Raw genomic sequence first — 144,179 nt, forward strand, 5'->3', positions numbered from 1 at the left:
ATTTAGTGTAGGTTATGTGGAGGTGTTTGCACTTCAATCTGGCCAAATCTCCAACCCTGGAGGTCTGATTTTTTTTTTTTTGAGGTCCTCCCAAGTTATTTTATTTATTTATTTATTTATTTTTTAAATTTTTATTTAATAGCCTTTTATTTACAGGATATATACATGGGTAACTTTACAGCATTAACAATTGCCAAACCTCTTGTTCCAATTTTTCACCTCTTACCCGCCCCCACCCCCTCCCCTAGATGGCAGGATGACCAGTAGATGTTAAATATATCAAAATATAACTTAGATACACAATAAGTATACATGACCAACACATTATTTTGCTGTACAAAAAGAATCAGACTCTGAATTATTGTACAATTAGCTTGTGAAGGAAATCAAAAATGCATGTGTGCATAAATATAGGGATTGGGAACAATGTAATGGTTTTTAGTCATCTCCCAGAGTTCTTTTTCTGGGTATAGCTAGTTCAGTTCATTACTGCTCCATTAGAAATGATTTGGTTGATCTCGTTGCTGAGGATGGCCTGGTCCATCAGAACTGGTCATCATATAGTATTGTTGTTGAAGTATATAATGATCTCCTGGTCCTGCTCATTTCACTCAGCATCAGTTCGTGTAAGTCTCTCCAGGCCTTTCTGAAATCATCCTGTTGGTCATTTCTTACAGAACAGTAATATTCCATAATTTTCATATACCACAATTTATTCAGCCATTCTGCAACTAATGGACATCCATTCAGTTTCCAGTTTCTAGCCACTACAAAAAGGGCTGCCACAAACATTCATGCACATACAGGTCCCTTTCCCTTCTTTATAATCTCTTTGGGATATAATCCCAGTAGTAACACTGCTGGATCAAAGGGTATGCACAGTTTGATAACTTTTTGAGCATAGTTCCAAACTACTCTCCAAAATGGTTGGATTCGTTCACAACTCCACCAACAATGCATCAATGTCCCAGTTTTCCCGCATCCCCTCCAACAATCATCATTATTTTTTCCTGTCATCTTAGCCAATCTGACAGGTGTGTAGTGGTATCTTAGAGTTGTCTTAATTTGCATTTCTCTGATTAATAATGACTTGGAGCATGTTTTCATATGACTAGAAATAGTTTCAATTTCTTCATCTGAGAATTGTCTGTTCATATCCTTTGACCATTTTTCAATTGGAGAATGGCATGATTTTTTATAAATTAGAGTTAATTCTCTATATATTTTGGAAATGAGGCCTTTATCAGAACCTTTGACTGTAAAAATATTTTCCCAGTTTATTGCTTCCCTTCTAATCTTGTCTGCATTAGTTTTGTTTGTACAAAAACCTCCCAAGTTATTTTAGAAGGATATAACATATTTATTCTGACTTTTAATCATTTCTGCCCTTCCAAATTCACTTTGAGGCATTATTTACCATCTTCTCAGAATCTTCTTATATATAATCAATTAATGGATTCTCTATTTAAAAACCCTTGTACTTAATAAAAGCTACCCTAATGTGTATTCTGTTTGCATGTCCATCCAAAACACAGCTCACAGAAGCAATTGCAGAAAGACATTTGTGAGAGAGCTTACCAGGTGAGCAAGTGAAAAATTTAAAATAATGTATATATAAACCCTTAAGGTTGAATTGTTTGTGATACTCAAATCAAGGAAATTTCATTTTTGATCTGTACAATGAAACACAGAAAGAATCTGACTTAATCAGTGTAAAAACTCCTTGCACCAACCCAGATCACACAGTTATTAGTGACAAACAGTATTTGAATTCATATTTTTCAGACACCAAGTTCAGCACTCTTGCCATTATTCAATGCCATTCTTTAAAAATAAAAACAAATTTATATGCATATCATCATTATGTAAGGACTGGCCTGCAGAATTTTCTCTTCATACCATGCACCTATGCACCTATTCTTATACACTGACATTTGGGCAGCTATAGTTATGGGATTTGATTTTGATGAATAAGCTATTGCTAGTTTATTATATCTACCAAGATGATTTGCCCAGATGAAATATAGTCCTTCAGCAAACTGAGGAAACACCCAACAACTGGAATCTGCCCATTTCACTGTTTGTCCCAGTAAGGACTTAGCCAAAACATGTAAAGATTCAGTTGAAAGTCTATGGATTTAACTACAAAAGCCTGTCTTTCTTGTTTACATAATTAATGTAATCCAACCCAAGAAGCTTTGATTACACACTTATGTATATGTGTAAGACTCTGGGCTATAATATATTCCAAGAAACAAAGAAAAAATATTCCCATGTTCTCAAAACATTTATAATATCCTTGAGAATACAACCTATAAACACAATTATGTGCATTGTATACATCAGAATTAGAGGATGGATAGAGCACTAACAAGTAAGGGGTAAAGAAAGACTTTCCAAACAAAGCAAGACATTGAAGGTAATCTTGAACCAACATACTTATTTCAAAAGATAAAGGCAAGAAAGCAGTGTATTCCAGATTTGGGGTGGAACATGTACAAAAGTAAAAAATGGGAGACAAAATTGAATGAACAATTACTAGACTAATTTGTCTGTAAATGAAGGCATTTAAAGGGAAATGATAGAAATTCATGCCCAAAATTGGAATGATTACTGGCCTCATCTCTACTTGTCTAAATCGTACCCACCTTAAACCCACCCAGCTTAAATCCCTCTTACTCTAAGAATTTCATGACCATATCAGCCCACTGCAATTTGAGCCAGCTCTCATTCCCATAAAACTAAATGTTTGGACCACTTGAGTATAGTCATCATTCACCAAATCTGATTTTTTAGAAGCACAAGCCATTGATCAAGGTTGGGAATAAAATTCTTGATACATATTTCTACTTCCTAAGTCATACCATAGGGAATGTAGAGTACAAGGACTTGACCCAAACCCCTATACTCAATGGTAGAATCTTTGCACTTCTCCATGACACCAGAAGTGAGACTAGAAGTTTGTTGTTGTCCTAAACTACATTTCCCTTGAGCTCTTCTCTGAAAACGGAAATGGTAAATAAGGGATCTTGCCTTATTTCCTAGGACTTTGGATCTCAGAACTACATTAATATTTCATAAAAATAATGGAACATTAAAGTTAAAAATACTTCATATCTATCTTACAGAATCCTCATACCATACTATGAAATAGGTATTATTATTATTATCCACATTTTATAAAAGAGGAGATTAAGAAAAATTTTAAGTGACTTATCTAGAACCACAAAGTTAGTACTTGCCTACTATAAGAGTTACATCCTGGTTTTCCTGGCTCCACTTCCAGCATTCTGTTTACTATCTTGATTTGTCTCTTATCATGGTCATTCCTTAATACCTTTTTAACTCATTCCATGCTCATCTTTGAATTATCCATTAGCTCCCTCTTTACCTGTCCAAATTTTAACCATCTTTGAAGGCGTATCTAAAGTGTCATGTGCTGCATAAATTTCCTTAAATATGCCAGTCATAGAAATTTGACTCTTCTATAACTCCCTACTAATTGCCTGAACCAATTGTTTGAATAAAGTCATTATATATCAACTACTTTACAATCTAAGCCTTGGGGAGAATTAAGTCAATATGGCAGAATGAGAGATAACAGTTTTTGCCTTAGCTTCTCACCAGCCTCCTCCACAATGACCTATAAAGGGTGCCAAACCAAATTCTGATTATGAAAGCCAAGAAAAAGTTAATAAGAAGTCATTTTTTTTTCTAGCTTAGGATAGGTTGGTAAGATATAGATGTAGAAATCTGCAGACATTGGGATCAGGATTGGATAGGAGAACAGAAGCAAGATGGCAGCAAGTGGAAATGACAAGAAGCAAATCCATTTATAGTGGTAAGGGGCCTGACTATTTGGGGATAAAGAGCTCCTAAAGGATATGAGGAAATTAAATTATTCCATATTATTTAGTAATTGATAGATTATTGTATCAATTGATAGATTCTGTAATTGACCCTATTCTGTATTATTGCTCCATTTTGTCAAGCCACATTTCTATATTCTTGAGTTAAGCTCAGGAATGAATTTTCCCTTCAAGTTAGTTTAAAAGTGTAGTTGAAAGAAAAAGTTTTATACTTCATATAATTGACCTTTGGGATATTTGCTTGTTATTTGTAAACCCCAGCAAAAAAGATATGTCTGTCCTTGACAATTCTTATGCAATTGGGAGGGGTAGTGGTAGAGAATTTTATCTCCTTTAAGAGAACAGTAGTGTTAGTGGTATTGATCATCTAACAATGACAGCATGAGCAGATGAGCCCCATACAACAATTAATATTCCATAATTTTCAGAATGATTAGCTAGATCTGAATGCCAACCTTTTTTTTTTTTAGTTTTTACTCTATTGGAATGTTTCTAGACACCTTTTTCTTGCATTTCAATAAATAAAATCTTCTTATCACTGGGGTCAGTGATCTTACTGTGGTGAATAGACTGATTTGCTTACTTAACAGTTGTACATGTCAACTGTTGGGGAAACAAATGAAAGAATATATCTTGAAAGGTTTGGGAAATTTTTTTTGAAAATATTATATAAATATAATGGACTACTATTATGGATGGATGAACAAATAAATGAATGAATGAAAAGTATTTTTGAGTGCTATGTACAAAAATTGTGCTAAGTTCTGGGAATACAAACAGAAAAGGCAAAATTTCCTGCACCCATAGAACCCATTTTTCATTAAGAGAAGATAAGACTTTTAGGAAATTTCATCTACAAATTAGACAGAAAAGCCCTGAAATCTTTAACATCAAGAGCAAAATAACTATAATACATGTATTTAAAGGGAAGGTGGCAGAGAATGAAAGGGAAGAGAATAATATATATTATTATATTTAACACCCACTATGTGTCAGGTATTGTGTTAAATACTTTACAACTATCACAGTTTATCCTTACAAGAAACCTAGGAAATAGATACTGTAATCCTCATTTTATAGTTGTGGGAACTAAAGCAAACAGAGGTTAATTTCTTTGCACAAAATCTCAGTTAATAAGTATCTGAGGTTGGATCTAAATTTATGACTTCCGAGGGGGCGGAGCCAAGATGGCGGAGAAGACACATGCGACTTTCTAAGCTCTTCTCTTACCCTCTTTATCAATATTATATCGAGCCTCAAAAATAGTCTTGACTGCTACAATTCGTAAAGATAAGAAGTAGAACAACTCACCCGCCGAAGAAAATCTGCAGTCTCGCCAAAAAGGTTGGTTCGGGGCCAGGGGGAGATCAGGGCAGACTGGGAGAGAAATTAGGTTCCGAGGAGAGTCTCAAAACCTGAGGGTGAAGGCACAGATCTCAGCACAAGCGCGCAGCCCCAACTCACAGTGCACGGGCTTTTCCTTAGGCAGTGTGATCCTGCACGGCAGGAGGAAGCAGCCGGGGTTAGCCTCCAATCTGCGCAGTGGGGAGCTCGGCTTGGGGCCATAAAGCTTTTCCAGGGCCGATTTGCATTGGGCAGAGACACTGGGGCAGAGTTCAGGGCGGTCTGCGGTCTGCGGTCAGCTGCTAATACAGTCCCACAAGAGGCTCCGGCCTGGAGCAGTGACACTTTCACCCCTTAGTCTCTAGCCGAGGGCAATCGCTAACCCACACAGCCCTACTAAGCAGTTTGATAGCTCGGCCAGTGCTGAATCCACTTCCTGTTGGGGAAGGGAAAACTCACCAGAGCACTCCCATACCTCGAGTCTGGAAATCGGTTTACATCTCCCTGCTCTGCAGAGGAAGCTGGTAACCCCTAGCCTAGGAGACATACCCTAAAGGCTTTAGAAACATGAATAAAAAGATGAAAAGAACGATCGACAGCTTCTATGCAGAAAAAGAGCAGGTCAGCAAACCTGAAGAGACCTCAAACAGCAAAAATGCATCAGACTGTCCTCATTTACATGATGCTCTCATAGAAGAGACCATTAAAAGTCTCAAAAGAGAGTTAGAAGATAAATGGGGAAAGGAAAGAGAAGCCTTACAAGAGAGCAACAACTTCCTGAAATACGAATTGAAAAGTTAAAAATTCCCAGGAAGTGCAGGAAACAAATTGGTGAATTGGAAAATAAAAATCTCAGGAAAGTAAGAATTGTGAATTGGAAAAATAAAGAATTCACTAGAAAGTAGGATCTGTGAATTGAAAGAAAATAATTCACTAAAAAAAAAAATTAGTGAAATGGAAAAAATTCCACAGACCAAAACAATACATTCAAAAACCAATTGGACATATACAGAAAGAAGTAAAAAGCTAATGAAGAAAATAATTCTTTAAAAATTAGAACTGAACAAATAGAAACTAATGATTCATTGAGACAGCAAGAATCAGTCAAGCAAAACAAAAAATGACAAACTGGAAAACCATGAATTATCTACTTGCAAAAACGACAGACTTGGAAAATAGATCTAGGAGAGATAATCTGAGGATTATTGGACTTTCTGAAAACTATGATGAAAAAAAGAGCCTAGATACTATTTTACAAGAAATCATCAAAGAGAACTGCCTAGATGTAATAGATTCAGAAGGTAAAATAGGCATTGAAAGAATTCATCGAACACCTTCTGAAAGAAACCCTAAAATAAAAACCCCAAGGAATATTGTGGCAAAATTTCAGAACTATCAGATTAAGGAAAAATTTAACAAGCAGCAAAAAAAAACCATTTAAATACCTGAGGTGCCACAATAAGGATCACCCAAGATCTGGCATGCCTTTACATTAAAGGAAAGAAGGGCCTGAATATGACATCGAAAGGCACAAGAACCTGAGATGCAGCCAAGAATAAACACCAGTGAAGCTGGAGCATTTTCTTCCAGGGAAGAAAATGGATTTAATGAAACAAATGAATTCCATTTGTTTCTGAAGAAAACCAGAACTAAACAAAAAATTTGATCTCCAAGCATAGAACTCAAGAGATGCAGAAAAGGTAAAAATAACTCTTGAGAATTGTATTTCTGTTGTGGATATACAAAAAGAATACATGTATAATTTGATTGTACTGATATAACATAAAAAAGGGAAGTAGATATGGAAAAGGGATGATGGCAGAATAAGGTGGGAAGGAGGATAAAAGAGGGAAACACACACCACAAAGAGGCTAAGGAAACTTATCATACTGAGGGAATTTAGAGAGGGGAGGAACATTGTGTGAATCTTACCTCATCAGAGTTGGCTCAAAGAAAAATAATTGACATTTGTTTTAGAGAAAATCTCTGGCCTCATTAAAACGAGGGAGAGGAAAAGGAAAAGAAAAGAGTAATAAGGGAAGGAAGGGGAGAGACTCAAAGGGGGAGGGATTATAAAGAGGATAAGTATCGTGATACAAGAGGGGTACACAAGTTTAAAAGGGGAAAGAGGGTTGGGGGAGGCAAGAATAAATAAAGCACAATCTGGGGTTATTAGGATGGCAGGAAATACAGATTTAGTAATTCTAACCGTAAATGTGAATGGGATGAACTCCCCCATAAAGAGGAGGCAGATAGCAGACTGGATCAAAAGTCAGAACCCTACAATATGTTGTTTACAAGAAACACATTTAAAGCAGGGGATACATATAGAGTAAAGGTAAAAGGCTGGAGCAAAATCTATTATGCTTCAAGTGAAGTCAAAAAAGCAGGGGTAGCCATCCTTATCTCAGATCAACCAAAAGTAAAAATTGATCTAATTAAAAGAGATAAGGAAGGAAACTACATCCTGGAAAAGGTAGCATAAACAACGAAGCAATATCAATATTAAACATATATGCACCAAGTGGTATGGCACTCAACTTCCTAAAGGAGAAGTTAAGAGAGTTGCAAGAAGAAATAGACAACAAAACTGTAATAGTAGGAGATCTCAACCTTGCACTCTCAGAATTAGACAAATCAAACCACAAAACAAATAAGAAAGAAATTAAAGAAGTAAATAGAATATTAGAAAAATTAGTTATGTTGGATCTTTGGAGAAAATTGAATGGAGATATAAGGGAATATACTTTCTTTTCAGCAGTTCATGGAACCTATTCAAAAATTGACCATATATTAGGACATAAAGACCTCAAAATTAAATGCAAGAAAGCAGAAATAGTAAATGCTTTCTTTTCAGATTATGATGCAATAAAAACTACATTCAACAAAAAGTTAGGGGGAAATAGACCAAAAAGTAATTGGAAACTAAACAATCTCATCTTAAAGAATGATTAGGTGAAGCAGCAAATTATAGATACAATTAATAATTTCACTCAAGATAATGACAATGATGAGACATCATACCAAAATTTGTGGAATGCAGCCAAAGCGGTAATAAGAGGGAATTTTATATCCTTAGAGGCTTACTTGAATAAAACAGAGAAAGAAAAGATTAATGAATTGGGCTTGCAACTAAAAAACTAAAAAGACCAAATTAAAACCCCCAATCAAATACTAAATTGGAAATTCTAAAATTAAAAGGAGAAATTAAAATATTGAAAGTAAAAAACTATTGAACTAATTAATAAAACTAAGAGTTGGTTCTATGAAAAAGCCAATAAAATAGATAAGCCTTTGGTAAATCTGATTAGAAAAAGGAGGGAGGAAAATGAAATTAGTAGTCTTAAAATGAAAAGGAGAACTTTCCACTAATGAAGAGGAAATTAGAGAAATAATAAGGAGTTATTTTGCTCAACTTTATGCCAATAAATTTGATAACCTAAGTGAAATGGATGACTACGTCCAAAAATATAGACTTCCCAGACTAACAGAGGAGGAAGTAAATTGCTTGAATAGTCCCATTTCAGAAAAAGAAATAGAACAGGCAATTAAGCAACTCCCTAAGAAAAAATCCCCAGGACCAGATGGATTTACATGTGAATTTTACCAAACATTTAAAGAACAATTGGCCCCAATGCTAGATAAATTATTTGATAAAATAGGGAATGAAGGAGTCTTACCAAATTCCCTCTATGACACAGACATGGTACTGATACCTAAACCAGGTAGGCTGAAAACAGAGAAAGAAAATTATAGACCAATCTCCCTAATGAATATTGATGCTAAAATCTTAAATAAGATATTAGCAAAAGACTACAGAAAATCATCTCCAAGATAATACACTATGATCAAGTAGGATTTATACCAGGAATGCAGGGCTGGTTCAATATTAGGAAAACTATCAATATAATTGGCCATGTTAATAACCAAATTAACAAAAACCATATGATCATCTCAATAGATGCAGAAAAAGCATTTGATAAAATCCAACATCCATTCCTATTAAAAACACTTGAGAGTATAGGAATAAATGGACTTTTCCTTAAAATAATCAGCAGCATCTATTTAAAACCATCAATAAGCATCATATGTAATGGAGACAAACTGCAACCATTCCCAATAAGATCTGGAGTGAAACAAGGTTGCCCACTATCACCATTACTATGTAATATTGTATTAGAAACGCTAGCTATAGCAATAAGAGCTGAGAAAGAGATTAAAGGAATAAGAATAGGCAATGAGGAAGCCAAATTATCACTCTTTGCCGATGACATGATGGTATACTTAGAGAACCCCAGAGATTCTGCTAAAAAGTTATTAGAAATAATCCACAACTTTAGCAAAGTTGCTGGTTATAAAATAAACCCACTTAAGTCATCAGCATTCTTACATATCACTAACAAAATCCAACAGTCAGAGTTATAAAGAGAAATTCCATTTAAAGTAACTACTGATAATATAAAATATTTAGGAATCTATCTGCCAAGGGAAAATCAGAAACTTTATGAGCAAAATTACAGACCACTTTTCACACAAATTAAGTCTGATCTAACCAATTGGAAAAATATTAAATGCTCTTGGATAGGGCGAGCAAATATAATAAAGATGACAATATTACCTAAACTAATCTATTTATTTAGCGCTATACCAATCAGACTCCCAAAACCTATTTTAATGACCTAGAAAAATAACAACAAAGTTCATATGGAAAACAAAAGGTCAAGAATTTCAAGGAATTAATGAAAAAAAATCAAATGATGGTGGCTTAGCTGTACCAGATCTAAAATTATATTATAGAGCAGCAGTTACCAAAACTATTTGGTATTGGCTAAGGAATAGATTAGTTGATCAGTGGAATAGATTAGGTTCAAGGGATAAAACAGTCAACAAATATAGCAACCTAGTCTTTGACAAACCCAAAGATCCCAGCTTTTGGGATAAAACTTACTGTTTGATAAAATTGCTGGGAAAATTGGAAACTAATATGGCAGAAACTAGGCATTGATCCATACTTAACGCCGTACACCAAGATAAGGTCAAAATGGGTTCATGACCTAGGCATAAAGAATGAAATTATTAATAAATTAGAGGAACATAGGATAGTTTACCTCTCAGACCTGTGGAAGGGAAGGTCTTTATGACCAAAGCAGAACTAGAGATCATTACTGATCACAAAATAGAAAATTTCTGATTATACCAAACTGAAAAGTTTTTGTACAAACAAAACTAATGCAGACAAGATTAGAAGGGAAGCAATAAACTGGGAAAATATTTTTACAGTCAAAGGTTCTGATAAAGGCCTCATTTCCAAAATATATAGAGAATTAACTCTAATTTATAAAAATCAAGCCATTCTCCAATTGAAAAATGGTCAAAGGATATGAACAGACAATTCTCAGATGAAGAAATTGAAACTATTTCTAGTCATATGAAAAAATGCTCCAAGTCATTATTAATCAGAGAAATGCAAATTAAGACAACTCTAAGATACTACTACACACCTGTCAGATTGGCTAAGATGACAGGAAAAATAATGATGATTGTTGAGGGATGCGGGAAAACTGGGACAATAATGCATTGTTGGTGGAGTTGTGAATGAATCCAACCATTTTGGAGAGTAGTTTGGAACTATGCTCAAAAAGTTATCAAACTGTGCATACCCTTTGATCCAGCAGTGTAACTACTGGGATTATATCCCAAAGAGATTATAAAGAAGGGAAAGGGACTTGTATGTGCACAAATGTTTGTGGCAGCCCTTTTTGTAGTGGCTAGAAACTGGAAACTGAATGGATGTCCATCAGTTGGAGAATGGTTGAATAAATTGTGGTATATGAAAATTATGGAATATTACTGTTCTGTAAGAAATGACCAACAGGATAATTTCAGAAAGGCCTGGAGAGACTTACATGAACTGATGCTGAGTGAAATGAGCAGGACCAGGAGATCATTATATACTTCAACAACAGTACTATATGATGACCAGTTCTGATGGATCAGGCCACCCTCAGCAACGAGATCAACCAAATCATTTCTAATGGAGCAGTAATGAACTGAACTAGCTTTGCCCAGAAAAAGAACTCTGGGAGATGACTAAAAACCATTACATTGAATTCCCAATCCCTATATTTATGCACACCTCCATTTTTGATTTCCTTCACAAGCTAATTGTACAATAAAAATAAATAAATAAATAAATAAATAAATTTATGACTTCCACATTACCTCTCTCAAGGGAAATATGGGTGGGTCCAAAATTCAAAAGAGTTGGATGCTTATAAACTTACCTGTGCTTCACATCTCTGTTTTGTATAACTGGGGAAGTCATATGATTTGGGCATAAAGAATGCTGAATTTAGAATATTGATAACTGAATTCCATTCCAGAAATCAAACCATGAACACTGAATGCATATTCCTTCACATATATGAGACATTTTTTATTCCTTTAAAAGCATTTTGTAATGAACTTTATATTAAAGTATTTTGAGTACTTTAGTAAGTTGGTACTCTATACATTAGGTTAATGCAATTTGTACTTATTTGCCATTACTAGCATATTCAGAATTATCTATAAAAAAAACAATTAAAAGAGTAGACATCTTTCCTTTACTTCCATATTTATTAGAAAAGTTTATACTGTATTTTCAAGGGATATGATGCTTGGTTTTGATTTAAATAGGTATTTTTAAAAGGTTGCAATATGTTCTATTTTGCAGAATTTTTTAGCATAATTTTTTCTTATATTTTGTCCAAGATTTTTTCTGCATTTATTGAGATGACCATGTGGTTTTTACAGTATTTTTATTTCAAATAAGATTGATTGTATTGATTATTTTCATAATATTGGATCATCCCTGATATATCTGTGGTATAAATCTAATTTAGTCAATCATTAAGATTTTTTGGATGAATCCCTATAATCTGAGTGATTAAAAAAAAAAATTAATCAATGCTCATGTATAACATTGGTCTATAGTTCTTTTTGTGTTTTATCCTTCTCAGGTTTGGGTATTGACTATATATTTTTTTCTTGTAAAAGGAATCTGTTAAGGTACTTTCTTATTCAAATTTTGAGATTATTTGATGTAGTATTTGTATTAAGTATTCTTTAATGATTTGATAGAATTCTCCTGTAAATCCATGAGGATGAGAAAATTTTTCCTTTGGTATTTCCTTGACAACTAAATCTATTTGTTTTTCTAAGACTGGATTATTTATTGCTATTTGGTTTTTTGTTAAATTAGGTATTTTATACTATTGAAAATATTCCTTCATTTCCTTTGTGTTCTCAAATCTTCTTAACTTGAAATTTCATAATAGGTTCTGATTATTCCTTTTATTTTTTTTAAGTTTGGGGTTATTTCAGCTTGTTCATTTGCTATTTTGTTGATGTGATTTTCATCCCTTTTTAAAAATTTTATAACAATATCAGTGTTATTAATCTGTTCCAAAATTTGTATTTTAATTTTATCACTTTTATAGAGTTTGTTGTTGTTTTGTTTACATTTTATCTATTTGTTTTTTAAGTTTGCTTTGTGTTTCTGCTTTGTGTTTATTTGGAATTTATTCTTTTAAATTATGAAAATGCACATTCCATTGATTCTCTCTTCAATTTTATTGATGTATGTTTCTTGAAATGTAATTTTCCCTGAGGTCTGCTTTTGATGAATTCCAGAAATTTTGATATGTTGTTTCATCATTATCATGTTCTTTGACATAATTTGTCACTATTTTTATTATTCATTCTTTGACCTACTTCTTATTTAGGATTGCATTAAGTATCCATTATAGTCTATTTTTGTTTCTGCTTTCTGAAATGATTATTATATTTACTGTGTTATGGCCTAAAAAGGAAGCACTTATTATCTGTCTTTTTATAATTACTGGTAATATTTCTGAGTCCTTCTATAGAGAGTTCTATCCAATTTTTCTAAAACTCAACTATGCTCATAGTAAAAGATATATTAAAGATAAATGTCTTTTAGATAATTTTATCATCAATTTGTTAAATTATGTTTCTTTTATCTTAATAGAGCTTTTAAAAACATAAAAATACAATTTATTGATATTATTGTATTACTGTCTATTAATTGTAATTCAACAATTTTTTTTATGAAATTACATATTAAAACATTTGATGCATATACATTTTATATTGATATTGACCTGTAGCCTATGATTCTTTTCAACATAATATTGCTTCCTTGTGTGTCTTTTTTTATGTTGTGAATTTTGGTTTTTATTATTTCAGGTGGCATGATAATCATCTTTTTTTTATTGTTGTATTTCTCATTTTTATTCACTGCATTTTTTGAAAGTGTGATTCTTATAAGCAACAAAGTGTAAGGGATCTTCTTTCTTATCCATTAATTTTTTTTGGAAATGTTTAATCCACTCAAATTTAAAGTTATGAATTCTTTATACCTTCCTCCTTTTTTCTCTACATTTTCAATTAAAACTTTCCTCTCTTTCTGTGTAAAGATAGTATCTAGTTTATTCAGCTACTTTAGTTTAATCAACTTTAAGCAATTTGTTTCCCTCAACTGTTACCCTCATACTTAAACACTACTTACTCCCACTTGTTATTCTCCTAATTTTAGAGTTTTGCTTAACTTATTATTTTCATAACCTTTCTATTTAGCATCTAATTATCTAATCCTTTTCATCTTTTCCCCTTTCAGATAATTATTCAAGCATAATCCTTTTTCTTTCCTCTACTTCAATGTTTTACATTTTCTTTTTCTATGTATTTTTCTGTCTTACTAATTTGATCATTTAGTTTTACTTTGTATCTATTACAGACTTTTATTCTTTGATTCAAGGCCTTTGTAGCTCTCTATAGCTTATGCTTTTTTATGATCTCTTATATTAAGATGTAAGTCTATTGTAGGTAAGAATTATTGTATTCTTTGTAATTATATCACTGGGACAATTCTTCATAAATACTAAGACTTTAATAAATATTTGTGGAATAATTAAGTGGTTGATTAAAATTAGAATAGTCATGGACTCTGTTACTTGATTTAAATTTCTCAAAAGGAATATCTCTGATATGACTTACCCATGGGGTAACACAGGGCCAGAAAATAGGCAAGTAACACTGACAAGACAGAACAGCATCTGAAGTATGTCTGCATACTTAGGCTGTAGTGTCAGTACACTTTTCTTTGGGTTAGATATGGTCAGTCTTTCCATTTGCATGTGTAAATGAATTGCAAAATAAGCAGATGTCTTGAGAATATTTAAGATAGAAAATATAGAAAAGAATGTATTTTAGGAGAATTTTTTGTGACAGTAAAGAACTGAAGAGTAGAAGTCCACCAATTGAGCAATGATTAAACTAATTATGATACAATAATTCAATAGAATTTTTTTTTTTGTTTTGTGTAGTCATTTCAGTTATGACCAACTCTTTGTGACTGAGTTTAGGATTTCCATGTCAAAGATACTGGAGCAGTTTATCATTTCCTCTTTTAACTCATCTTATATATGAGGAAACTGAAGTTAGTTGCCCAAGGTCACAAAGTTATTAAGTATCTAAGGCAAGATTTGAAGTTGGATTTTCCTGATTCTTGTCCTAGTGTGCTCTCTCTCTCTCTCTCTTTGTTTCTGTTTGTGCTTATAAAATATTACTATATCATAAAAATTAAATATATAAAGAAATCAGAGAAACATTTGTAAGAACTAATAGATGGTGAAATTAGCATAAGCAGAAAAACAATACACACAATGAGGATAGCAATGTAAATGGTAACACTGAAAGCATGAAACTGAATAGTTTGTGATTTGATAACCAATGCCATTCAGGAAAGGAAATGAGAAATTTCACTTCTCTTCCTTTCTTGCATATGTGGGACACTGGAATATTGCATATGTATTCTAAGATTCAGTTGATATATAGCTTAACTTTTTTTTTTCTCCTTTCTACTCAATTTGCTTTCAACTTACAACTCAATTTGCTCTTTATGTTGGAAGAATTGATTTACTTAGAAATTAAGATAAAATAAAACAAAAGATATTCTTCACAATTTCAAGAAATTTTCTTGAAAAGAATTTTATTAATCAATTATTTAAAACATGAGGAATTAGAAAAAATAATAGCATTCAGGTTAAGGTGCAGGAAGGCAGAAGAGATAGTAGAGTTGTAGATTAAAAAGAAGAAATTCTACTACTTATCTTGGGGGGGGGGGAAACAAATAAATTTAAAATGTCACAATAAGATGAAATCCTGGAAAAAATATATCAACTGAAGAAGTCAAAATCAGAGAAGAAAAAGGAAGGTGTGAAAAAGCCAAAGATAATGTATTTTTCGGCAAGATTTTTAGTTTTAAGATCTCTGAAATGACAACATTAAAGATTGAAATTAAGCTCAATTCAAACCTTCAAATATCATTCTCTCCCCATTTGTGTAAAAGCACTAGTTAGATCTGTTAACAGAATATAAGAAAAATTATCCTGTATTTCACCTTTTGGAGAATTGATGAAGCTGTGGAAAAGGAGGAAGTGAGATAAAAGAAATAAATAGAAAAGAAGACAAGAAAATGAAGGGAAAAAAGAAAATGAAGAAGAGGAAAAAGAAAACAGGCTGAGTGAAAACTCACTTTGAAACATTATAATTAGGTGTCTTCTGACAATGCTTTACATTCCTTCTAACCTTATATTATAACTTCAGGGCCTATTAACTGAATTACTCTAAACCTTTCCTACACACACACACACACACACACACACACACTTCTTTCTCTGCCTCTTACACTAACAGGGATCCTCAAACTATGGCCCGCGGGCCAGATGTGGCAGCTGAGGACATTTATCCCCCTCATCCAGACCTATGAAGTGTCTTTATTTAAAAGCCCACAAAACAAAGTTTTTGTTTTTACTACAGTCCAGTCCTCCAACAGTCTGAGGGACAGTGAACTGGCCCCTTATTTAAAAAGTTTGAGGACCCCGGCAGAAGCATAATCAATAAAATCATTGTTACCAGAGTTGACATGAAAACCTACTGGTGGCTATGATTTTACTTCCAATCCCTAGATCAACACTGTCTTCTCTATCCACTACTCTCCTATTCTCATCATTAGAATACAGATTCCTTTGGAGCAGGAATTGTGTCTGTATCCATACTACTCAGCAGAGTGAATATCACAAAGTATTTAACAAATGTTATGATTGACTCCCCAAAAAAAGATGAAAAAAAAATCAGGAAAAACAGAAGCAGAAAAAAAAGGAAGGAGGCTAAGAGGAAAAAAAAAATAGATGTAATGGAAGAAGACTAAAAGAAAAAGATGACAAAATGAGAAATAAAACAAAGCTGCTACACAAATCATGTTTCATGGTGACTTTAAGAATTAATGTAAATATGTTATATGAAAAGTCTGGTTTTCTGGGCCAGGACCTTAGAAAATAGGAGAGAGAAAAATGATACAGGAAGGATGTGAGGTATACCATGATTTCTGGTTATATTTGTTGTGATTGTGAACAAGTCTCTTGTCAGTAAGCAAAAAGTCATGGGAAAGTAAAGTTTCTTAGATGCAATTTGGAAATTTTCAATCTGAAGGGTGCACTCAAGCCCAAAACAATGTTGTACCAAAAAACATTGCAGAAGAAATCTATACAATTACAATCACTTAATTCAAATGTGAGAACTAAGAATGATTATTTCAAAGATGAGTTTGTTTATAGTCACAATAGAAATAGGAAATAATAAATATTTTAAAATGTAGATTTTATTTAATATGATCCAAGACAACCCTACACACAGAAGTCAACCGATTATTTGAAGTACCATGAAAAGAAGGAAATCCCACATTGCTCATGGCCTCTCATATCAAAATTACATAGTCCTTTATCCCTATTCAAAATATATTAATGTGTGGCTGATTTCATCTCTCTCTAATTCTTAACTGCCCCAATCATCTCTATATTGAAAAACTCTCTCATGATCAATGTCTTAGATACTCATTCCAAAGAAAACAGTCTTCTTATCTAGTTCCACTGAGACTCTTGTGAAGGAGAGCCAACATTTTCATCCAGATCACAATTCACTGCGCTCTAGCTTCACTTTAGAGGATTCCTTTGCCAAAAGTTCAATTAAAAATGCCACCTCCTTCTTCTGTTTCTTGGCTGCTTTTGGGGTGATATCAATTTGAAGGTATTCTTCATTCTGATCATATCTAGGCCACTTTATTAGCCCTTCACCATTTGGGTTTCTGGAAATGTAAGCAAGATTTTATTTTAAATAATGATCATTTAATCATCAAATTATTTATATTTATTAGTATTTTATTAATAACATATATTATACCTTTATACTTCTATTTTATTATGTATTACATATTATTTACCCATGAATTGTAAATAATTTAATGATAATAGTGGTTAAAAAAATAAGGAGCTGAGGAACACACTAAATATTCAGAGATAAATTCTCTGGTCTTGGATACCATTAACTTTTGTCCTTCTATAAAGCTTTTAAGATCTCATATTGTAAAATAAAGAGTAAAAATTAAAATAATTATTTTACCATTAAAAATTAAAAGCAAAATATAATTATTTAAATGAAGTAGATAAGGAATAATTAAAAACAAAATAATTCAGTAATCTAATGTATGATAAATCTAAGATTATAAATCATTTAGGGAAGAATCTCATTTTTGACAGTGTAATGGGATAGCCATAGGTGGATTTGATTCCTTCTATCTTTATCTGAGATAAATCAAGTGCAGATTGTAATGACAGATGACAAAGTGTTAAAATGTTAATAAAATGATAACACTTGGTAATACCTTTGCCAAAGAGTAAAAACACCACTCTGAATTGTAAGTGGCAATCATTGGCTAGGCAAAAACTGAAACAAAAAGACTAAGTGGCCAACTTGGCAATGCTTTGAGGAAAAACCCTTTTAAAAGGGGGTGGGGGAGAGATTCTAGCAAAAGACTTATTTTCCCTGAAAAAATACATGCATTAGTTGTAAAGTCACTTCAAGAAGTGAGGAGATATTCAATCTTCAGTTGTACATAAATATAGAAAGTCAGTCAAATGGTAGAGCCTCTGGCAGACAAATAGCTCATGGATTCAAAAGTAAGCAACTTCTAGCCATCTGCAGGCCATTGCATTTCAGTCTAGCAATATATCTGGAAGAGATAAAGAGTTTAGGAAGAAAGCTTTGTGAGATGTCCAAATAAGAGAAAATATATCGAGAATTGGCAGTATTGTGTGATAAGTAGCTGTGATCCTGTGTGTTACCTTCATGCATATAAAAACACCACAACCAATGCATTCTAAATATGTCTGACTTTCAAATAGATGTCATGTATGTGTGTGTAGTAGTTTGCTTGAGGTTTATAGGAGAATTTTTTGTAGCCATTACGGTAAGTACATGCCTTTGCTAAAAGCTAATTTTGACTACTGTCTTTTATAATTGTTTTTTTGTCCTTAGTTCTCAAAGATGACCATGACGTCAGAGAGGTAATACCACACATGCAAGTGAATTGAATTTGAGTGAGGAGAGAGGACTACACAAAGTCCCACCAGTCTCACATTCTCATCTGGAGTGATCTGTAAGTGGCCAGATTCAGATCAGGACAACTGGAGATGGCCCTAGATGCACTGGGAGATCCTGGACTATTTAAGTTAAGGTCTTTAAACAGGTCTCAGTTTGACTGAGATAACTGCTTATTCAGTGATTAAGACCAGGTAAGAAAGACTGCAGGCTACTTAATGGGAAACACACTTATGAGGACTCATAAACAGTAATTTTTATGATTAAGTAAATTTTATCATTAAATACCCTTAACACAAGTAGGTGAGTAGTCCAGAGAAATTTCTACATTTTTCACTACATACAACAGGAAATTAAAAGTGATTGTGATCTAAACATGTCATTAAAATTAGAAGATATTCTTTTGTAGATTAGAGTTAATAATTAAAATTTTTATCAAAATTGGATAGAAACAATCACAAAAAGATAAATTTTATTATATGAAATTGCTATCAAATTTTAAGCTTTTTATCATACTTTTGATGAACAATATAAGTAGGCTACAACTAGTGTGGGTGTTCTTTTTCCAAAACACAGCCAGGTGACAAGAGTTCAGATCTTTTATTGTTTTCTTCAATATTGCCCGGTTAGCTCAGAAGCCTATTTCTATGCTTGGTTCTAAGAGATCCGCCCAAATGTCTCCAAATCCAAAGGTTTGTCCTTCCAACTCCAGCCATCACCAAGTTGGAAGATGCAATGAATCTCTTGCCTCAAAGATAGGGCTTATGGGCTTCTTCCCAGAGTGCTCCTCTCTGATCCCAGTCAATGTTCCCAAGAAAACTTTTCCCAGCTCTAAGAGCTTCCTGTATATATATGATCTCCCAAAGGTTAACTCCACCTTCTGGAGGGAGAGGGATTCTGGGTTATCTCCCAGAATGCTCTCTGGCCCTAAGGGAGGTATGAATTCGGATATCTCTTTCTAAACCCTGAACTCTCCCAAACGTGTGAACTCCATTGAGTACTTAGATACACCAGCTCTCTAAAGGTGTGAACACAAGCATCGTTTCTATCAGTTGTACTTAGTACCTTGTTTCAAGTTCTGGCCCAAAATATCTCTTTCTAAGATCAAATCAATCATATTGAACCATGCCAAATTAGATAATTATTGTCTCTATCAACTCCAATGTCATAACAGTTTGTAAAGATTCCAACAACTAGGATGATACAAACATAATATACAACTAGACTGATAAGAGATGTAATATGTTGGGGAGAGGGCAGGGAGAGAATCTATTACTCTCTCTAGTAAAGTTTTGAAATTCAAGCTACACTGAGATTTAGCACACCTATGGACTACTAAAAGTTATCCTCCATTAGAAGTGGTCAATTTTCTTTAAATCCTCAAAAGAAATTGCAAAAAATTATTTTCCATATAAAAGTGCTCTAACGGAGTTGTGGGGAGAACCACAGTCTAGCTTTCCCATCACATTTTCTCCATAAAGATTTTTTTTAAAAAGTACTAATTCAAATTTAGGTTGAGAAATTCAAGAAAAAGTCAGTTACTGTTATTTTGTATAGTCATGCACAATTCTTTATAACACTGTGAACCATATTTTCCGAGGGGTTTTCTTGGCAAAGATGTTGGAGTGATTTGCCATTTCCTTCTTAAGACAAGCAGAGGTTAAAATGACTTGTTCAAGGTACACAGTAAAGGTTTGAGGTTAGATTTGAACTCAAATCTTCCTGACCAAGCACAGTGATATATCCTATAAGCTACCTAACTACTTGAGGCTGGTTTTTAGCTCAGGTTTTCCTGACTCCAGGCTCTATCTGCTGAGCCATCTAGTCATGGGAATCATTTTTTTTTCCTATCCCTAAGTGGCTTAGGGAGATAAAGAAGTTGTCAGATATAGGGACAGTATGTGTTGAGGATCATATTATTGGACACGAAGCCCTCTTTTGACCCAAGAAAAAGGAGCAGAACTAGGCACTGTGGCACTAAAGGCACAATACCAGACAGGAAGAGATTACAGGGAATAGCTGAACTAGTACAAGGCACAGGAGTAGGGACCATCTGGATTCTGTCACCCGCTACTCAGTTCCAGATCACAGGGTCAGGGTGCAATAAAAAAGTAACTTGCCCTACAGATGGTAGAGAGGAACTGGCAATGGGCCCTACTTGTGCACTTTGAAAAATAAGTCTAGAATGAAATGGTCACTTTAAGACTGTCATTTCAGGATTAGAGCAGGAATTCAGTTCTAGGTCCCAGGCCAGGCTGAAACATGCAGCAGAATAACTAGAGAAGGAGTCTTAGATCAAAGGGAAACCAACAATTCAATTGCTCCAAACTTGTAAAACTGCTAAATGGTTGATTCTAGTGGCAGTGTAATGAACCTTCCACATAGGGAAGGTTCATCAGAACCAAGCCTGGGTCAAGAACTTGCAGAAACCATTCTCCCAAACAAAGGCCTTGAAATAATATTTGAACAATTCATAAACATGCCTAGATCTTTTATAACCTGAGGGCAAAGTAGAAAATGAAATATGCCACCAATTATGTCCTTTGAAAGCTTCCAAAAATTCCATAGCCAAAATTCAGAATATATAGGTCAAGGATAATTATAGCAAGCAGCCAGAAAGAAAGAACTGAAGTGCTGAGGAAGCTCTGTCAGAATCATACATTATTAAGCAGCCACATATATGAAGAAGAGAACCTGAAATATGATATTGCAGAAAATAAAAGAGCAAGATTTATAACCAAGAATAATTTACCTGGCTAAACTGAACATAATATAAGGGGTAGATGGACCTTTAATAACATAATATTTGCAAAGTTTTTGATACATTGTCTGGCATATATGTGAATAGCAAATATTAGTTCTCTTTACTTTCCTCATATGAAATACAGAACTTGTAAGCATTTCTAATGATAATACCAGAGTGAAGTAGAACATTTGGCAAATTCAGGAATCAAGGAAAGAATAAAAAGATTAAACATAAGGAAGCATTCATAAGAGGCTAAGTAAGAATTTTTTCCATATGAATATTGAGTATTTATATTTTCCCCCATTATGTCAGTAGAATCTTTAGCATTAATTTTTATAAGATTTTAAGTTCCAAATTTTTCCCCTCCGTCCCAAATTTTTTCCCTTCCTCCCACTCTCTTCTCGCCTCTTCCCAAGATGGTAGGTAGTTTGATATAGTTTACACATGTACTATCATTTAAAACATATTTCCATATTAATCACAGTTATGAGAAAAGAAACATCAAAAGAGAAAAAAATGCAAGAAAGAATAGAGTAAGTGAAAAATATGCTTCCATCTGTACTCAGAAATATTCAGTTCTTTATCTGGTCGTGGACAACATTTTTCTCCATAAGTTCTTTGTGCTTGTCTTGGATAACCGTGTTGAGAAAACTTAGTCAATTAGAGTGGATCATCACACAATGTTGCTGATACTGTGTACTGTATTTTCCAGGTTCTGCTCATTTCGTTTTGCAATAATTCAAACAAGTCTTTCCACGTTTTTCTGAAATTCTGTGTTCAAATTTTCCCACATTCTTTCCAATATTTATTGTTTTCCTTTTTTATCATAGTGGTCAATCTGAGAGGTGTGAGGTAGTATCTAAGAGTTGTTTTAATGTGCATTTCTCTAATCAAAAGTGATTTAAAGCATTTTTCCATTTGTCTATAGATTGTTTTAATTTCTTTATCTGAAAACTGCCTGGTTATATCCTTTAACCATTTATCAACTGGGGAATGGCTTGCATTCTTGTATTTGAGAAATGAGGATTTTATCAGAGATATTTGTTGTAAAAATTGTTTCTTAGCTTTCTGCTTTCTTCTAGTCTTGGTTTTGTTTGTACAAAAGCTTTTTAATTTAATATAGACAGAACTAGCTATTTTGCATTTCATAATGTTCCCACTCTTTTGTTTGGTCATGAATTTTTTCTTTCCCATGGATCTAACAGGTAGATTATTCCTTTCTCTTTTAATTTGCTTCTGGAGTCTAATATTCTACTTACTACCTTAGTTTCTTTCTTGTTGGTTGAATTTATCAAGATCTGAGAGGAGATAGTTGAGGGCCCTCACTAGTATAGTTTTTCTGTCTTTTCTTTCCTAAAACTCATTTAACTTTTCCTTTAAGAATCTGGATGCTATACCACTTGTTTCACATATATTTTATATTGACATGTTGTATTGTCTATGATACCTTTTAGGAAGATCCAGTTCCCTTTCTCATCTCTTTCAATTAGGTCTATTTGATTTTACTTTGTTTTAGAGCAGGATTGCTACCCCTGCTTTTCTTTTTTTTTTTTAATATTAGCTGAAGCAAAATATATTCTGTTCCAGATCATTACCTTTGCTCTAGTCAATGTAATAAAAATGCCAATATTATTAAGCATCTTACCAATCAAACAATAAAAGAAACTATTTTAGAGAGCTAGGAAAAATGACAAAATATATATGGAAGAATTAGATGTCAAAAATATCAAGCCAACTTATAGGAGGAAATGTGGGAAGAAAGGGGGTATAGCTGTTTTAAATTTCAAAATGTATTACACAATAATGATAAAAAAAATTGGGACTTAATAATTTGGTGACTCACTGGAATAAATTGTTGTTGTTGTTGTTTGTTCTTTGTTCTCTAAGAAGACCATGATATCAGGGATATGATGCCATGACATACAAATAAATTGGATTTAAGTGAGGGAGGGTTGTTGCAAGGTCACCTGCCTCACTTTCCCCTCCAGAGTCATCTGGATCTAGTGGCAAGATATAGATCAAGATGACTAGAGATGGCCCTGGATGCCCATTCTGTGATTAAGGTTAGGAGACAATTGAATAATGTCATGGTACTCTCCAAGAACAAAGGACAAACATCAACCTGAGTAAAGAGGAACCAAAACTGGACTTGGTCAGTTGGAAAGCTTCCCTTCCTCCCTTCCTTTCTCCTTCTCTCCCTCCTTCCTTCCTTCTTTCCTTCTTTCCTTCCTTCTTTTCTTCATTCTTTCCTCCCTTTTTCCCTCACTACTTTCCTCCTTTCCTTCTTTCCCTCTGTCCACATAGCATATCATACCCTTACATACAGATGCTCTTAAAAGCATTTTCTTTTCTCTTTCGCACCTCTGCATCTTCCTTCCTAAAAAATCTTTGTTACCAGCTAGATTTCTTTCTTAAGGACCATTCCCTAAACCAAAACCAATCTGTGTCTCATTATCTTCCAATAGGTCCTAGACCAAGCCCTATTTGGTCATTGTTTAGATCCTGTTTGGCTCAGACTGAATGTAAATGTCGCTATCATTCCAGCTTTGGCCAGAAACCCTAAGGGTCTTTTCACACCCCAGACAAATTAGGTATGCAATATACAGAAGCAAGTAATTGAGGCAGCCTTTTGCTTGATAAAAAGCAAAGGTCCCAGATATTTGGCTAAGAACTCACTGTTTAAAAAAAAAAAAACTGCTAAGAAAACTAGAAAGTAGACTAAGAGAAATTATATATAACAAAGTATCTCACACTATATATGAAAGCAAAATCCAAATGAATATATAAATTAGACATAAATGTTATCATTAACAAATTAGGGAAACTGAAAGCAAGTAACTAAGATTTATGGGTAAAGAAAAAGTTCTTCATCAAGCTAGTGTTATAGAGGTTTACATATAGTAAAATGGATAATTTTGATGAAATGGAATATTAATTTTTTCAAAAATCAAAACAAAGGAAACTAAAACAAGAAGAGATTCAGGAAAATCTTTGCATTAACTTTCCCTGGTTAAGGTCTCATTTCTAAAATATACTTTACTGAATCAAATTTATAAAAAACATTTCCTAATTGATAAATAGTCAAAAGATATAAAGAGGCATTTTTCAGAGGAAGAAATCCATGTCATATGAAAAAATGCTGTAAATCACTAATAATTTGAGAAATGCAAATTAAAGCGATTATAAGGCATTATCTCATACTCATCAGATAGAAAAGGAAAAAGACAAATCCTGGAGGTATTGTAGGGAAGTAAATTTATTAATACGTTAGAGCTATGCCTTACTCCACTCATTCTGAAAAGTAATTTTTATAAAAAAGAAAAGTAATTTTAAAAAATACTGAATAAATCATTAAGTTGTGCTTGAACCAACAATAATAACATATGAACTAAGTATGCTGAACCAACAACAACACTATAAAGTCTCTGCCACAACAAATTTCTCTTAAAAAAAGAAAAATTATCCATGTATACAAAAATGTTTACATCAGATCTTTTCATGGTGGCAAAGAATTGAAAAGTGAAGAAGTGGCATTAATTGGGGAATAGTAAAATATTGTGCTATAAGAAATGATAAAGGAAACAAGTTTGTATAAGCCTGAGAAGATTTGTATGAACTGATTAAAGTAAACTGAGTAAAATTCAGAGAATAAATTCTTTAATAACAATATGGTAAAGATAAATAACTTTGCAAGATTCAGAAACTCTTATTAACATAAAAAGCAACCATAATTTCAGAAGATATATGATGAAACATGGTTCCCACCTTCTGATAAAGAAGTTATAAACTCAGACTGCAAAAAGACATTATTTTTTAAAATATGGTTAAAATAGAATTTTTAAAATAAATTCTATATGTTGTAATGGCTTTTGGAGTTTTTATTTTCTCCATGTATGAAAGAGGGAAATTAGAAAAGAGAAAATTAAGCGGTAAAATAACCAAAAAATTGATTAAAAAGAGAAATGTAATCTAAACAATTCTAATCACTTGACCACCAGCAAAGTGAAAAGATGGTAAAAGATGAGAATAATAAATTGTTGGAGTAATCAAAGTTGTGAAAGGATAGCCAAACTAATTCACCACCTATCAAATAATGAGTCAGTTCATCTATTCTGGAAAGCAATTGGGAATTACATAAATAACAAGAGTTATATGTCCATATTCTTTGACTCAGAAACCTTTTTCTTAGGCATACGTCCCAAGAAGGTCAATGATAAAGATAGCTGTCCTACATATACCAAAATATTCATAGGCACATTTTTGTAGTAGTAAAAGCCTGGGGTCTGTGGGGGCTTTTTTTCCTTTTTTTTCCCTGGGGGGAAAGTTCTCTTCTAATTCATTTGGAAAATAACTGAATATATTTCACTATTTGAATGAAATAAAATATTAATGAGCTATAAGAAATAAAAATATGATGAATGCACATAAAATGAGAATTATATGAAATTATGTAAAATATACACATGATTACTTCAACAATGTAAATGAAAAGAATAATGACCATATGAAAGAGAGGAAACTGAATCCTTAGCCTAAAAGAAGAGATATAAAAATGTACCTCTCTCTCTTCTTTGTACTAATGAGGGAACATGAGTATGAAATTCTGCATCTAATGTCAGATGTGGTTGATGTTATGGCTAGTTTGGCTAAAATATATTTCCCTTCCTTTTTGATTTTTTGTTATAAAAGAATATATTAGGAAGGGGGGAAAAGGAGGGAAGTATTGGAAAATGTAGATGATGCAAAAGCAAAATATATGAATCATTTTTTTTAAAAGTTCCCCTCTTCTCTGTTATTAGTCTTACCCATTCCGAGCAAAATTGGCCCAATATTTCATCACCATCCTGCTAAGTTGCTTCTCCTCATTTGGGGAACTATCTAAAAATGAAAATTACAGATATTAGAATATAACTAGTAGTTTTAAAAAAACAAAACTGTGAAGTTTATACCATCCCACTTTCATTTCATAACTTGTTTCCTTTTAGAAATATAGTCATGTTTTGTTTTTACCTTCCAACATTTTCAGATGGCTTGATGAGAAGGCCCTTTTAACACATTAAAACCATTTAGCAAAACCATTAATAAAGTGAAATTCCATTCAACATGTCACCTCTGACCCCACTGCTATCACCACATACATATTTCTATTTTCAAAAAACTAATACATTTATATTTTCTCCCTGCTAAATACCACCCCATTGGAAAAAGGGGAAGGAGCAAATTAATTTTTAACAAATATGCATAGACAAACAGAATTTTTTTTCTAATATTACCATATTGCTTTCCAGATTGGCTATTCACATAGTCAGTAACAATGCACAGACATGTCCATTTTCTCAATTTCTTGCTTCAGCATTTATCTTTTCTATTTTTGTCCTTTTTGTCACTAAAATGAAAGTGAGGTCAAATCTCAGAATTACTTGAGTCTTCCTAGTAGTGATTTGAAACATTATTTTAACCAGTCAGCAATAACTTGGGTTTCTTCTGTTGAGAATTGTATATTCATATCCTTAGATATTTTACATAGGAGAATCAGTTTTTTTTCTCATAAACTTGAATCAATTCCTTATGTAGGAATTTAAATAAATTTTTGAATTTATTTAGAATAAATAAATTTATTTATTTATAGAAACAAATAATTTTTTAATTTAAAAACTTTTTTTTTATTTTGAAAAAAATGTATTTACAACATTATCCCTTGCACTCACTTCTGTTCTTTTTCCCTCCCTCCTTCCACCCCCTGCCCCAGATGGCAAGCAGTCCTATACATGTTAAATATGTCACAGTCAAATTTTTTTTTTATTTAGAAAATAAATATTTTCTAGAAATATTTGTAGGAATAAAAATTTTGTCAGAGAAAAATTTCCCTCAAAGGTTTCTTTTCCATTTAATTATTTCCTTTTTAATCTTAATTTTCATAAATGTTTATGCAATTAAATAAATGCATTATGACAATTCCATGTCTTTTTGTTTTTAATTTTAATTTAATTTTTTATTTTTCATATTATTAGTTTAGTATTTACTTGATTTTTTTTATTGGCTGACTTTTTAGTATGCTATTTGTATTAACAATTCAAAATCAAATGAATTGGTAATACAAATAAAAGTGTTTAGGAACATGAATTTCTTTCAAAAAATTACTTTGACTTAATCCCAAAAGTTTTGATAAGTTGTCTCATTTTTGCTATTAACTTTAATGATATTTTCTATCTTTCTATGATTCTATAAACAACTGTTTAGTTTTAACTTACATAGTATCTGGTTGATTTTTAAAATAATTTTATGCATGAACCTATATTTAATGTAATGGCATTGTCCTATGATCAACAAATGCCATTTATAATATTTTTGCATTTTTGATATTTGTTTGTGAAGTTTTTATGTCCTAAGGTATGATAAATTTTTGTAAAGTCATGCATATTTTAATCCCATTTAATATTCCTCAGAAGTATATTGTATCAATTTTTCTAAAATTCCATTAATAATATTAATTTCTTATTTTTTTGTTTAAATTTGTGTAATGCTGATAAGGATAAATTGAGATGTCTTATTATTTTAGTTTTATTGTATATTTTTATAAGTAATTTTATTTTTACTTTAAGAATTTATAAGTTGTGGTATTGGGTTCATACATGAAATATAGAAAATTATCTCTATATATTACTTTTCAACCAAATGTTTTCTTCATTCTTTAACTATAATTACTTTGTCATTTTCTTCTATCTCTTCTTTGCACATGTGTATATGCATGGATATATGTTTGTATGTGTGGCATTCAGCTGAGGGATAATAGATTTTAACTGTGGGAGTCTTTCTGTTTCAAAAATATTTCTTTTAAATAGTATATTGTTGGATTTTGCTTGCAGCAAAATTCTTGTTTTAAGGATAAATGTATCATATTCACATCCAAAATATTATAGCTAATTGCTATATAGCTGATATTATCCCATTCTATTCTCTTACATTTTTCTTCTGTATTCTTTTCTCTTCCCATTCATTTCATGCTATTTTGCTTTTATTCCCCTTGTTTTAATTCATTTTCTACCATCCTCTCTCTAAGTTTAAGGGGTTTGTTTTGCTTTGTAATTTTATTTTTGCTTATTACTAATCTCTCCCTCAATATACTCTCCTCTTTTCATGCTTTCCCTCTTCCCATTTTTATTCATATCCTTGTTGAATTAATATTATGCTACAATTTTTATACTTTCCCTCTTCTTATTTTTATCCATATTCTTGTTGAGTTGAATGTTGCACTACACTAAATTCTTATGTTTTCTTCTTACTTTTGAGTAGCAGACATGAAAGTAAAGTTTGAGTGAAATCTTTTCCTACTGATGTTTACACCTAGTTCTATTTGCAAAATACAGATGTTTGTTTTAAAAATGTTCCCCAATATTTTTCTGATTTTTCTCTTAAGAAATCCTCTTTCTCCTACTTCCTTTTATTGTTTTCAATTGGGAGTCTTCTCTCACTCCAGACTTCCTGTCCTTTACATACACAGAGGAGTTTTTTATATTCTCTCTTAGGACAGCATTATATTATTATCAAATAGCATGGTCTTGAGAGATCTCCCCAAAATACTTTTATAAGTAATTTTATTTTTACTTTAAGAATTTATAAGCTGTAGTATTAGATTCATGCATGAAATATAGAAAATTATCTCTATATATTGCTTTTCAACAAAATGTTTTCTTCATCCCTTAATTATATTTATTTTGTTAAATATCTGCTCTTAAAGTTCTCTATGTCAATATATTTTCTAAGTTGTGGTACCCAGAACTGAACAGGATGAAGCAAGTGTGAGCTGACCAGAAGTGAGCAAAGCAGAGCTATCAGCTCCTTTATCCTAATCACTATATTACTGTCTATATGATCTACCATCACTTCCTCAGGGAAAGAAAATATCCTGTTTCAATTGTGAGAATTGAGTTTTAAGATAATTAAGTTGGTAGTGTGAGTCTGGGACTGGACAACAGGATGTTTGTTCCAGTTGTAGATCCATCAGGACTTTTAGGTTAACTAACTTCACTCTTTGGGACATAGCCATATTCTCTGTATTTTAGAAATAAAAATAATCATCTTTTTTTATTCCACAAAGATGATGTGAGAACCAAATGAGATAAGAATTAAAAAAATACTTTGATAATTCAAAAAAGTTGAATACATGTAAGAGCTAAAAGTTATCTTTCAAAAAGAGTCATAATATCTTAAGGAAGCTTTTGTACCAAATAAAGATCCATTACTTTTTAAAAATGGAGATCCAAAGACAGGAAAGAGATCATCTCCATGGTCTGACTTGACTGTTGCTGGTTTCAAGTTTCCCCAGACACTTGAGCGATGCTGCAATTCATAGAGGTAAGTGGGTGCACCTGAATCTGAATGGAAAGAAATGGAAGAAAACTCTCATGTCCTTTATCACAAATAGATGTGTAACCTTTAGAAAGCTAAAAATGCTTGTCTTCTGAGATATTATTTTAAATAATTGGAAAACCTAGGACCTAATGTAATTAGAGGTATCAAGAGGCATATGCTGAATAATAATCAAAATTAAAGGAGATATATTTTTTTAAGGTTACCATCTATCCATTGTAATTCATTAAGATCCTAAGCCCTGACTTCCTAATCATAGAATATTAGAGTTGGCTGGAAACATAAAACTCATCTTGTCAAATCCTTCTCATGCAGAAATCCTTTTGGAATCATGCCAAATCTATAGTCATTCAGTTTCAGCTTAATAAAGGCAGTTTTAGATTCCCATGCAACAGTTGCAATCATCATCCTATCCTTTCCAGCTGACCAATAAATCAACAGATTGAGTAATATCTCTTCTCACAATCTGTTCCTGTCTCCACCATACTTCATATCTTTGTACTATGCATTTTTATCTGGAAAATATTGAATCAAGAATTTGAACCTAGGCTTTCAAAAGTTAGTATTCTTTTTATTATATAGGCTGATGTGTAATCCCACTTCTGGATAGGGTTTATCCAAAGTAACTTCAGAATCATCTAATATCATTGACTAAATATTGAAAGTGATATCCTGACTTTATCACTACCCCCTTCCCTCATATTGCCTCAAAACTTACCCCTCTGAAGCCGACCCAAAATCACAGTTGGGATCCAAAATGTCAGGTCTCCCAGCATTTCAAGAAATAGGTTTTTCTTTTTGACAGGATCATCTGTACCTCCAAGATACTCTTCAGTTATCATTGGAGTGAGTGTTCGGGGGATTTTCTGTAATGGGCAATGAGCAATAAGGGAAAAGTAACTGCATTCATTCATTTTTTTTCCTATCAGTTTATCTATACATATGCCATTTTATCTCTTCATTGATTTGATGCCTTACTTGAAGTTGCCACATCTTACATTTTTCATAATAATATTGTCATTGCATTATGAACAAGCTTAAATATGGAATGAAATCCAGCTAAAAATTCTTCAAGTAAATCACTCACTTATAATATTGCTTGTTAGATTAACTTCCTGATGTTCACCTAAAATCAATTTCCATGGAATAAATTACTAAAATTTGGGTGACTATGACTATTTAAAAGAATATCACTTTGAAATTGGTTCCTTAGCTAGACATTATACAGAATACAATGATGAATTAATAAAGTTTTTTCAGCATGACCCAATAAGTGAAGATTTAGCCTAGAAACCATAGAGATTTGGATTCAAGTTCTGAACCTCACATACTGACAATGTGACTTTGGGTAAATTATTTAACTTCCTAGTGGTCTAGGCTCATTTCTAAGACTCTCAATTGCAGAGAAGTTGAAAATACGAATGATAGGAGAATTTTATTTATCAGAATTTTCCTATATCAATAATCAGTAGTATGGGCCAAGTCCTTCACCCATACTGCCTTCCTAGTGTTCATATCCAAGAAGGAGTTAAAACATCAATATATAAAAATATAATATAAAATATGCTTGAATAAATGCTTGGGAAAGACATAAACAATATGCTTTTATGGAGTTTGGAAGGTGGTCAAGAATATTCCCAAGTTGTATGGGGTTTGGTTAGAGAAGACATGATAAATTCACTTCATGTATTATTTCACATGGATTCTACAATAGTGGTAGAAAGACCAAGCCAAAGGAGGCAACTGCAAGTTAATCTGTTTTGTTCTTTGATTGCTTTGTGTCTGACTTGGAATTGAAAACATAGTGGAAATTGTACTAGAATGGACAACTGAAGTCTTGGGTGTGCTCTTCTACAGACTAGGTATGTGAAACTTTGAAACTACTTTGTGAAACTACTTCCCTTTTCTGGGTCTCAATTTTCTCCAATAATCAAATGAAGGAAATGAACTAGATAGGCTCTAATCTTCCCTCCTACATCTCATATTCAATGATTCTAGTTTTCTTACAAGAAGTGGGTAAGAATGCCATAATAGTTCTGTGGCCATTCCTTGGTCCAGTCCATCCTCTGATATAGGATATCCCAGTATCTACATTAAAAAAAATGAAATTTTACACAACAGATTAATTGTTAATGGGGAAAGAAAAGCTGCCTTAGTGATAAAAATGAGAATAATATTTTATTCTACTTTTAGCTTTGAAGTTCTCTGATGAGTTTGACTAGATTAGTACATTAACATAACTTGCTAATATCCCAGGAAACCACTAGCATAAAATTATGACAAAATATATTTTTTTTAAATCCTTAAAAGAACAGGTCCCACTTCTTCCCAGCAGACAGAAGCACATATAGAAATTGGGATTTCCATAATACCCAGATTGGTCAATGATAAGCTTTTAGATCTTAGAAATTAGACCCAAAAAGAATTGAGATTGGAACTATATTCCTTTAGTTTACTAGAATGTCCCTTGTTAGAATACAGATAGCACTGGTTGTACTTATACGTGACTAGTTTTCATTTATGCTTAATGTATCACAATATTTAGAGCTGAAAGAATCCTTATTCTTGTCCAATCAACTCATTTTATAAATGAGTAATGAGTAACTTGTGCAAAGTCACATTAATAGTGAGTATCCAAGCCAGGATTCAAACCTATGTTTGCAGATCCCAGATCTGATGCTTTTCCCATAATATCATATTTCTTATGTATTGATGGAGATGGGAAGAGTTAAACCAAGATTTCATATGCAACTTCTGCAATTTTAGTGTGAAGAAAATTCCGGGAAGGATAAGGTCACTGCTTACCTTATAAAAGAGAGTGTGAGACAACAAATGAGAAAAGACATAAACTCTCATCTTTGTCCCTTGTCTAATCTTTGTAACAATCTGAGGCAATCTCTTCCTTTCTATAAACCATAGTGTTTTCATATTTAAAATGAGTGGTTTGGATTTAATGCCTTTCAGCTCAAATATAAGATTCTTGAACAGGAAAATGCTAAATACCAATGCTGCTTCTGCAATAATTTAACAGTTACCTAGAATAATTCCTTGGAAATGGAGTCTTGTGGTAGGGTAGAAAAGTGCAAGATTGTTAAATCAGAATCAATAGCAAACCATCTCTGCAAAGGACGCCCAGTACACTAAAGACTTTTTTAAACCAGGGTTGGGGGATTTCTGGCTTGAGGGAGAGAGAAGAAGAAGACAAGACCAGAGAAGAAATAAAATGGTCTCTCACCTTTGGAAGAAACCAGCCAAACTCATGATTGGTGATTCCCATAATGTAGGGAATGTGCTGGAACTGATTTTCAGCCAAGAGCTCTTTGGGACTTCTGGGGAAAAATACTCCATCCACAACTGCAGGTAGGAACAAAAATTTCTGGAAAAAAAAGTAACATCTCCATTTTCTTTTCCTAATCCAGAGTGACTTCATTTTTACATTTTTCTCTATGTCTTATAGAAGGAGTGTTATATCTTTTGGTGAGTTCAGCAGGGAAAAATGATCCATAGCTTTACTTTGGGTGTATAAATTACAAGGACATTTGTAGATTATGTCTTTATGTTGCCAATGAATTGATTATTCCATAATAAATTACTTTTAATTTTCCTACAACTTATTTCAACACAAGGGATCAGAACATATATAAAGTCAGTTTAATAGATAGCATATATATATATATATATATATATATATATATATATATGAAAGGATTGCTGTATTATCATACATCATGTGATTCTGACAAATCATAAAATCTCAGAGTTAAATATTTGCAATGAGAGTACAGATGCTATCTAATCCAAATCACACTTTAACAGGAATACCTTCTATAATCAACTCATCAAATCTGAATACTTCCAATGAAGGGAAACTCATTTATGTTGGCAATTAAATTATTAAATAGTTATCTGTTATGTCAAACTTAGAAGTGACTCTGCATCTTCTTTGCACTGTTCTTAGATGTGATCTATAGGATCATAAAAAATTACATTGGTCTCCCAATGAGAGCCCTTAAACTATTTGAACATAGATACCATGATTTTTTGGAGTACTTAATTTTCTATACTGACCATTCCCCATTTTTTAATACAATCACCTATGCTATAAGCTAGAGGTCCTTCACCGTTCCAGATGTCCTTCTATGAAAAATCTTGGTTTGTTGATTTCTCTAATAAGTGATCATCCCTAAAAATGAACAAAGTGCTCTAAGTATGGTCTACCCAGGACAGAATACAGAGAGTCTATAACCATCTTGTTCTTTTAAGTTTTATTTCTCTAAATAAAGCTTTCTGAGATGGTCCTAAAGGAACTCTAAATTATGTATAGAATGATTTTACATATACATGCATAAATATATATAAATATATATTTAGTATATATAAATAAAAATATAAATATATATATACTATATGTATATATACATATACACACACATATATATATATACACATACATAAATATTCACATTTGAGTCTAATGACAGCATTTTCTTTGGGGGAAAAAAGAAATGTATGTGACAACCTTCTTATATATTTTAAAAGAATAGCAACCTGTATATAATAGATTTGCAGTTTCATGAGCAATCTTTTTATTATATGATATTATGAGAAATACTTGTTTTATTCTATAAATTAAAAATATAATACATTTTTAAAATTTAAAAAGAAAGGTAGGAACCAATGGACTGAAATTCTACAGAGGATCTTAGTCTATAAAGTATGGAATATCTTAAGTAGTAAAATTCTCAAGAAATAAAAAAGGCAAAACCAATTAGAGGAAAAAATGAAGATATTTGAAAAGACTGATGCGGCTTTGCAGAGAACCACCAACAAGTGAGTTTAGTATTCTATATATAAAGCAGTAGAAGTAAAATCAGGTAACAGAATATAGTAAGCAACATGATAGGCTCTATGGGGGGTAAATGGTTTGAAAGATGATAAAGTTATAAGTAACTGAGCTCAGTGAAGAAAAATATAAATAACTAAAGAGGTATTTGAAGCTACGTCAAGAAAAGGAAGGATTATAGGAAGGCTAGAATAGCTGCTTGGTATGGTTGGGACAATAATAACTGAAAAGAAGGAGGGAATTTTTTTTTCCTTTTGTTTTCTCTCCCAAAGAGAATGATCTTTGGATTAAAAATGGCAGAACAAAAATATACTAATACTGAATGAATACTGGGAAGAAATAAAGAAATACTAAGTGAACAGTTGACCACTACCCATAATGAAGTGGGGGAAAAAATAGTTCATATGATCCATGATTCAGGGTATTGAGAAAGAAGAAAAAGCTAGAACATGAAATTGTTGAGCCATCATTAGTGATATTTGAAAGCCTGTTGAGAACAGGGGAGATATTATAGAACTAGAAAAGACAAAAGGTAGTTCTACTTTTTTTTTTTAATAAATGGAAAATAACAACAAATTATAGTTCAATGACAATGATTCCCATTCCTTGGAAAATTCTAGAATAGATTATTAAGGAAATGATTAACAAAGGAAAAGCTGATAACAGAGGCAGCTATATTAAAATAACCAGTCATCTCAGACTATCAGACATTTTCACAGGGTTTCTATATTTAGAGATAATGAGAATGTTATATATAGAGTTTACTCTTTTGTTGTTTCTGTTTTTCTTTGTGATCACTTTTGGGGTTTTCTTGCCAAATATATCAGAGTAATTTGCTTGTCTTCTCTAGCTCATTTTACACATGAGAAAACTGAGAAAAACAGGATTGTGTGATGGCCAGATTTGAACTCAGGAAGATGAGTCTCCTGGATATCAAACCAGGCATTTTATTCACTGATTTTAGCAAAATATCTGATAAGGTATTTTATACTCTTTTTGTAGGAAAGATGGAGAGGTGTAAAGCAGAAGATAATATTTAAATGAATTTAAGAATTTGAAACTGATTCAATAACCAGACACAGAGATTATTTGTCAATAGTTCAATATAATCTTGGCAGGAGATCTCAATGGAGTGCCACTTTGTACTATTTACTTTATTTTTATCCATAATTTGGATAAAAGAATATATGTTGCCATAACATTAAGACTTAGCAACTTTTATTTTAAAGGACCAGAGGGCTTAGAATATGATTTTCCAGAATGCAAAAGATTGAAGATTATAATCAAGAATCACCTACACAGCAAAACTGAATGCAAAATTGAATACAATTTCCTTTAGGGGAAATAATAGATATTCAGTGTAATAGAGGACTTTCATACATTCCTGATGAAAAGACTGAAGCTGAATAGAAAACTTTACTTTCAGATACAAGATGCAAAAGAAGTATAAAAAGTTAAACAGGAAAGAGAAATCATAAGGGATTTGATAAGGTTAGATGATTTATATTCTTACATGGGAAAATGATATTTATAACTACTAAAAACTTTCTCATTTTTAGGATATTTGGAGTATACACAGAAAGCAGAGGTGTAAGTTGAATGTGATGATATGATTATCTAAAAAAATAAAAATAATGGATGTGAAAGAAGAATGCATTATAGAAGGGGAAAGGGAGAGATAGAATACACTAAATAATCTGACATAAAAGAGATAGATATAGTAGAAAGGAAAACAGAAGAAGTACAGAGGGGAACTTATGAATCTCACTATGATCAGAATTGGCTAACTTACATGCAGAAATCTATCTTACCATACAGGAAAGTTGCGATGAAAGGGGATATGAAAAGGAGGGAGGGAAACAGAGAAGGTAGGGCAGTTTAGGGAGGTAAAAAGTCAGAAGCAAAATATTTTTTTAAATGAACAGGGTAAAAAGAGAGAGAAAGTAGAATAAACAGGGGGAAAATAGGTTGGAGGGAAATACATAGTTGATCATTATTGGGGGGAAATTTTATAATGAATTTCTCTGAGACTTCCAAAGAAAACTGAGTCAAATTAATAGAAATAAGAGCCATTCCTCAATTGATAAAATAGTCAAAATATATGAACAGGCAATTTTCAAAATAATCAAAGATATTTTCTAAATCCCCATTGATGAGAGAAATGCAAATTAAAACAATTATGAGATACTAGCTCACACTTGTCATTTTAGTTAATAAGATAGAAAAGAAAATGACAAATGTTAGGAGGGATTTGAATAAGGGAATTGGGAAGGGATACTAATATACTACTGATGGAGCTATATGCTGATTCATCCATTCCGAAGAGTAATTTGGAACTTTGCCCAAAGGCCTATAAAACCATGAATACCTTTTAGACCAAGAAATAGTTTGTATCCCAAAGAGATTTAAAAAAAAAGGAAAAAGACCTATGTATACAGAAATATTTATAGTAGTTCTTTTAGTAGTAGAAAAGAATTGGACATTAAAAATGTACATCAATTGGAGGATGGCTAAAAAAGTTATTTTATGATTGTGAGGGGATCCTATTGTGCTTTAAGAAATGATGAGCAAGGTAGTCTCAGGAAAAAAAAAACATGGAAAGACGTGAATTAATGCAAAGTGAAATAAACAGCAATAGGAGAACATTGTACATAATAAATGCAATATTGAATGACAATCTACTATGAATAAGTTAGCTATTTTCAGCAATATTTTCCATGACAATTTTGTAAGACTATATATATATTTAGAGAATGAATGCAAATCGAAGAAATATTTTTTTTATTTTATTTTTCTTGGATTTTTTATTTGTATTTTCTTTCACAGAATTACTACCATAGAAATGTGGTTTGCATGATTACACATGATTACATCTATGTCAAACTGTTTTCTCAATGCAGGAAGAGTGATGGAGAGAATTTGGAATTCAAAACAGTACTATTGTCTTTACATGTAATTGGGAAGAAATAAAATATTAAATACAATTTTTTAAGAAATAAGAAGAATGTACAGCAGTAGTTAATTGTTCTAAATCTGACTACTGCTAAAGAATATGGTATTGAGATCATTCCATTAATGTTTTTCTTTATATTTTCTGTTCAGTCATTTTTCAGTTACATCTCTGACACTATGTGATAGCATTTGGGGCTTGGCAAAATCAGTGAAGTAGTTTGCCATTTTCTTTTCTTGCTCATTCTACAGATGAGAAAACTGAGGCAAAATGGATTAAGTGACTTGCCCAGAATCACACAGCTAGTGTCTGAAGTTGGATCTGAATTTAGGTCTTCCTGACTTTAGACCCAGTGCTCTAGCTGTTAGCCCATCTAGCTGCCTTTACAACTAAGCAATGAGCCATAGAGGTGTGGTTATGTTGTTCAATCATGGCCAACTTCTGTGAAGAACTCTTGATCCTATTTGGTTTTTCTTAGCAAAGTTACTGAAGCAGACTTGTCATTTTCTTCTCTAGCTCATTTTACAGATAATAAACTGAAGTAAGCAGGTTTAAATGAGTTTCCTAGGGTCACACAGTATTTGAGGCCAGATTTAAACTCAGGAAGATGAAACTTTCTTTTTTTAAAAAAAAATTTCAATTGTATTTTATTTTCCAAATATATGTAAAGAGTTTTCAACATTCCTTTTTGTAAGACTTTGGTGTTCCAAATTTTTCTCCCTGCCTCTATTATCTCCCTCTTTCCTAAGACAAGTAGTCTGGTAAGGTTAAATATGTACAGTTCTTTTAAATATATAGGAAGATGAATTTTTCTGAGTCCAGGTCTGGTACACTATCTGTTGTACCATCTAGCTATCCATCATATTTAAGTAGGATTTAAAGCAGTCAATATTTAAAATATGCAATTAAAACAATGAGAATGTCTTACCTCTGTAGGGTCTCCTAGGAAATCCAAATGAAAAAAATCCTGTGAAAGTAAACAAAAGAAGGATAGGAGAAAAGACTTCCCAGAAAGCATTGATTTTGCTACCTCCCTTAACATTCATATTCATTCTCATAGAATTCTCAAGACAATCCTCAGGGGAAAAAAGTATACAGGGTCTCTGGGCCCCAATATAACCAGCCAAAGCTATGAGGCACAAAAAAAAGTAGCAAGGTGTCTAGGAAATCAAGCTTAGTCACTGCCTCAAGTGCTTTTCTCTCTTACCTAATCTTAACCAATTCTTTGGTTAACAAATATAAGTGAGGTAAACCATCTTAGAAATAAAATTGGTGGCTCTTTTTCTCAAATTTTTTTCTTCATGTCTAATCTTTCATAGCCCATCCCTGCTCCCCAGAACATTCTGCCTCCATTCCAAGAAAAACTTGGAAGAAAAGACAATATCTATTCATATATGCCTGCAACAAAGATTGTATTTGGTGGAAATTCTGCCAATGTTCCTGAAACTTATATAGGAAGAGTAATCATTGAATTTTTAATATATCAGAGAGGCCTAATCTTTCTTCTATGTCACTATAATCTCTGAATTTTACTAAATTCTTCACCAGTCCCTGACAAACTGGTTCCATAAGAAGAGAATTTTAAAAATTATGCAAGTCTTTCCAATCCCAACAAACTACTTAGGCTTCTACTTGTCTGGACAACATCCACAATTTGTTTAAGGTTTTGGTGGATCTAAATAAAATATCCCATGGGTGCATTTTGTTCTTCTAAATCTGAGTCCTGATTTAGAGCCAGCATTCCTGAGAGGATGCTTCATGTAGTAACAGTCATTAGGTTTTTCAAAGAAAAGCAATAATTCAGGTTCTCTGAAGCTCCAGGGCTCACAAGCAACTGCTCTGCCTCCTCCTTTACCTTAGTCTTCATTATAAGGACAAAATTTCAGAAATACTTGATTTTATGGTATTAGTGGACAGAAAGGGCCTCAAAAACTCTTGAGATCCTTGAGATCAGGCAGGTAGACATCAGAAATAAACCCTAGAACCATATTATTACTAGATGATTTTCAAACAAAGATGATTTTTATTATAATTAGAGCTGTAGGATAAGGAAATCAAGATTTTTTTCAAACAACATCATAATCTAGGTAATATAGACAATCCCTTCAATAGAGAATCCTTCAATAGAGAAACAGCCAAGCCTAGCACACAATTAACAAAAATAAAAGGGGAAAATAGGAAGCTATCAGATGGTTTGCTAATTGCATCATAGGAAGTAAACTCTTTCCCAGTGAAGAGCACCACCCCACTTCTAACCACAGCATTACTTCCCTGTACCCCCTGATATTGAGATCTGAAATATTTTTCTCTGCTTCCACTAAATGTCAACATTTGCAAGCTATTGTCTCTAATGAAAACACCCCCACTTCCCTCCCAGTAAAATACAGCAACCTTTAATTCTGGAGATTGGAGCATCTCAGCCATGGGAGAGCATTCATGTTCCCTTGGGGAATTTGAAATGTTGAAGTGATCAAATACAATGAAAATTATTCAAAGGCAGGAGATGGGAGCTATAAGATCACCTACCATTTTCTGAGTTATGTTTAGGATCTCTTCCTCTGTTTTCTGCCGCATACAGTGAACCAAGATAGATGATGTTGTGGTTTTACATCCAGCAAAAGTTGCTATTTTCTGCAACAAAATATTAACAAAGAACACTATTTGCTATCAGTCTATGAGAATAGCATAGATCTCTCAAAACCATGGTATGCCTGAATGTGGAACAACTTGGTTTATGGAGAATGTGCTGTATCTGGAGTCAGAAGACATAGATTGAAATTCTGGCTTTGCTCCCTTAATTCCTACGGTATGAGAATAGTGTCATTTCCCCACTCAGGGCCTCAATTAAGGTGGTGAGACTAGTAGTTGTATAGTGTTTCTTTAACACCCCTATGTATATACATTAAGTTAAGTTTTGGGACTGTCATAATAAAAAGAACCTACCTCAGCAGCTGGTTTGATGTTAGAACTAAACAGAGATTCCATAAAGAGAACCCCACTCTGGGAAATGGCCCGATGGAAGAGATTCTTAGTCAAAGGAGATAGCATCTGAGAGAAAAACAGAAGGAAAATAAAATTATGATTCAAAAACAGAACTGTAATTAGGATAGGACAACCAGCTCTTTGTCCCAAGGCATGAAACTTAAAGTTTACTAACAAATCCTGACTTCCTATATTAGAATTAAAGAGTAACAACAATAACAACTACTTAGAATTTAATAATTAGCAAAATAATTAAATACTAAGAGAAAATAAAGACAGAGGCCTTGCTATAATACAGCCTTGGAATCAGAAAACTAGGATTCTTCTTTTTCCCTTGGTACCTACTGACTGTGTAACCCTTGACAAATGTCAACTTATCATTATTTACAGGAAATAATTGCTAATCTGCATTTTTCTCATCAGGAGATCTCTATACTAATGAAATCACAAGTTAAAACAAGAACCACCAGAGGACACATTTCTTCCCTTTAGCTAGAACACTAGCTCTGTCATGATTCAGTACTCCTCTCAATAGAGGCTTTCTCAGTTGTAGTCTCTGATTTATCTGTGTACATTTTGTTCCCCTCCAGTAGAATGAAAACTTCTTGAAATTTGGAACTACTTCTTTTTGTCTCTGTATCCTCATACCAAACCTAGTGCCTTATACGTAGGTCAAATTTAATAACTGCATATGGAATGCAGACATGAGTGTGCCAGAATCTGTCCCTTCACACAGAGTTTTAACTCTAGGGTTTTTCTTTCCCTCAAAATTCTTTTAAAACATTACTTTGAAGACATATTTAATGGTATTTAATCCAGACGCTAAAATGGTTCACAACATGATTTAAAAGAACCAATTAAAGGGGTCAGGGAAAGCGTACTTGTGCTCAGGAAATACCATACAATGACCAGCTCCCTGAAGTGAGACTATAATAAATACATTTAGGATTATTTTTCTTCTTGGTGAAATATCTCGTGTTGTTTGTGTATAATCCTGGAATTTAGCTTATTAATAAGATTCTCAAAGAAATGAAATTATTAATACAAGAATTATTGGTTTTATTTAGAAATATATACTACACTGATTTAAAGAAATCCTGGGAAAATTGTGAAAGTGGATTGTTTTTCCTCCTACTACCCATTAACTTCTTTGCCTATTCCCTTTCTCTTCACAGATTGCTTTCCATCCTTTTCCCCCAAGTCCATTTTTCTCTGAATTTCCTCCTCTCATCAAAAGCTCATGCTTAGGAAATCTCATGATAAACCTATACTCATGAAGGTATTATTCAAGGAATCTTGGTTTAGACCTTGCCCTAATTAAGAGAGCAAAGTCAAGAAATTAAATAAAACCTGATGCCTTCAATGCAGCCAGTGCCGATTACTTACCTTGGTATAGTTTTTATGGATAAGAATAAATGACTTCCATGTAAGGGCAAAAATTGTTGATTGTTACAAGTATGAGGAAATGGGTTTATGCTACCTCAACTTTTCCTATGTCTTAGCACAAATACCACTATTTCCCATAAGCTGATTGCAAATATGCCAAAAGATCAAGCAAGATTTAAATATCTAGTCACTAATTTATACAATGGCAATGGTCAATCAGGTTTTAATATACCACTTCTCTCTTTTTATTTTCAAAACATATGCATAATTTTCAACATTCACCCTTACAAAACCATGTATTCCAATTTTTTTTCCTTCTCTTTCCCATACCTCCTTCCCTAGACAGCAAGTAATCCAATATATGTTAAACATGTGCAATTTTTCTATACATAATATACTACTTCTCCAAGGGAAATTTCTATTTAAAGTAGGCAATAAACTTCTAAGTAATGAAATATTAATATTCGAACAAAAATCCAATGAATTTGGATCCATGAAGGCCTGGAAATCAATAAGTCCTGAGAATTGTGGCTGCATAAAGGTCCAGACCAGTCTCTGGTTCTGTACCCAGATGGTGTCAAATAAGTTACTATTATAATTATAGAGTGCTGGGATAAAAGATGAGTCATAAGTCAAGCAAGTTCTGGCTAATTCATTGAATGGGTCAAAATTTCAGCCAAAAAAAGTAAGGCCACCATCTACATAGCTGTGGCTCTCATATTTCCCTTTCCCTTATCTGACAGTATTCTGGTATAAGCCCTCATTTTCTTTCTTATTTTCAATAGACTGTTAATTGATTCTCCTGCCATAAGTCTCACTCTTTCCAGTTCATTTTCCATTAAATTCCTTGCTCCTACCTCAATCAGCACTATCACTTCCAACACAAAATATACTATGACTGTTTAATAAAACCTTCCCTTTCTATCTCCACCCTCTTTTCTATCTTCTTACACCTTATAACCCCATTCCCTATGTAAGCTGTGAATCAGTGACACTAAACTCTTTGCTCCTTGAACAAGACACTCCATCATTCAATTTCAGGTATTTTTACTAACTGTCCCCTGTGCCTGGAATGCTCTTCCTCAGTCCCACCTCCTGGTTTCCCTAGTTAATATACTTCATGATAATGAAAGTACAACCACTTTATTTCTAAGAGTGTTGGTTTCACAACTCTAAAAGTAGAATAATAATGCTTGTGCTACCTAATTAAGAGTGAAGCTGTGAGGAAAGTGATTTTAAAGCTCTTTTAAAATGTGAGTCATGATATTTTTGAAAAATAAGTACATTCAATATCACCATAATTATTTAGTATTAGCTATCTATAGTTTTTGAGTTTTGAGGCATGGCCAATTTTGTTCATTTCTAGGGTTCCCACTCTGCTAAGATTCACTACCAGTAATCTCTTCGACCAAGACCTGGCACCCTGAAAACTCACCAGTGCTGAAACACTAAAACCTCCTGCTGACTCTCCAAAGATGGTCACCAAGCTTGGGTCTCCTCCAAAATTACCAATGTTCTTCTGGACCCAGCGGAGTGCAGCCACTTGGTCTAAAAAACCCCAGTTTCCCCTAGCATGTTCATCTCCAGTGCTTTAAGGAAGGAAAAGAGAAGAGGTAGATGTATTAAAAAAGAGAATAACTATTAGAAAACAATATAATTACTGAATAATGGTGAGTTGAGGTCAGGAAATTGAAGGCAGTATAATATAATGCAATGGAAAGAAACTGGGCTAGTGGTAGTTAAGAGAAACTGGGTTCAAATATGATTTGAGATATTCCAAATCATATGACCATGGATTAAAAATACTTAATCTTTCTGAAACTCATTTTACTAATTTGTAAACTTGAAATAAATAATAGTTCACACATAATGGAGTAGTTGAAAGGCCCAATAATATAGCCTTGAAAATACTGGCTGTTACTATAAGAACAATTGGTAAAAAAAAAAATTCCTTTAATTTCTTTTTCTTATTGACAAAGTTCACATTTCTAATACACTATTGAATAGTAATGGTTATAGTAGACAACCTCGTTTCACTTCTGATGTTATTGAGAATGCTTATATTTTATCCCTATTACATCTATTTGCTCATGGTTTTAGTTAGATGCTACTGATCATTGTAAGGCATACTCCATTATTCCTATGTTCTTTAGTGTTTTTAACAGTAATGGATGTTGTATTTTGTCAAATGCTTTTTCTATATCTATTGATATAATCACACAATTTCTGTTTGGTTATTAACATAATCAATTATGCTGATAGTTTTAGGAATGTTAGTTATAGCCATTAGAGAAGAAAAATAAATTCAAAATATTAGAATAGGCATCAAGGAAACAAAACTATCATACTTTGCAAATGATATGATGGTATACTTTGAGAATTTCTGATAATCAGCTAAAAATTAGTTTTAATTATTAACAATTTAAGCAAAGTTACAGAATAAAAATGAAGCTACATAAATCACTCACATTTACATATATTACCAACAAAGTCCTGAAGGAAGAGATAGAAAGAGAAAGTCTATTTAAAATATCTGGATATAAAGAGAGAGATCATAAGCAAATAAGGATGCATGGAATATCTATGTATAAAGGAAAAATTTGATAAAAATCAGAAGTAAAATGTATAATTTTTATTATATTAAATTAAAAAGGATTTGTACAAACAAATCCAATGTAGTAAAACTTAGAAGAAAAGTAGGAAACTTGTGGGAGGAAGGTATTAAAGCAAGTTTCTCTGATAAAAGCCTCATTTACTAAATATATAGAGAACTGAATGAAATCAATAAGAATAATATCATTCCCAAATTTAGAAATGGTCAAAAGATATAAAAGTAGTTTTAAGAAGAAGAAATCAAAGCTATCTATAATCATATAAAAAAGTTTAATCACTATTGATTAGAAAAATGCTAATTAAAAGAACTCTGAAGTACTACTTCATGCCCATCAGATTGACTAATATGACAGAAAATAGAAATGATAATGTTGGAGTGTACTATGTAAAAATTGAGACACTAACATACTGTTGATGGTGGCAAAGAATTAAAAATTGAGGGGATGTCCATCATTTGGGAGTGGGTAGATATATTGTGACATATGATTGCAATGGAATGCTACTGTGCCATAAGGAATGACAAAGGTTTCAGAAAAGCTAGAAAGATTTATATGAACTAATGTAAAGTGAGTCAAACTGAACAAGAAAAACATTGTGCAAAGTATTAGCAATATATTTGAATGAAGAAGTTTGAAATCATGCCTTCTGAATCAAAATCCATTATGATTTCTATTAAATTATCTGTTCCTACATTGAATTTGGAGTAAACTTGATTGGAAGAATTCAAGTATTGGATATATGGCACACATTAGGAGCCATATTTCAAAAAGAGCCACAATTTCCAGAGATGGAATATTTCCACGGAACTAATTGCCCGTGTATCATACCTATGTGTTTACTTAGGCTCTCCCTCCCATTTATTGTAAACTGCTTGAAAACAAGATGACTGCCATGTCTATCTTTGCCTTCCTCTCCCATCCAACATGTACATGTTAGGTATTAAAATAAATGTTTGTTTAACTGAATTGCATAGTTTGCACATATAAAGTCCTCAATAGTCACAGACAAAATAAGTGAATATATAAAAAGATTTTCAACTCATGCTTATTAAATTGGTTAGTTATCTATTTATATCCCTGGATACATATGGTCAACTGTAGTGTACTAGAGATATTGATAAGACTTATTTATAAATTCAGTGCATTAGCCACTGGACTTGCCATAGTCCCTGACCTCAAGGAAATTCCATTACAGAAGTTGCCAGATAAGCCCCCGCATATGCCTGATTCTAGGAAAGCAAATCAGGAAATAGAAATACTCTATGGTAGGATGAGATCACTCCATGCTTTGAGAGCCTGTTAAAAGCAGTTGCTATAAAAATTAGAGAATTTCAGAGGTGAGTTATTCTAGTGGCTTTATTGCAAGAGAAGATTCACATGTCTAATTTTGTGTCAGTTGAGTTATCAGACTCCAGATCTTACCTAAAAAACCCAAGGATTCCCAGGCGGTACTGAATGGTCACTACTACCACATTTTCAAGGGCTGAGAGAGCCAGCCCATCATAAGTTGAAGCCTCACCCATCATCAATCCCCCTCCATGGATCCACACCATAACCTGAGGAATGAAGGGAAAATTGTTTTGGTCAAAAGAATCCAGAATTGAGAAAACCTCTGAAAATGAATTTCTAAATGGTCTAGGTCATCGGATCAGTGTCTTTAGAAAAATGGTGAGATCTTCATTTCTCTCCAAACCACATTGCTAATATCTTCATAGGACTTACTGTACCAAGTTTATTTAAAATGTCAAAAAGAAATACAACAGATAATAATGCTCTTTCAATCTATGTGGATAGGTTAGAGAAGGAAATGTTAGAGATGAGAAAAATTGGTAAATAATTTACTTTCCCACATTTAAGTCAGTTGAAGAAACAAAGGAGATTTGAGGAGGATAGGGTGGAACATAACAGCTGAATTTATATATTTGCAAAATTGTCATGGAGAACAGGGGTCAGGATTGTTTTCTTCAGTATAAAAGGCTACAATAGAAACAGTGACAGTTTCCTTCTGTAAAATGTCTAACTCCATATCTTCAAATAGAAGATAGATGACTATTTGGGATACACATATAATTATATAATGGAGTCCTATATAGCTATGGGTTGGTTTAGGTAATTTCCTTCCAACTCAGATATAATGTAAGCAGATTAAATGAGAGGAAAAAAGTGATTAGAAGACTTGATATTCTCTACATGAGGATTGGTTGAATTTATGAGATGTTTAATTTAGCTAAAGCAGATTCAGGGAAGCATGAGCACTGTCTTCAAATATCTGTGGAATTGTCCTGCTTGTTTGTAGAGAACAGAACTGAACAAATAAATGGAGGAATAAATATCCTTACTTAAGAGTTTCCTATGTACCAAATACTGTGCTAACAAGCACAGTACACAAAACTAATTATTTCTAAAATCATACATAGACTCTGATCACTGGCAACAGGAGAAGACATGAACCTATTGCTAGCCTCTCTAGGTCAAGAGTTGCTTCCCTATTATCTTGTACTATGGATGGAAAAAAGAATCATAATTCACCTACCAGTTCCAAAGTGATAGCCAACTATAGTCCTAGGCTTCTTACCGGTAAATTGGTCTTCGTCACCAAGTCAGATGGTGTATAAATATTTAGGTACAAACAATCTTCAGAAGATCTTATTGGAAAACTTTCATTCCGTAAGGAGAAAAGCTTAGAGAGTGTCTGTGACACAGTTATATTCTGGGAGCACCTGGCCAATGAAACAGGTAAAAATCATTTCTTTATAGCAGCACCTCAGAAAAGCCTGTTTTGGGGTCATAGGATCATTCAATAGTTTTAAAGCTGATAGAGTCCATAGAAATCACTGAATAAAAAACTTTCATGAGGAAAATAATGTTCAGGGAGGAAAAATATTCTGTCAATGGTCACAGAGGAAATAACTTTTAGAAACAAAGGGACAACTCAGATCCTCTGACACCAGCTCATCACTAGTGACTAGTTTGGTCAATTTCTTTCATTTTCTTTCAGTTCCTAAAAGACCCAATGACTTTCTGTTTGACTTTGGATTTACCTATCCAGGTCCTCAGTTTTCTCTCCTGCCAAAGATAGAATTTAGAGTCTTTTGGGATTTTGTCTCACTATGAATAAAATATTTACTGGTTTAGAGAACACAAAACAGAAAAAGGAAGATTTATATAAAGGGAGAAAGTATGAAATTCAATCTACTTTATGTAACATTGGAGTACCTGTAAGATTGATCAAATGCAAAATCCCTAGAGCTGCTCCTTCAGATTGCACCTTTTTCATTCTACTAAAATGTACATTTCCAATGTCTCAAACATTTCTTATGACTATTAGTGATGTTACACCAATAATGCTTCTAGTTTACACACCAAGATTGTGGAGGTAAGTAGAGTAGTCATCTCATCCCCACTGGAGAAATGAGAAAGCAGAGAGGTTGAGTCACAGGTCCAGGATGGCACGGCTCTAAAGTAGCAGAGTTGGAGCTAGAATCCTAATTATGATTCCAAGGTTTTTTTCCTTCAAACCACTTGTTTTATATCCATCATATAAAGGCAATAGAGTGCATGCTTTATGAATGAGTATGCTCCTAGTACACCAGATCAATGAAAGCAGAGGTAACTTGCCATCCTGCTAGGTGATATAAGTAAGCAAATAAAGTAGTGCGAGCATCCTCTATTCAGGTTTGGCAACCACAGAAGTGCCATTATTTATTAATTTAGACTGAAATTTCCCTAGTATGTGAATTATTTCATAGTTCGGAAGCAGCATACTGTGAACTGAGTGGTTCTCCACCCTCTCCAGGTCCTCCAACTTTGTAAGGGGTTTAAGCTAGGGTCAAAAACATAAAGAAACAGGAATCCTTTCCTGAGTTTGGGGGGGGGGGGAGTGAAAGATTCTAAAATAGTTTGACTAGAAATTAATCCAAGAACAAAAACAGTTTTCTTCATGTTCTCTTCCAACGTAACCCCTCCCTTCCCAAGAAGCTGAAGAGTGATAGCTTACAAAGGTGGGTAGGTAGTGGTGTTCTTCACATACTCCCAGGGCTCAGGAGGCTGAGGTGGAGTGAATCTCAAGGGTCCGAGAGGAGGTTTGGCAAAGGGAACTCCCAGAAAAACATGGACAGGTATGTCAAATCCTTGTAGTCTCATTTGTATGCCTTGGATTTTCCCATATTCAGTATCCACTACTGGCACTGAAGGCTGCTGCTGCCCTGTGTTATAATGAGAGAGAGGAGGATAGTTTCACTGGGAAGGCAAAAGAAATGACTCCAATCATCAGTGCACTAGAAGATGGGTGCTTTCAGCATCTCTGCTCAGCTCCACCATCCTGGGAAAGTGACTTCAATACTCTGGGCCTCAGGTTACTTACCTATAAATTAAGGGTAATAATAAAACCATGCTAGATTGTTTTGTATTTCAGAAAAAGAAAATGTACATTCAGCAGATATTATAACAATAGCAAATAATATTTCTATAAGATTTACTTGTTAACAAAATGTTGTTTACAATCCTGAAAGGTGAGTAGTAGTATTACACCAGTTTTACAGCTGGAGAAACTTGGGCTCATAGGAGTCAAGTAATCTGCCTAAGGTTGCACAGCCGATCAATATCTTATAAAGACAAATTCTGAGCATTTTACACCATTCCATAGGTCCTCACAAAAATAAATAATTTGATATCAATACACATATTTCTATATATCTTCTGTGGAAGATGTTCGTTTGCCCATTTAATCAACAAACTTTTACAGAGTGCATTGTATGTGGTGTTGATATACACTAGAAAAATGTCACTTAGACATGAATTTCTCTAAAGTTTAGAAATGCTGAATTATGAACCCCAGTTGGGGAGAGTAGGCTGTTTTGTGATATAGAGTCAAGACATATGAACCAGTTGTGCAGTCATTTGACACTTCATTAATAACTTCATTTAACCCAGCACATTTTTGTTAAAATAAGCTAAATTGGAATTATATAACAGAAAAGAGGCTATGTTCTGCTAGAGATTATCATGACTGCTTTTAGTCAGTTTTCCCAATTTCTCTAAAATATGAATTTTAATTTTTCACAAATGACCAATCTCCCATGTCCCATTAGATCTTAGGTTATTAAAAAATGTTAAGAGGAGAAAAGCAAAATCCATAGGCAGCCCAGTGGGTGGCCATCGAAGGGGATAAGAAGTTCTGAAACTATTTCTCCCATAAGATAATCAGCACTTATAATACTAAATTACCCGATAGAATGTATTATTTATCTCATTCTCATCTTTTGTTTCAATGGAATTCTGACAGAAAGACCCTAAGAAAAGTAGCTATTTTAGTACTGAATATTGTGAGGATTATCCCAAAGATGGATAATTATGACTTTTTTATCTTTTAAAAGAATTGATGGAAGCAGAGCCAAGAGAGTGCAGAAAAAAAGCAGCAAGTCACCTGTGCCCTCTGCAAGACTACTTTGTACACCTTTAAATAATGCCATAAAATAATTCCTAGAGTGCCAGGACCCAGAAAAGAATAGGATGAAATAATTTTCTGGCCAAAGATAACTTTGAAGTTTGGCAAGAAATATCTGTTATACCAAGGTGAAAGTGGAGCACAGTCCAACAGAAGCTGTACCAACACAGACCAGGTTCCACTAAACCATGAGCAGGTCTTGGGAGCCACTGAATCTATAGTCAGAGTGACTACTTCTGGAGCCCTTATCCCACAGAGAGTAAGGGGGTCAAACAACTAAAAGAAAAAGATTATAGGGGTTTCTGGTGGCACTGAGACAAGATTCTGTTGCTTTGCCCAAGTCATAGTCTTGGGTGTCAGTCCTAGGGTGAGAAAAAGCACTGGAGCTTATAGGCACAATGGAGCAGGAACCCTCATTGCCATTCCAGCACTAGAAAAGGGTGATTGTGCTCACTCACACAACAGAGAAAAGAACAGGAATATAATAAACATCGCTCCTCAGATCATACTCCCTTGAAAGAACTGAAACTTACAAGTCCTTCATAAGTATATTGAAAATAGTCACACAAAACCCCTGAACTTTGGAGTTATACTCTTCACCCTGAAAGCAGAGTTCTATTAACAAAGAATTAAAAATCAAATAATCGGCTGGGGAAATAAGGAAATGATAGGAAAAGATTTTGACCATGAAAAGTCACTGTGGTGACAAGGAAGATCAAAACACACACTCACAAAAAGATAACATCAAAGCTCCTACATCCAAAGTCTTTAGGAAAAATATGAATTGGTCTCAGGTCATGGAAGAAAGAGCTCAAAAAGGATTTTGAAAATTAAGTAAGAAAAATGATGGAAAAATTGGGAAGAGAAATGAGAATAATGCAAGAGAATCATGAAAAATAAAAAGTCAGCAGTTTGGTAAAGGAGACATATAAAAAAGTTATTAAAGAAAATAATACCTTAAAAAGCAGGCTAGGTCAAATGGTAAAAAAAATACATAAAGCTAATGAGGAGAAGAATGCATCAAAAAGCAGGACTGGCCAAATTTTAAAAAAGGCATAAAATTCATAGAAAAAGAAAAAAAAACTCCTTAAAAAATAAAATTTACCAAATGGAAAAAGAGATACTCACTAAAGAAAATCATTCCTTAACAATTTGAATTTAGCAAATGGAAACTAATAACTTTATAAGAAATCTAGAAACAACAAAACCACACAAGTCTTAAATTTATTTGGCCAATGATTTTGGCCATCAGAGAAAATTCACAGGTTTTTGGAAGAAATCTCTCCCAGTACAGTTCTCCTTCCCCTCATCCTTTCTACCAATTCATATTGATTCCCTCCCTTCTTTAGATTCACTGACCTCACTTAGCAGGATCTCATATCCTTCCGGTTCCCACTCCTTTACTTCAATTAAACATTGTAGTTGAAAAAAGACAGTTTTAAAATGGCTTCTGCAGAGAATCAGTATGATTAATGCTAAAAAACAATAAGACAAGCCACCTGTCTTCTACTCCAGTTTCCGCTAATGTTTTGACCTTTTCTTTATTCTCTCTCTCTCTCTCTCTCTCTCTCTCTCTCTCTCTCTCTCTCTCTTTTTTTTATTATTATAGTAACTTTTTATTGACAGAATTCATGCCAGGGTAAATTTTTTTTACAACATTATCCCTTGCACTCACTTCTGTTCCGAGTTTTCCCTCCCCCTCCACCCCCTCCCCTAGATGGCAAGCAGTCCTATATATGTTGAATATGTCCTAGTATATCCTAGATACAATGTATGTGTGCAGATCCAAACAGTTTTCTTGTTGCACAGGGAGAATTGGATTCAGAAGGTAAAAATAACCCGGGAAGAAAAACAAAAATGCAAACAATTTACATTCATTTCCCAGTGTTCTTTCTTTGGGTGTAGCTGCTTCTGTCCATCATTGATCAATTGAAACTGAATTAGGTCTCTTTGTCAAAGAAATCCACTTCCATCAGATTACATCTTCATACAGTATCATTGTTGACGTATGTAATGATCTTTTGGTTCTGCTCATTTCACTTAGCACCAGTTCATGTAATTCTCTCCAAGCCTCTCTGTATTCACCCTGCTGATCATTTCTTACAGAACAATAATATTCCATAACATTCATATACCACAATTTACCCAACCATTCTCCAATTGATGGGCATCTACTCAATTTCCAGCTTCTAGCCACTACAAACAGGGCTGCCACAAACATTTTGGCACATACTGGTCCCTCTCCCTTCTTTAGTATCTCCTTGGGGTATAAGCCCAGTAGAAACACTGCTGGATCAAAGGGTATGCACAGTTTGATAACTTTTTGGGCATAATTCCAGATTGCTCTCCAGAATAGTTGGATTTGTTCACAGCTCCACCAACAATGTATCAGTGTCCCAGTTTTCCCGCATCCCCTCCAACAATCATCATTATTTTTTCCTGTCATCTTAGCCAATCTGACAGGTGTGTAGTGGTATCTCAGAGTTGTCTTAATTTGCATTTCTCTGATTAATAATGATTTGGAACACTCTTTCATATGAGTGGTAATAATTTCAATTTCATCATCTGAAAATTGTCTGTTCATATCCTTTGACCATTTATCAGTTGGAGAATGGCTTGGTTTCTTATAAATTAGAGTCAGTTCTCTATATATTTTGGAAATGAGGCTTTTATCAGATCCTTTAACTGTGAAGATGTTTTCCTAGTTTGTTGCTTCCCTTCTAATCTTGTTTACATTGGTTTTGTTTGTACAGAAGCTTTTTAATTTGATGTAATCTCTTTATTCTCTCTTGACCTCAGTTCCCACTATAAAATATGAGTGTTGAAATGATAATCTCTGAGGTTCTTTCCAATCCTGACATTCCAAAATTTCAATTATCTGAAGGGATTTTTTTTTCTTTTGTCTTGAAAGAGCTAGAAAATTACTGGAGTGTTTCCATTTCATAATTTCAGACCATTGTCTTTAAGCAAAGAATATTTTTATTATCATTTTTATTTGTTGTCTTAAATGACTCTTTTTTTGACTAGATCAAAGCCAGAAATTCTTGTGCCTGCTCTAAATGAGATTTCTTGGAGTTCAAGAGGTAGCCCACAGTGTCAGCTCCCTTTTCCTGTTGCTGAATTCATATAATCAGCAGTTTCTTCTGATAAAAACCACAGGAAAGCCATTTCAAGATTTGGAACTCTATCAGAAATACTAGTCTTTATGCAACTAAAGTTATCAGTTTTTTCTCAATTTTTTATATAGTGAAATATTTGTGATTGTTAATAATAAAAAAAGAAATTTGCTTTTTAAAAAAACTGACCAGATTTTTAGCTGAGATACTTACTACTAAGAGTTCTAAGCAGCTATTTTTTTAAGAAGGAGAAATAAAATAAACAAAACAAACAAACAACCAAAAAATAAATAAATAAAACCTTACCCAGAGTAAAGGAGCAGATAGCCAGGAAAATCAGCTTTATCTTGTTGAAAGCAGTTCTTTGCCTCATGTCTGGTATAGGGATCTTTGCTGTCCTAAAGGACTGAGGTTGCTTCTGTGCTGCACAGGTGTAAACTGATTGAGTGAAGTCAAAGAACTGGACTGAATCAAGGAAAGCCAAATCAAGCAAAAAGCAAAAAAGGTATTTATTCACCTTCCCCAATAACCCTGAGAGAGAGTTAAGGTTGGTGTCTAAAGCCTCCACCCACAATTTACTCATACTTTTTATCTAAGGGATTATGATCTTCTATGTTTGTATAACAAAACTGAATAATCACATCACTAAATAAGACCAATATTACATGAAGTGTACTTTAACCCTGAAAGAAGCTTGAATTTTCTTTTTTACAATGCACATAAAGTCAGTCTACAATTTGGTGTGGTGAGAATCAGTGGGGTACAGTGGTCAAACTAAGGACTTTAGAAAAGTCTTCTAAATTGATAACCAGACCCATCCACTGACTTTCAGGGTGACCTTGAAGGACTCTCAGCTTCTTGTCATTTTTGTTTTTTTCTTTAGTGTTGGGAGCCACAGTCTCTAAGCTGATTAACAAAGCCCAGCACTGAGATCAAATATGCACAGCACTCATGCAGAAACAACATTTCCTTTCATGATTCTCATTAGTGGACTACTATTTCCTATACTATTTATAATTAGCTTGATTACAGCACTAAACATTATCTGAAAAAATCTGGTGACAAGGAGAATTTGGGCAAGTTAACTAGAAATGATTCCACATGCATATTCTGTCCTAATAAAACTAATCTCTCACTGAGACAAATGATAAAGGAGAGAACACCATGGAAAAAATTGTCACTATGGGAGAGAATCAAAAGGTATAGGAAATAATGGTGTTCACCAACTTAGACTCAGAAAAGATCAGTATGTCTAGGAACCAATAGATGGTTAAAGTATAACTAGGAATTACCCTGAATGTCTATGTACACAGTTCCAAGTCAGGGAAATAGAGGAATCAAACAATCCATGACAAAGAAGACATAAGTAAACTAACAAAATTCACTGACATTTAACCTTGTATAGCATTTACCTTTCATTATTAGTTTTGCATAATGTAATCAATAATTAACATTTAACCCTAAAAAACTTACTCAAATATTAAATGTCAAATACAATAACATATAAAGGTCAATAAGTCATGTCTAAAGACTATGTTGACCTAAAGAAATGTATATGTAATCAGGAAAATTAAGTGATCATGATACAGTATAAAAATAAAGCCTGAAGGAGCCTGAGGAAGTAGGAGCATCACTTCCATCAGTTCCTTATTCAATCTACCCCATGACTCTTGTCTTACTTTGATGCAGACCCTATTTGTCCTGCTCAGCTCCTTTGGACCCCCTGCACAAGCTAGCCCTGCACTAGTGCAAAAAAGAATGAGGGAATCTAGTTATTTAGAGAAAAAAAATCTCTCATTTATCAAGGTATGCTGAACACTAATTGAAGACTGAGTATTAATATGAGAATAGAGAAAGAAAACAGAAGAAGAAGTATCTAACTTTTTAAATGCTAAATGTTACTGGGGAAAACACTCAAATCAGAGAAATAAATAGAAATGAAGATAGAATAAAATAATTAGCATTTCTCAAGTATTGTAAAATTTGCAAACCATATTTCTTAAAACTATAAAACAGATTTGGCAATGTTATTTTTAAGCATTTTTTTTTTGGATGGGGAAAAAAAACTGGCTAGTTAAAAGGCTGTGGTTTATTTATATCCATTTAGGAATCCATACCAGTTACAGGGTTTGGATTTCCAGTTCTTCTGACTTGAAATCAAGAACTCTTTCCATTATTTCACATACAAGCAATCTAAAGGAAAATTATGAAGTTAATATGGAGATCAATTCAATCTCCCTTTTCTGTACCTTCAGACTTTCTGGTGACATCTTATGATTCCAATATTTTATGTTGTTAATCTGACATTTCCTCATAGTCCTACCCTCCTCAGATGCTCCTGCACTATAGGAGCAGGGAACTCTGCTAGACATTGAGAGAAAATGAGGAATGAAATGCAGTCTCTATTCTTAATTCCCAAAGCCCTCAGTTTTCTATCCTTTTTTCCTTCAAGATACAACTCAGTTGCCATCTCCCACAAAAGACTTTTCCTCACCTCTCAGGTTCTTAGTATTCTTGTCTTCTTGAAATCATTTGGTATTATTTTCTTATTTTAATGTTTCCTTCTTGTGCACATGATGGTTCTCAATTTTGGAGAATAATTTTTGGAGTGTTACTTATTTTTCTTTAAAATTCTGATAAAATTCTACTGTGAATCCAATAGTATTGAGATATTTTCTCACTTCTTACATCCTTTAAAATTCATTGTTATTGTTGTTGGAGGTTAGATTTTTAAAGATCCCTATTGGATCTTCTTCTTTTTATTGTTATTTAGTCATTTCAGTCATATCTGGAGTATACACCAATATATTTATATATATACACACTCCAATATAAATTGGAATATAAAAAGCATTCTTTCATGGCCTTCTTCCCATCCATGGCATCTACTCCCAGCAATGAAGCTATGACTGGCAAAAAATATTTTCCTAAAAAGGTGACTATTTACCATTCCAGAAATTAGAGTACATTCACCACAGGGAACCATCCATGCTGCAAGGAACAATTTAAGAGGCTAAAGTGCTGTTTTACAATGAAAGTCATTAAAGAGGCAAAAGCTAAGGACTCTAAGGTCCCCTACCAATGCTTCAGTTATTCAGGACCTCATCTTCTGTCTTCAGCTTCAGAGATGATTCAGATAGCTGACATGGTTGTTTCACATCCAGCCAAAGCTGCAATTTTCTCTAACAAAATATAACAGAAATTTTCCCTATGATATTACCATCAGGTGAAGTAGTTATACCCAAACTACCTTGTGCCTGGATTTGTGACAACATGACATAGAGGAGATTTGCTGAATCTGAAGTCAGAAGATTTGTATTCAAATCCTGCTCTACCCCTTGCTTCCTATGTGACATGGGTAAGTCATTTCTTCATTTAGGGCCACCATTTTAAGGAAAATGAAGCAGCTTAAATAGATGACTTCTCATTTTACTTCCAGCTTTGACCACTTTAATTATATGAATTTAGTCAAGTTTTTTGGAATGGGATATAATACGAGAAGCCTACCCATATAAGTGGTTTGATGTTGTGACTGAACAGAGTTTTTTGAAGGACAAATCCACTCTGGAAAATGACTGCATGGAAGAGATCCTTGGTCAAAGGAGAAAGAATCTGAGAGAACAACAGTAGAGGATGAAATTATGATTCCAAAGTAAAATTGCAACTATGTAGGACAACCATGGTTTTATAATGGGGAATGAAATTTAGAGAATGCTGATAAACTTGTCTTCCTTCACTAGAATGAAAAAAAAAACAAACCCACAAACCTGAATGTAGCACTTAGTTACTAAAATAATTAGTATACAGCAAAGCTTCTTAAACTGTGGGTATCGCATATGAGATAGTATACCTGAATGTGGAGGTCATGAAATTATAATTCTTTATCAGTAAATGTTTGATTTGTATACATATTTTATGTGCCTATATGCCCAGGGATGCATAAAAATTTTTCAGGCAAAGACAGGTTGCAAGTACAAAAATTTAAGAAGCCTTGGTATATGGAAGACCAGCGCTGGAATTCAGAAACTTGGATTCAAGTTCTTCCCTTGACATTCACCAGCTATGTAACCTAGGACAAGAAACAACTTATCAGTATGCTCAGGGATTTTTCAAAGACTTTAAATTACAGAACAATTACTGGTTTGCATTTTTCTTGTCATCTGGAGTTCTCATGGTTTTGAACTTTGTCTTGAATGAACCTAAAAAAAACTAAACTAAGAAACCAGCAGAGGACACACTTCCTCCTTTGGCTGCCATGCTCCATTTTAGCTTCTCCATGCTCTTTTACTTGGTGGATGGAAGTCCTTCTGACACATCCTGTATTCGTTTTGTTTCCCTCCAATTGAATAGAAACTCTTGAAGACAGGGACTTTCTTTTTATCTTTTCTCAGAGCTTAGCACAAGGTCTTGTATATAGGATAAATTTAATTAATTTTGAAACATGAAGACATAAGTGTACTAGGATATTTTCCTTCACAGAGGTATTTTTTTGTCCCTAGGGTCTTGTCTTCTCCCCACCTTGTCTTAAAATATTGATTAAAAACATGTTTTATATTACTTGCCCCAGATGCCAAAATGGTTCTTTAGTGAATGGTTTAAGACCCCTGGTTATATGGGTCAAGATATATACCCAGAAAATACCATGGGATGACCATCTTACTGGATCAGGACCATAATAAATGAATTTAAGATTGATTTTTATTCTTAAGCTTTGAGAAGTGATATCTCCAATGTTCATTGTGTACAAATATGGAATTTAGCTTCTCAATAAAAAAACTCTTAAAAATGAAACTATTAACATAAGACTGTTACATGAATCATAAATATGTAGCAGACTGATTTATAAAAAGTTCTAGGTACATTTATGAAGCTGAATTTTTCCCTAGGAGTATTAGATATCTCTACATTAGAAATTATGTGGGGTTAGTCACTTATTGACAGGAAAATCTTTGTGAAAATATTGTATGACTCCCTGTAGTTTAAGACCAGCCCTTCTTCAATACTTTGGTGGTATCAAATTTCATAAAGTTTGATGGATGATATTTTTTTTCATTTCATTGCACTTTGTTTTATTACACTTTGCAGATATTGCATTTTTTACAAGGTTTGAAGGTTTGTGGCAACCTTGCACCAAGCAAGTCTACTGATGCCATTTTCCCAATAGCATGTGCTCACATCATATCTCTTTGTCTCTCATAGCTTTGACACTAGATGTGTGTTGCTTAGAGAAATATGAGACATTTGTAAGGATTGCCTTTATTCATTGGTTCAATTTGATTTCCAAATGATTCCTTTTTCTAGTCCCTATCTCTCCCAGAACTTCTTTACCATTTAATGGATGATCTTAAGGGGAAATGATGTAGATTTCCATGATACTCTGAACTACTTAGTATACATAGAAAGATTTGGAATCTAGAGACATGAGTTTGAGTCCCAGATCACACAATTCATGTAGCTGAGACTACAGTTACTATATCTATCTGAGTTTCAGTTTTTTTCATCTTTAAAATTAGAGAAATAAGGCATCTATTAACTTCCTTATATAGTGTTTATGAGGAAAATGTTTTAAAATACCATATAAATCTATGTTGTTTCTATTGTTACTATAAAAGGACAGTGTTTTGAAAAATGAGTACATTCTATGCCCCCTATAGTCTTTATTAGTAGCTGACTAAAATCGTTCTTGGGGTATGGCCAGGTTTGTATTTAAGTCATAAAAGAAACCCACTATTTTGAATCACATATGGTCATCGCATACTGTTGGAAGAACAAATTCTTTTTATACCAGAAATCTCTGAGTTGTTAGGGCTCCTACCCTGAGCTCAAAAACACTGGCAGAATCCTCTAAGTCAAGACACTGAAATCTCACCAGTGCTGAAACACTAAAAGCTCCTCCTCGTTCTTCACTAAAGATAGTCACCAAGCTTCTGCCTCCTCCAAAATTGGCAATATTTTTCTGGATTTGTTGAAGTCCTGCCACTTAGTCTAAGCAACCCCAGTTTCCCAAAGCATGTTCATCTTCAAGGCTGCAAAGGAGAGGAAAGGAGATAGATGAAGGGAGAAATAAGTGTTTGATGAATGATGGCTAGAAAAATGGATGGATGGATGGATGGGAAAAGGAGAATAGTTGTGAAAAGGTGGGCCTTCTAACAGAAACTAACATCAAGAAATGAGAGTTAGTGCAGTAGAAAGAAAATTGATTGATAGGACCTTTGATATTCAACTATGTAATCATGCACAAGGTACTTAATAGCACTTACCTAAAGGTAGATAAAGGGTATATATATAACACATAAAATATGACATATATAAAACATTAAAAATATTGACATTACTATGAGGAATAATGAGTTGCTTAGGAAATTGGGAGTAATGATAAGTCTCCATACTTCCAGTAAATCTAGTCAATTTTCAATATTGTTATTTTTATGTCTTACACATAGGTCCTTGCCTCGGCCTGCAAGGCAGAGTGTGTGGACCCTGGAAGAAAAGAGACATAAGGGCAAGAGAGAGGGAACGCGCAGAAGAATGGAGGCAAGACAAAACAATCTGATCAAGCCTCATTTTAATGGGTGCAATAGTACAGATATATAGCAGCAGGGTTGCTCGAACTTAGTACAGTGTGGGGGTCCTAGACAAAGGATTGGTTTCCCGCCCAAGGATGAGCTGATCAGGTGCCTTTGGTCATAGGAAGCTTCATGATGTGATTAGGGGATGCCTAGATATCTGCCTATTCAAGGTTAAGGTGGTCCTTGGTCTAGGTTAGGATGTGATTAGGAGATTCCTATTCAAGGTTAGGGCAGTCTTTTGAAATGTGGCCTTATGTGGCCATAGATTAGTGCAGGCTCCCCACAGGTCCTCCTTTTTTTATTATATGTAAATATTATGAGAGCAATGATTAGGTCTTTTCTACTATACTACCTTTCATTTCTTGACACTAAATTCAGCAACTTATAGAGTTAGAAACAGCTTCAAAGCTCACTAGTTTAACTTCTTCACTTTACACCTAAGGAAACTGAGGAAAATAACCAGATGAATTGTTTTGCCCAAAGTTACACAAAAGTAAATGAATCATATTTGATTGCAAAAGTAGTTTGAAATCAGGTCCTCTGACTCCAAACACTTTCTATGGCAATTTCTTTTTCCTATATTGAATTTGAAGTAGATTTACTTAGTTAGACGAGTTGAGATATTAGATATGTGGTACTTTGAGGAGCCACATTTCAAAAGAACCATGATATCCAAAGTTGTGAGTACTTTTTCCATAAACATGGATTTCAAGCCCTTTGAACTATAGTTCACCAGCTGGCCAAGAAGCTGTTGATGAACCTGTCTGAATTTAGCTGGGCTGAACCATGTAGAAAAAACAACACATTTGGGCATATCCTTTCTTTTTTAGTGGGTACTGTACCACCTTGTGGTCTACCAGCATTCACTTTAAAAAAAAGAATTATTCAAAGCTTTTTCCTTCAGACCATTATGTGAAATGCAATTTTTTTTTTACTTCAGTCCATGAGTTCTTTCAACCACCTCCCACATCCCTGAAGATTTAATCTTTCTAATGATCTCCTAAAGACATACTTTTCCTTTACCAAAAATAGTTTGGTGATTTCCTTTTCCTAACAAATGGACTCCTGACCTTGGCATTCAAGATTCCAGACAAGTTGATTCCAGCCTACCTGGCAAGGTTTTTCTCAAATTATTCCCCTTCATATACTGTCAATCCAACTTGATTTTACTATATCCCATTTTTTCATTATGGTTTCTCCTGCTTCATACATCTCCCATGTCAGTAATGGTCTCTTCAATCTCCCCGCTTTAAACCTCTACTCAAATCTCTTTTTCTTTAAGGCTCAAAACAGGTGCTGTTTTCTCCATGAACCTTCCCTAGGTATGTTCCCTTCATAGAAGAAAAAGGATTTTCCTCGCTCAGATTGCTCATAGGATGTTTAACTATATCTCCCCTCTATATTTATCTTACTCTTCCTTGTTATCATAGTTTTGAGTCTATTTAGCCTCCATCCCATTAGACTGCAAAGCTGCTTCAGAGCAACATTATTGCCATGCCTAGCTTTGTCCAACTCACCTACCCCATTCTAAAACATGAACATTCTAAGAATTTTAAAATAAATATCTGTTAAATTAAATTGTATGGTTTGCATGGAAGGTGCTCAATGTGTACAAAAAGAAGGAGAAAATACTTAAAAGGTCTTCAATCCATCTTCGATGAATTAGATGCAAATCAACTGATTCCCCTGGCAAGGTGATCGTGACATTGACAATAATTATATGCTCACTGTGCAATAGGCACAAGACTTACCATAGGCCTTGTGTCCTCAAGGAGATTCCATTATGTAAACAATATAATAGGCTTACATATATAATAGGCTCTAGGAAGATAAATGCAGGAAATTTCAGGCTGAGTTCACTACAGTCAAGCTTTCCAGAGATCAGTTTCCATAAGAATCAGAGAAATTCAGAGATAAGGAGTTCTAAGAGCAGAGCTGTAGCATCAGTAGTAGGCTAATACTTCTTTTTTGGGTGTCATTTGATTTCCTGGACACCAGATCTTACCCAAAGAACCCAAAGATTCCCAAGTGGTACTGAATAGACACCACCATCCATTCTCAAGGGCTGAGGTCAGTCCATCATAGATTGAAGTCTCCTCACCTATTATCAACCTCCCCTCCATGGTTCCACACCATCATCTGAGAAATAAGAAGGAAAAAGTTTGGATCAATGAGGTCAGAATTGAAAGAAATTTCAGATAGTGAATGTCTAAAACCATATGATCTATATGACTTTTGTCTGCAGAAAAGCAATGTTTAGATATAGTAGAAAGGTCCATGGAATAGGAATCCTATATTATAGGTTTGACTGTATCATGATCTTTCTCTGTGACCCAAGGCAAATTATTTCCTTTTTCTAAATCCTAAATTATCCATCATTACAAAGACTGTGATTCTTAAATTTATCTCCAGTTCTGCTGTTCTTGATGAGATTACATTCAGGGAACCAAATGATGAAATTAGGGTTTCTGGTGATCAGGGAGTTAAATGATAAGGCTAGTGGCAGGTTTGGGGTTCAGGGAACCAAAAGGAAAGGTTTGGCTCCCTAACACCCCCTTGGGCTTTGGCACAAGGATAGGGAGTTTTGGGGAACCCCCTTTTGGCGGTGCAGAGGTCCTTCATAAAGGAATTTATAAACCCCAAAACCTAGATTGGTAAAAGAGGTTTATTATTGGCATGGGGAAGTCAGCCTTTGCTATGCATGAATAGAAAAGTTGAATTCCTTAGTGGCAAAGTCCTGACAGAGAAGTAAAGTAATGGAGGAGTTATGGCAGAGAAGTAAAGTTTCTAGTAGAGAAATCTCAACAGAGAGATATAAAGTCTTATTAGGGAAATAGGTGAGGATAAAGAGAAAGTAGCACTGACAGAGAATATCATTCTAGCAGGCAGAGTCTTGCTATATCAAGGATGGCATGTTAGCTCCTCTGCAAGGATTGGGTTTAAAATCGGTATTTTTATAATAGAAGCCTTTGGCTACAAGCCTAGACCTGCTCCCCCTCCAGATGAGGCTGGTGGGTGGAGTTTGAGCTGGAACTGAATAGAAAATCTTCACTTGAATGGGTGTTTCTTCAATTAAATGGGATTGGTATCTCCAACCCCACTCAACTAGCCCCACCTAGATTTCAGAATGAAGCTGTTTGTCTTGTTTCCCTGGTGTAGGGACCCACAGATTCAGGGTCCAAAGAGAATCTTTCCTTCAAGGAATTTTAGAGTTTCAGAGTCCCTACATTCTGATACCATGTTACTCCACGGAAATGCTTTTTCATACGTTCATTCATTCAATGAATGAAGTCTATTCATTAAACTATGTTATAAATAAATATAAAGTATTCACAAACATTTATTAAGCATATAGTATGTATCAGATATCATCCTTTGTGATGGGAAAATAATAACAAAATCAATTTCCACTCATAAGGGATTTATATTATGGAAAACTAAATCACATGAATATGGGTTAAATATAGATTTTTACAAAGATGTATAAAATAAATTTAAGGCAATTTTTTGGGAGAAGGAAACTAGGACCTAGGGACCTCAGGAAAAAAGTAATATGGGAAGAGGTGGGACTTGAATGGAACCTTAAAGGAATTCTAAGAGGTAGAGGAAGAAGGAAGTAATATATTCTAGGCATCCAGGAGAGCCTGTGCAAAGATATCAAGATAGGGTATGGCAAGTCATGTGTAAGGAAAAATTCAAAAGCTGTTTTTCCTGATCTGAAGAGTACCTGAATGGAAGTAATTTAATATAAAAAAATATAAATCTAATTTAATATAAAATGTCAGTAAAATAGAATTACAAGTATCATCTTATTTGACTTTCAAAACTCTGTGAGATAAGTGCTATTATTACTAGTGCGTATAATAATAACAAGGAAGTAACAAGATCACATCTGAGTTTTAGGAACATGTCTTTAGCAGTATGTTGTGGAAGGACTGGAGAAGGGAGAGAGCTGAAATAGAGAAGCCATTTAAAAGATTAATGGATTTTGTTTATTATTTTGCTATTTGTTGTTAGCTGCCAGGTACATGTGTACTTCCCACTTTTTTTCCTAAGCTATGATTGTGAAAAGCTGAGGTGAAGGAAAGAAAACTAAATGGCCTTACTAAGACCTGATCTTTGGGCATGAGAGATCTCCAACTATTGCTACTCTCTCCAGACCAAGAGCTGTTGCCTGGCTGGTCTATACTGTAGAAACAAAAGGTAACCATGATTCATCTATTGATTTCAAATGACAGCCAATCCCTTTTCTTAGCTTCTTACCAGTAACTTGTTTTTGTTTTTGTTTTGTTTGTTTGTTTTGGTCAGGTTAGCTGGCTTGCAAATATTTAGGCAGTAACAGTTTTCAGAATATGTCAATGAGATGCTTTTATTCCAAATGGAATGAAATAGAAAGTGCTCTAAGTGATGTTCTGGGGACATCTGTGCAATGAAACATAAGGAAATCATTTCTTTTTGGTATGAGAAGTCAGCCTTTGTTATGCATGAATAGAACATTTCTTTTTGGCAGCATCTCAGTAAAGCATATTTAAAGTCACAGGATTACTTGTCTGAGATTGTAAAGCTTGGAAATACCCTAGTCATATCTTTATTTTACAAATGAGGAAACTGAGACTCAGAGAAGGAAAGTGGCTTGTCCAAGGTCATTTGGTAATAAATAATAGAGACAAGAAGACGATCCATATAATCATTCCATTCTGACTTCCCCTCAACAATATTGAAGATTTAGTAAATTACTGAAGGATTCTGTGATTTTCTTTCAGCTTATATTATGTCTCACTAGCTACTGGACTTTAAACATACTACTCAAATCCCTTGAGCCTCAGTTCTTTCTTTAGCAAAATAAGAAAGTAGAAATAGATAATGCCTAATGTTTCTCTCAGCTCTATTATTTATGGATAAAATATTTATTGATGTTAAGAACAAGAATGCAAAAGGAAATTACATTTTTTTTCTTTTTTTTCTTTTTATTTTTTTATTTAATAGCCTTTTATTTACAGGATATATACATGGGTAACTTTACAGCATTAACAATTGCCAAACCTCTTGTTCCAATTTTTCACCTCTTACCCCCCCACCCCCTCCCCTAGATGGCAGGATGACCATTAGATGTTAAATATATTAAAATATAAATTAGATACACAATAAGTATACATGACCAAAACGTTATTTTGCTGTACAAAAAGAATCAGACTCTGAAATATTGTACAATTAGCTTGTGAAGGAAATAAAAAATGCATGTGTGCATAAATATAGGGATTGGGAATTTAATGTAATGGTTTTTAGTCATCTCCCAGAGTTCTTTTTCTGGGCATAGCTAGTTCAGTTCATTACTGCTCCATTAGAAATGATTTGGTTGATCTCGTTGCTGAGGATGGCCTGGTCCATCAGAACTGGTCATCATATAGTATTGTTGTTGAAGTATATAATGATCTCCTGGTCCTGCTCATTTCACTCAGCATCAGTTCGTGTAAGTCTCTCCAGGCCTTTCTGAAATCATCCTGTTGGTCATTTCTTACAGAACAGTAATATTCCATAATATTCATATACCACAATTTATTCAGCCATTCTCCAACTGATGGACATCCATTCAGTTTCCAGTTTCTAGCCACTACAAAAAGGGCTGCCACAAACATTCGTGCACATACAGGTCCCTTTCCCTTCTTTATAATCTCTTTGGGATATAATCCCAGTAGTAACACTGCTGGATCAAAGGGTATGCACAGTTTGATAACTTTTTGAGCATAGTTCCAAACTACTCTCCAAAATGGTTGGATTCGTTCACAACTCCACCAACAATGAATCAATGTCCCAGTTTTCCCACATCCCCTCCAACAATCATCATTATTTTTTCCTGTCATCTTAGCCAATCTGACAGGTGTGTAGTGGTATCTTAGAGTTGTCTTAATTTGCATTTCTCTGATTAATAATGACTTGGAGCATCTTTTCATATGACTAGAAATAGTTTCAATTTCTTCATCTGAGAATTGTCTGTTCATATCCTTTGACCATTTTTCAATTGGAGAATGGCTTGATTTTTTATAAATTAGAGTTAATTCTCTATATATTTTGGAAATGAGGCCTTTATCAGAACCTTTGACTGTAAAAATATTTTCCCAGTTTATTGCTTCCCTTCTAATCTTGTCTGCATTAGTTTTGTTTGTACAAAAACTTTTCAGTTTGGTATAATCGAAATTTTCTATTTTGTGATCAGTAATGATCTCTAGTTCTGCTTTGGTCATAAAGACCTTCCCCTTCCACAGGTCTGAGAGGTAAACTATCCTATGTTCCTCTAATTTATTAATAATTTCATTCTTTATGCCTAGGTCATGAACCCATTTTGACCTTATCTTGGTGTACGGCGTTAAGTATGGATCAATGCCTAGTTTCTGCCATATTAGTTTCCAATTTTCCCAGCAATTTTTATCAAACAGTAAGTTCTTATCCCAAAAGCTGGGATCTTTGGGTTTGTCAAAGACTAGGTTGCTATATTTGTTGACTGTTTTATCCCTTGAACCTAATCTATTCCACTGATCAACTAATCTATTCCTTAGCCAATACCAAATAGTTTTGGTAACTGCTGCTCTATAATATAATTTTAGATCTGGTACAGCTAAGCCACCATCATTTGATTTTTTTTTCATTAATTCCCTTGAAATTCTTGACCTTTTGTTTTTCCATATGAACTTTGTTGTTATTTTTTCTAGGTCATTAAAATAGTTTTTTGGGAGTCTGATTGGTATAGCGCTAAATAAATAGATTAGTTTAGGTAATATTGTCATCTTTATTATATTTGCTCGCCCTATCCAAGAGCATTTAATATTTTTCCAATTGGTTAGATCAGACTTAATTTGTGTGAAAAGTGGTCTGTAATTTTGCTCATAAAGTTTCTGATTTTCCCTTGGCAGATAGATTCCTAAATATTTTATATTATCAGTAGTTACTTTAAATGGAATTTCTCTTTGTAACTCTGACTGTTGGATTTTGTTAGTGATATATAAGAATGCTGATGACTTATGTGGGTTTATTTTATAACCAGCAACTTTGCTAAAGTTGTGGATTATTTCTAATAACTTTTTAGCAGAATCTCTGGGGTTCTCTAAGTATACCATCATGTCATCGGCAAAGAGTGATAATTTGGCTTCCTCATTGCCTATTCTTATTCCTTTAATCTCTTTCTCAGCTCTTATTGCTATAGCTAGCGTTTCTAATACAATATTAAATAGTAACGGTGATAGTGGGCAACCTTGTTTCACTCCAGATCTTATTGGGAATGGTTGCAGTTTGTCTCCATTACATATGATGCTTACTGATGGTTTTAAATAGATGCTGCTGATTATTTTAAGGAAAAGTCCATTTATTCCTATACTCTCAAGTGTTTTTAATAGGAATGGATGTTGGATTTTATCAAATGCTTTTTCTGCATCTATTGAGATGATCATATGGTTTTTGTTAATTTGGTTATTAACATGGCCAATTATATTGATAGTTTTCCTAATATTGAACCAGCCCTGCATTCCTGGTATAAATCCTACTTGATCATAGTGTATTATCTTGGAGATGATTTTCTGTAGTCTTTTTGCTAATATCTTATTTAAGATTTTAGCATCAATATTCATTAGGGAGATTGGTCTATAATTTTCTTTCTCTGTTTTCAGCCTACCTGGTTTAGGTATCAGTACCATGTCTGTGTCATAGAAGGAATTTGGTAGGACTCCTTCATTCCCTATTTTATCAAATAATTTATATAGCATTGGGGCCAATTGTTCTTTAAATGTTTGGTAAAATTCACATGTAAATCCATCTGGTCCTGGGGATTTTTTTCTTAGGGAGTTGTTTAATTGCCTGTTCTATTTCTTTTTCTGAAATGGGACTATTCAAGCAATTTACTTCCTCCTCTGTTAGTCTGGGAAGTCTATATTTTTGGAGTCATCCATTTCCCTTCTACTATAGAAATTATTCTATTCTTTGACACACTGGGGTAACTCTGCCGACAGTTAACCAAATCGGGGCTCTAGAGTGGTATCAAACTATAATTAGGCCCTTAATCTCTGTACTATCCCTACTGTACCAGGAATTCATTTTATTTACTTTGTTGTAATTATTAACTATATATAACAACAACAAAAAGCCAATCCCTGATCTGATCTACACAATGAACTTGTAAGGTAAGTATAGTAATTCTCTCATTTTTAATGTGGAAATGGAAAACACAGAGAAGTTTTCCTCTCTGGCCCTGGGTCACAGCTACAAAGTAGTAGAGCCAGAGCTAGAATCCTCATCTTTATTCTAAGTCATTTTGTTCCAAACCACCTGCCCCACTGAACCTACTGAGGTCAATAAAGAGATTGCTTTATAACTAGATGTGACCCTAGGATGATGAAATAATGGAAGCAAAGGGCACTTACTATTCTGTTAAGTAATGTGTGCCCAGGACTTTAGTTGACTTTAAGCAGAGAAACCAATGTACATAACATCTATCTGGGTTTGCATACTGGATTAGATCCCTTATTTATTTATTTTGACTCAAGTTCACAGATTAGGCGAATCACATCATATCATAGGAACAGCCCAATATGAAAGCCTGAAAGGTTATTCTGCAACAAACCCTCCAACCCCTGATCAGGATTAAAGAAGGGGGTTAAAAATGAGAAGAAACAGTAATATTGCCCAGGAGGAGGGCAAAATGAAGGATTATTAAATGCTTTGATTAGAAACTCAATTAAGAATAACAACATGACTCTCCATGCTTTTCTCCATTATAATATCTCCATTCCCAAGAAGATGCAGGAGACAATTGTTTACATGGGTGGGTACATAATGGTATTCTTCACAGCGTACCTGGCTTCAGGAGGCTGGGGTGGCCTGAATGCCAGGGGTCCAAGAGGAGGAACACCCAGGAAAATGTGGAGATGTATCAGATCCTTGCATTTTTTCTTGTCTGCCTTGGACTTGCCCATATTTGGTGTCCACTACCCATATTGAAGGCTGATGCTGTGCTGTGCCATAATGAGAGAGGGGAAAATAATTTCACTAAGAGGCAACAGAATTAAGTAGAATCACTAGGAGCTGAGCAGCTCTGTCAACTTCTAACAGGGCAATCTAACAGGACAAAATGACTATAATTCTCTAGGCTTCAGGCTTCTTTAAATTAAGGTCAATAATATCAGTTTACTGAATTGTTTTATATTTCAATGGATAAAATGGACATGAAAATGCTCAGAAAATATAGCAATAAAAGTAAACCATATTTCTATAATGTTCCTATGCTTTCAAAACCCTGTGTTCATAGGCCTTAATAAAATAAACAGTAGATATTATTTGAATTTCTTAGATGGATTAAATGCAGACTCAAAGGAGTAAAGTAACAATATTCCTGAGTCAAAGGGTATGGGCACTTTAATAGCTTGTATCCCATAGTTTCAATTTTCTTTTCATATTTGTTAAATTTATTCATAGCTCTATCAATAGAATATTATGGCGTCTATTTTTTTTCCAGTCTCTCTACTATTTGTCATTTTAGAAGGAAGTGATTTTAGCCAAATGGATAGTATTATTTTAATTTGCATTTCTCTAATTTTAGTGATTTAGAGTATTTTCTTAAATGGTTATTGATAACTTAAATTTATTCTTTTATAAACTTCCTGTTGTTCAATCATTTTGATCCTTCATGACCCTATTTGGGACTTTCATGGCAAAGATAATGGAGCAGTTTTCCATTTCCTTCTCCAGTTCATTGGATAGATGAAGAAATTGAGGCAAATAGGGTTAAGTGACTTGCCCAGAGTCACACAGTCAGTGAATGTTTGAGGTCAGATTTAAACTCATAAAGCTAATCCTAACTCCAGGGCAGCACTCTATTTATTGTACCACCTAGTTACCTATGTTATATAACCATTTAATCAACTTTGGAATGATATTCTTATAAATTTGAGTATGTTTCTTGTATGTTTTAGAAATAAGATCTTGATTAGAAAAATTTTCTATTAAAATGTCTTCCTGGTTTCTTGCTTTTCTTTTAATTTTATCTGCATTGGGTTTTTTGTATTAAAATGTTTTAATGTTATATAATTGAAAATATCCATCTTGCCTCCTGCGAGACTCTTTAACTCATTTGGTCACAGAGTCTTCCATTATCCATGAATCTGACAAGTTATTTCTTCAATGTCTCTATCAATCGAGTAATAATACATCCCTGTTGAAACTTTACTTAATCATTCTTTGGGCTCTATTTGACTCAGAGTAAATGTAAATATTAGTTGTTTGGCCAAAAACTCTAAGGGTCTTCCCCTCCCACATTGATTTTTTTTTTTGCATAAAAGAAGATATTTTCTGCCTCATTTATTACCTAGCCTTAATCACTGATTTGGTATTGTTTCAGTTAAACTGAGACTTGTTAAGGATTCTAGCTTAAAAGTGTCAAGGTCTTTCATTGAATCCAGGGCAATCTCCACTCATTCTAATCTTTATCTTGCCACTGGACTCAGATGGCTCTAGAAGAAAAATGAGACTGATGACCTTGCCCAGCCCTCCCTCACTTAAATTCATTTCACTTTCATGTCATGGCATCACCTCTCTGATGTCACGGTACTCTTTGAGAACAAAAGAAAAAAAATAACAATAACAACTGGTATGTGTCTGTGCCTCTTACAGCATTCCTCAGGTCCTATAAGAAAAGAGTGGAATAGTACAACATATAGTCTCTGTTTCTTCTGTGGAAAACTTATAGATTTCTTCATTTAATCAACAATTGTGAATGCCCTTGTTAACTCAGCATTCATTATTGCCAGTCTCTCCTAATTCCCAGGCCCTCAGAGAAATCTCTAGTCACTCTCTTTTGCAGTGCTTAACCCAATTTTACCAAGCTTACTTTTGTCAGAGGTCTTCAGGGATCTCTAGCCACTATTTCATGGAATGATGGTTTGAAAGTATGATAGAACACTCAAGAGCAGTTGTATGCAAGCTCAAAATCTTTTACTCATGTGTTCAAATCCTGTCCCTCTGCCCTCCTGCACACTCTTAGTTACTCCTAGCTCCTAGAAGGCCCTAAAAAGGACCTACTTCCTCATCCCCACAGCTTAAATAATGTCTATGAGGTCACACGCACGGCCTATTAGAGAAGAAGACGCCTCCCGTTAATGATGCCGATTTCAATGTGACCAGAACTCCTGTCCACAAGGTGGTCCTTGCCGGTTCACAGAAAACCACTTCGAAGGATCTCAGGTTTCAAAAGCCTCTTTACTTCCTGTTGAACTGTATGTTACTCCTCCCCTGACCCTTACAATTCCCCTCTCTTGTAAAGCAGGGACCACTCATCACATCAAGCTAACTTTAGCATCAACAATAGCCCACTTGATCAGTGAGATTACAGAGTGTATATAACAAAACAAAGGCAAACAAAAGTAAAACAGTAAGGACTAGGCCCAACAGTGGCCAAAACCAAGCATGGATAACATGGTGTTCAAACCATTCAATAAAGTCATGCTCAAAGAGGTAGGATGTCAAAGAGGTAGAATGTCACAAGTCTATATAGTTTGAATTGAATACACTTTTTGGTATAAAAAGGCACAGAGGAGGGTGTGGACAAGCAAAGCCATATCCCATAGCACTGCTTCAGTAACTTTGGCACGTGGGTGTGTAGGTTTTTCACCCACTAATTTAGAGGCATAATCTATAAGTAGAAAACAGGGCAAAGCCCCTCCCCAGGCCACTGTATAAGTCAGGTAGCCATGGAAGAAGCGCACAAGCCCATTGTCCAGTGACCAGTCTGTAGGTACTGCACATCACCCAAGACAGTCCAATTCAGTTGCTACACTGGAGCTGTATCTGCTGTCTCTGGTGTCATGGTCAGGAGGGACATGGCTGCCATCAGTGTCTGAAGGACTGCTGACATCCGGCTGATCTCTCTGGGCTGTCATCGTCTGGTCCTTTTCTTCTTGGTTCCCTAGATCATGAATGTTTCTGGTTTGGATCCTCTCCCCTGCTGCTGGGTCTGCATCTGAAATGTATACCCAGGTCCCCAAACTCTTACCCACCCCGGGCCCTTCCAGATGCCATCTAACCTTTCCATATTACTATGGAGAGAGGGCTCTTGTCCTTGTTGGTCAGCCTGTTGGTTAGCCGCACTTTCTGCTTTTGCTAGAAGTACATTGCTGAGGTAAGATCCAAAGAATGTGAAAATTGTAATAATTACATGTATATATCACTACATCTAAGCAGGCCTGCGTGACTTGGGTGGAGGGGCTTGTAAACCCCAATACCCATTTTTCTTGCTTAGACAGAAGCATCTTGAGGGTATGATTAGCCTGTTCAAAAATGGTTTATCCTGTAGAGAATATAGGGGATGTCAGTGGAATGGGCAATGACAAATTCAGTGCAGAAGGACCTAAAAGCAGAAGATGTATAAGCTGTCCATTATCTGTCTTAAGTGCATGTGGGACTCCTACAATGGAGAAGCAAGGATAAAGATGGCTGATCACATGCCTAACTGCTTCTTCTGATTGGAGTGAGGCCATGAGGAACTGAGAGTGTATATCCACGGTTACATGGATGCACTGCCTTTTAATATGAATAATGTCCATTTGCTATAGGGCATTGGGTGACTTACCACAAGGATTCGTTACAGTGTTTCATGGAGCAGGATGAAAAGGAGCACAAGTGGGGGCAATATTTAATTTTAATCTTTTGTACAATTGCCTAAGTAGCTGAGAAGTATGCAAAGGTGCTAGGGGACAAAACTATAACAGAACTGCCCACATTAAGTTATCCTGGGCAAAAGCAAGTGCTTGCTGTTCTGGCATACCAAGAGCTAATTGAGGAGGTCTTCCTGAGATAAGTATGGCTCATTGGCAACATTGCCCCAAAAGGGAACCAAGTCCCTGAGTCTTATTGGTCAGAATAGGGTACAACCATTCTATGGGGTGCTTGCCTTGGTGCAATGGGGTGAAAAAGGGCTTATCAACAAATGCTGACAGCATCAAGGGTTGTGAAGGATTCATTCTAGAGATAGGACAAGTGCACAGCAAGGGAATTGATTGTAATGATGCATGAGCCTCTGCAGACCACAATCATGGGAATGTAAGAGCAGAAGGGCCTTTTAAAATATCATAGAAGGGGTGCATAACAGAAGGGGGAATCGGAGGAATGAACCTTGGCCATTGTAAAGTCCCCACCAACTGATGGGAGTCATGAAGAGTTTTATACTTACTCTCATTCACCTTAGGGGCACTTTAGACACAGTAAGGTCTTAAGAATGTGCCCAAGATAGAGAAATGGAGGCTTAGTCTGTATTTTATGCAGTGCCACCACAAGGTTCTCCTGAGCTAATATCTGAGTGATGTGCTGTACAATGTGCTGTAACCTTGCCTCTACCTTAGTGGCCACCAGTTTATCCTCCATGTAATGGAGTATATATACAAAGCAGATTATGAGGCTGTTAATGCAGAGTCAATGGCCGCAACTATACCTCAGGGAATAACACTGGGAATGAACAGGAAAGATGAGGAAAAGAAATTTTATAACTCTGGCAGAAAAGGACATTTCCAAGCCAAATGCCATAAGTATCCAATAAGGAGAGGAAAATCATTTTGCTTTGCTTGTGGCAAGATAGGCCCCATGGCAAAACTCTGTAGGACAAGGAAGAGAAATAATTCTACAGTACAGGGAACTGTGCCAAGGGGCCCAAGAAGGCCCCAAATGCAAACCAGATAGATCAGGAGCCTACCCTGAGAGGAACTACAGGGTTCATAGAGAATTATCAAGCCCTTATGAGGAATATGGTCAGCACTTGGTGAATGCAGTTGAGGGTTTTGATATCAACCCATGGACCACTGCACATGTTGAGGTACAACCCAAGGCCAGAGATAGATTAGGAATAAGACTTTCAGACTATGCACCTGTGATTGTACATACTATGATATTAAAAAATATGGAACCGTTTATCATGGTTACCAATCTTCACCCATATCCTGTGAATTTAAAGAGAAGTCATCCAATTGCCAAAGCACTCCCACTTTGGTGAAGTGAATTTTACTTAAATGATTGGGCGAGAAAAACCCATGTGTACTATTTATATAGAAAACAGGCCATTTGAAGGAATCATTGATACAAGGGCTGATATATCCATTATAACAAAAATTGATTGGCCTTCTGAATGGTGGCTACAAACCCAAACAGTGACAGTTAATGGAGTGGATGGCATGCAGCATGATTCCCAGTCTAGTAGGAAACTTCACTGGGAATTTGAGAATCAGAAGGGCATCTTAAGACCTCTTGTCATTGCTGGCCTCAGAACTTCCTTGTGGGGAAGAGACTTACTGAAACTCCTTTGGACAATATTACACATTGAGGAAAACTAATGGGGGCAACTGAGAAGGCCCTGGCAGTGCCACCCTTAAGATGGAAGCATGACCCTCCTATATGGGTGGATCAGTGGTCCCTCCCAAATGAAAAACTCACTGCCTTAAGATCCATCATTATGGAACAAGAGAAATTGGGTCATATTGAGCCTTCCTTTAGTGCTTATAATTCACCTGTTTTTGTAATTAGAAAAAAGGAGAAAATGGAGGTAAAATGAGGTAAATTACATCTCAGGAAGAGGTTAAGTAAACCTATTATAATTGAGAGAAAGAAGGGAGGGAGATGAATATTGTATGAATCTTATTCTCATCAGATTTGGCTCAAAAAGAAAATATTTCACATATTTGTTTTCACACAGAAACTTTTCTCACCTTATAGAAAAGTGGGAGGGGAAAGGGGAAAAAGGAAGTGATAGGTTTAATAGAAGGGAAAACAGAAATAGTAGTGGAAAAGTATAAGAAAGTAGGAGGGACTCAAAAAGGGGAGGACTGCTTGAAGCTAGTGGTACTCATAAGTAAAATACTGGGGAGGAGGTAAAGGGGAAAAGGAAAGAGAAAAGTATAATTTGGGGTTAATAAGATGGCAGGAAACACAGAATTAGTAAGTTTTTTAAAATAACTTTTTATTGCCAGAACCCATGCCAGGGTAATTTTTACAACATTATCCCTTGCACTCACTTCTGTTCCGATTTTTCCCCTCCCTCCCTCCACCCCCTCCCCCAGATGGCAAGCAGTCCTATACATGGTAAAGAGGTTACAGCATATCTTAGATACAATATATGTGTGCAGAACCGAACAGTTCTTTTGTTGCTCAGGGAGAATTGGATTCAGAAGGTATAAATAACCCCAGAGGAAAAACAAAAAAGGCAAGCAGTTTATATTCATTTCCTAGTGTTCTTTCTTTGGGTGTGGCTGCTTCTATCTATCCTTGATCAATTGAAACTGAGTTAGATCTTCTCTTTGTCGAAGAAATCTACTTCCATCAGAATAAATCCTCATAAGGTATCATTGTTGAGGTATATAATGATCTGGTTCTGCTCATTTCACTCAGCATCAGTTCAGGTAAGTCTCGCCAATCCTCTCTGTATTCATCCTGCTGGTCATCTCTTACAGAACAATAATATTCCATAACATTCATATATCACAATTTACTCAACCATTCTCCAATTGATGGGCATCCAGAATTAGTAGTTTTAACCATAACTGTAAATGGAGTGAACTCTCCCAGAAAGCAAAAGTGGATAGCAGACTGGATTAAAAGCCAGAATCCTACAATATGTTGTTTACAAGAAACACATTTAAAGCAGACCAATACATACAGAATAAAGGTAAAAGAATGGAGCAGAATCTATTATGCTTCAGGTGAAATAAAAAAAGCAGGGGTAGCCATCCTGATCTCAGGATAAAGCAAAAGCAAAAATTGATCTAATTAAACAATAAGGAAGGAAACTATATCTTGCTAAAGGGTACCATAGATAATGAAATAATATCAATACTAAACATATATGCACCAAGTAGTATAACATGAAAATTCCTAAAGAAGTTAAGAGAGCTGCAAAAAGAAATAAATAGCAATTTATAATAGCAAATAGAAAAAAAACTTTAATAATGGGATATCTCAACTTTGCTCTCTCAGAACTAGATAAATCAAACCACAGAATAAATAAGAAAGAAGTTAAAGAAGTAAATAGAATATTAGAAAAGTTAGGTATGATAGATCTTTGGATAACATTGAGTGAAGACAAAAAGGAGTACACGTTCTTCTTAGCAGTTCGTAGAACCTATATAAAAATTAACTATATACTAGGACATAAACACATCAAAATCAAATGCAGAAAGGCAGAAATAGTAAATGCCTTTTTTCAGATCATGATGTAATAAAAATTACATTCCATACAAGCCCAGGAGAAAATAGACCAGAAAGTAATTGGAAATTAAATAATTTCATTCTAAAGAATGAATGGGTGAAATAGCAAATCATAGACACAATAAATAATTTCATTTGAAAGACAAGAATGAGATAACATACTAAAATTTGTGGAATGCAGCTGAAGAGATAATAAGGGAAAATTTATATCTTTAGATGCTTACTTCCATAAAATAGAGAAAGAGAAGATCAATGAATTGGGCTTGCAACTAAAAAAGCTAAAAAAGAACAAATTAAAGCCCTGCAAATACCAAACTTGAAATTCTAAAAATAAAAGGAGAGATTGATAAAATTGAAAGTAAAAAAAATTGAATTAATAAATAAAACAAAGAGTTGGTTTTATGGAAAAAAAAACAATAGGTAAACTTTTTAGTTAATTTGATTAGAAAAAGGAAAAAGGAAAATCAAATTGTTAGTCTCAAAAAGGAAAAGGGAGAACTTTTCACCAATGAAGAGGAAATTAGAGAAATAATTAGGAGTTACTTTGCCCAACTTTATGCCAATAAATTTGATAACCTAAGCTAAAAGGAGAAATACCTATAAAAATATAGATTGCCCAGATTAACAGAAGAGGAAATAAATTACTTAAAGAGTCCCATTTTAGAAAAAGAAATAGAACAAGCTATTAATCAGCTCCCTCAGAAAAACCCCCCAGGACCAGATGGATTTACATGTGAATTCTACCAAACATTTAAAGAACAATTAACTCCAATACTATATAAAGTATTTGAAAAAACAGGGAATGAAGGACTCCCACCAAATTCCTTTTATGACACAGACATGGTACTGATACCTAAAACAGGTAGAATGAAAACAGAGAAAGAAAATTATAGACCAATCTCCCTAATGAATATTGAGGCAAAAATCTTAAATAAAATATTAGCAAAGAGATTAAAGAAAATCATCCACAAGATTATATACATTATGAACAAGCAGGATTTATACCAGGAATGCAGGGCTGGTTCAATATTAGGAAAACTATGATCATAATTGACTATATCAATAACCAAATTAACAAAAATCTTATGATTATCTCAATAGATGCAGAAAAAAGCATTTGATAAAATCCAACATCCATTCCTACTAAAAACACTGGAGCATATAGGAATAAATGGACTTTTCCTCAAAATAATCAGTAGCATCTATTTAAAATTATCAGCAAGCATCATATGTAATGATGATAAACTCTGAAACAAAGTTGCCCACAATCACCATTATAAACAAATTCATGACTACAGACGGGAACTTAGAGGTTGTGACTCTATTTCCCTAGAATCAATGAAAGACCTAGTTCTCAACAATACCTTATATCATTACAACACCTGTGAGCCTTACTATGATATTTAGCATTTTGTTTAAGGTTCCTTAACGCTCTTGGTACCACACTAGGCCTTTAGAAAACTTCTCTGTTGAAACACTGAAATTCTTTACTACCCTTTATCTCTAGTTTCAGAGTTTAGTTACTTCTTTTCACTGCCTGTTACCTCATCTCAAAGTCAAGGGGGTTGATCAGGTCAGTTTGATTATTGCACAGCATATTTGTCTGGAGACAGGAAATAGCCTCTCCATGAAGATAGTGAAAATTCTTATTCTCTCTTTATTTTTTTCATGTATTTATTTATTTAAAATTTAAATGCAAAAATAAGAAAAATACTAAAAAAAGAAAAAAAATTTAAATATTGTCATGTGCCCTAGTAGAACATAAGGGCATATTCAAAATATGTAACAATAGGTGTTAATTTCAGGAAAGCATATATAATAGAAAACACTGTGTTCATAACGATCTGTCTTTTCTTTGCTTCTTTGTAGGTGCTTTGTTGTTGTTCTCTTCTGTACACTTTTTACTTTATCCTTTTCCCCTTTACTCTCCCCCAATATTCCCCAATGTTCCCAGGCAACAGTTAAGTACCACTATATTTGTATATACATACATACATGCTTACATACTTTCACACATCTACATGTATATGCTTATACATATGATTGTATATTTACATATATATCTAAAACAATATTACTATAACTGATATATAATATAGATTTCTCTCTTGATCAAACTTTTTGTTTTTTCTAGAGGACACAGAGAATTCCTAATTCATTTTCAGTGAATAGGATTGCCCTCAAAGTAATTGATGCACTAGGACTCAGCAAAATGGACTCTTGTCAGGGGATTTATATTTCCTTGAAGGCCTATAAAAGTAATATAACAGACCATCTTAGTCTATTGAGAATTTCTGTTGACTTTTTCCTGTTCAAAAGACAAGTCAGAATACTGCAGAATAGGAAGAGGACTAGGGGAAGGAAAGCATGAACACATATATAAGAATTAGAAATAACCTCCTTGGGGCAAAAGTATACAAGAGAGTACTAGCCTATATCTTTCTATTCCCTTGGCCTAAGATACTATTATTTTGAGAGTGGATTGTTACTTTTTTCTTTTTTTATTCCACTTATTTTATTAAATAAAAAATATCCAATAGAAAAAATACAGAAAAATAAAATAAAAACCAAACAAAACAGAACATTGATGAAATGTGCCCAGGAGAACATCAGAGAGGATTAAAAATATATAAAAATAAATTACCATTTCAAGAAAGTATATATAATACTAGAAGAAATTACATTCATGAGTGTCCATTTTTTGTTTGCTTCCATATAGGTTGTTCTCTGCTGCACACTTTTTTACTTTATTCTTTTTTTTCCCCCTTTCATCCCCTGAAGCAGTATATAGTTAAACCTAGAGATATTTATATACACATATATAGATGTATGTATACAACACATATACAAACACACACACACATATATATATACATATGTATATTTGAATGTATGTGAACACACATACATACACATTCACAGTCATGCACAGACCCATAGAACCACATAAACACATACACATATGTACACACATAAACATCTACACATATTCAGACACATATACACACATATATATTTATACACACATAATGCATTTATCCCTATGTAAACATATCTAAAACAGTATTAGTATGGCTGACAAATAATGTAGATTTCTCTCTTGATTGAATCTTTAAGTTTGACTTTGTCTAAGATCAATGTTTACTAGCTGTACTTTTTTTTCCTAATAAAGTCTACTTCTTGTTATGGTGTTTGTGTTTATCTATTCTTTCCTATTCCTGCTAACTCTTCTAATTTAATTCTGATCCTTAATTTGATTGAATCTTTAAGTTTGACTTTATTTAAGATCAATAGTTACTAGCTGTAATTTTTTTTCCTAATAAATTCTATTTCTTGTTATGGTGTTTGTGTTTATCTATTCTTTCCTATTCCTACTAATTCTTCTACTTTAATTCTGATCCTTAATTTGTCTTACTATTACTTAATCTCCCCACATTCATAGATTCCTCCCTTGTCTTCCACCCTTTGTTTCCCTCTCCTTCCATCCCTCAACACTTTTTTCCTTTATAGATCTTGGAATATTCTATACCTTTCATGGTATATATGTAGTGTTGCCTACTTAACCCAGTTCCTATGTAGTAGGTTTTCAGAATTATGAGCCCACCTCTCCTTTTCTAATGTTTGTGTCTATTCTTTTTCTGTACCTCATTTGTATAACATAATTATTATTTTTACCTTTTCTTAGATGTTTTTGCTTTTTAGAGTTAGATCATACTCAACTCTGCCTCAATCTTTCTTTTGAATTACCCAATTACTAATGTCAATATTAAACATATAGTCTATATTTACATGTAAAAAATGTGAAACATTTGTCCATGTTAAATTCTTTGAAATTAATCTTTGATATTGGTTGTATACAAGTTGGCCCCATTATTACAAGATTGGTTGAATAAGTTATCTATATGAATGTAATGTAATATTGTTATTCTGTAAGAAAAATGAGCAGGCTGATTTAAGAAAAGGCAGGAATCTTGCGTGAACTGATGCTAAATGAAGTGAGCAGAGCCAAGAAAACATTGCACACAAACAAGATTATGTGATAATCAGTCATGAAAGACATGGTTCTTCTCAACTCTGAGGTGATTCCAGAGAGAAAACTATGGAGACTGAATGTGGATCAAAGCATAGTATTTTCACCATTTTTGTTGTTGTTTGTTTGCTTGTTTTTTGTTCTTATGTTTTTTTTTTCCTTTTTGATCTGATTTTTCTTGCAGAACATGACAAATATTGAAATATGTTTGGGAGAATTATACATGTTTAACATTTATCAGTTTGCTTGCTGTCCTGGAGAGTAGGAAGCAGGGAAAGAGCAAGAAAATTTTGGAACACAAGGTTTTGCAAAGGTAAATGTTGAAAGCTTTCTTTGCATGTATTTGGATCAATAAATATATTATATATTATTGGATCAATAAAATATTATTAAAAAAAGCCCAACAACCTGGCCCTAAATTGTCTTTCTAGCTGCATTATCTTGTTCTTTCTCTTACATTTTAGGCCAGTCAGAATGCTTTTTTTTTCTTTGCTCCCCACAAAAAGAGGAAGAAGAATATAGGAAGAAAGCATAAAGAAAGAGAAAGACAAAAAGAGGAGGAAGAGGTGGAAAAGAAGGAGGAGAAGCAGGAGAAGAATGAGAAGAAGTAGAAGAAGAAGAAGCAGGAGAAGAGAAGAAGAAAAAAAGAAGAAAGAAGAAAGAGAAGAAAAAGAAGAAAGAAGAAAGAAGAAGAAGAAGAAGAAGAAGAAGAAGCAACTCAAGTACAAATAATGCCACTATAGGGTTTGATGTAAATTGTGACAAAATGAATTAAACTTTGTAGATAAGAGGCTTCAGAGGGCAGAATAAATAGATAGTGTAAGAGTTACTACATGGCCTCTGGAGATTTCATTTAGAGTGTGAGCAAATGGGATTTCCTGCTCTTTTGGATAAGCAGAGTTACATGGGGGAAAAAATGCTTTTTGGATGTAATACTTGGGAATCTCATTTTGTACTGTGACCCTAAACAGGAAATATTACAGAGAAAAACTGTTATGCAACTCAAATGCAAGAGCTAAAAGTGTTGATTTCAAAGGTTGATTTTTCCCCGTACAAAAGACTAAAACTCTGGTATAAGCAGCAAACATCACAAATGATTTTATTTAATAGAACTCAAGCCAACTATATTCATTGAAAACTGATTCTTTGAAACATTATAAGAAAAAGAAAATATTATCGACTCTGGATTTCTCATTACCAGGTATCAAAGTGTGGGGCCCCACATCCTCATACCAATGGTGTTAACATATGGCTGTTTACATTTCACCCTTCCATCTTATTATTGAGAAGCTGCCCTGCCCCCTGATCTAGACATCCATACTAAAGCAAAAATGTTTTTTCTTCCTAATCCACTGAGATTTCTTTTGAATGCTAGGTAATTGACTTATCTAGATAATATCTAAATATGATCTCTTTACTATTCAACATTTACTATTATTTCTTTTCCCACAGCTTAGTGAAAAATTCCACTTCCTTGTCCTTCAGCTTCTCGGCTGTTTTGGAGACGATGTTAATTTGCAGGTATTTTTCATTTTTCTCATACTGAGGCCACTGCAGCAAACTTCCACTATTGAGATTTCTGGAAATGTAACAAATATTTTTTCAGAAATGATCATTTAATTACTAGTGGTTGTAGTGCTAAAAGGGAGGAAGAAATGGAGAATCCATTAAATAGTCAGAGAAAATTTTTCTAGCATTTGGGCATTACTAAATTTCCCCTTCCCAGAGCACTTTGACTTCATATAATACAATAAAGTGATATTATCGAAACTATTTGTATTGATTAAAAACCAGAAAAATAAATCAGTGAAATAGACTAGGTAAGGAAGAATTACAAGCAAATAAACCCAGTAGTTCAGTATTGGATAAACTCAAGAACCCAAATTATTTGGGTAAAAACTCCATATTTGATGCAGTGCAATAGTGGAGAGGGAGCAGGCTTTTTCTCTAATCTCCACTTCAGATAACTCAAGAAGATGTAATCACAGTTGACAACTTCAGGACATGTTAATAAAATGGGAACAACCTGGTGATACCTTTACAAAGTGTGAATATCAGTCTTTGAAGCAATCTTTTTTTGGACCAATATATTTAGGGCCATTTAAAGTTTAAGGGACTAACTGGGCAGTCCTTTAGAGAGAATCTAGCCCTTAAGAGGAAGAAAAAGAGCTAGCTACAGATTCAAGAGAGAACTGAGCATGGACAATTAAGAAATATTCAGCAGGGAATAGTATACTTTGGAATCCCAACTCAGCAATATATCCAGCAGAGATTCAGTGTGTAGGGTGGAAAACTTGTGAGGACTTTAAATAAGAGAAAGGATATTTAAAGTCTAACAATACTGATATAATGATTAGCCTTGACCAAATATTTCCCTAATTTTCTACCATCAAACTCTAAATTTGTGCTGATTCTCCATTTAAATGTCATGTGCATTTATGAGAGAATATAACACAAGTATATGGTAATAATTTTTTTTCTTTATCAAAATATCTCTAAGTGTTTGATGCATCAGGATCTAAGACAATTACATTAGATTAAAATTTTATCTGACAGATAAGTATTCAAAGAATATGAATTGCTGATCAAAAAAGGCTGCAAAATATAAATAGCCAGATGAAAGAATTATAAATCACTTATAATAAAAAAAAATACAAATCCAAGAAATTCTGATGATTTGCTCACCCATAAAATTTACAAATATCACAAAAGGGAAAAATAGTCAATGTGAGAGAGTTTGCAGAAGGACAGACAAACTAGTATACTGTGGGTTGCTCTAACCATTCTAGAAAACAATTTGGAATTACATAAATAAAGTGACCAAAATGTTGATACTCCATTGCTAGTCATTTGCCTCAAGTAGGTTAATGAGAAAAATAAAGATCCAAAAGGTACACAAATGTTTATAGGAAGACTATAGGAGCAAAGATTGTAGGACCAAAGAAATGGTGGAGAAACATGGATTGAAGATTGGCTAAATATGTTGTGGTAGATGGATGTAATGAGAGTATTGTGCTATAAGAAATAATGAATATAAGGGGTAAATAAAAACATGTAGAATCACGAAAAAAATACAATGACTGCAAAGTGTAAATAAAATATGGTGATGATTCATAAAAATGAATGCTGTGACACTGTAATGGCCAAGTTTGGTTTCAAAGAAGACATATGAGAATGTATCCTTCCTTCTTAATTTGCAGAAGAGGTGGGAATTGTAAATAAGCCTTTCAGTATCTAATTTCAGATGTGGTTCATAAGTTGGATAATTTTAAAAGAAGACCAGGGCATATAAAAACTAAAGCTATCAATAAAAATTGTTAATTGTTTCTCTTTTTTAATGTTATAACTCTCACCCATTCCTAGCAAAGTTGCCCCAATATTTCATCATCCTCCTGCTACATTTAATATAGTGGCATTATCAAAATATTGTTAAATTTTTATGAATATGTGATAATGGGTAATAGATTTTTTTATAAAAATTCTTCAGTAATTTCAGTCATTTATTTGATGGATAGTCAAGGCTTTTTTGGGGATCTGTAGTTATAATATAGGGATAATGATGAGAACCAAGAAAAATCAGTGTGGTAAAATCCTAGGGAAGAGATGCCCACAAGCAAAGTTTTGATATTTCAAAGGTGCAGAAATCCCAAGCAATCTAAAGATAGAGAAAAGGCCATTGAATGGCCAATTAATGGTTGATTTATAACCCCAGAGAGAGGAGTTTCAATTTAAAAGTAAGACTGGAAGACAGACTACAAGTAATCATGAAGAGAGTGGAAGAAATGATGGACACAAACATTACAGAATATCTAAGTCCTGATATTCAGGATAGGATGTACCTCTTTGTGATATGCAGGCATGAGTGTGTCGCTACCAGAACTACAAATCAAAGATAAAGAATAATGGAGTTTATTAGTCTGCCAAAAAAGCAATACCACTTCTTTATTTTAGGGAAATAAAAGGATGTGATAAGTAGATACCACTATTTCCTAATAGCTTTTAAATTGGGATATAGCAATGTACTTTGTTACTGGCTGAACCAAAGAGATCTCCCCAGGATGCCAGGGGACTGGTGATTCAGTTCCTAAACCATAATTTTCATTTATGTCAGAACTCTGGAATATAAAAGTGACAACCTACCTATCAACTCTGTACTGATAAATAAACTGAATAAAATCAATAGAGTGGAAATATAAGCTAATGATCTAAGACATCTTTGTTTTCAGGGACCTTAACTGAAAGCTATCCAGAAGTCTGAGTTATATTATACAGATATTCAATGTGTTCTGAGTGGCTAGAAACCAAATTTGTAACTGAGATAAAAAGAAATGCAATATAGAGTGAAAAATGACATTATTGCCCTTGTACAGTGTTTAGAAAGGCTAAATAAGTTCCTATTTAAAAGGGGGGGGGGGGAAAGCTGTTAAATGTATGTGCCATATATGAGATTAATGGCCCCTCTCACACATGAATCCCTAGAAAACTTCATTAGGTATTTATGCATGAGACCCCCACATGACTTTCATTAGTCAGCCAGAAAACATTCTTATTCAAAGAAAAAGAATTTAATGAAATAGCAGAACAATAAAAGTAACAAGAGAATTTTTTCCCCACAAACCTAGAAGTCATTCTCAAACAAAAGCACTTGTTCTCCAAGAAAAGTATAGGAATTGTGCATAGAAAATACATGTGGAAATAGTACACAGAAGGGCAATTTACAAAGCTACTATTAATTTTGGTGCTGTCACCACACTGCACTGCTAAGTCTGCTTACCAATGAAGGGTAGCTTCTATTCTGCAACCAGTTTTTATTTATCTAGATATCGTTAGTCATTTGATACTTAATTATTTACTGCTGTGGTTGAATCTCACTACTACACCAGAAGACCACAACTCTGTCAATCAATTTTTTAAAAAAAATATATTTTTAATCATTAGATGTTTTTCAAATTAAATTTTAATTTTAAAATGAACATAAATGTGCCTTCTATTTCCTCCATCTCTTCCTGCTACCTGATTGAGACAGAAAGAAAAACAAAATCTGTGTATGGGGAGGGAGTAGGGGAATTGCCCTATTGGCATTAAATTAAAAAAAAAAAACTTCAATATATATTTTGAGTTCATCTCTCTCTGTCAAAAGGTGTGCAACAAGTTTCACCAAAAATGCTGTAGAATTGTGATTGGTCACTATGTTAAGTAGAGTTCTAGTCTTTTAAAGTTATTCAACTTCCAATAATGTTGGTATAAATTCTCCTCCTATCATTCTACATTGGTTCACACAATGGTGTCAACTGAATCTCCAAACCTTCTTGACCATGCACTGTAGGTATTATAGTTAATAAGCCTTTTCAATTCAGGGGGTGAGTAGGGAGAGTTGGTAGTAATTTTAATTGGATACTTCGTTAGACTGCTCACAGGAGGTACAAAGCTACCAAAGCTAAGAACTCAATTTTCTCGTACTATCTTCTCTGATTCCCACAGTTCATTTCTCTTTGATTTATGATCAGAAAACAACTTATTGCTTACTTTTTTTTTATCATATTACCCCAGCTACAGCAATTATTTCCAGATTATTTCCAATTATTTCAATTTTCTCAAACTGAAAAGGTCCTAAATGAAACTATGGGGAAGAACTGATTTCAGCCTCTTTCTGCTATGCACATTTGTTTTGTTTTGGTTTGATTTGATTTGGTTTGATTGTCTATTTTCAAAAAACACATGGAAGAGTATTTAGAGGACAAAAATCCTGGTAATTATTTTCCTTCTTTACTCAGCAAAGAATCAGAGCCAAGTCTTTCAACACAAGTACATAAAGAATTATTATTCTCAAATGTTACTTTTCATAGAGTCCCTTCATAAGACATTTTTTTTAGAAATATCATTGATTTGTGAGCAATAATAACCTCCCCTTTTTAAAATACCTTCTGGAAAGTTCATGACACAATTTGGAAATAGGCATAAAGTGTGATTATAACTTGTTACTACAAATCATGTGATGATTATTAACTAGGGAAAGTTTCTAAACCCATTGGACTCTATTGTAGCTTTATTAATGTTTTTAAATTTTTCTTATTTAATTAGCTACTTAAATTGTTGGTGTCTTTTTAAAAATTGTTGCTATCTTAATACCTATTTGATATATTCTTCCAGAATATAATGGAAAAGCAATATTAAAATTCCTGGATAGGAGAATGAAAGCACCCTAAGAAAAGAGTGAAACAAATTCAATAAGTACGGAAAGAAGAGTCAGAGTGCTAACTTTCAAAAGTCTCCTGATTCCATAAGTAGGTATGGCCAAGTAAGGTAAAGAATAATTATCTTGGAATAGGGCTTGATTCCAATTTTGAAAACTTTAGGAAAACTCTGAAAGAGTGCAAATAAAAGAGGGGTAACAAGGAATATTAGAGTATATATTATACAAGATTATCAAATATTTCTGTATTTATAGCTGAAATTATATATTTGGCATTTGGCTAAAACTAGTAAGATTCTTTCTTTCTTCTACTTCTTAACCAATTGTTGAGTATTTTGTATGGGATTCATTTTCAATTATGAGTTGGACTAGATGATCATCAAGTTCCCTTCTTATATGTTTCTTATACTCTGCCTTTTGACAGAATTATTTTTCCCCTACTACATTCTAAATTCTAAACAATGGGTCAGTGTCTTCTTTATTTGACCATTATCTCTAAAAGCTAGAATTGTGCCTTGTACATATTTGGCATTTAATATTGAGAATTGAAAGAATGATTCAATCACCATTACATATACAGTTAAGCATGAATTTCTCTATATGATATGTAAAACATAACTTTCAGGCATTAAAATATACACATTTTAATGTCAAATCAAATTGGTCTTCTTCTCTTGATAATCAATCTTCATTTGCACTGGCAGTTTCTCTCATAATTGGAATGAGTTCCTTCCTAATCTGATCCTCTAAGAAGCTTTAATTTATTCAGGTGCTACCTTCTACATGAAGATTTTCTCTCTTCCCACCACCACTGCTATCCAGCTATTACTGTTGTTTAATTGTTTCAGGTATATATGACTCTTCCTGAACACATCTGGATTTTATTTTGACAAAGAGTGGTTTGCCATTGACTTCTCCAGTTCATTTTATAAATGAAGAAACTGAGGCAAACAGGGTTGTGTCTTGCCCAGGGAAACACAGCTAAGTAAGTATCTGAAGCCAGATTTGAACTCAGAAAACTGAGTCTTCCTGACTCCAGACTTAGTGTTTTGGTCACTGTGCTATACATATACACATATGCATATATGTGTGTGATGTTTACATACATATAGTTATCTACTCAGGCTAAAATGAAGAATTCTTGAGGACAAGGACTGTTTCCCTTTTCTCTTTGCCTTCAATAATTAGCAAAGTGCCTGACTCATAGTAAGTCCTTAAAAATGATTGTTGACTGATGAATCAAGTAATAGATGAATAAATGGATAAGAAGGAGTATGGAGTGGTCATCTTTTGAAAGACTAAAGTCAGACTATTACCTTCCATATACATATGCTTCAAGATTATACTTTTACCACTATCTCTCTTATGTATCTACTTTCCTCCCTCTTCTTCTTCTCTCCATATTCATGACTGATACCAAGAAATACTAGAATCATATTAGTTTAATATTTGAAGGACTTCCAGCAAATATGCAGTCCAATTTATACCGCTAAAAGGAATCCTCACCTCAACTTACAGACAAGTGTTTAACCAACCGCTGTTAGAAGAACTCGATTAGAATAGAATCTATGCCATCCAGAACTAGTCCATTTTTAGAGAGTCCTTGATAAAAAAAACCTAAAATTGCTTTTCTGTATTTCCATCAAGTGGAATGAAGGAGAAAAAATTAGTGAGGTAGTAAGGTTTGGTAAAAAGATATATGGGATGTGAACTTACTAATATTAAGAAGGCAATACTTTTCTTTCCATCTTTCACTTTCTTGATCTCTCCCTTCCCACTGTCTTCCTCTTTCTTCTCTTTCTCTTCTTTCCTCCTCCTCCTACCAATCTCCTCCTCCTCATCTCCTCTTCATCCTCCTCTTCCTCCTCCTCCTCCTCCTTCTCCTCCTCCTCCTACCAATCTTTTCCTCCTCCTCCTCTTTCTCCTTCTCCTCCTTTTATTTTGTATTAACTAGATAGTTGTTCCATTCTTCTTTGCCATCAGGATCATATTGATTTTATGTTGATCAGGGACTACTTTGTTATTTTAAGTGATACTCTCCAGAGTATTTTCTAGTTGATGGGATTTTAACCTGTTTTGTGTCATGCACCATTTTGGCAATCTGGTGAAACTGAAATTCTTCTCAGAATAATGTTTTTAAATGTATCTACAAAAAATTCACAGGATTACAAAGAAAATCAAACATACTGAAGTATAATTATTGAAATATGTTTAAAAACCAATTAACTTCTGGTTAGAAGACTTCTGGTTAAGAACTTATTCACTAAGATTAAAACAAAACCAGAATCATTCTGATTGTTTCAAGTAGTACATCCATCAGTCTAGAAGGGTCACCTTCCTCCTCATCCTGCATTAACACACACACACACACACACACACACACACACACACACACACATACTCATTCTGTCACAAAACTAGTTAATCCTCATGCAGCAGAAGTTCCCAGTTTTATGCAAAATCTTTGCGTGTTTATTCTTTGAAAGACTTAGCTTATTGAAAATTTAGTTCATAATAAAAAAGAAGTCTACTATCTGTCTAGATTTTCCCAAATAATAACTAGCAAATGAATTTTTAGTGTCTATTTTTTGGAAGGGGAATTAAACTCCTCATCCTTACCTGTAAAAGCAGTGATGGAACTGATGAAGCACAAGACCAGTGAAAGTAGCCACATCTTGTTAGAAACAGGTTCAGAAATCTGAACTGTCCTTCAGATCTGCTGGTGCTTTTATAATGCACAAGGGTTAGCAGCCTGAATGACTAATTAAAGAGCAGAAAATTAAATCTCATAAAATCAAAAAGGAATTTTCCTCCTTCCAATGATAATCTTGGAATGGTATCAATGATAGTATCTTAAAGCTATACCCCATTATACCTCACACTAATGAATTTTATAGCTCTAATTCTAAAATGTTCACATTAAAAACTCAATACCCATATCAATAGATAAAACCAAAGTTATAGAAGGCCCTGTGTAATCCTGAATTCAATCTGAATGTCACACAGCTTAGTGTCTGGTAGGCATAATGTAGACTTAGGAAAGCCATCCAAATTCTCTGTTCAAGTGATCTTTAAGAATTGTCCTAATTTCTCACTTTTCTTTCCTCTTAAAAGACATTTCTTAGCTATAAGAGAATTAGTGTCTTTTGGAGAAACTGTTATTTGTTCAGAAAGCTGAACACTGATTATAGACTGAGTAAGGTATGGTGAAACAGGAAAAGAAAAAAAAACATGCAGCAGATCTCAAGGCAATAAAGTTTATGGGGGAAAGACCTCATTAATAAAACAAATCATTAAAATAATAACATGAAAGAAACAATAATTCACATTTCTTTAGATTTTGTTCTTCAAAATTAATTGTGTTATAACATGGTTAATTCTGGCTATATTTTCTGAGGAATAAAATTTTTACATTTTACCCATGCTCCAAATTTATTTTTCCTCCCTGGCAGTTCTCTGATAATCTGAGGAAAATCAGAGATTCTCTCTTTTCCCTTACATTACATCAAATTATATTGAAAGTTTCTGCTCCTTTCCCTCTCTCCTCATTTTAGGAGTCAAATTACTAACTTCGTTTCATTTAACTATTCAACATTATAATCATTTTTATAAAGGAATGTTTACTTCAAAATCATAGCAATTATGTGCAAACATTTCTCTCAAAACCTTGCAGAGATAATACTTCCTACTCCATCTACTTCTTAGTTTCTGAAGAAGAAAGAAGATTTATACTTTAATTGAGTTTCTTCCTAGCATTAGTTCCACTAAATTAAAGAGTTTCATTAGATTAGTATTTTAGGACCCTCATTTTGGGGGATTCTGTTTTGAATGACTATAACACAAAACATGTATTCTCAGAATCCCATGATTAGCTCCTGGCTTGGAGATTCTACTCCCTATGCAAAAGATGCAAGAAGGGAAGGGGGAGAACAAAGAAACAAACAAACAAAAATAAAACCCTATGTTAATTTCTCTGAGCCATTCAAACTAAAGGGGGTATAGGGGAAAGTAACAACACTCAGGTCAAATAGGATTTCAGGAAAAAGCCACATGAACTGCTGCTGACTGGGGCTACATTAAAGATAGAGACTTTTCCAACCATGTGATCAGCCAAAACAATTGCTTTCAGATATGCGGCAGATCAATGCAGAATGCTACACTTACTTCAATCCTTCAGTTGCCTGGAAGAATGTCCCCAGTATTTTCCTTCTACACCAAGAGATGGACGAGGACACAGAAATGCTGGTTTATCTGTGTGTGAGTGCCTGTTGATTGGCCTGTGTTAGGATTCTTACAAAGTGATGTCAGTTGTCTAATTTTAGAATCATGCTTAGCAATTCTCTAGTTTAGAGTTCACACCTTTCACACCTTTAAGAGTTTACACATTAGTTCACACATTAGTGTTGGAGATTCACAAGTCAGGATTCAGTATGAGATTCACAAGTTCAGTGGAGGAGATTCACAAGTCACAGCTCCCACAATCCCACTCTTGGAGGAGTAGTCAACCTTTGAGTTCATACCTTTAAGAGATCATATATAAGAAGCTCTTGGAGCCTCAGCCAGGAGTTAGTTGGGGAGATTCAGAGCCAGGATTCAGAGGGAGCTGGAGGCTGAAGCTGAAGCTGGAAGAGACAAAGGACTAGTGACAAGAGCTCTCAGAACCAAGGAAAGCTAACTGGGCTATTTTGAAAGAAACAATAAAGAACTTGACTTTAAACTTCTGGCTGCATTTGAGGTGATTATTACACGGAAAGAAAACAAAGGCTGCCTCCAGAAGCCCCCTAAGAAATCTACTCACAGAGAACAATTGTATTTTAGAGAAGAGAACACTACAGGCTGTATGACCAGATATGCTCTACAGGAAATTGTGTGCATCTAGCGTCAGTTCTCAGACACATGTAAATATAGATATATTCTCAGTAAGATGAAAAAGAAGGAAATTTGGAATCGTATTGATTGAAGACAGGATATATGGTTGCATGGCTCCAAAAGGAAAAAAAAATCAACACTGGAGGGGACTTTGCTTCAAAAAGCAAATGTATGGTTTTTTCTGATACCATGACCATGTAGTATGGGAAGGAAGGGAATATGGTAACACTAAAAAGGAAGGATAGTTGATGAACTTTGGAAAAAGGAATAGGGTTTTCATGATCACTAAAGATCCCAAGTATGCCCTTGTGTGTCCAATTGCTTAAGTAACTGAAAGTCATTTGCTACTCACCCAATTCAAGTGCTATAAGTGTAGAAAAAGGCACATGATCTTGAATCAGAGGTCCCAGATTTGAATCCTGACTCTGCTACTTCCTATCAATTTGAGAACATAGAAGTTATTTTACCTCCGTAAGTCTCAATTTCCTCATTTTTAAAATGAGAAAAGCTAAACTGTAAGATCTCCAAAATCATTTCTAGCTCTAAATCTTATTAACTTAACATGTAAGGAAGGGAAGGAATAGAGCATGTCTTAAGAGAGATTTTGAGCATAGAAAAACGTCTAAAATTATAACCAAAGGAGCTGAGATTGAAAGCTTTATTGTACTCCTCTGAGAGACCTCTTAAAACCAACGAGGGGGATATTAGAAAGGTCTGAGTGATAAGCATAGAGTTAATTTACTCATTTCTCTGATTATTATGCTACCTGCATTGAATAATAATTATAAAGACTATTTTTTTTAAAAATGAAGATATTTAATCTTTAAAAGTGCTTGCATAAACACCTACTGAGTATAGAGCACTGTTTTCTGCTAGATTAAGATGGGGTTTGGGAAAGTAAAAATGTTATATGCAGCTTTGAAAGTCACAATCTAAATATTACATCTGTGACCCCTATTCCTAAGGAATGTAATAGGGGCCATGACTGGAATTCTGATATGATATGAAGGCTAACAATCTTACATCTGGGTTGAGATTTTTATCTCCATAATTAACACTAAAGGAAACCTAGTAGATGAATAATTGCCATCAAAATGAGGAAAATCTTGCTTCAAGTTTTTAAACTACCTCTGAATAGGACAGATTGGGTGACTTCAGCACTCCAGGTAAGTCTCTATGACTATATTTTGGAGAAAAGAAGATGGCCTGAATTAGAAGAGGGAATTTCTTCTTGCAAGAATTACCTATGCTAATGAAATTACAGGTCCAGACCTAGTGTATGAAGTGTTCACATCTGGTATGAAGACTTGCTAAGCTCTTTTCTGGGCTGCTCATCCACTTTTGGTGTCTATCTGACACCTATCTTACCTGTCACTTATATCTCCAAGAGATTGTAGCATGTACAGTGGTTCCTTCACATTAAATCATCTCCACAGACAAGATAAACCAGGTTGAAAGTAATTCAAACCCAGCGGCAAGTTAGCAATGTCTATTCCAAGAAGTGAAGACTTCCCCTAGTATAATGGGCAGATGAGATTAGTTCTAACATCCATGAATAGGGCTGAAGCAGGTGCTGTGGAGAGCTTAGAGCTTGGTGAGACATTAGAGACATCAAGGTCATCCACTGCATCCTGGGTCATCACCAATCATCTTGACTTTTTGTCTTGCCACTGAACTTCAATGACACTGGAAGGGAAAATGAGGCTGATAATTTTGTGCAACTCTGCCTTATTTAAAAACATTCACAGTTAAGTCAAGACATCACCCCTTGTTGTCGTTGGGTGTCTTGGAAAAAAGGACAAATAACATTCCAAAACTGAGACTGTAATTTAGATAGCAAGAATTACAAAGAAAACAAATTTTGTCTAATACAGCCCAGATCCAGCTTTATTCACAGAATAGGGGTTCTTTCAATGATTCTGAGAAGAATGAAGTCCTACGGACTAGTAATAATTCCCTTCAACTGTATTGAAGCTTTAATTTCTACATCCCATCCCCTAACACATGAATGGTACCATCTCTCCCTGGCTTACAAGTTGTCCTTTCCATTTTTTAATTAAATAATTCTACCATCATGAAAGGCAGCTAGGTGGCTCAATGGATAGAGTATCAGGGTTAGAGTGAGAAAAACTCTTCTTTCTGAGTTGATATCTGGCCTTAGACACTTACTGTGTCCCTATACTGTGACCCTGTGTAATTCACTTGACCCTGTTTGCCTTTATTTCCTCATCTGTAAAATAAGCCAGAAAAGGAAATGGCAAACCAAGAAAGCACAACATATTGTCAAAAAAAAGTCAGACATAAATGAAAAATGACTGAACTGAATTAGCACCAAAAAGCCAGACATCTATCCCACTTCAACAAACTCTTCCTATTGTTATGCCAAAGTTTCTTTGACTATAAGTGGAATTCTTTAGATTAATGGTTAGTGTTCTTTCTGTTCACGCTTATTGAATCCTTCACTTTCAATATAGTCAAAAATATATCTTTAGCTTTAAGATTCTCATTCAAAATAATGTTACTTTGTAAGTTCTCTTCATTCTAATCAGGGATTGATCATCCACATCCAAAGACCGAACTATGGAGAGTGAATGTGAATCAAAATATACTATTTTCACTTTTGTTGTTGTTGTTTGGTTGCTTTTTTCTTGTGGTTTTTCTTTTTTGTCTTGATTTTTTTTCATAACATGACTAATATGGAAATATGTTTTAAATGATTATATATGTATAACCTATGTCAGATTGCTTGCTGGGGATGGGGCAGGTAAAGGTTGATGGGAGAGAAAATTTGAATCTCAAAATCTTAACAAAAATGAAGGTTTGAAGACTATCTTTACATGTAATTGGAAAAATAAAACACTATTAAAATGTTTTTTTGAGAGAGTTTACTTTCCTAATTTGGTAAGATACAATACAAGAATTATTATCATAATGAGAGGTGAGTTTATTCTGATGAGGGATTGGAGAAAGGGACTTTGATCATTCAGTCTTAGGCAAAAAGACTTATCTTTTAGGTAGATTACCTTTGCCTAGGAGAATCTGGACAACAGGGGCTCCATTTCTGCTTAGACCTGGCCGAATAGAACACCAAAGGCTGGAATTATCCTTAGATTAAATTCCTTTTTAGTTTCTTTAGTTGGGTGGAGCAACAACTGCAAGATTTCATCTCATCATCAGGACTACTTTTCAGAGAACTAAGCTTTAACCTAATCTCTAAATGGGAAAGAGAAAAAATCCTGAATCTCCCCAATATTTGGTTGTTTAATGATCATTTCTCTCATACAGAAAAATTCAAATACAATTTAAATAAGGGTCTGGTACAAACTTATTATTCTTGAGATAACTTTAAAAAAAAAAGGAAAAGGAGCAAAGCACAAGAATTTATACAATAACAAAACATAAATAAAATTGAAAGGCTTAAGAAGTGTGATGATTCCAGTTATTGACAATGATTCTGGAGGAACTCATTAGGAAATATGCTATCCAACACCTTATGCATTGAGGGAATGAAATGAGTCATACAGATTTTGGGCTTTGGCAATGTAAGACTTATTTTTCCTTCAATATGCATATTTATTCCAAGAGTTTCATTACCCTTTGTTTTGGGGGAGAATTAATAGTAGTGTTGTTGTTGCTGCTATTCCTATTGGGGAATTTTACAGGGGGAGGAGAAAGGAAGAAGGAGAGAAAATGTATTTTTGTGTGAAAAAAAAAGACATAAATGAATTACTAAAGGCAAAAGAAAAAAAACACCCAATCCAGGAACAAGTATTTTTATGTTCTTTTGCCTTCCATTTACAGTCCCTCCATATATTGTTTGCTTGGCTCTACTTATTTTATTCTCCAGTAGTTTAAGTAATTCTTTGTGTTGATCATATTTGTTATTTCTTGCAATATATTAATATTCTATTACAATAATATATTACAATTTGCTTCTAGTTTTTTGCTACCTAAAAAAAAAGGACTATTATAAATGGAAAATTTATTTTTATTGATATGTAAACCATTTTGCTTGGCATATGAGTCCAGTAGTACAATGTCTACTCAATACAGAAAATGTGGTAAGTCTTAATAAATGTTTGGAGTTTTCATTTTGTGGTCTCTTTCAGAAAGTGATCAGTGGATTCTTTGAATGGCTATTTTACCCTCTGGTTCTAGGAGATCAGTGCAGTTTTCCTAGAAGATTGCTTAAAAGATATTATCTAGCCTTTTTATTTCATTGTGTTTTCAGGTAGTCCAATAATTCTTAAATTATCTCTCCTGGATCTATTTTCCAGGTCAATTGTTTTTCTGATGAAATATTTTACAATCTTTTTTTTTTTCACTTTTTTGGTTTTGTTTGACTGATTCTTAATATCTCATTGAGTCATTCACTTCCTCATTTTTAGTGAATTCTTTTCTTCAATTACCTTTTTATTTCATTTTGCATTTGGTCAATTGCACTTTTAAATGAGTTGTTTTATCCATTAGATTTTTTTTTCCATTTCACCAATTTTATTTTTTAGGGAGTTGTTCTCTTCTTCCATTTCACCATTTCTGTTTTTCAAGTTGTTTTCTTTTCCCATTTTGCTAAATGTATTTTTTAAAAATATATTTCACTTGGATCTTTTCTTTTCTTTTTTTATACACCTTTTTATTTACAAGATATATGCATGGATAATTTTTCAGCGTTGACTTTTCCAAAACCTCTGTTCCAACCTTTCTCTTCCTTCCCCCCACTCCCTCCCTTAGATGACAAGTAGAACAATACATGTTAAATATGTTAAAGTATATGTTAAAGTATATGTTAAATATGTTAAATATATATACCTATACAATTATTTTGCTGCACAAGAAAAATCGGATTTAAAAATAAGGTAAAAATAACCTGAGAAGGAAATAAAAAATGCAAATGGTCAAAAACAGAAGGAGTGGAAATGCTATGCTGTGTTTCATACTTACTTCCCATGGTTCTTTTGCTGAGTGTTGCTGGTTATTTTCAATATTGAACAAATGGAACTGATTTGGTTCAACTCATTTTTGAAGAGAGCCACGTCCATCAGAACTGATCATCACATAGTATTATTGTTGTTGTAGTATATAATGATATCGTGATCCTGCTCATTTCACTCAGCATCAGTTCATGTAAGTCTCTCCAGGCCTTTCTGAAATCATCCTGTTGGTCATTTCTTACAAAACAACAATATTCTTTAATATTCATATACCACAATTTATTCAACCATTCTCCAATTGATGAGCATCCACTCAATTTCCAGTTTCTAGTTACTACAAAGAGGGCTGCAACAAACATTCTTGTACGTACAAGTCCCTTTCCCTTCTTTAAGATCTCTTTAGGATATAAGCCCAGTACTAACACTGCTGGATCAAAGGGTATGTACAGTTTGATAACTTTTTGAGCTTAGTTCCAAATTGCTCTCCAGAATAGCTGGATGTATTCACAATTCCACCAACAATGTATCAGTGTCCCAGTTTTCCCAAATCCCTCCAACGTTCACCATCATCTTTTCCTGTCATCCTAGCCAATCTGAGAGGTGTGTAGTGGTATCTCAGAGTTGTCTTAATTTGCATTTCTCTGATTAATAATGATTTGGAGCATCGTTTCATATGGCTAGAAATAGTTTCAATTTCTTCATCTGAAAATTATCTGTTGATATCCTTTGATCATTTATCAATTGGAGAATGGCTTGATTTCTTTTAGTGTCAATTATATATTTTGGAAAGGAGGCCTTCATCAGAACTTTGACTATAAAAATCAGTTTATTGCTTCCCTTCTAATCTTGTCTTATTAGTTGTGTTTGTACAAATGCCTTTTAATTTGGTATAATCAAAATTTTTTATTTTGTGATCAATAATGATCTCTAGTTCTTCTTCTTTTTTTTTTTTTTGTAATAGAACGATCACTTTTTTTTTTAATTTTTTTTTATTTAATAGCCTTTTATTTACAGGATATGTACATGGGTAACTTTACAGCATTAACAATTGCCAAACCTCTTGTTCCAATTTTTCACCTCTTACCCCCCCATAAATGGCAGGATGACCAGTAGATGTTAAATATATTAAAATATAACTTAGATACACAAATAAGAACATGACCAAAACATTTTTGCTGTACAAAAGAATCAGACTCTATTATTGTACAATTAGCTTGTGGGAAATCAAAATGAGGTGGCATAAATAAGGGATTGGGAATTCAATGTAATGGTTTTTATCATCTCCCCAAGTTCTTTTTCTGGGATAGCTAGTTCAGTTCATTACTGCTCCATTAGAAATGAGGGACTTGTTTGAGGAGGCCCATCCATCAGAACGGTTATCATCTAGATTGTTGTTAAGAAATAATGATCTCCTGGTCCTGCTCATTTCACTCAGCATCAGTTCGTGTGTCTCTCCCAGGCCTTTCTGAAATCATCCTGTTGGTCATTTCTTAAGAACAGTAATATTCCATAATTTTCATATACCACAATTTATTCAGCCATTCCCAACTGATGGAATCCATTCAGTTTCCAGTTTCAGCCACTACAAAAGGGTGCCAAAACATTGTGCACATACAGGTCCCTTTCCTTCTTTATAATCTCTTTCGGATATAATCCGTAGTAACACTGCTGGATCAAAGGGTATGCCAGTTTGATAACTTTTTTGAGCATAGTTCCAAATACTTCCAAAATGGTTGGATTCCACAACTCCACCAACAATGAATCCATGTCCCAGTTTTCCCTCCCTCCAACAATCATATTTTTTTCCTGTCATCTTAGCCAATTACAGGTGTTAGTTATCTTAGGTTGTCTTAATTTGCATTTTCTGATTAATAATGACTTGGAGCATCTTTTCATATGACTAGAAATAGTTTCAATTTCTTCATCTGAGAATTGTCTGTTCATATCCTTTGACCATTTTTTCAATTGGAAATGAAATTTTTTTATAAATTAGAGTTAATTCTTATATTTTTGGAAATGAGGCCTTTATCAAACCTTTAATTTAAAAAATATTTTCCCGTTTATTGCTTCCTTCTAATCTTGTCTGCATTAGTTTTGTTTGTACAAAAATTTTCAGTTTGGTAAACTTTTATTTTGTGATCGTAATGATTCTAGTTCTGCTTTGGTCATAAAGACCTTCCCCTTTCAAGGTCTGAAGGTAAACAAAGTTCCTCTAATTTATTAATGATTTCATTCTTTATGCCTAGGTCATGAACCCATTTTGACCTTATCTTGGTGTGGATTAAGTATGGATCAATGCCAGTTTCTCCATATTAGTTTCCAATTTTCCCAGCAATTTTATCAAAAGGTTCTTATCCCAAAAGTGGGATCTTTGGGTTTTCCAAAGACTAGGTTGCTATATTTGTTGACTGTTTTATCCCTTAACCTAATCTATTCCATGATCAACTAATTATTCCTTAGCCAATACCAAATAGTTTTGGTAACTGCTGCTCTATAATATAATTTTAGATCTGGTACGGCCACCATCATTTGATTTTTTTTCTTAATTCCCTTGAAATTTTGACCTTTGTTTTTCCATGAACTTTGTTTTGTTATTTTTCTAGGTCATTAAAATAGTTTTGGGGATTGATTTATAGCGCCAAATAAATAGATTAGTTTAGGTAATATTGTCATCTTTATTATATTTGTCGCCCTATCCAAGAGCATTTAATATTTTTTCCAATTGGTTAGATCAGACTTAATTTGTGTGAAAAGTGGTCTGTAATTTTGCTCATAAAGTTTCTGATTTTTCCCTTGGCAGATAGATTCCAAAATTTTATATTATCAGTAGTTTTTAAATGGAATTTTTTAACTCTGACTGTTGGATTTTGTTAGTGATATATAAGAATCTGATGACTTATGTGGGTTTTTTATAACCAGCAACTTTGCTAAAGTTGTGGATTATTTCTAATAACTTTTTAGCAGAATTCTGGGGTTCTCTAAATACCACAGTCATGGAAAGAGTGATTTTGGCTTCCTCATTTTTCTTATTCCTTTAATCTCTTTCTCAGCCCTATTGCTATAGCTAGCGTTTCAATACAATAATTAAATAGGGTGATATGGGAAACCTTGTTTCCCCCAGATCTTATTGAATGGTTTCAGTTTGTTCCATTACATATGATGCTTACTGATGGTTTTAAATAGATGCTGTGATTATTTTAAGGAAAAGTCCATTTATTCCATACCTCAAGTGTTTTTAAAGGAATGGATGTTGGATTTTATCAAATGCTTTTCTGCATTATTGAGATGATCATTGGTTTTTTGTTAATTTGGTTATTAACATCCAATTATATTGATAGTTTTTCCTAATTTGAACCAGCCCTGCATTCCTGGTATAAACCTACTTGATCATAGTGTATTATCTTGGAGATGATTTTTTAGTCTTTTGCTAATATCTTTTTAAGATTTTAGCATCAATTTATTAGAGAGATTTCATAATTTTCTTTCTTGTTTTCACCTACCTGGTTTAGGTATCAGTACCATGTCTGTGTCAAAAGGAATTTGGTGGCCCTTCATTCCTATTTTATCAAATAATTTATAGCATTGGGGCCAATTGTTCTTTAAAATGTTTGGTAAAATTCAATTAAATCCATCTGGTCCTGGGGATTTTTTCTTAGGAGTTGTTTTTCCCCTGTTCTTTTCTTTTTCTCAAATGGGACTATTCAAGCAATTTACTTCCTCTGTTAGTCTGGGAAGTTATATTTTGGAGGTATACCATTTCATTAGGTTATAAATTTATTGGCATAAAGTTGAGCAAAATAACTCCTTTTATTTCTCTAATTTCCTCTTCATTGGTGGAAAGTTCTCCCTTTTCATTTTTTAAGACTACTAATTTCATTTTTTCCCCCCCTCCTTTTCTAATCAGATTTCCAAAGTCTTATCTATTTATTGGCTTTTTCATAGAACCAACTCTTAGTTTTATTAATTAGTTCAATAGATTTTTTACTTTCAATATTTTAATTTCTCCCCTTTTAATTTTAGAATTTCCAATTTAGTATTTGATTGGGGGTTTTTTAATTTTTTTTTTTTAGTTTTTTAGTTGCAAGCCCAACATTAATCTTTTTTCTTTTCTGTTTTATTCAAGTAAAGCCCTAAGGATATAAAATTCCTCTTATTACCACTTTGGCTGATCCCACAAATTTGGTATGATGTCCTCATCATTGTCATTATCTTGGGAAATTATTAATTTACCTATAATTTGCTGTTAAATATTCTTTAAGATGGATTGTTTAGTTTCCAATTACTTTTTGGTCTATTTCCCCTAATTTTTTGTTGAATGTAGTTTTTTATTGCATCATGATTGGAAAGCATTTACTATTTTTTTCTTGCATTTAATTTTGAGGTCTTTATGTCCTAATATATGGTCAATTTTTTGAATGGTTCCATGAACTGCTGAGAAGAAAGTATATTCCCCTTCTATTCCCCACAATTTTCTCCAAAGATCCAAATACCTAATTTTTCTAATATTCTATTTACTTTTTAATTTCTTTCTTATTTGTTTTGTGGTTTGATTTGTTAATTCTGGAAAAGGTTGAGATCTCCTACCCATTACAGTTTTGTTTCATTTCTTCTTGCAACCTCTTTAACTTCTCCTTTAGGAAGTGATCCATACCACTTGGTATATTGTAAATTGATATTTTCTTCGTTGTTTATTTACCCCTTTACAGGATGTGGTTTCCTTCCTTATCTCTTTTAATTAGATCAATTTTTACTTTTGCTTGATCTGAGAAAGGATGGCTACCCTCTTTTTTGACTTCACCTGAAGCATAAAGATTTTGCTCCAGCCTTTTTACCTTTACTCATATGTATCCCCCTGCTTTAAATGTGTTTTTGTAAACAAATATTGTAGGGTTCTGACTTTTGATCCAGTCTGCTATCTGCCTCCTTTTATGGGGGGAGTTCATCCCATTACATTTACGGTTAGAATTACTAAATCTGTATTTCTGCCATCCTTAACCCCCAGATTGTGCTTTACTTATTCTTGCCTCCCCAACCCCTTTCCCCTTTAAACAGTCCCTCTTGTATCACATACTTATCCCTTTATAATCCTCCCTCCCCCCCTTTGGTCTTTCCCCCTTCCTTCCCCTTTTCCTTTTTTTCTTTTCCCTTTTCCTCTCCCCTTTTTAATGGGGAGAGAATTTTCTAAAACAAATGTCAATTATTTTTTTCTTTGAGCAACTCATGAATAAGATTCACACAATGTTCCTCCCCCTCTCAAACCCAGATAGTAAGTTTCCTTTAGCCTCTTTGTGGGATTGGTTTCCTTTTTATCCCCTCCTTCCCACCTTATTCTGCCATCATCCCTTTTCCATATCTACTTCCCTTTTTTATGTTTATCAGTACAATCAAATTATACATGTATTCTTTTGTATATCCACAACAAAATACAACTCAAAGAGTTATTTTTACATTTTCTGCATCCTTGAGTTCTATTCTTGGAGATAAATTTTTTTTTTAATTTGGTTTTTTTCAGAAACAAATGGAATTCATTTGTTTATTAAATGTCCATCTTCTTCCCTAAGAAAATGCTCTTAGCTGGGTAGTTTATTCTTGGCTGCATCCCAAGTTCTTGTGCCTTTCGGAATATCTTTCCAGGCCCTTCTTTCCTTTAATGTGAGGACCCAGATTTGGGATCCTTATTGTGGCACCTCGGTATTTAAATGGTTTTTTTTGGCTGCTTGTAAAATTTTTCCTTAATCTGATGTTCTGAAATTTTGCCAATATTTTGGGGTTTTATTTTGGTTTCTTTGAAGGGTTCGATGAATTCTTTCAATCCTATTTTACCTTCTGATTCTATTACATCTGGGCAGTTCTTTTAGTTTCTTGTAAAATAGTATCTAGCCCTTTTTTTTCATCATGTTTTCGGAAAGTCCAATAATCCTCAGGTTATCTCTCCTGATCTATTTTCCAAGTCTGTCGTTTTAAAGTAGATAATTCATGGTTTTTCCAGTTTGTCATTTTTTTGTTTTGTTGACTGATTCTCTGTCTCAATGCATCATTAGTTTCAATTTGTTCAGTTCTAATTTTAAAGAATTATTTTTTCATTAGCTTTTTTTACTTCTTTCTGTATATGTCCAATTGGTTTTTGAATGTATTGTTTTGGTCTGGGAATTTTTTCCATTTCACTAATTTTTTTTTTTTAGTGAATTATTTTCTTTTTCCAATTCAAGATCTATTTCTTGGTGTCTTTGTCTTTTCCAATTCCGGATCCTCTTTGAGTTCTTTGTCTTTTCCAACCACAAATCCTATTTAGAATTCTTTATTTTTCCAATTCACAATTTTACTTTCCTGAGATTTTTTATTTTTCCAACACCAATTTTGTTTCCTGCACTTCCTGGGAATTTTTAACTTTTCCAATGATTTGGAAGTTTTTTCTTTAAATTTTCCTTTCCTTTCCCCATTTATCTTCTAACCTCTTTTGAGACTTTTAATGTCTCTTCTTAGAGCATCATGTGGAGGACAGTCTGATGCATTTTGCTGTTTGAGGTCCTTCAGGTTTTGACCGTTTTTCTTTCATAGGTCATTATTCTTTTCATCTTTTATTCATGTTTTAAACCTTTGGGTAGGTCTCCCAGGCAAAGGGGTTACCGGCCCTCTGCAGAGCAGGGAAAGATTTAAACCGCCGCCGGGTAGGGGTGCTCTGGTGAAATTTTCCCTTCCCCCGGAAGTGGATTCAGCACTGGCCTGCTATCAAACTGTTAGTAGGGCTGAGGGATTATCGATTGCCCTGGGCTAGAGACTAAGGGGAAAAGGTTCACCCCCGGCCGGAGCCTCCTTGTGGACTGTGAGTTTAGCTGAGCTCAGACCCGGAACGCAGACAGCCACAAACCCCCCCGCCCCCTGATGCAAATCGCCCTGAAAAGCTCCCATGGCCCGCCGAGCTCCCCACTGGCAGATTGGAGGCTAACCGGGCTGCGTCCTCCTGCTTGCAGGATCCCAACTGCCCCAAGGAAAAGCCCGACTCGGGTTGGGGCTGCGCTTGTGCTGAGATCTGTGCCTTCACCCCCGGTTTGAGACTCCTTGAACCAATTTCTCCCTGTCTGCGCCGATTCCCCCCGGCCCCCAGAACCAACCTTTTGGCGAGACGGATTTTCTTTGGCGGTGAGTTGTTCTATTTATCTTTGAATTGAGCAGTCAAGACTATTTTTGAGGCTCGATATAATATTGATAAAGAGGGTAAGAGAAGAGCTTAGAAAGTCTCGTGTGTCTTCTCCGCCATCTTGGCTCCGCCCCCTCTAGTTCTTCTTTGGTCACAAATTTCTTTCTCCTCCACAGGTCTGAGAGGTAAACTATCCTATGTTCTTCTAATTTATTTATAATCTCATTCTTTATACCTAGATCATGAACCCATTTTAAACTTATCTTGGTATACACGTTAAGTGTGGGTCAATGCATAGTTTCTGGCACACTAATTTCCAATTTTCTCAGCAGTTTTTGTCAAACAGTGAATTATTATCCCCAAAGCTGGGTCTTTGGGTTTGTCAAACACTAGAATATTAAAGTTGACTGTTTTGTCCTATGAACCTAACCTATTCCACTGATCAACTCGTCTATTTCTCAGCCAATACCAAATGGTTTTCATGACAGCTGCTTTATAATATAGTTTTAGATCTAGTACAGCTAGGCCACCTTCATTTGATTTTTTTTTCATTAGTTCCCTTGAAAGTCTTAACCTTTTGTTCTTCCAGATGAATTTTGTTATTATTTTTTCTAGGTCATTAAAATCGTTTTTTGGGAGTCTGATTGGTATAGCACTAAATAAATAAATTACTTTAGGTAGTATTGTCATCTTTATTATATTTGCTTAACCTATCCAAGAGCACTTAATATTTTTCCAATTAGTTAGATCTGTCTTTATTTTTGTGGAAGGTGTTTTGTAGTTTTGCTCATATAATTCCTGACTTTCCCTTGGCAGATAGTTTCCCAAATATTTTATACTATCAGCAGTTACTTTAAATGGAATTTCTCTTTGTATCTCTAACTGCTGGATTTTGTTAATGATATATAAAAATGCTGATGGTTTTACTTGTATCCTGTAATTTTGCTAAAGTTGTAGATTATTTCTAATAGCTTTTTAGTAGAATCTCTGGGGTTCTATAAGTATATTATCATATCATCTACAAAGAGTGATAATTTGTTTTCCTCATTACATACTCTAATTCCTTTAATCTGTTTCTCAACTCTTTTTGCCTAAGCTAGCATTTCTTACACAATATTGAATAGTAATGTTGATAGTGGGTAACCTTGTTTCACTCCTGATCTTATTAGGAATGGTTCCATTTTATCCCCATTACATATGATGATTACTGATGGTTTTAAAAAGATGCTACTGACTATTTTAAAGAAAAGCTCATTTATTCCTATACTCTCAAGTATTTTTAATAGGAATGGATGTTGGATTTCATCCACTGCTTTTTTTGCATCTATTGAGATGATCATATGGTATTTGTTAATTTTGTTATTGATATAGTCAATTATGCTAATAGTTTTTCTAATATTGAACCAGTCTTGCATTCCTGATATAAATCTTACTTGGTTGTGGTGTATTATCCTGGGGATGATTTTCTGTAATCTTTTTGCTAATATTTTATTTAAGATTTTTGCATCAATATTAATTAGGGAGACTGGTCTATAATCTTCTTTCTCTGTTTTCAACCTACCTGGTTTAGGTATCAGTACCTTATCTGTGTCATGAAAGGAACTTGGTAGGAGTTCTTCATTCCCTATTTTTTTTCACATAGTTTATATAGCATTGGGGCTAATTGTTCGTTAAATGTTTGATAGAATTCACATGTAAATCTATCTGGTTGTAGGGATTTTTTATTAGGAAGTTGATCAATAGCTTGTTCTATTTCTTTTTCTAAAATGGGACTATTAATGCAATTTACTTCCTCCTCTGTTAATCTGGGCAGCCTATATTTTTGAAGGCAGTCATCCATTTCATTTAGGTTATGAAATTTAATGGCAAAAAGCTGGGCAAAGTAGCTACTAATTATTGCTCTAATTTCCTCTTCCTTGGTGGAAAGTTCTCTCTTTTCATTTTTAAGACTAACAATTTGATTTTACTCTTTCCTTTTTCTAATCAGATTTACCAAAGGTTTATCTATTTTATTGGGTTTTTTCCCATAAAACCAACTCTTAGTTTTATTAATTCAATAGATTTTTTTACTTTCAATTTTATCAGTTTCTCCTTTTAATTTTAGAATGTCAAGTTTAGTATTTGATTGGGGGGATTTTAATTTGCTCTTTTTCTAGTTTTTTAAGTTGCAAGCCCAATTCATTAATCTTCTCTTTCTCTATTTTATTCAAGTAAGCCTCTAGAGATATAAAATTCCCCTTATTACTGTTTTGGCTGTACCCCACAATTTTTGGTACGTTGTCTCATTGTTGTCATTCTCTTTGGTGAAATTGTTAATTGTGTCTATGATTTGCTTTTTCACCCATTCATTCTTTAGCGTGAGATTATTTAGTTTTCAATTACTTTTTGGTATATTTACCCCAAGCTTTTTATTGAATGTAGGATTTTTTTACATCATGATCTGAAAATAATGCATTTACTATTTCTGCCTTTCTGCATTTGCTTTGAGGTCTTTATATCCTAATATATGGTCAATTTTTGCATAGGTTACATGAACTGCTGAGAAGAAAGTGTACTCCTTTCTGTCTCCATTAGGTTTTCTCCAAAGATCTATCATACCTAACTTCTCTAATATTCTATTTACTTCTTTAACTTCTTTCTTATTTGTTTTGTGTTTTGATTTATCTAATTCTCAGAGTGCAAGGTTGTGATCTTTCACTATTATAGTTTTGCTGTCCATTTCTTCTTGCAACTCTCTTAACTTCTCCTTTATGAATTTAGATGAAATACCACTTGGTACTTGAGTAAAATTAAAAATTTGGAAAAAATTTGCAAAAAATTTAATACTGGGATAGCATACAAATTGAATTTTGCGATAAAAATAAATGAGAAATTTTAATGCAGGAAGTAGTTTAAGTAGAATATCGGCTTTGGGCATTGAGCATATATATTTACTATAGATATTGCTTCACTGTTTATTCTACCCTTTAGCAAGATATAGTTTTCTTCCTTTTTTAATTAGATCAATTGTTGCTATTGCTTGATCTGAGATAAGAATGGCTACCCCTGTTTTTTTTACTTCACCTGAAGCATAATAGATTCTGCTCTAGCCTTTTACCTTTACTCTGAATGTATCACACTGCTTATGTTCCCTGTAATCAACATATTGTAGGGTTCTAGCTTTTGATACCATCTGCTATCTGCCTCTGCTCTATGGGAGAGTTCATCCCATTCACATTTATGGTTAAAACTACTAATTCTATTATGGAATATTATTGTTTGGTAAGAAATGACCAACAGGATGATTTCAGAAAGGCCTGGAGAGACTTACATGAACTGATACTGAGTAAAATGAGCAGAACCAAGAGATCATTAGATACTTCAACAACAATACTATATGATGATCAATTCTGATGGACTTGGCCATCTTCAGCAATGAGATGAACCAAATCAGTTCTAATGGAGCAGTAATGAACTGAACTAGCTACAACCAGCGAAAGAACTCTAGGAGATGACTAAGAACCATTACATTGAATTCTCAATCCCTATATTTTTGCCCTCCTGCAATTTTGATTTCCTTCACAGGCTAATTGTACAATATTTCAGAGTCTGATTCTTTTTGTACAGTAAAATAATGGTTTGGACATGTATACTTATTTTGTATTTAATTTATACTTTAATATATTTAACATGTATTGGTCATCCTGCCATCTAGAAGAGGGGGTGGGGGAAAGGAGGGGAAAAATTGGAACAAAAGATTTGGCAATCATCAATGTTGTAAAATTACCCATGCATGTAACTTGTAAATAAAAAGCTATTTAAAAAAAAAACTACTAATTCAGTATTTCCTGCCATGTCATTATTCCCAAATTATTCTTTTCTTTTTCTTCTTCCCCCTTCCTCCCCTCCCCAGTATTAAACTTATGGGCACCACTTGCTTCACGCAGCTCTCCCTCTTTAGAATCTCTACCACCTCCTTTAAGTTCCTCCCCTTTCTTATACCTTTCCCTTATATTTTCTGTATTCCCTTCTATTTAGCCTACTCTTTTCCTTTTCCCTTTTCCCCTCCCAGTTTTTAATGAGATAAGAATAGTTTCTCTGTAAACCAAATGTGTCTAATATTTTCTCTTTAAGCCAAATCTGATAAGAGTAAGATTTTTATAATGTTCCTCCCTCTCCCTTAATTCCCTCAGATGTGATAGATTTCCTGTTCCTCTTCATGCGATGTAATTTCCCTCTTTTTATCTCCCCTTTTCCCTTTTTTCTGATACTATCCCCTTTCCACTTGTATTTCCCTTTTTAAAAATATATTATTAGAGTAAAATAAAATTATACACATGCTCTCTATGTATGCCTGTAAGAGAAATACAGTTCTCAAGAGTTCTTTTTATCTTTTATATGCTTCTCTTGAGTCCTATATTTCAAGCTCAAATTTTTTTTTTTTAATTCTGGTTTTTTCATTAGGAATAAATGGAATTCACCAATTTCATTAAATATCCATCTTCTTCCTAAAATGCTCAGCTTAGCTAAGTAGTTTATTCTTGACTGAATTCCATGTTCTTTTGCCTTTGGGAATATCATATTCCAGGCCATTCAGTCCTTGGAAACTGCTAGATCCTGAGTGATCCTTATTGTGGCTCCTCAGTATTTAAATTGTTTTTTTTTTTCCTGTTTGCTTGTAATATTTTTTTCCTTAGTCTGATAGTTCTAAAATTTAATGACAATATGCCTTGGAGTTTTTATTTTGGGGTCTCTTCAGAAGGTGTTTGATGAATTTTTGCAATGTCTATTTTATCTTCTGATTCTATTACATCTGAGTAGTTCTTTTTGATGATTTCCTGTAAAATAATGTCTAGGCTCTTTTCTTCATCATAATTTTCAGGAAGTCCAATAATCCTCAGATTATCTCTCCTAGGTCTATTTTCCAGGTTTATTGTTTTTGCAAGTAGATATTTAACATTTTTCTATTTTTTTTTCTTTTTTTTTTTTTTTTTGGTTGTGCTTGACTGATTCTTGTTGTCTCAATGAACCATTCATTTCTATTTGTTTAGTTCTGATTTTTAATGAGTTATTTTCTTCATTAACTTTTTTTTACTTCATTTTGTATATGTCCAATTGAGTTTTTAAATGAGTTGTTTTGCTCTATGGAATTTTTTTTAATGTTATTTTCTTTTTCCAATTCACAAATGCTACTTTCTTAAGAGTTCTTTATCTTTTCCATTTCACAAATTCTGTTTCCCTGGGAGTTCTTTAACTTTTTCATTTCACATTTCAGAAAGTTGTTTTCTTTTTCCACTTTATCAAATCTTTCTTTTAATGAGTTATATGTCTTTTCCCTTCGCTCTTGCAGAGCTTCTTTTTCCTTTCCCCATTTTCCTTCTAACTCTCTTTTAAGATCTTTTATAATTTCTTCTAAGTGAGCCTCGTTTGAAGGGGACCAGGCTATATCCCCCCTTTGGGGTTTTGTCTGGAGACTGTCTGCTGTTAGTCTCCTCAGGTTTGGAAATCTGCTCTCTTTCTATATGGACACTATCTGTAGTTAGAGCTCACTTGGGTTTTTTACTCATTTTTTAAAATAGTCCTTAGGGTCAGCCTCCAGGGCAAGGAGGTTCTCAGCTTCCTTTACAGAACATGGACAGATAGACAGTAGCTGTCCTGTGAATGTCTTCAAAGAGCGGCCATGCTGCTGTGGAAGTGTTACTGCCCTGGGAATAGCCCCTGCTGTGCAGAAGTGTGACTGGCCTGGGATAAGCAGTCTGAGTTGTGGAACAGAGGCTGCCCTGGGACATGTAGCCAACCTGCAGAACTGAGGCTGCCCTGAGACAAGTGGCTAGCAGTGGAAGTGTTGCTGCTCTGGGCACAGCCCCACCCTGGGGACTGTGGCTAGGCAGCTGCACTGTGATTGTGCTGAGTTATTCCCAGTGCTGGGTGGGTGTGGCCAGATCCTGTTAAACTCTGGCATTTTGGGGTACACTCTGCCTTTGGTGTCTGTGTAACTTCTCTACTGATCTACTGCTTTGCAACCAAAGCAGAGCAGACAACCTGTGGTAGAGTCCTCCCTGCAAATTCTCTACCTGCAGAGACTGCACCCTGCCCCCATCTACTCAGCATGGGCTAGCCTCCGTGTTCTGCCTCCCTGTCTATGCTGGCCTCCCTGATCAAGACAGACCTTTTCTGGCAATCTTCCAAGTTATCTTCAGCTGGCAATTTGTTGCACTCCCAATATTCATGGATTCTACCAGTCAAGAACTATTTCTGAGGCTGAATTAGGGAGTTAGTGAGGGTAGAAGGGACCTCAGAATGAAGCAGGTGTCCTCTCTGCCATCTTGGCTCCACTCCCTGCTAAATGTATTTTTAAGGAGTCACATTCTTTTTCCATTTTTACCAAACCTATTTTTAAGGAGTTTTCTTCAGATAATTTCCATGTTTCCTTTTCCAAACTCTTCTGCAAAGCTCCCATTTCCTTTCCCCATTTTTCTTTTAACTCTCTCTTAAGATCCTTTTTGATCTTCCAAGAGAACCTTCTGAATTGCAAATCAACTCTTTCACATTTTGAGACTTCATCTGGAGAAGTTTTGCCTTTACTTTCTTCAGGATTTGAGATCTGTTCTTCCCTGTCTCTATAATAGCTATCTATTGGCAAGTTTTTGTTTTTTGCTTTTTGTTTTTTTCTCATTTTTAAAGCTTGAGGTCTACTCTTAGGGTAAAGGGTAGATTTTCTCAAGCTTCCTCTATAGATGACAGTGGCTTCAAGCTGTTCTGGGAACAGTGCTACTGATTTCCTTTCCATGCTGGGTAGGCATAGCCCACATTTTACTGAGGTTCAGGGGTTCACTATTTGCCTTTTATAAATATGTTAAAGATCTCATAGCTACTTTACTGATCCACTGGCTTCTGAATCAGGATAGAGTAGCCAACACTGTTATATTTTGGCTAGGAGCCTCCCACTAAATGTCTCTAAAATGAGGAGGCCTCTCTACCTGGGATCCTTCCAATGTACCTGCACTGGGCCTCCTCCCACCCCTACCCAACTCAGACAGATCTTTCCTGAAGTTCTTTCAAAATATCTTCTGCTGGAAATTTGTTACACTCTAAATATTTGTGGATTCTGCTGTGCAAATACCAGGCTTGATCTGGTGTTGATCTGAGGGATGTCAGGAAGAGCTCAGACAAAGACCTGTCAAGTCTTCAGCATCTTGGCTTCATCTCACACATGATATTTTTAGATTAAAAAAAAGAAATTTAAAAATCTAATTAGCATATGTTTTCTTTTTCTTTCTTTGTTTTCTTTTCTTTTTTTTTTTTTTTTTTTTTTTTTTTTTTTTTTTTTTTTTTTTGCTGAGGCAATTGGGGTTAAGTGACTTGCCCAGGGTCACACAGATAGAAAGTGTTAAGTGTCTGAGACCAGATTTGAACTCAGGTCCTCCTGATTTCAGGGCTGGTGCTCTATCCTCTTCACTACCCAGCTGCCCCAGCATATCTTTAAAAAATCTAAAAACATGTACAATGTACTGTACTTGGCTATCTCTCTCCTCCATAAAAAGGAGAGTTGAGTTATATTCTCATATCTTGTTTTTATCACATATCACAACACGCACTCTAGAGGTTAATAGTGTTTTTTGATGGAACTATATTGCAGAATCATAGAAAGCCTGGTAGGAATTAAGCAGTGAAAAGAATGAGAGAAAAAAGCATTCATTAGAAAAAGGTGCAGACATGTTTAACACATATTGGATTGCTAGCTGTCTAAGGAAGAGAGTGAGGGGAAGGGGAGAGAAAAAAAATTGGAGCACAAGGTTTTGCAGGGGTGAATGTTGAATGTGAATGTGAAAATAATGTTGAATGTGAAAATAAAATGCTTATAAATGTGAAAATAAAAAGCTTATTAAAAAAGTACAGAAAATTAAATTAAAAATTAACATCAGTTTACTGTGAGAAGAAGGGATATTTTGCTTGACTATTCAATCAGTCAGTCAGTACTTATTATATATAATATTGCAAAATATTTTGCTTGCAACTAGGTATTTAAGAAAGACAAAAGACAAATCATACCCTTAAGGAGTTCACAATCTAATACTGAACTGAGAGGGAAGAAGAGAGAGTACTTTTATACTTTTGCAAAATTTTGACTCTTTGTTGTTGTTGCTGTTGATCTCTCCATTTGCATTGTTATAGATACTATGAATTTTGACTTTTTGGTTCTGCTTCATCCTGCATCAGTTAGTATAGATTTTTCATGTTTCTCTTCATTCATTAAATTGTAATTTTTTTATAGCACAGTACTATTCCATTACATTCATATACCACAATTTGTTTAGCCATTCTTTGACTGATGAAAATCTATATTTCAATTCTGTGTTATCATAGACTGATACTACAGATGTTATATGTGAAGACTTTTCCCCTTATTAATGGCATTTTTGAATATAGAAGTCAACTAATTCTTGGATCAATTGGTATAATCATATTTTTAAGAGTAGTTAATATTGCTTTATAGTATTGATCTATAGTTGTTTGCTTTTCTTTTCTTTCGTTGATGTACAAAGTTTATCTTTATCTCATAAACAGAGACTGGTAAGGTACTTTATCAGTTTTTGAGAATGATTTGTGTTATGTTGTTATTAATTGTACTTTAAACATTCAATAGAATTATCACATAAATCTATTAGATTCAGAAGTTTTTACTTTAATGAATTCTTTATAGACAATTCTATTTGATTTCAGAAGACTAGATTATTTAAGATCTTTATTTGGTCTTCTATTATTTTGAGTATTTTCTATTTTTTAAGACTAGTGCATAAATTAGTATGCATGTATTCATGAATTAGATAGAATAATTGTATATAGTAGATTCTGATAATTGTTTTTATTTTCTTCTGGCATTGCTATGATCTCTTGTTCATTTGTTATTTGGCTGATTTTATTTTCTGTTCTCTTTTAATCATATTGGATAAGTATTTATTTTATTAGCCTTTTCAATAAACCAAAATTTAGTTTTCCCTATTATGTCTATGGGGTATTTTTTGTTTCAAATTTATTTATAGCTTTAATTTGTAATATGTCCTCGTGCTTATTTTAGTTTTGTTTATTAGCATCTTTTCTTTCTTTTTCTCTCAGTTAAGTAAATATTAGATTGTGAGGAAAGGAATTGCCCTTTGTTTTTCTTGTATACCCAGATGCTACCACAGTATTTTACACATTTTAGATACAATTAGATACTTATTAACTGACTGGTTGAAAAGTCAAGCAAAAACTTCCCTTCCTTTCCACCCAGTTTCATTTTATTAAATTTCATTTAATTTTCTGCAATTTTTTCTAATAAAGATTTTGTTTTTCATTCTCTTCAGATCCAATTCACTCATACCATGTCTCCTATGATTCTGCAATTTAATTCCATCAAAAGATATCACTTAATTATAGAAAATGTATGATGTTTCAGACCTATTCCTTCTCTGGTACTTTTTTTTTACTTCTTTTTTCTTCCTTATGAATAAAATCTTGTCTTCTTTCTAAAACAAATCTCTTAATGGTCCATTGAACTTTTTGCTGTAAACCAATAGATATTTTCTTTTGTCTCAGATGATTTCTTACTACCTTTACTTTATTTTTCAGAATATCTAACTTTTTCTATGACTCTCACAATACTCTTTATTTATTGTATATGCACTGATTTACGTGTGAAGTCTTACATCATATTGAAAGCTTTTTGCAGAAAATAAATTTTTTTCTTCTGTTTTCTTTATATGTCTGATGTTAGTACACTGTTTGAAACATAGTAAGAAGATTAATAATGCTTGCTTAGTGAAGCAATGAGAATAATAATCCAGCTTCTCACAAATGTCCCTTTCACAAAGATGTAGAAAATACCCTAAACCAAGTCCTGATTGGGAAATTCAAGAACTATAAGTCACAATGATTTTTTTCCCAATCTGGATCAGCATAAGGAGACAGACTGAGATATTTACAAATACTATAATTATATATCACCAAGAATCCACTATGTGGCACATGTCAATCCCTGAGACTGAAAGAAGACTTCAACTGTGCTTGATGGTAAAAATAGATCCCTTAAGCATACCTTAGAACAGCAACGTATAAGAAGATAACAAAGTTTGTTTACTTTAACCAGTTCAAATACACAAGTACAGAGTAGACTGAAGAGTAGACCCATGTCCATGGGTGTCATATAGAATAAAGCATAGTTGTGAACTCTTGACTGCATACTGATCTAAAACAAGTTAAAAGTAAAATATAATTGTTTGATTCTGAAACTAGGAATGAATCTGGGTCTCAGCTTTAGAGTCCTGCCAAGTTAGATGACAATCATGAAAAACCAAGGCAGAATAATAGATCAAAAGGGAGCCTGCAGTTCTTTTACTCTGAACCTACTAGGTAGGGTTTAAGTACAGCAGCAGTCATCTAGAACTTTTAAGAACAAGAACACAGGAGTATTGCTCAGACCCAAACATGATACATGAACTTGCTGATTTTAGAATAGAAAGTCACTGATTAAAGTTTGCCCAGATCACACCATTTTGGGAGCACTTATAGCTGGCCAGACTGAATTGCCGAGATCCTAGTATAACAAATCTGAGAAATTCCAAGAAAGCAGCAAAAGGTCCCAAGAGAACAAAAGCTCCACTCAAACATTCTCCCTTAGAAGTACTCAAAGTACAGCATTAACAGGAAAGTTCAAAATAAACACACAGGTTAGAAGAATAAGCAAAGAAAAAAAAAATAACCCACCATGAAAAACTCTATTGGTCATAGAGATGCCCAAGATATAAACTCAGAAAAAGAGAATCACTCTAAAACATCTATGAGGGAATCCTCAAAGTAAAACAAAACTCAATTACATATCCAAACTTAATTCCTGGAAGAGATGAAGCAAGTATTTTCTTTTCTTTTTTTTTTTTTTTTGAGGTTTTCTTTTTAAGAGCTAAAAGTTATTTTCAAAACAAAATTAGAGAATTAGAGGAAAAATGAAAAGAGAAATGAAAGCTGTAGAATAAAAATATAGAAAGAATATTAACAGCATAGAACAAGATATTCAAGAAAATAAACTCTTCCTAAAAATTGGAAGGAAGTTAATAACTCCATGAGATAATAAAAATACTAAACCAAAGTTAAAAGACTGACATAAAATGTAAGCAATCATATAATAGAAAAACAACTGAACTAGAAATCAATTGAAGGAAAAATAATTTAATAAGTAACAAACTAGCTAAAAGCCATGATCAAAAAACTCATATTCATTATAATTAAGGAATCATAATAGAACTGACAAGATATCATAGAAGATAACAGCATAGAAATAGAAAGTATCACTGACCATCTGCTTAAACAAATCACCAAATTCAGATTCCTAAGAATATTATAAACATAATCCAGAGTATCTAGGTCAGAAGTAAAATACTGTAAGGATTAAGAAAGAATGCACATACATAGTCAAAAATCATATAAGTCTAGAAATCATAAGCAATAAGAAGAAGAGAGCTTAGAATATGTTATTCTAGAAAGTAATCATTCCAGGCTTACACACAGAATATCTGGCCCAGCAAAAACTAAGAATAATCCTTCAGGGTAAATATATACCTTTAATGAAAAAGAGGGCTTCTAAATATTCCTAATGAAAAAAATTAAGCTGAAAAGAAATTTTGAAATACAAACACAGGAATTGACTGAAACATAAATAAATGTGAGTGAACAATCATAAGAAACTAAATAAGGATAGATATTTTAGATCTTAATTTGGAGGGATAATACATATATTTCTTCAGATCTAATTAGATAACTGGCTGGGAGTGGTGTTTTGATGATAGCAAGGATATCTATTATCACCATTATTATTTAATATATTGCTGGAGGTGTTAGATATCATATAATAAGACAAGAAAAATAAAGAATTAAGCAAAGAAGAAACAAAATTATCTTTTTTTTCCCCAAATGATAGAATAGTTTACTTAATGAACACAAAAGACTCAAATAAAAATTTAGTCGAAAACATCTTTAGCAAAGTGGTATAATATAATAAGCTCAGAAATCAGTAGCATTTCTGTATAATGTATATAAAACCCAGCAGGAAAAATTAAAGAGAGAAATTACATTTAAACTGCTACAAAACTGCTATAAAATATTTGGTAATCTCCTTGTCAAAATACATACAGAAACTATGTGAATAAGATTACAAACTATGCTATCTAGTTAGTTGGTCAGTGGTTGTCCTTCATTCCAAAGAAGACCAAAATGAAATCACTATTTGGAGTCAAGGTATAATGTATCCAATATGAGTTTGGAATGCTCATGTCAGGCTTGATACATCTTAGCTATAAGTAATCCATGTGAATGTTTGCGGTGGATTCTTTAAATTTGCCTCACACATTTCTGTTGAGTTACTTCAATTCTGATTTGCCCATAGATCACAGCACCTTCTCTGACTATGGAGTATTATGTTAGACAATCCTGTGCCAATGTGTCATACAATCAATAAAGACAGGTCCTGAGAGTATTCTTGTATCTCTTTTTCTGACCACCATGTCAGTGCTTGCCTTATGTAAATTATTCACAAAATCATTTTTTAGGAAACTATATGTTTGGCATTTGAACAATGTGTCCAGCCTATCAGAGTTATATTCTTTACAATACAGTTTGAATGCTTCGTAATTCAGTTCAAGAAAAGAACTCAATGAAGATAGTACCAGAGTACCTTATCTTTTTCATCTACTTTTAAAAAATAGTTATATAAAGCTTTTAATTTTCAAAACACACACAAAGATAGTTTTAATCATTCATCCTTGGAAAATCTTGTGTTCTAAATTTTTTTTCTCCTCTCTTCCCTCATGTCATGACAAACAATCCAATATATTTCATCTCCTTTAGTAGACAGGCCTGGGTTGGGTAAGCAGACAATTTTTAGGGCACTTTTTCTACCTCCTTCATAATAAGGGATGAGCAATGCAATCCTTAAAAGGTCATTCAGGCATCCAGAGAACTGCCAAATTCCACTGCTATTTCTAGTGAGAAGACAACCCAACATCTGGACAAGCAATGGGCAGTGTTCTGATTACAGTTCCCACTGTATCCATATCTACTACTTCATTACTTGCCTGTCAACACAGGACTTTGAGATAGGTAAAAATGGTAAAATGGAACAGGTAATATGTTTTCATTCATGCATAAATTGGATTTAAGTAAAGCAAAGTTGCATGAAGTCATCAAATTCACTGTTCCAGAGTTATCACCTACCAGTGGGTAGTTCAGAGTCAAAATGCCTGATAATGGTTTGAGATGCAATCAATGACTTTGGTAATTTAGATGTGTAACCAAACTCCAAGCATTCCACAATGTCTGCTTCAGCTGCCCTCATGGCCATTAGAATAAATTGTTCTCAGCTGCCCATTTCACCAAACAAAGTCTTTACATGCTTTGAATAGACACTTACCTAATTCATCAAAGGGCTTGAGACACCTGAATTACCCTCAACTTGGCTTAACCTGGCTGCCAAAATGGTTTTCCCCAGTATGGTCACTGCATATGCTTTAGCTATTTGGAGCCACAGGTGAGAGTCAGGTAGATCAGGTAGACACCAAAACTGCTCTGAAAATGATTCGCCAGCCTTCATACTAGAGATACTAGTATTCCCTGAACATACTCTAGATCCCAGAAACCATGTTATATTGAAATATATATATATATATATATAGCTATTTAGATCTGTCTTTATTTGTACATACACAAAAACACACACACAAATACAGATCTAATAACTGGAGCATTATTTATTGTTTATGGATTGGCCAAGTCAATATAATAAAAATAACAACACGGGTTCAATTAACTGACTTATTCTAAGCCATATCTATTAAACCACAAAAATTTTACTCTGTAGAACTAGAAAAAATAACAAAATTCATCTGAAGGAACAACAAAAAAAAATCTCCACTGACTTCAACAAAAGAAGAGGGAAGGTAAGAGGCCTAAGTGGACCAGATTTCAAATTATATTATAAGGCAGTAATTATTGGTAAATGAAGAAATAATAAAAGATTATGGACAGAATATGAAAAAAATCAACAAACTTGTTGCCTAGTGTTTGAAAAACCTAAAAAGATATTTAAGTAGAAACTCATCATTTGACAAAAATAAAAAAAGTTTACAAAATTCAAAAGAAGTCTAGAAAATACTAACTACAGATAAACATTTCTCATAATATACAAGGTAAAATTTGAAATGAGCATAATATTTAGACTTAAAGGTGATATAAAAAAGGAACAAGGAAAAAATACCTGTCAAATATATGAATAAATGAATTATTCATGACTAAACATGAAATAGAGAGGGTCATAGAAGATAAAAGGAGTAATTTTTATAATATAAAATTACAAAGTTTTTTTTTTAATAAAACAAAACCAATGCAGTTAAAATTGGAGAATCAGAAAATTGGAAAGGTATTTGCATCATGTTTCTCTAAGTATTTCATTTCTAAAATATATAAAGAAATAAATTAAATTTAAAAGAATAAGAGCCATTCTCTGACTGATAAATGATCAAAGGATATGAACAATCACTTAAAGGCAGTGAAGTTTTACAATGAATAGAGTGCTGTTCTTGGAGTCAGGAAAACCCAAGTTCAAATCCAATTCAGGCACTAGCTGTATAATTTTAGTTAAGTCACTTATGATAATATAAGCACTTATCTCGAAGTACAGTTATGAGAATCAAATGAGATGGCACTTAGCATAATGTCTTGATATATATTAGGCACTTTATAAAAACTTATTCCCATCCCCTTTTTAAAGGCCTAAATCCAAGATAGCAATAGCCATAGGGAGGGAAATCTATAAATCAATAATTCAATTGGACAATAGAAATAAAATTGCAATAATTCTGAGGTAGAACCTCAGATCCGCCCAATTGGAAAAGTTGATAAAAAAGTAAAATGACAAATGTTGAAGGGTCTGTGGGAGATTAAGTACATCAAGAACTGATCCAGTCATTCTGGAATGCAATTTGAACCTATTAACCCCAGTTATTAAATTCTGTATATACCTTGTGCTAGCAATATTACAAATAAGTCTATATTTCAAAGAGACCAAAGATGAAAGAAAAGAACTTGTATGTATAAAAAATCTTTGTAGTTGCTTTTTTTATGGTGGTAAGATTTAGAAACTGGGGGATTCCTATCAATTGAGAAATAGCTGAACAGGTTATCTTGTATGAATGTAATAGAATGCTATTGTCCAGCAAGAAATTATCATATAGTTTCAGAGGAACTTATAAATACTTGTGTGAACTCATACAGAGTTAAATTAACAGAATCAGGAAAGCAATACCTATAATAACAGCTATATTGTAACAATAAACAACTTTGAAAGATTTAAGAACACTAAAGAACATAGTAACCAATGCAATTCCAGATAATTCAAAATGAATCATATTGCCCATTTCTGAACAAAGGCAATAGACTCAGAATACTGATAGACAAAATTCTTTTCTGGTCATGGGTTAATATCACTGGTTTTGCTGCACTATATATATTTATAGCAGAGATTTTGTATGTTGTGAATAAAGATAGAGAGAAAATGTGAATCTGAAAAAATCAAACTTAATTTCAAAAAATTATTGCTTGAGGAAATTGAGTAAATGCCTTTCAATTGGTGTCCGGCTGGATAAATTGTGATATGTGAATGGAATATTATTGTTCTATAAGAAATGATGAGCAGGACTACATAAATTGATGCTGAGTGAAGTGAGCAGAACCAGGAGAACATTGTACACAGGAACAGGAAGATCTGGCTCTTCTTAGCAATGTAGTGATAGACAAAACCAATAGACTTGGGATAGAAAATGCTATCCACATCCAGAAAGGGAACGATGGACACAATATGAATTGAAACATAGTATTTTCACCTTTTTCATTTTTATTTGTTTGATTTTTCTTTCTCTTGTTTTTCCACCTTTTATTTCTGACTTTTCTTGTAAAACATGACAAATATCAAAATATGTATAAAAGGATTGCGCATGTTTAACTTATATTAGATTGCTTGTGTTGGGATAGTGGAGATAAGGGAGGTAGGCAGAAAAAATTTGGAACACAAATTCTTACAAGAATGAAAACCGCAAACATACTTTACATAAAAACACTATTGGACAAATAAAATATTACTTTAAAATAATTGCTTGAGACAGCTGGGTAGCTCAATTAATTGAATGTTGGACATGACATTAAGAGACATGAGTTTGAATCCTGCTTTGAATTTGCTAGCTATATGGACTGGATAAATCAGTTAACAACTCTTATTCTCACTTTCTTTAACTGTAAAATTTCAGAAGATTGTTGTGAGGGTCAAATGAATGAGCATATGTAAAATGCCTTGCAAACATTATAGCATTATATAAATGCTAGTTATTGTACTTCAAGTATGAACAGATACCAGTCATCTGAATTTTTTTTTACCAGAATTGAATTGTCAGAAACTAGCATTAGCATCAACCAACTATGGGTTGAAAATATACTATTGTTCAGGAAAAATAAATGAGGAAGCTGTTCAGTACAATATGACTCCAAAATAAATAGTGATAGCCATAGAATTAGTAAAGTCTCTCTGTGATACTAAAGAAATTGAATCAAATGGAGTTTCTGTAGTATTTGGGACTTTCATTAGAGAGTATTTAATTTATGTTTAAACTTTGATTTCACTGAACTAATCTTCTTAAATTGTCCTTTAGAGGACAAGTGGCAAAAATGGAACACAGTGAATAATTTACAAATTGATATAATTCAAAAGAGTAAAAGAATGACTATCAGGGATTCAAGCTTTCTTACCTAAATATTGAGATAATACTAGAAGTCAAAACTGTACTGTTTATGGTAGAATGGAATTTCTCCCAGGTATAGTACAAGGAAGTAGTTAGTTCTAAGTAAAGTATTTTGCTTTATTGCCAAAACAGCCACTATTTGAAGGTCAAGAGAAAGCATGAACAAAGAAGGAACATATTTTACTGGTTCCAAATGGTAGCCATGTATGTAAGAAGTGTAAGAGTCATGCCCAATGAATTCAAAGTAAAATCCTACCAATTGTTCATATTCTTAGAGTGTATAAACCTCAGCATGTCTTTGACACTTTATGTACATCATTTTTTGCCTCTGGAAGAAGACAGTAAGAACATACTCCACATCCTATTAGTAACAAAGCATTCTACTTGATAGCATAGGCATATCAAACTAAGAAACGTATATTTCCTACTAAAGTTCAAAAATTATATAGCCTTTGATAATTTGTTGGAAATGCAATATAAACATTTAGGCAATTGAAAATTAAACAGGGAACCACAAGGAATTTTTAATCCTAAATCAGAGTGGAGTTTCTGATAGTGAGTACATGGTAGGGAATAAGGTATAAAATAACTGAAAAGACTGAAGGGGAGCAATAAATTATGAAAGACTTTGCACACAATGTAGAGGATTTTGTATTTAATCCTGGAGAAGATAAGGAACCACTATTGAGTAGAGATTTATGAAGGAAGTTGTGAGTTGTCTTTCTATGTATTGGTCTTGTTACATATGTTCCTTCTACAAGTATCTCCAAATTCAAATACTCCATGTATACTCGTTATTCCCATTCTATGGGTATAAAACTATGGAAATTATTACTCATGTTTATATGGAAGAAAATATTTCATTTCTACTTTTTTTGTACAATGTTCTTTAATTAAATGCCTTTGCCTTTGATTAATTGTGTCCTCTAGCTCACCAGTGAAAGTAAGCACTGGTGAGGGCTTGTAAACTATGACTTTAAATTTATGTAGACATGTAGAGTGCAATGAACTCAACCATAGTTGGGAGAGCCATTTGTAAGGTTGGTGACTGAGAGTTGTACTTCAGAAAAGCCATGGTTGTTATTGATGAGAGTCCTCTGCTAACACAAATCATTGCAAACCCCTTCTGACTTTAATATATTATTATAATTTTGTTGCCACAGACCTAAAGATGAGCTTTTCAAAAATTACTTGGACTGCCCATGAATGAAATAAATTTCATTCTCAAATCTATGCATGAAGCCTTTCCAACTTACTAGGACCTAACCAGGGTTTATATTTTTCTAGCATTCAAATTCAAAATACCTTTCCTAGAACTTTGTGTGTGCTACCCTTTAGATCACTGCAATAGATTCTGAGTGAAGAAGGAAAGAGAAAAAAAGAATAGGAGGAGGGAATGAAGGTGTAAAGAAAGAAAGGGTGAGAAGAAAGAGGGAGAAATAATTTTTTTTCTCTCTGTGCCTCTCTAGCCTTTCTTGTCTAAATACTTCTTAGGCATTGTAAATATATTAAGGAACAAACACAAACTACATCATTTTTAATGGTCTATGTAGTTAATAGATTTGAAAGAAAAACTACTGGTGATAGAAGAAAATAGGAAATAACACTTTGCTTCTCAAATTCATATTAGTTGAAGAAACTAAGGGTACTAAAGTCTGGAGAAGAAAAAAACCTGAGGGAGACATGAAAACTGTCTTTAAGGTATTTGAAAGACTATTACAAAACTGAAGAGTTGGACTTTTTCTGTTTGGCCCAAATATCTAAAACAAGATCAAGAGTGGGAGATAAAAATCCTAGATTTTAGCTCTATTAAAAAAAAAAACTTCTTAACAATTATAGCTGCAAGATTTTGCAATGATCAGTTCTGATGGACAAGGCTTTTTTCAGTAGCAAGGTGATTCAGGTTAGTTCCAATGGTCTTCATCCAATGATGAAGAGAGCCATCTGCACCCAGAGAGAGGATTATAAGGACTGAGTGTGGATCACAAAGTAGAATTTTCATTTTTTTGGTTATTTTTTGCTTTTATTTTTGTTTTCTTTCTCATTTTTTACCTTTTTAATATGATTTTTCTTGTGCAGCATGATAATTGTGGAAATATATATATATAAGAATTGCACATATATAACATATATTGAATTACTTGCTACTTAGGGGAGGAGGGCAGGGCAAATGAGAGAGAAAAAAATTTAGAACACAAGGTTTTGCAAAGGCAAATTTTGAAAATTATCTATGCATACGTTTTGAAAATATAAAGTTTTTTTAAAAGAAGGAAATGGAAATACATAATTGGGAAATGTTTAAAAAGATAAATTTTAAACTAGAAAAAAAATTATAGATGCTCCAATGCAGGATGTCTTTGTAGGTGACAGGTTCTCTTTGGAGCTCTTTCAGCTAATTAGGTAGCTATTTGTTGGCTATATTTTAAGGGGAAATTTTTGGAGTTATAACCTATAAAACTCCTTTAATTCTGAGATTGCTTTGGAGGAGAATAACTAACAAGATAAAGAGATTCCTAGTTTTTCCCTATGAGTATTAGTTGAAAGAATATGGTATTTTACTTGGAGAGGAACCAAATCAAACTTGTTTAATGTCTTCAGATACATATATGCAGAGTTATAGGCTGCTTGATCCCAGAGAACAGAATTAGGACCAAACATTTGTCACACAAATAAAATCAGATTTAAGCAACTTGAAATATATTGACTGCTCATGCATAGGCCAAGCTAAAATAAAAAAAAAATTACAATTCTACCTAATTTGGTCTACTTGTTCAGTGCTATACCAATCAAATTGCCAAAAAAATATTTTATAGAACTAGAAAAAAACAATAACAAAATTCATCTGGAAGAACAAAGGGCAAAAATATCAAGAGAATTCATGAAAAAAAATTAAGAGTGGTGGCCTAGCAATACCAGACCTAAAACACTATTATAAAGCAGCAGTCATCAAAACCATTTGTATTGGCTAAGAAATAGAGTTGTAGATCAGTGGAGTAGGTTAGATATGTATGACACAATAATCAATGACTATGATATTTAGTATTTGATAAAGTCCCAAACTCCAACTTCTGATAAGAACTCACAATGTCACAAAAATTGCAGCGAAAACTAGAAAATAATATGTCAGAAACTCAGCATAAACATACATTTCATACCCCATACCAAAATAAGGTCAAAATAAGTACATGATTTGGGTGTAAAGAATGATACTATACCCAAATTAGGATAAATCTTTGGAGAAGAGAGGAATTTAAGACTAAGCAAGAATCAGAAAACATTATGAAATACAAAATGGACATCTTTGATTATATTAACTTAAAAATTTGTTTCCTGACATTATTGATTGTATCTATGATTTGCTGTTTCTTTTTTCTTTCTTTCTTTTCTTATTAAAGCTTTCTATTTACAAAGCATATGCAGGGGTAATTTTTCAACATTGACCTTTGCAAAACCTTGTGTTCCAAATTTTCCCATCCTTCCCTCCAACCCTCCTCTAGATGGCAGCTAATCTAATACATGTTAAATTTATTGAAATATATGTTAAATCCAATATATGTACACATATTTATACAGTTATCTTGCTGCAGAAGAAAAATGAAATCAAGAAGTTAAAAAATGAGGAAAGAAAACAAAATGCAAGCAAACAACAATGAAAGAGTGAACACGCTATGTTGTGGTCCATACTCAGTACCCTCAATCTTCTCTTTGGGTGTAGATGGCTTCCTTCATCACAAGATCATTGAGACTGGTCTCAATCATCTCTTCTTTGGGAAGAGCTTTGTCCACCAGAATTGATCATTGTATAATTTTGTTGCTATTGTACAATGATCCCCTTGTTCTGCTCATTTCACTTAGCATCAATTCATGTAAGTCTTCCCAGGGCTCACTAAAAGAATCCTATTATTCGTTTCTTATAGAAAAATAATATTCCATAACATTCATCTACCATAACATATTCAGCCATTCTCCAGCTGATGAGCATCCCTTCAGTTTCCAGTTTCTTGCCACTACAAAAAGGGCTACCACATTTTTGCACATGTAGGTCTCTTTCCCTCATTTAAGATCTCTCTGGGATAAAAGCCCAGTAGAAACACAACTGGTATGATTTGCTGTTTCACCTATTCATTCTTTAAGATTAGATTATTTAGTTTCCAATTAATTTTTGTTCTATTTATCCTTGGCCTTTTATTGAATGTAATTTTTATTGCATCACAATTTGAAAACAAATACACTTACTATTTCTGCCTTTCTACATTTGATTTAGAGGTCTTTAAGCTCTAATATATGGTCAATTTTTGCATAGATTCCATGAACTGCTGAGAAAAAAATGTACTACTTTCTGTCTTCACTCAATTTTCTCCAAAGATCTATCATACCTAACTTTTCTAAAATTCTGTTTAGCTCCTTAACTAATTTCTTATTTATTTTGTGCATCAATTTACCTAGTTCTGAGAGAGGAAGGTTGAGATTCCCCCACTAGTATAGTTTTGCTGTCTATTTCTTCTTGCAGCTCTCTTAATTTCTCCATTAGGAATTTAGATGCTATACCATTTGGTGCATATATGTTTAGTACTGATATTACTTCATTATCTATAGTACTCTTTAGCAAGATATAGTTTCCTTCCTTATCTCTTTTAATTAGATCTATTTTTCTTTTGCTTGATCTGAGAGATCAGGATTGCTCTCCCTAATTGTTTTACTTCACCTGAAGCATAATAGATTCTGCTCCAACCTTTTATCTTTACTCTAAATGTATCACGTTGCTTTAAATATTTTTCTTGTAAACAACATATTGTAGGATTCTGACTTTTAATCCATCTTCTGTTTTATAGGAGAGTTCACTCCATTCAAATTCAGGGTTTAAATGATTAATTCTGTATTTCCTGCTATCTTATTTATCCCAAATTATGCTTTTCTCTTTCTTTTCCCTTTCCCTCCTCCCCACTATTTTGCTTTTGACCACCACTTCCTTCAAGTTGCCCTCTCTCTTTGTAGCCCTTCCCCCTTTCTTATACCTTTTCCCTAATACTTCTGTTTTCTCTTCTATTAGCCTCTACCCTTCCTTTCCCCTTTCTCCTCCCAATCCCTGATAAGGTGAGACAAGTTTTTCTGTGAAAGCAAATATGTCTAATATTCTCTTTTTGAGCCAAATCTGATGAGAGTAAGATTCACACAATATTCATCCCCCTTCCTTCTTTTCCTCAATTATAATAGGCCTTCTTTGCCTCTTTGTAAGATGTAATTTCCCTCATTTTACTTCCATTTTTCTCTTTTTCCAATATAATCCCCTTTCCACCTCTAGTTTCTTTTCTATATTATCACAGTAAAATCAAATTTTACCTGCACTATACATGTATTCCCATAACAGGGATACAGTTCTCAAGAGTTCTTTCCATTTTACCTTTTTATGCTTCTCTTGAGTTCTATATTTGGAGGTCAACTTTTTGTTCAGCTCTGGTCTTTTCACCAGAAATAAATGAAATTCAAATATATTGCTGAATGTCCATCTTCTTCCCTGAAAGATAATGGTCAACTTAGCAGGGTATCAGATTCCAGGCCCTTCAATTCTTTAAGATGGAAGCTAATAGCTCCTGAGTAATTCTGATTGTGGCTCCTCAGTATTTGAATTGTTTCATTCTGGCTGCTTGCAATATGTTTTCCTTGGTCCTAATAGTTTTGAAATTTAACCATGATACACCTTGGAGTTTTCATTTTGGGGTCTCCTGCGGGAGGTGATTGGTGAATTCTTTCAATGGCTATTTTACTTTCTGATTCCAGGACATCAGGGCAGTTTTCCTTGATGATTTTCTGAACGATAATGTCTAGGCTCTTTATTTCACTGTGGTTCTCAGAAAGTTCAATAATCATTAGATTGTCTCTCCTAAATCTATTTTCCAGGTCAGTTGTTTTTCCAAGGAAGTATTTTACATTTTCTTTTTTTTTTCTTTTTTTTTTTTAGTTTTGCTTGACTGATTCTTAATGTTTCACTGAATCATTCATTTCCATTTGTTCAGTTCTAAGTTTTAGTAAAGTATTTTATTCAGTTACCCTTTTTAGTTCTTTTTGTATGTAGCCAATTGAATTTTTAAATGAGTTGTTTTTTCCTATGGATTTTTTCCATTTCACAAATTCTCTTTTTCAGCATTGTTTTCTTTTTCCTTTTTATCTAATATATTTTGTAAGGAATTATATGGTTTTTCCATTTCACTAAATCTATTTTGTAAGGAGTTTTCTTCAGATGATTTTTGTGTTTCCTTTCCCAAACCCCCTTGCAAAGTTTTCATTTCCTTTTCCCATTTATCTTCTAGATCTCTTTTAAGATCCTTTATGAATTTTTTCAAGAGAGCCTTGTGAGATGAGCCCAATTTATGTCACCCTTTGAGGCTTCATCTGAAGATGATCTGCTTTTAGTGTCCTCAGCATTTGAAATCTGTTCTTCTCTTTCTCCATAAAAACTATCTATGGTCAGAGTTCTTTTTGCTTTTTTGTTCATTTTTTTTTAAAGTTGAGGTCTGCTTTTAGGATAAAGGGAAGGTTGTCCAAGCTTCTTCTTTAGGCAACAGTGGCTGTGCTGAGCCGGATGTTGGATGGGTGTGGCCACGTCCCTGTGAAATTTTGGCATTTAGGGGCTCACCATTTGCCTTTTCTATTTATGTTGGATGTCTTATAACTAATAGTTGATCCACTAGCTTGCAAATAGGACAGGGTAGCCAACATTGCTGTAGATTCCTCCCCTTAGATTCTCTAGCACATAAAGCCCACACCGCCCCGGGACTATGCACTGCCTGTGCTGGGTGTCTGTGCTTGGCCTGCCTGTGCTTATCCTACCTCCCTCCATGCCTGGTTGAAACAGACCTTTTCTGGAGAACTTTGAAATTCTCTTCTGCTGGAAATTTGTTACACTCCAAATATTTATGGGTTCTGTCACTCCAAAACCAGTTCTAGACTCTTTATTTCATTGTGGTTTTCAGGAAGTCCAATAATCCAACTTTATTATTGCTGTTAACAGCTGTTTTTGCTGTTAATTTGAGGCACTTGGGGAGAGCTCAGGAAAAAAAAAATGTGTCTCCTCTCCACCATCTTGGCTCCACCCCCGAATCTGTCTCTTTTTAAAGATGAACATTCAAAGATAATAATTCCACTTAATTAACAAGTATACATAATACACAAATAAAAGTATCCTATTAAGAGATATGATAATACAAATACACAAATACAAGTAATCCACACTTTGCTAGCAATTCACTTATATTACAAGAATAAATATTTCATAACTAATCAAGCTTGCAATTAAACTGTGTACTAAAAGCTTTAAGTTAATTTATTTCAAGAATAATCAGTCTGAGTTAAAATCCTAATTCTTATCCCATCCCTGATGTGAGTAGTGTTTCAGAACTGCCAGTTCTTCTCCCCCATCTAATTCCTCCTTTTCCATACTTATTCTTGAATTTCATTTGTATAGCATAATTAGTGTTTTTACCTTTTCCTATATAGTTTCACTTTTCATAATCACATCATACTCAGCTCTATCCCAAACTTTATTTTGGATTACCCAAATATTAATGACAATCTTAGATATATGGTTTATAATTTCATATACAAAACAAACAATTTGTCCTTATTAAATCCCTTGAAATCAGTTTTTGATGTTGGCTCTTATATATTACATTATCTATTGAGTTCAGGTTTATTTGCAGCAAAATCTTGTAACTTTGAGAATTCATTGAATGCCTTTTTTTTTCATTCAATATTACAACTATTTTGGGCCACAAACTCAGTTCTTTTGATTATTGATAAATAGTATTTCAGTAACTATGATCCTTTATGTTATTCAATGACAAATCTTTTGTGACTCAAATTGCACCTCCAGCATATTTGATTTGTTTTTGTTGTTGTTGCTTGTAAAATTTTCTTTCTTTCTTCCAAGGGTTTTGAAATTTAGCATTGACATTCCTAAACATTCTCCTTGTAGGATCTCTTTCAGGTGGTGATCAATGGATTTTTTTTCCTATTTCTATTTTCTCCCTTTGTTCCATCACTTCAGGACAATTTTCTTGACTATTTCATGAAGTACTGAATCTAGGCTCTTTTTTTAGTCAAGATTTCATTTAGGTAATCCAATTTTTCTTACCTTTTTTTGTTTTGATTTGTTCTCCAGGTCTATTGTTTTCTTATGATATATCTCACATTATCTTGTACATTTTCAATCTTTATATTTTGTTTTATTATTTCTTGGTCTTTATATAATTTCACTGACTTCCTTTTGCTTCACTTTCCCTAATTGCCTAATTTTCTTTCTTTTTTTTTTTAATTTAATAGCCTTTTATTTACAGGTTATATGTATGGGTAACTTTACAGCATTAACAATTGCCAAACCTCTTGTTCCAATTTTTCACCTCTTACCCCCCACTCCCTCTCCCAGATTAATTGCCTAATTTTCAAAGAATCATTTTCTTTTTTTGAGTCTCTGGATTTCCTTTTCTGCTTAGTTGACTTCCTTTTTCATTGTCTTGGAAAATAATGTTTTCATTGGATGTTTTCATGTTATCTATATAATTTACTGAGGATCAAAGCAAATTATGGAATGATTTTAATAGAATGTAGCCTCTGATTTCAGGTCCTCCTTCAGTTCTTTCCTCTAGTTTGGAACCCCAAACTAAGAACTCTATTCCTCCTCTAAGTGCCTGCAGCAAGCAGCCTCCCTATCCCACTGCTTCCACATTCACTTCCTTTCTCTCCCATGCCTACTTGGCAGCACAATTGGGGCAAGAGTTCTTGAAAAACAGAGGCTCCCTCAATCTCTTGCCACACTCAAATCCCCACTCCCCATACTGTCTGGAAGGTTAAAGTTTCTGTGATTCTGCCTGAGACTACCTCCAAACCCCACTAGCCCCAGGGATCTCTGCTTACTGTTTCAAGGGAGCTAGCCTGAAGAGATTTACACTTCACACTGGTTAATCCTCAATCCTGAGGTCTTTCTTCTGGTCTTCCATTTTATCACAAGAAAACACTGCTCCTGCTGTAAATCTTATTTAGTACCAATTTAGGTTCAACATGAAGTGCATTTTTTTTGTTTGTGGGAGAAATGTAGATAGTTTACAGTTTTCAGACTTGTTGACTTGTTCCACCATCCCGGAATCCTCTTTCAGTCTGAGTTCTTTAAAGAAAGAATTTTTATGACCTAGGCATAAAGAATGAAATTATTAATAAATTAGAGGAACATAGGATAGTTTACCTCTCAGACCTGTGGAAGGGGAAGGTCTTTATGACCAAAGCAGAACTAGAGATCATTACTGATCACAAAATAGAAAATTTCGATTATACCAAACTGAAAAGTTTTTGTACAAACAAAACTAATGCAGACAAGATTAGAAGGGAAGCAATAAACTGGGAAAATATTTTTACAGTCAAAGGTTCTGATAAAGGCCTCATTTCCAAAATATATAGAGAATTAACTCTAATTTATAAAAAATCAAGCCATTCTCCAATTGAAAAATGGTCAAAGGATATGAACAGACAATTCTCAGATGAAGAAATTGAAACTATTTCTAGTCATATGAAAAGATGCTCCAAGTCATTATTAATCAGAGAAATGCAAATTAAGACAACTCTAAGATACCACTACACACCTGTCAGATTGGCTAAGATGACAGGAAAAAATAATGATGATTGTTGGAGGGGATGCGGGAAAACTGGGACATTGATGCATTGTTGGTGGTTGTGAACGAATCCAACCATTTTGGAGAGTAGTTTGGAACTATGCTCAAAAAGTTATCAAACTGTGCATACCCTTTGATCCAGCAGTGTTACTACTGGGATTATATCCCAAAGAGATTATAAAGAAGGGAAAGGGACCTGTATGTGCACGAATGTTTGTGGCAGCCCTTTTTGTAGTGGCTAGAAACTGGAAACTGAATGGATGTCCATCAGTTGGAGAATGGCTGAATAAATTGTGGTATATGAAAATTATGGAATATTACTGTTCTGTAAGAAATGACCAACAGGATGATTTCAGAAAGGCCTGGAGAGACTTACACGAACTGATGCTGAGTGAAATGAGCAGGACCAGGAGATCATTATATACTTCAACAACAATACTAGATGATGACCAGTTCTGATGGATCAGGCCATCCTCAGCAACGAGATCAACCAAATCATTTCTAATGGAGCAGTAATGAACTGAACTAGCTATGCCCAGAAAAAGAACTCTGGGAGATGACTAAAAACCATTACATTGAATTCCCAATCCCTATATTTATGCACACCTGCATTTTTGATTTCCTTCACAAGCTAATTGTACAATAATTCAGAGTCTGATTCTTTTTGTACAGCAAAATAATGTTTTGGTCATGTATACTTATTGTGTATCTAAGTTATATTTTAATATATTTAACATCTACTGGTCATCCTGCCATCTAGGGGAGGGGGTGGGGGGGTTAAGAGGTGAAAAAATTGGAACAAGAGGTTTGGCAATTGTTAATGCTGTAAAGTTACCCATGTATATATCCTGTAAATAAAAGGCTATTAAATTAAAAAAAATAATAAATTATAAAATACCTAACTGGAAAAAAAATAAAAAAAATAAAGAAAGAATTTTTATAATTAACTGAAGACTTGAATACAAATGATGGAATGGCAGTAATATGAAAAATATATAAAGCAATCAATAACATATGTGCTTGCACTTAAGGAAATGATAGTTTACAGAAAAAATAGACACCTATAGAAAGTAAAATTTAAGGGCCAACACAAATAAAATAATAACATTTCTTTAGCACTTTAAGGTTTGCAAACCATTCTTCTCACATCATTTATGGGATATAAGCAATGCAAGTATTATTATCCCCATTTAATTTTGCCTACTTTCATGACTAGCACCCATAGGATGGATAAGTTACCCTTAGGGATTTTGTGTAAGTTTAGTTGGGTTTCATGTAAAAATTGTTGCTCAGTCATTCAATCATATCCAATTCTTTATAAGCCCATGGAACATATCATATTAATTCTATCCATAGAGTTTCTTTGGTGAAAATTCTGGAATATTTTGTTAATTCTTTCTTTAATGTATTGAAGCAAACAGAAGTTATTTGCTTTGCCCAGGTTCACACAGCTAGAAAGAGTCTGAACCTAGATTTGAACTGGAATATTCCTGTTTCAAGACCTAGTGTCTGTGCATGGAAGGATAGATTCATGTATGACTATAGAAAATATCGGAGCTAGATCTCCACATGTTATCATAGTTGGTGAAGGTTATTATATGACAAACATTTTAATTTTCAACAAGGGGAAACAGTTACATTACTTCAAGCACTGTTCTATTTATACATTTTCCATGCATGTTTGTGGATTTCTAGTGATATTGTTTTAAATGACAGTAGAAAATATAACAAGAAAATTTTAAAAGTCTACAGTTTCTATGTTTACATTCTTAAACACTGGGGGCTCCTCTTTAACTATAATTAGTTCTATTCCAAGGTGGGTATTCACTATAAGATGGAATCAGTCTTATACTTTTTCACTTCTTCCAAGTTTCTTTGTCAAAAAAGGTAAGTGTTTTTGTCATTGGACAAGGTTCTTTATATTGACATTTGGGTCCCTTTCTGCCTGCAGGATTATGTATTAAGTAGGGAGAGAAAAAGGTAACAGTAATTGGAAATAAAGGCATATGACTTGTATGAAGCTTTAAAAGAATGTATAAAACACAAAATATGATTAAAGTGGCTATGACCAACTTGCATAAACTTTAAATCTACCCAGACATAAAAAGGATAAGGGAAAAATGCAAGTCATATGGATAAGCCTCATTAGTTACTGAAACTGTTAGTGTTATCTTTCAAATCTGTTATAATCTGTCTAGCAAAGTTAATATAAGTACATAATAAAGAACTGATTAAGAAACAAATTTCTTCTTGTTTCAAGGAGAGAAGATAGAGGGTTGGTTTCTGGAAAGCCATCTTACAAACTAAATCAAACTTCTATTGTATTAGATAAATCATATTTATGGTAAAAATTCTCCAATAGCTTGACAGTCATATAGTCCAGCTTGATAGAGCTCAGCAATATGTTATTTTGGTAGTTGCCCCACCAAGTATCATCTTCAGTATGTTGGTGTTCATGGTAGCTTAACTTTATATACAGATGTGTGTTGTGACTATAAGAATTATTATAGGGAAAAGGGAGCTCCACAAGCAGCAACTAGTTAATTTTCTGTTTTCTATTGACAAAATGAGTCTTAGATCAGTTGAGAAAGCTCACAGAAAACTCATTTGGTTAGTGAAATACAACACAAAATTTCACTAAGTTAGTAAGTTATTTTGAAATACATACCTACATATATATGTAGATATAAATAGATATTCTCATTCAAGAATGCTGCTGAATATAACTTTTAAAAGTAGAGTTTCATACATAATATACAATAAAATAAAGGAGAAGAATTATGAGAGAAAAAACAGATTTCATATAAATTATCAAATAATTTACAATTATCCTACTCTCACTTTAGAATACCAAAAGTTCTCATTATTCATGTCTTGCAGCTTCTTCTCCCTCTGAAGTGAAAATTCAATAAATATTTTTAAAGTGTCTTTTGTGTGCCAGCTACTATGCCAAGTGCTAGGGATACAATTTTTTAAAAAAGGAAGATTGCCCACAAGAATTTTGCATTGTAATGGTGAAGATCTTTCCAATCCATACACACCCCAAAGTGAATCATTTCTTGCAAAAGGAAAAAGGAGACCACAAATTATCTGCCAAAATGACTGCTTCTTGAGATAGATAGATACATAGATAGATGAAGATGACTTCTTGGAGCCAAGTTAGTGGAATAAGCAGTAAATTGCTGTAACTTTCCATGTTCATCTCCAAACAACCACAAAATAGTGCCCCCAAAATAAATCTTGGAACAGCAAAATGAGCAAAATGATGGGGGTCAAACAATTTTTGAGCCCAGAAAACTTGAAGATTATCCAGAAAGTGTGCCTCCCCAGGAAAAAGGAGAATGATGTCCAGGACAGAAAACAAGCCAGCAAGGAAAAAGCAAGTCCCATTTCTGCAAAGCAACAATAGATCCTGAGCCCCAGTGTGGTAGAACAGACAAATCTAAAGGAAAGGGGAAAGGGGGAAAAAAGATGAGCAAACAATCAGAAAAAGAATGTGACCATAGAAAGTCAACATGATGACAGGGAAGATCAATGCACAAATTCAGAAGAAGACAACAATGTCAAAATACCAATGAAAAATGGGCCTCAAACCCAGGAAGAACTCATGGAACAGCTTTAAAAAGGAGTTTAAAAATCATAGAAGAAAGATAGAAGGAAAACTGGGAAAATAAATAAGAGCCATGCAAAAAAAGCAGGGCAATGGCTTGGAAAAAAAACTGCTTAAAAAGTAAAATTGGCCCAGTGCAAAAGAAGATACAAAGATGCACTGAAGAAAATGATTCCTTAATGAATGCAATTGGTTGAAATGGAAAAGTAGAAAAGCTAACTGAAGAAAACAACTCCTTTAGTGAAAAGTGAAGACTTCATGAGACATTTAGAATTAATTGAACAAATTCAAAGAGATGAAAAAATAGATTAATATGTAAAATACTTTATGAAAAACAACTGACCTGAACAATACATCGGGGAAAACTCAGAATCATAGGATACCTGGAAGGCATAATCAAAAAGAGGACCTGGAAAGCATCTTTCAAGAAATGATCATGGAAAATTCCCCTGAACCAAAAGGTAAAATAGGCACTGAAAGATTCTATTGATTGTTTCAGGAAATAGATCCCAAAATAAAAACTCCAATGAACATTATAATCAAATTTCAAAACTATCAGGTTAAGGAAAAAATACAAGTAACCAAAAAGAAATAATTCAGTTATTAGAGAGCTGTATTCAGTATTACATAGGACCTGGCAAATAAAGGATCAGAGGGCAGGGGATATGTTATTCTGGATGACAAAGGAACTAGGACTATAACCAAGAATCACCTAACCAGGAAATTAAATATACTTTAAAGGGGTAGGAGATGAGGGAATGATGATTTAATGAAATAGAAAAATTCCAAACTTTCATAAGGTTGATAAGTTTCATAAGAAAATTATAACTGAACATAAAATATGATCTTGAATATCAAGACTCAAGAGAAAGCTAAAAGAGGGAAGGGAAGGGGAAAACATAATGGATTCAATGGATCTGAACTTTTTACATCCCTACAGGGAAAAAGGAAACTTGCAATTCTTTAAAAATTTACCACTAATATTATATCTAGAAGGAATGTACATAGAGAGATGATACAAATATAAGGAATTTGAGGAACTGGTATAAAAATAATTAAAGGATTAGAAAGAAAAACATATTGGATTCATGTGGAAGGGAGAGGTGGAATGGAGTAAATTATTTCAACATGAAGAGGTGCAAAAAAAGCTATTAAAATTGAACCTTATTCTCATTAGTATTGGCTCAAAGTTGGGAATAATATGCATGAAGAATTGAATCTGAAAATCAATCTTACATAATAGTATGAGAGTAAAAGAATAATTAAAGAGAGAAGGGACAGACAGAAGAGAAACAGATTAAGGGATACAGGAGACAGAAGCAAAACACTGTCAAAGAGGAAAAGGGTGAAAAAAGAAAAAGAAAAAGCAGAAGGAATAATAGAATGGAGGAAATATACAGCAATCATAACTCTGAATGTGAATGGGATGAATTATCTCATAAAACAGAAGTAGATAGCAAAGTGGATCAAAAAATCAAGAAACACACTTGAAACAGAGAAACACAGAGAGTAAAGGTGTAAGGTTGGAGCAGGATTTATTATACTTCAGCTGACTAAGAATAGTCATAATTTCTTTGTTTGAAAATTGTCTGTTCCTATCCTTTAACCATTTATCAATTAAGGAATTCTTTTTAATTTAATATAATCAAAATTATCCATTTTTCATTTCACAATGTTCTCTAGTTCTTCTTTGGCCATAAATTCTTCCCTTCTCCACTGATCTGAGAGGTAGACCATGCCCTTGTTCTCCTAATTTGCTTCTAGTATCACCCTTTATGTCTAAATCATGAATACATTTTGACCTTATCTTAATATAGAGTGTTAAATATTGATCAGTGCCTAGTTTCTGCCACACTGTTTTCCATTTCTACTGAAAAATTTTGTCAATACTGAGTTCTTATCCTAGAAGCAGGAGTCTTTGGGTTTATTACTAGATTTCCATACTCATTGACTACTGTGTCTTGTAAACCTACCCAATTCCATTGATTGACTACTCTATTTCTTAGCCAGTACAAAATGGTTTTGCTGACCTCTGATTTATGGTATACTTTTTATTCTGGTACTGCTAGGCTACCTTCCTTTGCATTTTTTAAAATTAATTTCCTTGGAATCACTGACCTTTTGCTCTTCCAGATGAATTTTTTTCTAGCGCTGTAATTTCTTGACAGTTTGATTGGAATCCATTGAATAAATAGATTAAAGAGAATTATCATTTTTATTATATTAGCTTGGCCTACCCATGACCACTTGATATTCTTCCAATTGTTTAGATCTAACTTTATTTTTCTAAAAAGTATTTTGTAATTGTATTCATACAGTTTCTGGATTAGTCTTGGCAGGTAGACTCCCAAATGTTTTATATTATTAGATTTTGTGTTTTAATCCATAATCTTATCTTCTATTTTATTAGTAAGTTAGTTCACAGTCATGATTGTCAGTTGTGTATTTCCATAGTTTTCTAATAATTTTTCTTCTTTGTTCCTGTCTTTCTTTACAAATAAGAAGACTGTAGAAGAAAAAGATTTGTCTGATACCTGTAATCTTTTAAATTAAATAGCTCATTTTCTCTATTATAGATCTTCTCTTCTTCTTATCCTGTTCCTATTCTCAGATTTCTGTTTTCATCCTTTCCTTTTAATATTCTGGTCATGTTCCTCTATCCAAAAAATCAAAATTATTTTGCTTAAGACTTTTTCATCATAATTTTCAGTCTGATAGTTTTCAAATTGTCTTTCCTTGATCTATTCTTTGGGTTATTTTTAATATTAATTGTTCTTACTGAAAAAAATTATTTTACCCTATTTGTTGGTCCTTCATTTCCAGAGTTAATCTTAAAATGTTATTTTATAATTGTTGGAGGTGAATTTGGGAGAGTTCAGGTGATTTCCTACTTACTCTACCGTCTTGGCTCCCAGAAATCCATTAATGAAGTAACACAAGTAAATAAAACTAATAATACTGTGCAATTTCATATGAAAATGCAGGTAGCCAACAGGATGATTTCAGAAAGGCCTGGAGAGACTTGGACAAACTGATGGTGAGTGAAACGAGCAGGGCCAAGAGATCATTATATACTTCAACAACAATACTATATGATGATCAATTCTGATGGACCTAGCCATCCTCAGCAATGAGATCAACCAAATCATTTCCAATGGAGCAGTAATGAACTGAATCAGCTACGCTCAGCGAAAGAACTCTGGGAGATGACTAAAACCATTACATTGAATTCCCAATCCCTATATTTTTGCCCACCTGCATTTTTGATTTCCTTCACAAGCTAATTGTACAATATTTCAGAGTCTGATTCTTTTTGTACACCAAAATAATGGTTTGGTTATGTATACTTATTGTGTATCTAATTTATATTTTAATATATTTAACATCTACTGGTCATCCTGCCATCTGGGGGAGGGAGTGAGGGGTAAGAGGGGAAAGATTGGAACAAGAGGTTTGGCAATTGTCAATGCTATAAAGTTACCCATACATATAACCTGTAAATAAAAGGCTATTAAAGTAAAAGAAAAAATTGAATGGTTAAAAAAAAAAGAAAAGAAAAGAAAATGCAGGTAGCATTTCACATCTGTGTTACATATCCTTACACACAGACCTCTATATTAAAAATTAATAGAAATCTATTTTCTATTTTTTCCTAACTAATATTCTTCAGTCTCTAATTTTCATTTTTTACTGCCACATTCCCTCAGAAGTTCAGGAGAGGCTTCCCTTTAGAAACTGCTGAAAGGAGCTCCTCTGGGAGGCCTTTATATTTTATCTTTTTCTCACTCCTCCTGCTGATTGTCTTTTTTCTCTCATGAAATACTAAAACGTTCCATACCTCTGTTCTCCTTTTCTCCCCATATCTTCACCCTGGACTCCACAATGCTCTATAGCTACTCACTTTTTTCTTTCTTTATTTTGATTATAACTTTTTATTTACAAGATATATGCATGGGTGATTTTTCAGTATTTATCCTTACAAAACCTTCTATTCCAACTTTTCCCCTCCTTCTCCTCACCCTCTCCCTCAGATGGCAGGTACACCAATACATATTAAATATGTTAAAGTATATGTTAAATACAATATGTGTGTACATATCCATACAGTTCTTTGCTGCACAAGAAGGATCAGACTTTGAAATAATGTAAAATTAACCTGAGAAGGAAATCAAAAATGTAAGTAGACAAAAACAGAGGGATTGGAAATGCTATGTTGTGGTTCACACTCATTTCTCAGAGTTCTTTCTCTGGGTGTAGCTGGTTCTATTCATTATTGAACAAATGGAACTGATTTGATTCATCTCATTGTTAAAGAGAGCCATATCCATCATAATTGATCATCATATAATATTGTTGTTGAAGTATATAATGATCTCCTGGTCCTGCTCATTTCACTCAGCATCAGTTCATGTAAGTCTCTCCAGGCTTTTCTGAAATTCTCCTGTTGGCCATTTCTTACAGAACAATAATATTCCATAATATTCATATACCACAATTTATTCAGCCATTCTCCAATTGATGGGCATCCACTCAGTTTCCGGTTCCTAGCCACTACAAAGAGGACTACCACAAACATTTTTGTATAGACAAGTCCCCTTCCCTTCTTTAAGATCTCTTTGGGATATAAATCTAGTGGTAACACTGCTGGATCAAAGGGTATGCACAGTTTGATAGCTTTTTTGAGCATAGTTCCAAACTGTTCTTCAGAATGGTTGGATCCATTCACAGTTCTACCAACAATGTGTCAGTATGCCAGTTTTCCCACATCCCCTCCAACATTCAGCATTATCCTTTTCTGTCATCCTAGCCGATCTGAGAGGTATGTAGTGGTATCTCAGAATTGTCTTGATTTGCATTTCTCTGATTAATAATGACTTGGAGCATCTTTTCATGTGGCTAGAAATAGTTTCAATTTGTTCATCTGAAAATTGTCTGTTAATATCCTTTGACCATTTATCAATTGGGGGAGAATGGCTTGATTTCTTATAAATTGAGTCAATTCTCTATATATTTTTGAAATGAGGCCTTTATTAGAACCTTTGACTGTAAAAATGTTTTCCCAGTTTATTGTTTCCCTTCTAATCTTGTCTACATTAGTTTTATTTTTTGTACAAAAGCTTTTCAATTTGATATAATCAAAGTTTTCTATTTTGTGATCAATAATGAGCTCTAGTTCTTCTTTGGTCAGAAATGCCTTCCTCCTTTACAGGTCTGAGACGTAAACTATCCTATGTTTTTCTAATTTATTTATAATCTAATTCTTTATACCTAGATCATGAACTCATTTTGACTTTATGTTGATGTACGGAGTTAAGTGTGGGTCAATGCCTAGTTTCTGCCATACTAATTTCCAATTTTCCCAGCAATTTTTGTCAAACAATGAATTATCTCCAAAGCTGGGGTCTTTGGGCTTGTCAAACACTAGATTATTAAAGTTATTGACTATTTTGTCCTGTGAACCTAATCTATTCCACTGATCAACTAATCTATTTCTAGCCAATATCCAATGGTTCTGGTGACTGCTGCTTTATAATTTAGTTGTAGATCTGATACAGCTAGGCCATCTTTATTTGATTTTTTTTTTCATTAGTTTTCTTGAAAATCTTGACCTTTTGGTCTTCCAGATGAATTTTGTTGTTATTTTTTCTAGGTCATTACAATAGTTTTTTGGGAGTCTGATTGGTATAGTACTAAATAAATAGATTAGGTAGTATTATCATTTTTATTTTATTTGCTTGACCAATCCAAGAGCACTTAATATTTTTCCAATTGGTTAGATATGATTTTATTTGTGTGGAGAGCATTTTGTTGTTTTGCTCATATTGTTCCTAACTTTTCCTTAGCAGATAGATTCTCAAATATTTTATACTATTGGTAGTTATTTTAAATGGAATTTCTCTTTGTAACTCTAACTGTTGGATTTTGTTAGTGATATATAAGAATGATGATGATTTATGTGGGTTTATTTTGTATCCTGCAACTTTTCTAAAGTTGTGGATTATTTCTAATAGCTTTTTAGTAGAATCTCTGGTGTTTTCTAACTGTACCATCATATCATCTGCAAAGAGTGATAATTTGGTTTCTTTATTACCTACTCTAATTCCTGAAGCTATTAGCTTGCTGAATAGCTAATTCTATTGCTGAATAGAATTATTCAGCTGAATTGCTGACTTCTGTTGCTGAAGTTAGCATTTCTAATACAATATTGAATAATAATGGTGATAGTGGGCAACCTTGTTTCATTTCTGATCTTATTGAGATTGGTTCCAGTTTATCCCTATTACATATGATGCTTATTGATAGTTTTAAAAGATGCTACTATTTAAAGGAAAAGTCCATTTATTCCTATACTCTAGAGTGTTTTTAATAGGAATGGATGTTGGATTTTATCCAATGTTTTTCTACATCTTTTGAGATGATCCTATGGTTTCTGTTAATTTGGTTATTGATATAGTCAATTATGCTAATAGTTTTTCTAATATTGAACCAGTCCTGCATTCCTGGTATAAATCCTACTTGGTCGTAGTGTATTATCCTGGAGATGATTTTCTGTAATCTTTTTACTAATATTTTATATAAGATTTTTGTATCAATATTCATTAGGGAGCTTAGTCTATAATTTTCTTTCTCTGTTTTCAACCTACCTGGTTTAGGTATCAGTATCATATGTGTGTCATAAAAGGAACTTGGTAGGAGTCCTTCATTCCCTATTTTTTAAATAGTTTATATAATATTGGAGTTAATTGTTCTTTAAATGTTTGGTAGAATTCACATGTAAATCCATCTGGTCTTGGGGATTTTTTCTTAGGAAGTTGATCAATAGCTTGTTCTATTTCTTTTTCTAAAATGGGACTATTAATGCAATTTACTTCCTCTTCTGTTAATCTGGGCAGCCTATATTTTTGAAGGTAGTCATCCATTTCATTTAGGTTATGAAATTTATTGGCAAAAAGTTGGGCAAAGCAGTTCCTAATTATTGATGTAATTTCCTTTTCATTGGTGGAAAGTTCTCCTTTTTCATTTTTAAGACTAACAATTTGATTTTACTCTTCCTTTTTTCTAATCAGATTTACCAAAGGTTTATCTATTTTATTGTTTTTTTTTCATAAAACCAACTCTTAGTTTTATTTATTAATTCAATAATTTTTTTACTTTCAATTTTATCAGTTTCTCCTTTTAATTATAGAATGTCAAATTTAATATTTGATTGGGGTTTTTTAATTTGCTCTTTTTGTAGCTTTTTAAGTTGCAAGCCCAATTCATTGATCTTCTCTTTCTCTATTTTATTCAATTAAGCCTCTAAAGATATTATCACTTTGGCTGCATCCCACAAATTTTGGTATATTGTCTCATTGTTGACATTCTCTTGGGTGATATTATTAATTGTGTCTATGATTTGCTGTTTCACCCATTCATTCTTTAGCATGAGATTATTTAGTTTCCAATTACTTTTTGGTCTATTTGCCTCTAGCTTTTTGTGGAATATAGTTTTTATTGTATCATGATCTGAAAAGAAGTAATTTACTATTTCTCCCTTTCTGCACCACTCTGGTCTTCTAAGTGTGCTAGCCTTTGCATTCTGCCTCTCTGCCTGTGCTAGCCTGCTCTCAAAGATCAGGACAAACCTTTTCTGGCAATCTTCCAGATTATCTTCTGCTGGTAATTTGTTGTACTCCCACTATTTGTGGATTTTATCAGTCAAGCACTATTGCTGAGGCTGAATTTGGTAATTAGTAGTGTGGGTAGAAGGGAAGCTTAAAATGATGCCATCTTGGTTCCACCCTGATCCCTTTTTTCTTTTTTTTAGCTTTAGTACTGGTCTGATTCACAAGCTTTCATCCATACCTGAAATTGGGTTCTCTGGGGACACCATTAAAGAGTTACTTCTGAAAGTACATGGCTGACTTTGCATCAGTCATGCAGAGCACAAGGCCCCCATGAACAGAATGTATTTTCAGAGAAATGAGGAAGTCTGCCAGAAAAAGGAGTCAAAACCATTCAAAGTGAGTAACTGGATTTTTGATCTTCACTCATTTTTTCCATAAGGACTACTTTGTGCTAAATTATTTTATTTTTCTTCTTTCTGTTGTTGCCTTTTTTTTTTTTTTTTGCATTTGGGACCTTTAATATAACCTGCATCATTAAAAATAGAGGAAAGAGAGCTGTTCCTAATTCAGTCTGCTATCTCTCCCAGATTCCAGACTTTGAATATCTACAGAGGTACCTTATCATTGAGTGACAGGTAGGCATCTTCAGAGTTACAATCTTTCCTATCCCGTTTTTCTAGGATATGATGTGGAGGGAGTATGCCAAGTATTCTCTATTATTTACTCAAGAAATGATTAGTCTTGAACTTGCCTGAAGAATGTTTTACTATTAGCTCTACTTTCTAATAACCTCTATGTTTCGCTTGTGACCACACTTAGCATGTTCTCAGCCCAGCCTTGACCCATAGCAGGTTGAAAGAATTCAGTCAATGGCTAGATAAGTAAATTTAGCTGTGAGACAAACTTGACTTTTGTGGGATTTATTTCTCTCTGTCAATTTCCAGTGGAAAATGAAACAGAAAGAAAAAAAACAGGGTAAAAAGATGTCCTCAACTTACTCTGAAGGTGGTTGTTTTTCTTAGACCATGTCTAATGGGAAAGACTAAGGAATTTTAATAAGTTCCAAAGAAAAGGAAACACAAACTGCACACCTACCTAATGAACTGACCCTGACTTAGGTCTATCATGTCTTAGATTAAATCTTACAGAATCATTAACTATCAGAATCTATTAGAAACAGGCAAATCACCATACCATACTGGGTTGATGACAGGCCAGCTGTGGACTAATCCATAGCACAAGCTACAAAGAAAAAAAATCAGCTACACCAATCAAAGACATGTCCAAACTATACCCCATTCATTTCCATGGGATGGGGAGATGGTTGGATGAGGCTTTGAGTTATAAGAGCCTTAGGAGTTCTGATAGAGAGCCAATGTTTCTGATGCAGTCTCCATGTAACTACTGTGGACACTTTTTTGCCGAAATGGAGTTTTAAGGAACCACAGATATCATCTCATCTAACATCAATATTTTACAGATAGAGAAATTAAACTTTTGGAAAGGGGAGGAGGAGATGATTTCTAAAGTCACATAACTAGTGAAAGATTTAGTATTAGAATCCAGTCCTAATGTCATAACTTGCAGAACAATGTGCTTTCCACTGACACATTATATTTTTACTTCTCTTTTTGGAAATGAAGAAAAAAGATAAATTTTAACATGTGTCACATTCCTGATCTTATCTAGTCTCCTTATCTTGGGATTTAGTATACCCAGTTAGAGAATAACTTAACTACCTGACTCTTCTGTTATCTTTTTTTTTTAATTTATCTCAAAACCCATTTCTAGAAATCTACTCTCATTAGTCTTCATACATCACTAATTTTACTTTCTGTCCTCATACAGAAATATAAACAATAACGATTGATATTGATATAGTCTTTTAGGGTTTGCAAGAACTTTACACATATTTTATTTGAGCTTAATGACAACTGAGTAAAATAGGTATTATAACTATTATTTTCATTTTGCAGATGAGAAGACTGAGGATTATAGATATTAAATGATATGAACCTGCTTATGCAATTAGTGGAATCATAGCTCAATCATTTGAGTATCAGAGATAGAAAGAAACCAATTTTACTCTAGAGTCTGACCCTACATTTTCCAGTTCTGGCTGTCACAGCTAATAAAAAAAAAATAGCACAAAGCACCTCCTCTTAAAACTGTTTGGATAATCTCAGTCATAGAGTATCATACCCATAAGTAGGATGAAATTTCGGCATACTTCATTATGCTTTCTGTCCAGAAGTGTCATAAAGTTAGCTTGAACTGGCAATTAAGAGTCATTGTTAGATTTTCACTGTAAGCATATTTATCTTGGAAATCAACATTAAAAATCATAATGTGATTTTTTGTGTGGATTATCTAGACTTAAGAAAATGATGGAGAAAATATTAATAATGGCAATTAAACTTAAAAGCATATTATAAGTATATTTTATCCTCAGGGAGTCAATTTTTAATCATTTCTCATAATATCTCTATTCTCTTTTTAATCTTCAGAGTATGAATATTTGTCCACAAAACTACAACATACACCTGGAAAGGCAAATATACTGTATAGGGTCCTGACCTCCAAGGTCACATAGACCAAACACAGAGAAAAGTGAGAGAGTATGACATCATCATAGCTGAACCATCCAGGGCATTTACATTCACACTTTCCTAAACATTTCAATGTGAACCTTACAGAAAATGAGCATCCACAAAGAAATAATGGATAAAAATTATATGGTGTTAAAGCTGGTAAAACCATTATTATCTCATTTGATTCTTACATCAGTCTTGTGATTATATGTGCTAATATTATTTCCATTTTACAAATAAGGAAAACAAGTGACACAGGTTACGGGAGTGTGTAGGGCAAATTATATTTGAAGTGCCTAAGGCAGGATTCAAGCTCAGCTCTTTCTCATTCCATTCAACACTGTATTCCCTAACCAATGATGTCAGGCTCAGATAGAAATAGGTCTAAACTATATATATGGATTCCTTTTGACCATATATTGACTTAGAAAATGACATACTAATATTATTTATATTGTAGTATATTTTTATTTATTTTGTTAAATATTTCTCAATCACACTTTAATTTAGCTCAGAGTCTTGTTGCCTTCTGACTATTTGACACCTTCACCACACATGATCTATCTATTTTACACTAATTATAGTCTGAACTTAAATACATTTTGTTCTTTGACCTCAGACATGAGCAGAGTTTCTGGAACTTATCTGTTTTATTAGGCTGAGATATGTTCCTCTCCCCTGCTCCTTTAAGTAACTTTAGTCTTTTGTGAGAGAAGGAAGCAAGACATTAAGGAGATTATGGGAAGGGGAGGGGAAAAGAGAAGGAGCAGTGATTAACTTGCCAGAAAAATCAAAGGG

General features: G+C 33.7%; 1 protein-coding gene across 1 annotated transcript; it reads right to left on the minus strand.

The window, feature by feature from the left end:
* Positions 1-16,956: 16,956 nt before the first annotated feature.
* LOC100925057 (liver carboxylesterase 1-like) lies at positions 16,957-71,651 on the minus strand. The gene is made up of 14 exons (XM_031949331.1): positions 71,528-71,651; positions 48,600-48,807; positions 47,178-47,322; positions 46,025-46,158; positions 43,426-43,579; positions 40,566-40,670; positions 40,149-40,253; positions 38,551-38,589; positions 33,065-33,205; positions 31,837-31,917; positions 30,548-30,695; positions 29,703-29,834; positions 26,265-26,337; positions 16,957-17,421 (listed from the first exon to the last, which is right to left on the minus strand). Exons 1-14 carry the CDS (start codon positions 71,649-71,651, stop codon positions 17,247-17,249), a joined length of 1,764 nt encoding a protein of 587 aa, XP_031805191.1. The 3' UTR covers positions 16,957-17,246.
* Positions 71,652-144,179: the final 72,528 nt, after the last annotated feature.

This window comes from Sarcophilus harrisii, chromosome 2 (assembly GCF_902635505.1).
Source record: "Sarcophilus harrisii chromosome 2, mSarHar1.11, whole genome shotgun sequence".
NCBI classification, from domain to species: Eukaryota; Metazoa; Chordata; class Mammalia; order Dasyuromorphia; family Dasyuridae; genus Sarcophilus; species Sarcophilus harrisii.

Excerpts from the sequence above, each read along its gene's own strand:
- LOC100925057 (XM_031949331.1), bottom strand. The coding sequence starts at position 71,651 with ATGACAGCCCAGAGAGATCAGCCGGATGTCAGCAGTCCTTCAGACACT. Across the intron at positions 43,580-46,024 it reads GGAATCCTTGGGTTTTTTAG|CACTGGAGATGAACATGCTA; the intron begins GTAAGATCTGGA and ends CCTTCCTTAAAG. Across the intron at positions 31,918-33,064 it reads TTGGCTGGTTTCTTCCAAAG|ATACTGGGATATCCTATATC; the intron begins GTGAGAGACCAT and ends TTTTTAATGTAG.